Source organism: Diceros bicornis, chromosome 23 (assembly GCF_020826845.1).
Source record: "Diceros bicornis minor isolate mBicDic1 chromosome 23, mDicBic1.mat.cur, whole genome shotgun sequence".
NCBI lineage: Eukaryota > Metazoa > Chordata > Mammalia > Perissodactyla > Rhinocerotidae > Diceros > Diceros bicornis.
In genome coordinates, this window is record NC_080762.1 from 20,090,050 (window position 1) to 20,234,228 (window position 144,179).

Sequence of the window (144,179 nt, forward strand, 5' to 3'; positions counted from 1 at the left end):
AGGTCATATCCTGAGGTATATCTTTCTGGGGGACCCAAGTCAACCCACAACACATGCAAAGAGAGATGAAACACATGTTTGTTTCAGTAGTTTTCCTGACATAAACTGGTTAAAAATAACTTCTTTAGGGGCATATTATCTAGGCTGAGAACTTAAGGATCCATCTGCATGAAAGGTCTGAACAAGAGTGTTCTTGGCTGGAAGAATGGTGAGTAAAAAGTTACTGGTCAGAAAAAGACCTTGGCTGTTCCCTTGGTGAACAGAAATGCGTCCACCGAGGCTGGACCATGGAGAGCCAAAGGAGGAGAAATGTTAGATGAAGCAGAAGGGGTTGGCTGCATACAGGCTGGCAGAGCTTTATACCTAAAGATAAGGAGTTTGGAATTTATTTTAAGTGAATGGGTAGTGAATTGAAAAACACAAATCTGATTTTTACATACATATATTATTTTATATATATAAATATATATATTTATTATTATTATTTTTTTGTGAGGAAGATTGGCCCTGAGCTAACATCTGTTGCCAATCCTCCTCTTTTTGCCTGAGGAATATTGTCCCTGAGCTAACATCTGCGCCAATCTTCCTCTATTTTTTTGTATGTGGGATGCCGCCACAGTGTGGCTTGATGAGCAGTGTGTAGGTCCACGCCCGGGATCCAAACCTACAAACCCCAGGCCGCTGAAGTGGAGTGTGCAAACCTAATCACTATACCACCAGGCCAGCCCCCCATTTATATTTTTAAAGATCATTTTGGCTGCCGTTTGGAGAATAGATTGTGGCAAAGCAAGAGTGAAAGCAGGGAGATTCCCTATGCATAGGACGGCATTCTAGATTCTCCTTGAGATAGAAAGAAATATGAGACATAGACTTATCTTCAAGGATAAAGCAATGTGCTTGGGGAAAACAACACAATTACACATAAACAGATATTAAATTACTTAAGATATTACAAGCTATGTTTTAGATGAATGATGTCCATTTGTTTTCTCTCAACATGTATTTATTGAGTACTTATTAGATGTTAGGCATTGTATCAGTATTGGAAACAAAAGAAGGCTACAATAAGTGTGCAAAGAGGTTAGAATGAATTGGGTGAGAGAGATGTGAGATAAATGATAGAAATGGGAATAGGGTATGGTGAGGGGCATGAATGAGGAGGTAGTTAATTCTATTTAATAAAGTGGTCAGGAAAGAATAAAGAGAGACACTTTTTCTGACTCTTAAAAGATAAACAAGTCCCCATATTTATCTGGTAAATAAGTTGGAGGACACTAAGGGTAGGAAAAGGGAGAGGAATTGGGGGAAGGCATACCAGCCCTTTTGCTTGAGCTAGGTTAACAGGTGTGAAGAAACAAAGCACACTGGGGGACTTGAAGACTTATGTGGATCCAGAGCAGGAGTTTGGAGGAAAACTAACGTGGTGGAGATTTTGATTTTGATTTTTAATGGCTTCCTAGGATGTTTCTTTTCTATGTATGAGGAATCTGCCACTGTGTGAGTTGGGGAGGCAGAGTCCCATCTTCCACTATGAAAGCTCTCTCTGAACCCTGGCAGCTGGAGTCGGGGTGAGACCCTCTGGAGGGTACAGTATCATCTAGTATTCAGTGGTAGTAGAGCTGGTGGTAGAGCCAGTGGGGGAGCCAGTGGCAGTGCCCAGTGTCCCTTGATGGTGGTAGTCTCTCACTAACTGGTTGTCCTCGTGGCAAGACTCTGGGCAGGGTTCTGGCCACACAGCTTCCGTTTATTCCTGCTGGCTTTCCAAGGTTTGTCCTTTAGCTTTCCTGTTGATTCTGAGAACCACTTGAATTATTTCAGTATATTCTTTTTCAGCACAAGTTAGCCAGAGTTGGTTTCTTAGTTTGCCCAAGAACTGTAACTGGCATAGAGTGGAATAGACTGGAGTTAGGCAGGAGTGAGATGATGGAGGGCCTTGCATGCCGTCTTAAATATGGCCTTTCTCTCAAGGCAATGATAGCCACTGAAGAGTAATTTTTTTAAATTAAGCTTTTAATTTTGAGATGATTGTAGATTTGTATTTGATAGAAATAACACAGAGAGATCTTATGGACCCATTGCCTCCCTCAATGATGACATCTTACAAGACTACAGCACAATATCACAACCCAGATATTGATATAGATACAGACAAGACACAGAACACTTCCATCATCACAAGAATTCCTCGTGTTGTCCTTTTATAGTCACAGCCACTTCCTTCTCACCTCCAGCCCCTTAATCTCTGGCAACCACTAATGGAATCTCCATTTCTATAATTTTGTCATTTCAAGATGTGTTATGTTGTTACATAAATGGAATCATACAACAATAACTCTTTTGAGACCAGCTTTTTTTTACTTAACATAATTTCCTGGAGATTATCCAGGTTGTTGTGTATATGAGTAGTTTGTCCATGTAGTTGAATAGTATTCCATGGTATGTATGTACCACAGTTTGTTTAACCATTCACCCTTTGAAGGACATCTGGTTGTTTCCATTTTGAGCTATTATGAATAAAGTTGCTATAAACACTGTGTACAGGTTTTTGTGTGAACACACGTTTTCATTTCTCAGGGATAAATGCCCAATAGTACAATTGTTGCTTCATATGGTAGTCACATGTTTAGTTTCATAAGAAACTGACAAACTGTTATCCAGAGAGATTGTACCATTTTACGTTCCCATCAGCAATGTATGAGTGATCTAGTTTCTCCATATCCTTACCATCCTCATTTGGTGGTGTATTATTTTTTATTTAAGCCATTCTGATAGGTGTCTAGTGATATCTCATTATGGTTTTAATTTGCCTTTCCTGATGGCTAATGATGTTTAACATCTTTTCATGTGCTTATTTTCCATCTGTATATTTTCTCTAGTTAAATGTCTATTCATATCTTTTGCTCATTTTCAAATTGGATATTTCATTTTATTACTGTTGACTTTGAAGTGTTGTTTACATTCTAGATATTAGTCCTTTGTCAGATATGTGATTTGCATGCTTTATATATTTTCTCCCAGTCTGTAGCTTATATTTTCATCCTCTTAACAGGATCTTTTGCAAAGCAAAATTTTTAATTTTGATAAAGTCCAATTTATCAATTTTCCTTTTGTGGATAGTGCTTTGGGTGTTAAGTCTAAGAACTCCTTGTCTAGCTCTAGATCTTGAAGATTTTCTCTCACATTTTTTTCTAAAAGTTTTATAGTTGTACATTTTACATTCCAGGCCATCATTCATTTTGAGTTAGTTTTTGTATAAGGTGTGAGACTTAGGTCAAGGTTCCTTTTTTTGTCTGTGGGTGCCAATTGCTCCAGCACCGTTTGTTGTAAAAGGCTATCTTTCCTCAATTGAATTGCTTTTCCACCTTTGTCCAGAATCATTTGGGCATATTTGTGTGGGTCTTTTTCTGGGTTCTCTATTCTGTTCTATTGATCTATGTGTCTAGTCCTCTGTGATACCACATGGTCTTGATAACTGTAGCTACGTAACATGCTGGATGTCAGGTAGACTGATTACTCCCACTTTATTCTTCTTTTCATTAAAGCACTTTAAAAGGTGCAATATGCGCAAGTTTATACTCTAGTAAGGTCTCTCTGCCTACAGAGGAAGATGGTTGGGGGAGAATGGGACTGGAGAGAGGAAGATCAACGGTTTGGGGATTATTAAAGAGTTGGAAAGTGTCAAAGATGTCTTGAGTTAAGGCAGTATCAGAGGAAGCAGATAAAGAGAGCAGATGTTAAAAAGTTTGAATTCATAGGATTTGTTCACTGATCAGCTATAGGGGGTAAGGAAAAAAGAGGAGTTTAGGGTGCTACTTAAGGTTCTAATCTGACATGATTTATTTTTTTTTAATATTTCTCTTATTGGTTTTTTTTTCGTGTTTGTGTGAGGAAGATCAGCCCCGAGCTAACATCCATTGCTAATCCTCCTGTTTTTACTGAGGAAGATTGGCCCTGGGCTAACATCCGTGCTCATCTTCCTCTACTTTATATGGGATGCCGCCACAGCATGGCTTGACAAGTGGTGCGTCGGTCCTCTCCCAGGATCCGAACCTGTGAACCCCAGGCTGCTGAAGCGGAGTGCGCGAACTTAACCGCTATGCCACCGGGCCAGCCCCAAATCTGACATGATTCCATTGAGGCAAAGAATATACAAAAATGAAAGGTTTTGAGAGAATCATAATGAATGTTATTATGGATCTGTTGAATGTGAAATTGAGGTGCCTGAGGGACATTGTATACATAGGCTACGACTATATAGGTTGGGATCTCAGCAGATCAGCCTGGAGTGGAGGTGGAGGTTTGAGAGTTATTAGCAGCTGAAGCCATAGATGCAGAGGTCATGACCACCCACTAGTGTGTATAGAGGAAGAAAAGAGTCAAGTCAAGTGTTCCAGCCAAGACTCCCAGTTAACATCAACTCTAAGGGATGGATAGAGGAAGACCAACCTGCAAGATGCTGAGAAGGATTGTCAGATAAAGGAGAAAATCAAGACGACAGCACTGTGGAAAGTTTAGAATAACTATCTTTGTCAGAGAGTGAAGAATGGTCAAATGGAATGAGGATGGAAAAGGAGTGATTTGATTTGGCAAATGTCAAGGTATTGGTGACATCAGGTGGGCCAATTTCAATGATGTGGTGTGAGGCAGATCACACAAATCAAAGCCAGATTGCGGTCTATGAGTGGAAACAGAAGAGAAAAAAGGGAACAAGGAAACATTCACTATTTCTTTGAGACATGTGGCTGAAGAAAGAAGGAGAGAGACAGGGTGGTACCTACAGTAGGATAAAGGATTTATCATTTTTCTCCTTTTTTCTCCTTTTCTTTTCTTTCCTTTCTTTCTTTTTATCTTCTTTTCTTTTTAATGCTTGAGAGACTTGTGCTTGACTATAGGCTTTGAGGAAGGCATTACCAAGAAAGGCAAGAGGAGAGCTGATTAATGGAATCAGACCCCACAGGGAATAACATGAAGAACACAGGCATGAGATCTACCTTTCCCGTCATTAAAAGCATATCAGTTAGGATTAGTTTTAGGTATATATAATAAAAGTCAAAGTAATTATACTTTACACAGAAGATAATTTGTCTCCCATATTATAAGCAAGTCTGAAGGTAGGTACTGCTGGGACAAAAGTTCCTTTTCATCTTTTTGCTCTTTACATTTTTAAGGTCAGCTTATGGTCCAAGATGTCCATATGGAGGTACAGCCATCTCAAGTGAGTTCCAGGTAAGAGAAAAGAGAAAAGAGGGAAAGGAAAAAGAGTAGACCTCCCAGCTGAATCTGCCTCCTTTAAGCTACTTTCCTGAAACCCCACCCAGTGACTTCTGCTTATTTTTTTATTGGCTACTTCTAGCTTTAAGGAGGGCTGAGAAATATAGTCTCGAGTTGTTTTCTTCTATAAAACTAAGGTTCTGTTAGTAGGGAAAAAGAAACTGGACATTGGGTAGGCAAGTCGAAATTTCTGTCCAAGGAGGAAAGAAAGTGCAAGGATTTGCAGATATAGATACTTTTTTTGTGTGTGTGTGTGAAGATGATCGGCACTGAGCTAACATCTTTTGCCACTCTTCCTCTTTTTGGTTGAGGAAGATTGTCCCTGAGCTAACATCCCTGCCAATCTTCCTCTGTTTTGTATGTGGGACGCCACCACAGCATGGCTAGATGAGCGGTGTGTAGGTCCATGCCCAGGATCCAAACCTGTAAACCCTGGGCCACCAAAGCAGAGTGTGTGAACTTCACCACTGCGCCACCAGGCTGACTCCTAAATACATTTTTTGATGCAAGAAACAGAAATCGAATTGGTTAATGTCAAATAGATTTGGAATTTCTGTGAATTTCTATGACAAGGTCATCATCAGAAAAAGAGGGTATCTGCAGAGATCTTGAGAAGAATGATGGACGATTTGGAATAGTGCTATGAGAAAATAAAGAGAAGGCAGCTGATCAGACTGGAACATAAAAGAATGTTGAGCAGTGCGAAGGGCTTAGCAGGAGTTAGAGATCATTAATTTGTCCTGTTATAAAAATGAATAGCTGTGGGGTTTTCTCTTGCAGTATTCAGCAAATCAGACACGGGAGCATGGTTAAATTCATTTAATGTTGTGTGTGTGTTGGGTGTGCAGGTTGCAGGACCGAGAAAAATTCAAGGAAGAGAAAGATTATTTTGGCAGAAATGGACAAGGAAGGCCTAAAGGAAGTGTGGGATTTTTATTCAGACCTCGAAATGCAGGCTAGAGTCTATTGGGAGGGGAAGGAATCCCAAGCAAAAGAATGGCAAAGGAGACAGGATCAGAGGTGAGGACGGACAAGACATATTGGGAGACACACACAGTACACCAATTTGGCTAGTGGAAGGATAATGTAAGGCAGTAATGGAAGGAGGATGTTGAAAGAGTACATCTGATAAGGATCGGATGAAGTACAAATTCTTTAGCCTTGAATTCCAAGCCGTATCTTCCAGGCAATGAAGATCTGTTGAAAGTTGTTGTGCAGGAGAGTGATTTAAGATTAATGTGGTGGCAGTTTGCTTTTATAAAGATGGGAGAGAGAGGGGCTGTAGGCAGGAAAACTGGATGAGGAAGCTGGCAAAGGAATCCAACTTTCAGGAAACAACAAGAGAGGAAAGAAGGGGACTGAGAGGCAATAGTCACTGTCTCCTCTGTGCTCCCAGCACTTTTCACGCTAACAACTTTTGCTCTCAATTGTGAATACTTGCACAAGTGTTTATCTCACCCCAGTGGCTTCTTTCTTTCCCTTTGTTGCTTCCTTCGTTGCTTCCTTCCTTCCTTCTTTTTTTCTTCTTTCCTTCCTTCCTTCCCTTTTCTTCCTTCCTTCCTTCCCTTTTCTTTCTTCCTTCCTTCCCTGTCCTTCCTTCCTTCCTTCCTTCCTTCTACAAATACTTCTTGAATGTTTACTACTTACATACTGGACGTTGTAAAGGCATTGAAGACTCAGAGAAGGAAATTTTACTCTCCTGGGGAAAGCAAACAAGTAAGGGAACCAAGTGGAATTCCGTAGGCAACCAAGCAGAAGTGTGTGCCACGTGTCGGGGGTGCACAGAGTAGGGGCCAGTAATCTATTATGGCAGTGAAGGTGCCTCTTGAACCCAGCCTGGAAAAATCACAGGGAAGTCACGGGCGGAGCAAGTAGAGGAGCAAGCAAAGGTGCAGCAGGAAAGAGGGCCTCCGGCCTCAGGAGCAGCTGGTTGCTTGGTGGACCTGCATCACAGGGCGCGTGTGCAGGAGTGAAGGGACGCGAGGGTAAGAGTTAGCAGGGCCTTGTGTGTCCTGCTGAAGAGTTTAGGTTTTGTTCCATTTGTTTTGGAGGTCCCTGAAGGATTTTACACTGGAGAATGACATTAGCTTTTTTTAGAGTCATGGACACTGTGGAGTTACGATCTTAGGCTCTGGAGTCAGATTGAGACCAGGGTGTTACTCATGGTTCAGCCATGGTGACCATGGCTGTGTGACCTTGGGCAAGTTACTTAACCTCTCCAAGCCTCAGTTTCTTCTTTTCTAAAAAAAAAAAAAATATATATATATATATATATATATATATATATATATATGCTTCCTTCCTCATAGGTATTATTGTTTTTAATTTCTGAGAATTGAGTGACATATCATTTATAACATTCTTAGCACAGTGTCTGGCACATAGAAAGCCTCCAAAACTGATAGCTGCTCTCACAAGTACTCACATCACCTCCTACATTGTTACTATTATAAAAACTGCTCTAAGAGCGGTGTGCAAGATAAGTCAGAGATAGGATAAGCTGGAGAAAGGGAGACTAGTTAGGAGGCCTCTGGAATAGTTTAGGGAAGGATATTCTTCTATATTTTTGTCCAGTACCCAGCTGTCATTAAGAAGGAATAAAAAAAATTCATGGAATAAATGAAAAGGAAGACTGAGCAGAATTTAGTGATTGATTAGCTCAAAGAAACCAGGAAAAGAGGAAAAGGTGACTGCAAGGTTTCAAGCTTGAGTGACTGCAGAATTCTGGTGCTATTGACACAAGGAAACCCTTTCTCTCTCCACTCCTTGGCTCAGCTTTCTCAGGCCATTGCTCACCTGACATCTTTGGATGGTCGGCCACTTTTTCAATTTCATCACTAGCTCAGTGTGCTCTGCCACTTTGTCTTTTTCCAGAATGCCTTGTCATAACTATAACGGAGGCCTAGTTGAATTTAGAAACTTCACATTTTTGAAGTCTCAAACTCCACTTCCAAATAATAAGATTGCTTCCAAATCTTATTTCATTTCTAGATCATGTAGATGTCTCTGGAAAGACATTAGCATCCATGCCTCTGCTTAGGGGCGTTAATACAATCCTACACTTTTACAGTTAATATTGTGTTTAGAACAAAATATTCTATTGCTTCTCAGTATTATATAATTGCTATTTTCTCTTCTGTTTTATATATGGAATTACATTTTATGTCCCTTATCACAAATAAATAAAACTGGCTCAGCTTTTGGCTTTTCTATTCCTGCCAAATTGATACTTCTACTCTAACTGTGAAGATGACTGGAGAAACCTGGGAGCGTGACATGACATCTTGTTCTAACCAGTTGATCTGTCCACCAGGAATGCCTGATTTTGGTACAAGGTAATAGCAGCATGGTTCTGTGGTTTTCTTTCCTTCTTCTTTTTTTTTGTTGAGTTTGATTATTCTGATTACTAAAAATGCCTGGTTGTTTGAGAAAGAACAGGAATTTTGAGATTGTACTGGGCCAAGTAGCCAGGTTCAAGGCTCCACTAACATTTAGAGAGATTGTTTTAAGACAGAAACTTTTTAATCAATTCCTGTTCTTTCTCAAAGTCATTGCCCAGGTGTTCTTGGGATCCAGGGCACACATTTGTGAGATGGCTGCCCTGAACTAGAGAAAACAGAGCAAGACCCACTGCCTGTCAGGATCGCTGTCCTGATCTCACTTCATTAGTTCCTGAGCTCCTGCCAACAACAATAGTAAGAAATAGTGTGGACCTGGAGGTTGAAGTTGAACAGAAAGAGCCTCCACAACAGCACACACATAGCCCTTCCACTCTTTCTCTCCTCTGATCACCTAGTCTGTGTGTGCGTGTGTGCGTGTGTGTGTTTCAGAAATAGTACCTGAGAGATGGGAAATTAATGTCTCTGTGGGAAAAAGCAGTGTTTTGGGTTCTTAGCGTTTTAGTCAGCTGCTCTCGTATTTTTCCAGACTGTAAATATACTTTGAAGCTATTCATATCTATTCATGGTGACGAAAAAAGGTAGGGACTCAATGGTTCTTTCCCAATTGCCCTTTGTCTGGTAACAAATACCTAAACACTTGCATTTGCCTTTTTATTTCCCCTGGCGGTGGCAAAACAACCCTACTCATCTTTGTGGGGAAAAAAAATCTCTGGCCTTAATTTCTGTGCTGGGATCGTGGCAAGACAAAAAGCTACCTGGGCTAGCCTGTTTGTCCGGGAGCATGGTTTTGGCAGCTGCTTGAAGAGTCTGGCTCCCTGGTGAGGGCGCTGGTCTCTCTTGGGTGTGGGAGAAGGGAGAGGTAGAGAGAACGGGAATCGCATTTAGATCACAGACAAAAAGAAACCAGGAAGTAAGGAGAAATTATCACAGTCGGTTCATAGCTCAGGATGTTAAAGGCAATAGCGTCCGCTGGTTGGTTATTCATTAGCGAAAAAGAAAGAGCAGTGGGGGTCAGGACTGATCAAACTACAGAGCCAGGCTTGAAGCAGGGAGAGAGCTCCTGGGGAAAGCAAGACGTGGAGATCTTACCTGGAGTTAACACCTTTCTCTTGTTAACTTTTCCTTGGGACAAAAGGCAAAGACGACTCTTTTCTGTTCTCAGACGTTTGTCTAAATAAAGCCCTCTGATTTTTATTTTTGTTGTGGGATTCCTAAGCAGACAAGAAGAAAAGGCATCTTCCCACCGAGCAGCTGTTCAGCTCTCACTCTCTTGAGCTCCGGGGCAGCAGCCACGGCCACAGAAAGCAAGCCGGTGAGTCTCTCCAAGCAGGACTTGCCGCGGCCAGGTCTGCCGGACTGTTGCAAAACAGGGCTTTGCACACTCACCAAAGCCTGGTGAGTTGGTGCTGATTTCAAAGTCGCCTGGTGGAGGAAGAGAACGTGGATCTGCAGAGACTAAGGGGAGAAGGAGAAGCCACTCTCTCCTCCTCCCCACCAGGGCACCATGGGCAACGTCTGCCTGAGGCTCCGGGGGTACTTGGAGCCCTGTCTCCCCTGCTTGTCCCGGGAGGCAGACAAGCCGGTAGTGATTGAGAACCCAGGGGCCCGCCCCTCCCCTGATGCTCCCCGGCCACAGAGGCGGGAGCCCGAGAGAAGCCGCTACTTTGTGGCACTGTTTGATTACCAGGCTCGGACTGCAGAGGACCTGAGCTTCCGCGCGGGCGACAAGCTCCAAGTCCTGGACACTTCCCACGAGGGCTGGTGGTTCGCCAGGCACTTGGAGAGAAGGGCAGACGGCTCCGGCCAGCAACTGCAGGGCTATATTCCTTCTAACTACGTGGCTGAGGACAGGAGCCTCCAGGCAGAGCCGTGAGTAGTACAAACCCACACTTTCTCTCTCAGCTATCTGCGGGGGGGTAAGGAGTTTTCCTTCCTACCTGTCTGCAACTCCCGAATTTCGAAACAGCTGCCTAGGAAGTATGAGGAAGTACTGGCAGGAACCTTCTAATTGAGACACACCTCTCCTGCTAAGTGAGAGTGAAACTGGCAGGTAGTTGTTGAAATGACTTCTATTACAGTCTGTATACCCACAGGCCCTGGGTGCATTTTCATCAACATAAACAAAAGGGGCATTTAATACTCTACATTTTCTTTGGTTGTAAAGTCACTCATGCCTCACTTTAACAGAACTGTACTTCGTTTGAAGGTATATCATAGATCTTCCTTCAACCACATTTTTAAATCTCAAGTCCAGCTCTTTTTTTTTTTTTAAACTTTTGAAGCATCAACTCCAGCCCTAACTCGAATCTTAATTCCTTTTCATTCTGATAGGCACGTACAGGGCTAACATAGATGGTAACATTTAGAAGATGCTAATTTTTCACTACGTTTTCCCCGTGAAATCATGACTAGATGTTTTTCTTTGAATCCCAGATCTGGAATTATGCTACCTAAATTATGATATCTTTTGGTTTTTTATTATGATTAGAAACTCGTCAGCTACAGATATTTAGTAAGTTTTAAACAAGAAAAAGAATGACAATATTTCCCCAGAGGAGATAAAGACTTTACCCTGATAATTGAATAAGTCCTATGAATTATAGTGGAACAAGAGAGGAAAATTTTATGTACTTATTCGCTTATCCATCCATCCATCCATCCATCCATCCATCCATCCATCCATCCAAGTGCCGGGCACAGTTGTGGGCATGATGAGTGGGGGAGGGGGAGGGGAAGCTTACGCTGTGGTGGTTGAATATAAAGTACATAAAGCATGGTTTGACTATGGATACTTGGGGTCTGGTGGGTTGAGAAGCAGGTGGAGACTATTATTGGCACTAACCTTGATGCTGCCTGGTTCCAATGAGATTCAAAACTGGGAATGTCTCTCGGAAATGGACTCATTTTATAGAATGGATCCTTAGTAGAGGCATCACTGGGGATTCATTCATTTTCTTGTGTGAGTGTTTCTTCTTTTTATGTGAGCTGCAGCATCCCTTACTAACCCAGGGAATACAATGGTAAGGAAGAGCCATGGAGCTTTGTGGTTGCTTTCCAAACTTAAAACCAAATATGAAAGGCGGTTTGGTGATTTTTGAAATTCTTTCCAACACCAAGAACCTATAAATGTTAAGAAGCATCTTATTTTATGCCTAAATAGAAATGAATTGAAATCTAGACTTTTGATGAATGAAATTGATCAGTTCTCAAATGAGAAAATCACCCGTGTGGACATTTATTTTCTGTGATAATCTATAGGAAATATCTTTACTTATTCATTGACTGCTTACTTGTGTACATTTATGTTTTCACTACTATATGATTTGGTGTTATGTTTTATAGTCACTGTGACATATGTATATTATTAGAATAAACACTATAATATTAATATTAGCGCTTTGAATTCATAATCTACTAGTTTTAAATATATTCAATTCATGTAACTGCTTAGGGCCTTGTCTCCTCATGCGTAGGGTGTCTGGGGTCACCTAGACCTCTGGATTTCCTGGTTATTGGGAACATGAGCTCTTACATTTCTTTTTTTTTTTTTAATAATTTTATTTATTTATTTATTCCCCCAAAGCCCCAGTAGATAGTTGTATGTCATAGCTGCACACATCCTTCTAGTTGCTGTATGTGGGACACGGCCTCAGCATGGCGGGAGAAGCGGTGCGTCGGTGCGCGCCCGGGATCCGAACCTGGGCCGCCAGCAGGCGAGCGCTCGCACTTAACCGCTAAGCCACGGGGCCGGCCCTCTTACATTTCATCTGTAGTGGTTCAGCTACATTCATACTTGACAGAACTATAAATGCTGAAGAAAGCAAGTGAACTGAAACAAGCCAAGCCGTTCAAAAGAGATAACGTTCTGGGTAACAGGCTCAAGCACAGTCTCCTTACTTATTTCGATTCTCTTTGCCTAACAAATACAAAATAAGACAACAAAGTATTGTGGCTATTTTTTGGTTCTCAGGCTTTATCTGTAGCCAAGAATACTTTTTTGCCTCAGCACATAACTCCTGACCTTTCCTCTTGGAATTGGTTCTCAGTAGTGTTCCCACCTGTCACTACCATCCTAGATGTCTATAGTGGGCTTCCCTTGGCATCTTCACGTCGCCTGGAATAGAAACCTGACGCCCAGAAGATGCTGCGCTCTGCCTCCTGGTCTGCACCAGCTACTTATTTCCTTTTACGTGCACCCCATGGGGCCGGCCCCGTGGCTTAGCGGTTAAGTGCGCGCGCTCCGCTGCCGGTGGCCCTGGTCTGGATCCCGGGTGCACACCGAAGCACTGTTTCTCCAGCCATGCTGAGGCTGTGTCCCACATACAGCAACTAGAAGGATGTGCAGCTATGACATACAACTATCTACTGGGGCTTTGGGGGAAAAAAAAATTAATAAAATTATAAGTGCATCCCATGGCCTTCACCTGGGAACCCAGGTTGCTAATGAGGGTTCTTGCCACCAATGGCTAAATTGCTTCGCTACTTTTAGTGCAGGTAGCTGTAGCCTCTAGAATTCTACTCCATTTCAGTAGAAGTGATTTTAACTTAGTCTTCTGAGTGAGGGTGTCCAACTGGCCCACACAGTGCCTTAATACCCAGGGAATTATATAAAAACAACTTCTTTTAATATCTTTCTTCAGCGAGTTTTTTCAAGCTTATACTTCATTTTTTCTTTATGAATACTGTGAAAATTAATGTAGTTTATTTTACAATGAACTCATATATAATGTTAAGTAAAGATTATTGTTTATAAGCACATGTGTGAGATGAGAGACAATGGGAAACCAATGAAAATTGAGTCATCTAATTCCTAATTAGACCAGTTTAATGCAGTGTATATTAGTATTTGTCTGTTTATGTCTTTATTCTTGATTTGAATTAATAAGAAAACTAAAAATACTTCTGCAGTTATTAGTGCCAGGGCAAATCAGTTGAAGGTTTTAGTGTTTGGTTTGTTTGTTTGTTTTTTTAATACTAGGAAGTAGAGATGTTAAAAAAAGAACTGGACTATTGTTAAAAGGTAAATAAATTTAACAATTGATTATTATTCCACTTAGAAATGCTTTACCTTTTCTAAATATCTTGCATTAAGTGATGGAATAAACATATTCTTAATGATTTATCTTATCTCTAGGAAGAATCTTTGTATTTATCTTATCTTCAATTTGAATTCCTAGGTCCTTTTATAGATGAATGTTTTCCTTCCACATCTTAAATGTGGAATCCCTCAAAAACCTTACTTTTAGGGTTTGATTACTCGGAACTCTTTTTAAATTTTTTATTCACAGTGTTTTTAGACATATAAAGTTCACCCAGAAAATATTGTTATGGAAATTACATATAAATCTTAGAACCAAGAGCAATGGCTTTAAATTCCATTGCTTTTATTATAAAAAAGTTCAAGTAATGCAGTATATTGACGAGAAGCAAATGATCAGCAATAATAATTTACACCTAGCATCATTTATCTACAAAGAGTTAAAAAAGTTGTTTGCCTAATTGTTTAAGTGTGCTTTAGGGGGTATCCACATACTTTTATGCTAAATTGGACAATGATCAGAAGTATTTTGTGGAAAGCTTTTTCTCCTCCTCTTATTAACATGTGAAGGTAGATTATTTCCAATTCCTGTACTATTCACTATTTTAGGGGCTGCCTTGAAAAACAAAGCAAGAGTAAATATGTGTAACTTGTAATTTTGTTGGTAGTTTGTGTTTATGGGATAAAAGTGTTAGACTTTTATGAAATATAAAACTAATGGAATTTCTCTCCATCCTTTTTGGGCATATTTCCCTACTCGTGCTCCTCTTTAAATGTGTCAGGCTAGAATTCTGGCAAGATTTTATCTAATTTAAGGTCATTGCCATTGTCTAGCTTGAAGAAAGTAGCACGGAGAAATAAAGTGGTATATTCTCAGAAAGATTCACTACTGTTTTAAAATAGAATTGCAGCTTCACTATTTGGTGATTTGAATACTGCTAAATTTAATAACTATCTAATACAAGTTGTATACAGTGTTCCCAGTTATTTTCAACTTAGATGTCAGTAGATTTCTTTCTCAGCTAGGATATGAAGCCAGCTTTTTTTAAATTTTTTTAATTTTTTTCCCCCAAAGCCCCAGTAGATAGTTGTATGTCATAGATGCACATCCTTCTAGTTGCTGTACATGGGATGCGGCCTCAGCATGGCCGGAGAAGTGGTGCGTCGGTGCGCGCCTGGGATCCGAACCCGGCCGCCAGCAGTGGAGCACGCGCACTTAACCGCTAAGCCACGGGACCTGCCCCTGAAGCCAGCTTTTGAATCTTAAATTAATTAAAGGTAGAGGAACAATGTAGTTTAAAAATAAAATTACTGTTAATAAATAAATAAAGAAAAAGGCATGAGCATATTCACAAACCAATCCGACGTAATAGATTTGTCTACTTTGAGTAGTTTAAATCGCTGGAAAATCACCTATGGGCAAGCAGTCCCCCAGTTGCTCTTTATTCAGATCATTAATTTCTTTCCCTTTGTGCTAGTTTCCAGGGAAGACTAAATGCGTATGTGTGGAAAATGAACATAATGCATTTCCGGTTTCTCTCCTCTAAGGCAAAGTATACTTAAATTCCATAGTTTTAGAAACTAAGTAAAAAAGAGGTTTACATATATAAGTAAAGTACATTATGAGTATACATATGGCTCTTTATCAAATTAAATGTTTTGGATAAATCCAAGATGAGAATTTTAGGACAATAATTTAAATCAACAAAAGCATATTTAGCTGCCCTGAGATTAATTAGAAAAAATCTATAATTAAATGACTGCATTACCTGTAGAATTATGATGTATTCTACTCCCCCATTCTTTGATGTAAAATAACATTATGACGAATATATTGCTAAAATAATTAATCAAAAGCTTTATATCTCAGGTATAGTATTATGTGATTTTTTTATGTGAATATAACTGTACAATGTTTATGTTAATATAACTATTTACTCAATTTATGTAATGAATTTTTACATAAATTGTCACTATTTTTAAGAAAAATGATAATTAACTGCTAAATTAAAATAAATTTTATAAGAATAAAGACAAATTCATAGAAGTGAGGAAAAGAAGAATCAATTGAACTGAGTTAAAATCACAAAGTATAAGTATAATTAATAAAAATTTAACTAATTGATTAATACCATTAAACCTGATACATGCACCTCAAAATGCCTTTGAGAAGCAATGAAGTAACGTAGTATCGAGTCATTAAAATGAGTTAGTAGTCATTCTTAACTTTTCTAGGAAAATTGATAATACGTTAAAAGTTTCAATTGCAATATGCTTTTCAGGACTACTCTCTCTAGTAAAGGTATTTATTATTTTTTGTTTTCAGATTTTCGACAAATTACTAATGATGGAAAAAATTTTATGTGAGTGAAATAACTGATAAACTACTGTGCTTTAGTCCTAAAGATTAGAACCTAAATTTTAACTTGATCAAATTCACTCTGGAAAAAAAAGGTTCTATTGGTTTGTTTTTTTCAAATTCGTTTGTTTTTGTTTAAGTGAAGTCATTTAAATGTTTCGTTTGTTTCTGTAGATACATCCTCGTGTTACTTTTTGATGAATAGAAGTCAAGTATCTCACCAAACTGATATTGTCAAAGTAGACACAGCCTTTTATACAGTAAAGTAGGACTAATTTTTGTTAAGCAACTTCTAGATCCTGCGCACTAGGTCTTAAGGTTCCCAAGAGAAAAACAGACAAACAAGACTTTGCCTCAATTAATTCTGTCTGGTTATCAGCTCAGAAAATTCGCTTTGGATTTTCCAACAACCAATACCACAGTGAGAATCTATACGGTAAATAAAAATCAGAGCAATCTTTGGGTTCTTCTGGTGGGTATTTTAACTAGGTCCAAGCGTTAGTGGTATAGAGTTTTAACTGAAATATAATGCTGGACATCCTTCTTTTTTTTTTTTTTTTGACTGTTGAGAGACTTTATTTTTGCAGGCAAGAATGCAGCAAAGACAACGGAGGGTTCATCTTTCAACTGAGCTCTCAGTGTTGAGGTGACTCTCGTCCTGAAGAGGGCTGAGGCATCCTGAACTTCGAGAGTTCCAGGTTGAGGTCTAAGAAGGTGTATGTGGTGTAGTCATGATGCTGGAGATTCTTGTAGGTGGTGGTGTCAAATGGCTCGGCAGGCGCGGCAGCTTGTGTGGGCTTTTTTGGTGGACTCTGCTTCTTGGGATTCGGTGGCTGTCCCTTTTCACTCTTTCCTGATTCTGCAGAGAGAGAAACTGTAGAAGCAAGTCCTCGAAACACCTGTGCTTCTAGGAGCATAGTCTTCAGCGCCCCGGCTCGTCCTTGCCGCAGCAGAAACAGAGCTGCCATGGCGGTGACTCCGGGGCGCGCCAGGCGAGGGCTGGACATCCTTTTTGATGTGGCCTGTGGTGTGTCTAAGGACACAGGCTAGGAGTTCAGATGATTTGGATTTGAATCTGGCTTTGTCATGACTTAGCTGTGTGACCTTGAGCAAATTATTTGACCCCTCTGCCTCAGTTTCTCATCTGTAAAATAAGAATAATAATGACACCTATCTCAAAGGATTGTTGTGTGACATAAATGAGATTATGTGTGCAGAAAGCCTGCACCGTAGAAAACTTGACATATAGTAAGGGCCTAATAAATGTTGCCTGTTATTTAGTTGGGCAGCTCCTCCTTCGCTTCTGTCTAAATGGATCATACTCTGTACACCCCACTCTAGTCTCAGGTCGCAGTAGTAGTCTTTCCCTGTGACAGGTCTCTCACACGCTGTGCATCTTTCAGTCTTTGTTCCATGCTGTCTCTCACCTGCGGTCTCTGGCTTCATGTCAGACTGTTCTCTCTGCCTGCAACCCTCTCCCTCCTCTTTTCCTTTTTTTTTTTGGTGAGGAAGTTTAGCCCTGAGGTAACATCTGTTGCCAATCCTTCTCTTTTTGCTGAAGAAGATTGGCCCTGGGCTAACATCCATGCCCATCTTCCTCTACTTTATATGTGGGACGCCTGCTACAACATGGCTTGATAAGTGGTGCATAGGTCCGAGCCCAGGATCCGATCTGCGAACCCCAGGCTGGAGAATCAGAGAGCACGAACTTAACCACTACGCCACCGGGCTGGCCGCCTTCCTCTTTTCCTGACCAACTCTCACTCCTCCTTCAGGTCTCACTTTGTTTGTTCCTCTCTCTGAAGTCTTTCCTGACATTCTAGACCATGTTAGGAGTTCCTGCTTAAAGCCTTTAGCATCCTTTGTCATTATTGCTTATGTATTTTATGCGAGACTATAAGCTCTGGATATGGGAGGTGGGCAGGGGAGCCGTTGCCTTGGGCCTCAGAGCTTAGTGTGGTGCCTATGCATAATAAGTACTCATAAATATTGATTGGGCAAATGAATAATTAAATGAATGATCCCTTATTTACAAATCTTAGGTCTTTTAAAGAGCAGCTGACAGAGCCACCTCTTTTCTCCAACTGTTCCTCTCTGAGTTACTTTTTTACCTAGGAGGAAAATCTACCAAGTTTCCCCATTAAAGGCATTGAATATTTTGCATTCTTTTCTCAATGAGTTGTTCATGCCTTAATTTTTGCTTAGGCTTATGGTTATAAGAACATAATTTCTGGAATCCCAGAAATTAGTGGCTCTAGTCCACCCCCGGGGGAAAAAATAGTTAGGGGTCACAGACTGATTCGAATAGTCTTCGTAACGTAGAATGAGTATCAAGCCAGGAATAGATTATGAATCTCATTGAAGTGATATCTAAAAATCACATATATACATTTTAATCTGTACTGTGGTTATATTTAGAGGAATTAAAGGAATTACTGGCCTGAGCTTTTATTTTTTATTTTTTTATTTTTTTTTTGTGAGGAAGATCAGCCTTGAGCTAACATCTGCCAATCCTCCTCTTTTGCTGAGGAAGACTGGCCCTGGGCTAACATCCGGCCAGTCTTCCTCCACTTTATGTGAGACGCCGCCACAGCATGGCCTGACACGCAGTGCGTCGGTGTGCGTCTGGGATCTGAACCCGGTCCGCCAGCAGCGGAGCACACGCACTTCACCGCTAGGCCATGGGGCCAACCCCTGGCCTGAGCTTTTAAATGGACAAAAAACCAAAACCCAATTTATAAAATTAATGTTGTGGGGCTAGACTTGTAATTTCAGTTTTTATGCTCAATTTCAACTTATGTATATAAAATATTTTTCGGTTTGTGTATGCTGAAAGTTTGACTCTTTTACTGAATAATAATGGATTCTCACTGTTACGTTCTAAAACATTACCAAACAAAATAATTATATGTTCTTTTTACTAATTTTCTCACTAATTAGCTGCTAATTTCTCTGTAGCATTCTCTGACTCCCATTTTTAATGGAGGTTCTTAGAACTTAGCACTGGAAGGATTGGGCCCGTTTCTCTGGGGAAGGTAGTTATGCAAATTAATAACACGGTGGACGGTATTTCATGCCTTTTTATGGCTGTTTTCCTGACGCCTGCAACTTTAGTATTAGTTTATGTGGATGTTTCTTCGAAGATTAACGTTAACAGAAGAATTTTGCTAAAATGTATAGATGCAAATGTAGAGCTGTGTTACCCACCTTCTTGCTTGTTTGGCTAATTTCAGATGCTATAATAGACTATCCCTCGTGTAAGATCTTTTTCTCATGGTGTCATTTTTTCTACAAAGTTTTTCAGTTAGATTTTTTCCTATTTAAAAGTTGAATTAATTTTAGTGTTAGATTTTTCAGTGTTTTTTTAATGATGTCTTCTTTTTAATTCATCTGACATATTTTACAGTGCCTTTAACTGCAGACTAAATTTCTCAGAGATTTTTTTTACATGAATTCTGTGCCTTTTTAAGGGTAAAATGAGAATGCAATTCAAGAAATGCTATTACTAAGAACTTTCGAACTTTATTTTAGGTATCTAATTTGAAAGGCATTTAGAATCTTATATCAAAATAAATGCAAATGTTACAACATTGGCTGTATGATTTGGATGATTCAGAAGAATTCCATATGATCCCTATGAAAGGCCAGTATTGATGATTTAAAGTCACTGTAATGCTATTCTGATCTCACATAATCTTTTTTGCCATTTCTGAGTATTATTCAATCATGACATACCAAGGTCCCCATCACAGGAGGGACATCATCCTGCAAGCTCCAGAATTGTGCTGCTTGCAAAGTCACTGTCAGGAAATCATCTCTGGAGGGTGCCTGTGTCATTTTTGTGAAGTAGAACTCAGGATACTTTCTCCAAAATCTTTCCAGCATTTCTAATCATTGAAGAAGATAGAAACTATGGGATTCATGCATCCATTCAATAAACTTTTTGTGTATATTTACTTTATTAAAGGCACTGTTTTCGTATAGTGGGAGATACCAAAATGAATAAGACAATGCTTCTTCTCCAGAAAATTTTATGATCTCTGGAGGTAAGACTAATAAACCAAGAATGTATGCCAATGCCCTTTAGCCAAAACCCAACAGGAACACACCTGTAGTTGTTTATTACTCGTTACAGTGAAGGAGAACACACGCCAAGGACGACAGTGGAGCATCTCAGCGAGAAGATGTTAGAAAGGACGAGCTATAGGATTTGGGGGTGTGATTTTGGAGAGGGTTTAAGGAAGCAAGGCTTTGTTCAGGATTGGTTGCTGTCAGGAAGTGGTGATAACTGTAGGATTGTAAACCTTAATAAATCTTGTCAAGAAGGAGGGAAGACTCGTTTGAGATTAAAGCTGTAATTGGGGGCCAGCCCCGTGGCTTAGCGGTTAAGTGTGCGCGCTCTGCTGCTGGCAGCCCAGGTTCGGATCCTGGGCACGCACCGACACACCGCTTCTCCGGCCATGCTGAGGCCGCGTCCCACATACAGCAACTAGAAGGATGTGCAACTATGACATACAACTATCTACTGGGGCTTTGGGGGAAAAATAAATAAATAAATAAAATTATTAAAAAAAAAAGCTGTAATTGGTAAAGAAATAGCAGTCGCTGGTATTTGCCAAGATAGGTGGATGTTCGGGCATTTTTGTGGTTGGACAGTGTCCATGTTTTTGTGGGTGTTCAGACATGATTAAGAGGAATCTGATCTTGTTTTTGTTGTGATCCATCATGGTCACAGAGTGGTCTTGTCTGATGTTGATGTCCTGTGAGATTATTTACATTCAACAGGAGAACACTAAGGCCTAGTCATAAGTGCTGGGCGAGCTCCTGGATGTCAGGGGCTGCTTTTCTCCTTCTCAGCTGGCATAAGGCAGATGCTGATAAATGCCGTAAGAGGAACACAACTGTCTATCATGTAGCATCACTTAAAAAAATCACTGTTTAATGGATGAATGAAGAAACAAATACATGGATGAATGTATGCAGAGGTCGAGGAGATCAGTCCTGGTTTGGGGAAAATCATGCCTTACTTTCAGAGTTCAACTCATATGACCCTCTTCCAAGAAGCTTTTTCTAACCTTCATAGGAAGAATTCATAATTTGTTCTTTCTATGATTTTGTATTTCTTGTTAGTAGAGCAATAGTTAATAATAACTGACATTTATTGAAGGCTTACTATTGTGTTGCTCACCACATAAATAACTTGGCTTGCTTTACCTTATATATTACAACCTTATGAGGTAGATACTTTTATTATCTCCATTTACATATGAGGAGACTGAAGCTAGGAGAGATTAACTAAACTGCTCAAGGCTATACGGATAATAAATGATGGAACTGAGGTTTGCCTGCCTCCAGCCTGCCTCCAGAGTACTTTTATCATATAATGGCTAGTTGTAAAACTTGTATCTTTCATATGAAACTGTGAAGTCTTTGAGGGCAGAATATTTGTGTTTCCTGTATCATGCCTGGAAAACGATTTAAAACAGTGTTTCTGCTCCAGGGAATTTATAATTTCAGGAGGCGAACCTATCTATTTCCTCCTGAAATTGTAAATTCCCTGTAGTGGAAGCATCGTCTTATTCTGTTTTTTTTTTTTTTTTTTTTTTGTGAGGGAGATCAGCCCTGAGCTAACATCCGTGCTCATCCTCTTCTTCCCTTTTTTTTTTTTTTTGCTGAGGAAGACTGGCTCTGAGCTAACATCTATTGCCAATCCTTCTCCTTTTTTCCCCCCCCCCAAAGCCCCAGTAGATAGTTGTATGTCATAGTTGCACATCCTTCTAGTTGCTGTATGTGGGACGTGGCCTCAGCATGGCCGGAGAAGCGGTGCGTCAGTGTGCGCCCAGGATCCTAACCCAGGCCGCCAATAGCGGAGCGCGCACACCTAACCGCGAAGCCACTGGGCCGGCCCGTCTTATTCGGTTTACTCAGTGTTTATTGATGGGACCATTCAGTACAAGTTGTTGAGCATGGAGAAAGGGAAGTAAAAGTATATCCAGGGAAGGGCAAATTGTGTAGTTAAATTGAAGCATTAGTGGAGAAAGCAATGGGAAGTAAATCTAGAAAGAGGGGTTGGGATGTGTTTTTGGAAAAGACCATGTGTGCCAGGTTAAAATGTTTGGGTTTTATCTGATAGAAAATAAGGGTAAAGCAGAGCTTTGAAAAGACTGTGATGATGTGGGAATGGTTTGGAGAAGAGAGGAGCGAGGCAGGAAGAGGAAAGTTGTTCCAAAGGTCCTCAGCATGAGGTTAACAGGGCTTAATTTCAATTTATGGCACTGTTAATAAAATAGGAGTACAAAAGCAATCCTGAAAAAGAAGAACAAGGCTGGAGGAATCACAAACCCTGACTTCAAAACATACTACAAAGCAATAGTAATTAAAACAACATGGTACTGGTACAAAAACAGACACACAGATCAATGGAACAGAATTGAAAGTCCAGAAATAAAACCTCATATCTATGGGGAGCTAATCTTTGACAAAGGAGCTAAGGACATACAGTGGAGAAAGGAAAGTCTCTTCAATAAGTGGTGCTGGGAAAACTGGACAGCCACTTGCAAAAGAATGAAAGTAGACCATCTTCTTTCACCATACACAAAAATTAACTCAAAATGGATCAAAGACCTGAAGGTGAGACCTGAAACTATAAAACTCCTGGAGGAAAATATAGGTAGTACACTACTCGCCATCAGCCATAAAGGGATCTTCTTGAATTCTATGTCTACTCAGACAAGGGAAACAAAAGAAAAAATAAACAAGTGGGACTTCATCAGATTAAAGAGCTTCTACAAGGCAAATGATACCAGGATCAAAATGAATAGGGAACCCACTAGCTGGGAAAAAATATTTGCAAACCATATATCTGACAAGGGATTAATCTCCATAATATATAAAGAACTCACACAACTGAACAACAAAAAAACAAACAACCCGATCAAAAAATGGGCAGAGGAAATGAACAGGCACTTCTCCAAAGAAGATATACAGATGGCCAATAGGCACATGAAAAGATGCTCAATATCACTAATCATCAGGGAAATGTAAATCAAAACCACACTAAGGTATCATCTTACACCTGTTAGAATGGCTATAATCACCAAGACAAAAAGCAACAAATGCTGGAGAGGCTGTGGAGAAAGGGGAACCCTAATCCACTGCTGGTGGGAATGCAAACTCGTGCAGCTGCTATGGAAAACAGTATGGAGAGTCCTCAAAAAATTAAAAATAGAAATACCTTATGATCCAGCTATCCCACTGCTGGGTATCTACCCAACGAACCTGAAATCAACAATCCAAAGAGGCTTATGCACCCCTACGTTCATCACAGCATTATTCACTGTAGCCAAGACATGGAAGCAACCCAGTGTCCCTCGACTGATGATTGGATAAAGAAGATGTGGTATATACATACCATGGAATACTACTCAGCCATAAAAAAAGACAAAATCGTCCCATTTGGAACAACATGGGTGGACCTGGAGGGTATTATGTTAAGTGAAATAAGCCAGAAAGAGAAAGACAAACAGTGCGTGATTTCACTCATATGTGGAAGATAAACCAACACATGGACAGATAGAACTTTATGGTGGTTACCAGGGGCTAGGGGGTGGGGGCTGGGCACAAGGGGTGGAGGGATACACTTATATGGTGACTGATAGACAATAATGTACAACAAAAATTTCACAATAAAAAAATAACAAAAAAAATAAAAAATAAATAAAAGAAGGGTACAGATATTTCATGAGTGAAAAATCAAGACACTTAGCTTAAGGGACATGATTAACACTTTTAAGTACCTTTGATGTGCTAAGCACACAAAACTATATACACAAGCTAATTTAATCTTTATAATAAGCCCTGCAAGGCAAATTTTCTTACCACTGTTTTTAGGATGAGAAAATTGAAACTAAAATTTAAATAAATCCAAGAACATTCTTATTTGGTAAATAGTGGAAACAAAACTACAAATTAGATGTAGGAGAAGAGAAAGAGAGAGAATTAAGAAATATGAGATTTGGGACCAGGTGAAATATTAAGAGAAATACATTTCTTAGTAAAGTAATTTTTATTGAAAGGCTATAGTTGAAACAGAAAGGCAAACAATACATGCACTTTTAGGCATGTTGAATTTGAACTACTAGTAAGTTATCTCAGTGAAAATGTCCAGGAGAAATTTAGAAATACAAAAATTGAGGCAAAGAGACAAGTCTGTATTGTAAAGATGGACTGTTGAAGGCATTCATGCAGAGGTGTTATAGATGTCACAGAAATATAAGACCCACAGAGTATCATAGACTTCGCAAGGATTATAGGAGCCATAGAGTGACAGTCTAAGAGCAGAAGGGGACCAAAGATCAAATCTTTATAAATGCCCATAGTTTAGGGGAGTAAGTGCGGTGTGTAGCTTGTAGTAATGGCCCCGTGTGTTCACACCTTTTTGCCTCCACACTCTTGGTTAGTCTCTTCCCATACTAACTTTCAGTTTGACCAGACTTGCTTTGGCCAATAGCACAGTAGTAAATGTGACAAAAGCAGAGATTGAAAAGTGCTTACACACAGGCGCTTGCTTTCTTACTGCTCCTGGAGTTCTGCAACTACCATGAAAAACCCAAGCTAACCTTCTGGATGATGAGAGACCATGTGAAGACAGGTCCTATTTGTCCCAGCTGACTCACCAGCTGACCAGAGACACAGGATCAAGCCCTGCTAAGATCAACAAAGCCTATCCTAAATTGCTCACCTTTAGATTCGTGAGTTAACTAAATAGTTGTGATGAAGCAAAACCTAACTAATACAAGGAAGAAGAAGAGCCATTGAAGGAAACAGTAAAGAAGAATTCAGAAGTAGAACAAAAACAAAGAGCATCTTTTTCAAAATAAGAAGATAGGATGTCAAGAAGGAAGTTTTCAGTCAAATGCTAAAGAAAGGTCAAAGTAATGAGGAAGAAGTAAAGGCCATTAGATATGCTAGAAGATTACTGGTGATACTAAAAAGCAATATCATAAAGTAATTATCGGTCATGAGGCAGTAAAGAGAGAGAGTTATAACGGGAACTTCGTGTTCTATCTGGGACTCTGCACTGGGAGGTTTTATAGGTCATATAGGTCATGGCAGGAATTAAAGAGATAGTTATAATGGGAAACTTCATCCTCTATCTGGGACTCTGCACTGGGAGGTTTAAGCTGGTTGGGCCATAGAAAAAGTATCGTATGATAGGGCTCTAAACATAGGACTTGGGTCCATCCTGAGAAACAGAGCTGAGGGAAAGCAAAGCAAAAGAAGCAGTGGAACCCAGCTCCCTCCATCTCTGAACAGAGTCTGCAGGGTCCTAAGGACTATGTCTGTTTGGTTGGGATTTACAAAACGTTTCACCCTCTCTAGGGCATCAAAGATGGTAGCTTTTCAACATCCTCTGGTGGGTTAAGATATTTGGCATTTGGAGGTTGGGGCAGAGTGAGAATAGGTTAAGGGTTCATCTTTAGCTCAGTTAGTTTGGCCTTCCCATACTTGGAAAAATTAATGAGTTTTTCTCTTGGATGCTATACTCCTAAATTTGGGGGTCATGTGGGAAGACTGAGCTCAGTTCTAGGTCTTAAAGTACAGGCAGCAAATATATGTAACTTTTAAAGAAGTTTGTCTGTGAGGGAAAGGAGAGAGATAGCACAGTATATTAAGGAGGCCATGGTCAGAACTTACTGGGAAATCCTGAGTCACGTTAACAGCTCCTTAAAAATACTTCAATACTTAATTATATACCTTGCATCTACTTTTCTCTGGTATACTCCTTTTCTATGGTATAGTAGTAGTGCTATTTTACAAAATAAAGAAAATGCACGCAGATCCACTTATTCCCGTAATGTTTTAGATACAACAAGCAATACATGGTCCTCTGCATTTTCCTAGAAGACAGATGGAGAGTGGGTTAAGTAAGCCCTGTTTGTCTTCTGTTGTATACTATACTTAGAGGCTATTCCTCTGTTGAGCTTCAGGCTGTTACACTACAGTGAATAGTGATGTTTCAGATAAAAACCATACAAAAGTGACTCAATATCTTGTATCTGTGTTATATAGGAATGTTTATAGGAAAACAGGCAGATACTGGTTTTGATGCTGAATCACTTTGAACTCTGTGCTCTCTTATCAAAAGCTTAGCTTAAGGAAGCAGTAGTTTAGGAAAATGGAAAGTCATGCTATTGATTTAGTAGGTCCTGGTAAAATGGTAGAAAGCAAAATAGTTACATGATAATTAGTGGAGAGTAAAGAATCCCAACAGATGATTTTTCACTTATGATGTTTTTGGTGCTTAATGAAACTCCTGATAGCTTTTAAAGCACAATTGTCCATTTCCTAAAAAATTTAATATTACAAAATATTCTAGTTTATCAACGGCTTTTAAAATTTTATTCTTTTAAAAACATGTTTGGGGGCCAGCCCGGTGGTGTAGCAGTTAAGTGCAAGCACTCCGCTTCAGTGGCCCAGGGTTCGCAGGTTCGGATCCCCAGTGCGCACCGACGCACTGCTTGTCAAGCCATGCTGTGGCGGCATCCCATATAAAGTAGAGGAAGATGGGCACAGATCTTATCCCAGGGCCAAACTTCCTCAGCAAAAAGAGAAGGATTGGCAACGGATGTTAGCTCAGGGCTAATTTTCTTCACACACAGATACACACAAAAGTTGGATAAATACAAAAAAAATGTGCAACTTTAAGGTAAGTTTTAAAGCATAACGATTAATGAACATCCATATAATCAGCTAGCCCATGGCCTAGACTATTAATAATAATGGGCCTATGAGTTCTTTCTCTGCCCCATCCCCAGAGTACAACTTTTTTCCTAGAAAATGTTAATAGCAACTAAATTTCTAACAGCAAAAGACTAGAATAAATCTGAAGATACATTAATAGGAGAGGGGTGAATTGTGGTTTATTTATTCAATGAAATATTATACAATAGTGAAAATAATGACGAGTGGCATGCAACAGCATGGATGAATTTTGGAAGCATGATGTTTAGTGAAAAGAAAATTTCAAGAGATTGCATATAATATGATTCTATTATTATAAAGTCTACAAATAAGGAAAACCAAATAATATATTGTTTTGCACATGTATGTTAGTAAACTATAAAATAAAGTTAGGGAATGATAAACAGCTATTTGATTTACTCATCTGAGTATTGTAGATTGTATACTTCTGTAAAACATTTAAGGAAATGATTAGAAGTCACTTATGTCATGAAAAATAAAGGGTAGTAAATACGCTGGCCAAAAGATCATATATAGGTATTGTGATTGAACATATGTAGTTCATGACTCCACCTTCCTCACAAAATGATTTTCACTGAATTAGCCTTTAATATTATCCTCCTAACATAAATGAGAAAGACATAAAAACATACGGCTTTTGCAATTTCTGTTGTCATTATCCACTGTGACTTTTAAGATACCCTTCCCCCAAATTCCAAAGACAAGGATCCTTAACCTGTAGATCATGGGCTCACAGAGTTTCCAGAGGGAGGCTTGAGACAGTCCACGAACCCTCTGAAATTGTACATAAAATTTGTGTGATGTATATTTGTGCAATTTTTAAGGATAAGGGGTTATAAGTTTTATGATATTCTAAAGGAATCATGCTAAAAAAAGTGTACAAACCTGTGTTATAAAATTAGTACAGGCAAAGTTTGTTTGTTTCTCTTGAAAAACTGATTTACTTCTTTATAGCAGATAGTAAGAATGTATTACACATCCTATTTTTCTTTAATCTTTAATCTTAGCTACCAGGAAGCTCAGAGTCCAATTAAGTACTTGTTCACAATAACCATATTTGACCTGAAGTCTGGCTTATTTTCTTCCTTTTCTCTCTTTCTTCTTCTTCTTCTTTTTTTTGGTGAGGAAGTTTGGCCCTAAGCTAACATTTGTTGCCAATCTTCCTATTTTTGCTTGAGGAAGATTGTCCCTGAGCTAACATCCATGCCAATCTTCCTCTACTTTGTATGTGGGTCAGCACCATAGCATGGCTTGATGAGTGGTGTAGGTCTGTGCACAGGATCCAAACCCACGAACCAGAGCATGTGAACTCAACCACTATGCCACCAGTCTGGCCCCTCTCTTTCTTTTTTTGAATCCCTTTTTATTCCTATTCTATAGAACGTATATTGAATTTTGTAGGGGTCTGTTATTATAACCTACTTTAATACATAAATAATAATTTTCAGTCTAAACATGTTTTATGCTTTAGAAATTTAAATTATAAAAAAAATTATATCTTAATGTATGCACTAATTGAAGAATATATTTTTTTTGATTGTCTTTCTGAGCTTGATTGAAAGACTTATTCTAAGCCAAACATGACAGGTTGTTTGATAGAATACAATTCATTACTATTGGTCAAAAACCTACCTAGCCACTCCCTTACCTTGCTCCCACTTTGCTTTTCTGGCTCTAACACTGGTTGGTGGTGTCTCCTCTGCCTCTTACCTTTCTTTTCTTCTCTTTTCTTTTCCTTTCCTTCCCTTCCCTTCCCTTTTTCCTTTCTCTTCTCTTCTCTTCTTCTCTCCTCTCCTCTCCTCTCCTCCCCTCCCATCCCCTCTGCTCTCTTCCCCTCCCCTCCCCTCCCCTCTGCTCCCTGCTCTCCCCTTCCCTTTCCGTTCCTTTCTTTTCTTTTCTTTTAACTGGGCACACATCTTTGTCTGCTGGAGAATTTGACACCACCTCTGCCCTTTCTACTTGTTTCCAGGATCACAGACAGTGTGTGCTGGTGTACATGTATAGGATTCACTCTGGTTATTGCTTGATCTGCAGAGCGAGGCAGGAAAGTGCCCTCCTTAGAGGCTTCAACCCTGTGTGAGACCCATGTGCATTGGAGGAGAAAGGCAAGGAGCTGAGAAAACAATAGAGACAAAAGGAAGGAGGGGACACAATGGTTTAGAATGTGGGTAAAAAAGGCAGATGAATATTTAATACACATCAGAGAGGAAGAAGTAAGGAGCATACAGAAGATCCTATAAGCAAAAATAAAAGAAAACGAAGCTAATGTTTAAGGAAAACAAATAAAGTGAGAATGTGTGAGAAACTAAAGAGAATAAGAAAGGGGATTGATGAGCAGACAGATAATAGCATGGCTTGGCTTATGGTTGAGGGAAGACCAGATAAGAATACTGTGCTAAGTATGGAAATAAGTCAGACATATGCGGGCATGTAGAGAAGTTCACGATTCTAGGCTTATGTTATTTTAACTGTATTTAAAAAATATCCCTGGAGTTTTTGCATTTATGTGACACAAGCATTTATACTAAGGAGACTACAGCCAGATGCAACTTTTCAACTCAGGCTTTACTGTTGGGTTCATAGTGAAGAAAATAAAAATGCTAATCATCGTCATTAAAAGTAAATTAAACCCTTTTCTTCCCTCATTCTACCTTCTTTATAGCATCCAAATGATATATTACACTTTAGAGTTGATTATCTTTTACAGTGTAAAAAGAAAACTGTAGTGGAGGAAAACTTTTTCCTTCTTCCCTTCTGGGTTCTTTGGCTGATCTAATTAAATTGATGTAAGACAGATTTACAAGAGAAAAACAAATTCAGTTTTGCACATATGGGAATTCACAAAAATATGAGACTCAAAGAAGTGACCAAAGCAGACAGCTTTTATACTTTTAGACCCAGAAACAATACATTTGTGAAGAATTGACAAGACAAAGAAGTTTGGGTTCGGGGTAGTAAATTGGTATGGAAGTAACAAGGTTTGTTTACACAGACTTCCTGGCCCTGAATTCCCTATCTCAGGTGATAAGAATGCCTTCTACCCTCCTGGGATGGAGAGGATACCTTTTACATGAGCGATTTACTTCCTGCTTTCAGGAGGTCAAGGGAGGGTCAGCCTGTCCTTGGCAAAGTGGCGTATTTTGGGGGGACGTATTTTACTCTCCCTCAGGACCTAGAAAAGTATACATACCTCTTGTACAGATGGGGAAACCAAGGAAGTGACTTCAGGGACCTAAAAGTGAATTGACCTCCTATACTGTGGGTGAATTGGGTTTAAAGTAGTGATATAAGAAGTCTTTTACATTTGCTAATGGACATTGGCTGTATAGGCAAGGTTGTAAAACAAAAGACTTCTGTAAGGAGTTAGAGGAAGTTAAAAGCCTTGCTTGGCTCCAAGTGATTCAGAGTCTCACAAAGGCAGTACTGACACATTTGGGTGTGTCTGACATTCTCCGTTAGGGCAAACCTGAAGAATTGAATAGTCAAAGAACTATGTTAATAATAAGAAAAACAACTTTTATTCTGACATGCTCACATGTGGAATATGAAATCGCTTTTTCAGGAGTGGAAAGAATAAATAGCTGAACATATATGGGGGAAGGTTACATAAGCTTCTGTACAGATCCAATAATGACTTTTCCTAGGACAGAGCTTATATTTCGCTAATCTTATCAATATATTTACATTTGCACTTAAGTAGACTGATAATTATCCTGTAAAGCTATTTCATTTATTTAATGGACAAAATACTATTTTTTTTCCTTTCCAAAGGAATATTTTTAGTTTATTTGACTTTGAAAATAACTTAAGAGAAGCTAATCTTCTTCAAATGCAAAGGAAGAACCACTCCCAGGAATCTTTGCTCACCAGTTCTAGAAAGAGAAAATATTTCAAAAAGCATTTTGTTTTAACATTGTAACTGCATTGTTGCAACTGACAGAGATCACTGAACACTCTTAGTGATCTAGTTTTGTCCAGGGGGTATTATGAGAAAAATGAAGCCAACTTGTTTTTCAAACCTATGTTTTTATCCATTTGACATATTTTAGCAACTTTTGGCTGCTATAATTTTGTGCCATTGTAAAGAAATAGGAGTATAAATAATGAATGGTTGGGCCGGCCCCGTGGCTTAGCGGTTAAGTGTGCGCACTCCGCTACTGGCGGCCCGGGTTTGGATCCCAGGTGCTCACCGACGCACCGCTTCTCCGGCTATGCTGAGCCACGTCCCACATACAGCAACTAGAAGGATGTGCAACTACGACGTACAACTATCTATTGGGGCTTTGGGGGAAAAAAAAAGGCAGAGGATTGGCAATAGATGTTAGCTGAGAGCCGGTCTTCCTCAGCAAAAACAGGAGGATTAGCATGGATGTTAGCTCAGGGCTGATCTTCCTCACAAAAAATAAAAAAAATAATGAATGGTTGAGTTTGACCCAACAGAAAGTAAGTATATTTGCTGAGAGCAACCCAAGTCCTTGGCAAGGTTCACCGCATTCCCGGAGCTTACCTTATCTGGTAGGTCTCAGCCCCTCCTGAAAGAGGGCAGCAAACCATCCCTATTACTGGAGGATTTGTCATCGAAAGAGCCTTTGTCCAAGCAGAGAAGGAAACTGACATTTCTTCTTAAACTGCTGATCTATTTTCAGAAACAAAATCTTTGGTCAGACAAACTTATTAAAATAGAGCAGACAGATCTCCTACTACATGTTCTTTTTCTGTCCAGACACTTTTCCTAGAGTGGAAAACTGAAATGAAGTCATGTTTAATGGAACTTAAGGGGTAATGGTCATTGAAAATGAGACCCAGAAGAAGAGAAAGATATAGACGGAATAAAGACAAGATAGAGGAGAATGAGGAGAGGAATAGGGAGGAGGAGGCAATAGTTACATTTCTATTACAAAGGAAGGTAACGAGTCAAACAATCTCTGTGAATGGTCTTCTCTACTGTAAATAGAAACCATAGAAACAGGCATTCACCTGCTCACTATGTATTCGAGAATAGTTGTTGCAACACAAAAATTCAGTACCTGTTAGCTTAGCCACCAATATCGAAAAGGAAAACAGTACAGTGGAGAATTAAGGAAAACATTTAATAGTAACTCTATCATGAGTTTAATGACTTCGAAAGTTTGATTTTAAGGAGTAGCTACATGAATTATATGACAATTTTTCCTTGCTTCTTCCTTTGTTGATTCAGGCATTTGTTACATTTGATCCAAATTTATTGACTATCATGCACGGTACTTTGCTAATCAAATATGTTAGCAGATTATAGCTTTGAAACAGAATTTTCAATCAATGCTATTAGGTAGAAGGTTTCTGAAAGTATGTTTTTGGTGAGTGGGTAGGAGTGAGTAATGGTCGTGGTCATATTGGAAAAGAATAAGAACGTTAGCAAGTTTAGAATGTGCCTGATTCTTAAGCATTCTGTGAGTTCAACTGAAGTTGAATATATGGATATCAATTTCTTATAAAAATTCTTAAGTTCACCACTGTAATTTAAATTTCAGTTAGTGAAGAATTAAATGATTTTTCAGAAGTAATTTCTTCTAGGAAAGCTATGCAGCGGTAAACAAATAAAATCAGCCTTCTTGACTCAAAACAACTCACTCCTCCTCTCCCCTGGCTATTGCATGTTAATCTCCTCTTCTGTAGAGCAACCCTTTGAAAAAGTGACCTATACTCGGGGTCGTGTTTCTTTCTTCTCTCTCTCATTTTTAATTTTTTTACTATCGAAATTTTCAGACATTTACAATAGTATAGAAAACAGTACCCCCTGTACCATCACTCAGCTTCAACAATTACCAACATATGGCAATCTTATCTCATCCTTCTACTTCTCTTTCCCACTCCTACCCCCACCTCCACACTGGGTGATTTTGAAGCAAATCCTAGGCATCGTATAATTCTATCTGTAAATTCTTTTGTAGGTATCTCTAGACAACAAGAAATACTCTTAACAAACAGTAAGCAAACATAATTACAATATAATGATTACTCCTAAATAATAAAATAACCCTAACATCATCAAATATCCAGTCAGTGTGAAACTTTCCACAGTCTTATAGATCTTTTTTATGCTTTGTTTGAATCCGAATTTCTGTGGTTTGTTTGTGAATCCAAATAAAGTCCATATATTACGATTGATTGATTTGTCTCTTTTAATCTCTTTTAACATGGATCCCTCCTCTACGTTTATTTCCTTGACATTTATTTATTTTTTGCCTGTAGAGTTTCCCATAATCTGGACTTTGCTGACTAATTCTTTCTTGAATCCACTACAATTAGACTTTTACTCTTACTGCTCCGGGAAGCTGCCATTATCAAAGTCACCAAGGAAAGTCCACATTGCAAAATCCAATGGTCAGTCCTTAGTCATCATTTTAGTTATCTTATCAACACTATTTAACACACTCAGTAGCTCCACCAGCCTTAATATACTTTCTTTAATCCGTCTCCAGGACGTCACTCACCTAGTTTCCTCCGCACTACTGACTGATACGTTTTTGCTGATTCATTCTCTTCTCCCTGACCACTGAATGTCAGAGCGCCCGGTCCTCTAACCTGGCTCCTCTTTTCTGTCTGCCCTCACTTTCTTGGTCATCTCATTCAACTTGAGACATGTATATTCAATGATCTACTTGACATCACTATATCCAAATGGAAGTTTCCAAATTCCAGACATTTCCAACACTTCTAAAACTGAGCTCCTACATTCCTCCCACAAACCTGTGCCGCAAAGTCTTCCCCAGCTCTGTCAATAGCAACTATGCCTCTGCTTGCTCAGGCCAAACATCTTGGAATCATGGTGACTCCCATTTTCCTTTCATACTTCACTTCTAGTCAGTCACATCGTTTCGCCTCCAACTTCAACATATATCCACAAATCAACCAGCTCTCACCAGCCCCTGCCACCATCTGGTCCAACCCACCTCGATCTTTCAATCTATCTTAGTGTGATAGTCTCCTTCTGGCCTCTCTGATTTGACTGTTGCCCTAAGTATAGTCTACGCTCAACCCAGCAGGCAGAGTGATTCTATTAAAATGTCAAAAAATTAAAATTACTTCTCTACTCAGAATTCTCCAGCAGCTTCCTATCTCACTCAGAGTTAACTCCTAAATCTCCTTGTAGTTATCCATTTCCATCATGACCTCTCTAACTTCATTCTCATTTCTCTCCCCTTGGCTTCTTCTACTTTTGCCACAAGATTATTTTGTGTTGTTGTTGGGGGGTGAGTGGGGGTCTAACTGAAAATAATTTTGTAAAATTTTTTTAGAGCCTGGGATTTGAATTATTATTGCTTAATAAACATGTAAGAAATAGGCAGAAAAATAACTCACTCAAATAGAATTAAAAAGCTGAAGAACTTTGCAGGTGGTCTCACAGATGTAGTACCTTGCTCTATCCTGAACCATTTATCAATAAGCTGTGGCCAAATTACCCCTAAATCATTTATTTTGATATTAAGGGGGAAAATGTCATTCTTGGTCCATGTATATGTACATTCATTCCAAGAAACTTGGAGAACATAGCCAGTTTCGGGTCTATTGATAGTGTGGGAAAGAATATTATTTTCACTTTGGAATTGAAGAATGGCCTTTTAATTAGCTTGTGCTGATGTTTCATCTGTGTTTGGCATTTCAAACTGGTTCTCATTAATAAGTGGCAGCCTATGTTCCATTGTATAGTCTTGAGAACACAGACTTTCTTGCTCAAGGATGATGAGTGCAAGAAGGGAAAATCTGGGAGTTGAACAAAGTAGTCTCTTGTACTTCTAATAATATGAACAAAAAGCTGTATTATTAATAAACAAGTATCTAGATTTCAGTCCCAGGCATTTCAAAATCTTTGACATTGCATTGTTTTTCTCTTGTTTATATCTTTAAAGAAGAATTCTTCTTAATGAATTCAATGCAATATATGCATATCTTCAAATAGCTCTAAACACAAAAAATAGTATGAGTCAAGTCTGTGTTGTCATCATGTAAAATTACCCTCTGCATCTCAAATATGTTTCTCCCTCCCCTAAGGAATTAAACACAGACATGAAATATAAATGAATATGTGTTTGCTGTAATGCTACTTGACATTTTAGTAGTAATTAACAAGACTTCTAATATTAACCAACATTAATTAACAATGTAAAGTGCCTTAAACACGGAGTGTAAGAACAATGCTGGGTAGATTAGGCACATTCATCAATACACCTCATGCTTATTAAAGATTTCTTTTTGAACGCTGCATTATTAAACAAGTTTATTATGTCTACCACATGAATCTTGAGTTTTCTGCTATACTTGTTCTATAAATATTACTCCTTCCTTAGGATATTGTGGTGCTGGGGACAGGCTCTGTGGTCTGAGTCGGCAGAGTTGAGAGAGGTACCACCCCGGGGAGAGAGGTTGATTAGAGGTGTGGTTCTGGGAGAAGCAAAGCTGCCTTTTTAAAAAATTTTGGTTATGTTAGTATTTTATTTTTTCAAAATGGACATAGGTTTACTTTTTTCTGATTATGAGAACTAATAAATGCTCACCACAAAATGTTTCAGACAACACTGAAAAATGTGAAGAAAAATTCCCTCTATCTGAACATCTAGAGATAGTAACTGTCCACATTTTTGATGTATATCTTCTTTTAGAAATTCTTTTTGTGTTCCATATCAGTCTTTTAGGAATTCTCTCTCTCTCTCTATATATATATACATATACATATATGTATGTGAATTGCATATATATTATGTAGGAATTATATGTATCATGTGGGAATTATTTACATATACGTATATGTGGGTGTTTGTATAGATTTTTTTAAAAGAAAAACAAAACCTGTTATATATATTATGTGAACCTTCACCACATACCTGCACCAGGACTTAGTATTATTTTTTGTTTTCATCTTTGCATTTCTTTTTTCTTTCTCTTTTTTTTTTTTTGGTGAGGAAAATTAGCCCCGAGCTAATATCCGATGCCAATCCTCCTCTTTTTCGCTGAGGAAGATCAGCCCTGAGCTAAAATCCGACGCCAATCCTCCTCTTTTTGCTGAGGGAGACTGGCCCTGGGCTAACATCTGTGCCCATCTTCCTCCACTTTATATGGGACTCAGCCACAGCATGGTTTGACAAGCGGTGCATTGGTGCGAGCCCGGGATCGGAACCCCGGGCTGCTGCAGCAGAGCACACGTGCACTTAACCACTATGCCACCGGGCCGGCCCCCTCATCTTTGCATTTCTAGTAGGTGAAAAACAGTATCATCATATTAATTTGCATTTTTTTAAATTAGTAGAATTGAATATATTTAGAATGTCAATTGGTTATTTCAAACTTTCCTTTTGTGAATTGACATTTCAGTTTTGCCCTTTTTTTCCTTGGAAGTCAATCTTTTCTTGTTCATATGTAAGAAAACATTATAAAGAAGGCAACCCTTTTCTTGTCACACATATTGCAAATGTTTTTGGTTTGTGGCTTGCCTTTTGACTTTATGGTATTTTTTGCAACACAAAGTTTAAAATTTTTACATAATATTATTTATCACTCTTTACCTGTATGATTTTTACCTATGTTGATTTTCTCAGAAAGAAATTAATTGTCTGCCATGTGCTCAACATTGTGAGTGAGTCTGAGGAAGCAGACGTGGTCCTTGATCCGGTAGACCATAGAATTCAATAAAGGATTCCTTTTAATCCTCTTCCCTCAAGATTCTTTTTCTTCTCCCTCCCTAAGGAAGGAAACTTACTTTGGGAATTTTTCTATTACCTTCTCTTGTATAAATCTTATTGTATCTCAGCTTAGTTATAATTTTGGAATTATAGTGAAGCTCTACTAGAATGGAGTAATGAAAAAAATCACTATCCGTAGATCTGGAAAGAATAGAAAGATTGGTAAATTTTAGAGTGTTCAATTTACTACTTTTTTAGACTGACATCTTTTACTAAATAGTCTATCAGAAGCCACAGTGATCATCTTTTAGAAATTTGTATCTCAGATTTGGGAAATTTTTCACGTGAATGATCCTGACATTTCTTAAAATGAATTTTATTCCCAATCCATTGTATCAGAATTTGTACATAAATTGGTTAAAGATAATCGTGATGTATTTTTGTGTCAGTTTCATCTTCCAAGGATCAGACTGAAAGAAATCTAAACTGAATCTACTACTGTAAGCTGATCTTAATGTTATCTGGATGGTGGAGATAGAAGTTACATGACTTTACGAGAATCTCTGGACCCTAATTCTGATTGGCTTAGGTGTACATAGATCCACTGAGTGAATTCCTTACTTCTACAAGTGAGTTGGATGTGGAGATTGGAATAGAAGTTAAGAGTTTTGTTCTGAATGTTCTTTTCTTGTTTCTCTGACTTCAAGTCAAGGGTCCAATTTAAATCTACTTGCTTCATTACATCTCCCCTTAACTAGATGTGATTTTTCTCTTCTCTGAAATTCTCTTAAGTATTTTTGGCACTTAATTATATGTTGTCTTATGTTGATATTCTTGAATATTATTAAAAACATTTCCCAGGTGATATGCTTATATAACAAATATAAAAATATCTTATTAGTTTTCATATGCATATGTCTTCTGCATGAAGGTAATCAGTGTACATATTCTGTTTTAACTTCTATACATTTTATGGTACTATACATTCTTCATATTAATTTTTCTAATTTGCACAATACTCAAGTCAGTGAATGCACCAAAATTTAGTTAATTCTTCTCTTAATAGTTATCATTTAGGTTTTCTTCCATTTTTAATTTTTATAGTGTTTTGAATAGCATAGCAACAACTATCTTTCTACATAAAGATTTTTCCATATTTTGTATGATTTCTTTAGGATAGATTCCCAGAATCTGAATTACTGAGCCAAGGGTAATGGACAATATTAAGGCTCTTAATGCTTATTAGCAAATTTCTTTTAAAAGGATTCCACTGATACTGTGTAGAACGGTTATATTCTCAGAAAACCATTGTCACTACTCAGTATCATCATGATTCTATCAACAGGAAATCACAATTATTTTTTTAAAAGTTTTTTCTGTACTTACAAATTTGAACTTTTCCCATGTGTTCATTTACTAACTATATTTTCCTCTAATGAGTTTTCAGTCTTTTCACCATTTAAAAATTACATCTTATTTTTTTTCCTTAACATTGTGTATGGGCTCTGTCAAAAGAAGACATTCATTCGGTGTATTAGTTTGCTAGGGTTGCTGTAACAAAGGACCACACGCTGAGTGGCTTAAACAACAGAAACGTGTTGTCTTATGGTTCCCAAGGCTAGAAGTCTGAGCTCAAGATGTGGACAGGTTGGTTCCTTCTGAGAGTTATGAGGGAGAATCTATGTTCCGTGCCTCTCTCCTAGCTTCTGGTGGTCTGTTGGCTATCTTTGGTTTAGCTTGTAGACACGTCACCCCGATCTCTACCTTCATGTTCATATGGCATTCTCCCTGTGTGTGTGTGTCTGAGTCTCCAAATTTCCACTTTTTATAAGGACACTAGTCATATTGGATTAGGGGCCCATCCTACTCCAGTATGACCTCATCTTAACTAATTATATCTGCAATGACCCTATTTGTAAATAAGGTCACATTCTGGGGTACAAGTGATTAGGATTTCAATATACAAATTTTAGGAGGACCTAATTCAACTCATAAAATTCCGTAATTTATCAATATATTATCAATTTATCTTCAGTATATCAATCAATTTATTAGCAATATATCAAAATATTATTGATAAGATTTTTTGATAATATTTAGGCAATGAACATTTATGTAGTGATTCCTGCAATGTTAAGCCTCATGCTAATCATTGGAAGTAGGGATGAAAGATACAGTTCCTGCCCTCATGGAGCTGAAAGTTTAGGTGTGGACCCTACCACTCTCTCTTTCTCTCACTCTGCTCCAGCTGCACTGGTCTCCTCCATATTCCCGGGGCACAGTAGGCATGGTCCTTCCTCAGGGACTTTGCATGTTCTCTTTCCTCTGCTGGAATATTCTTCCACTAGATGTCTGTGAGGCTTTCTCCTTCCCTTCAATTCTTTGTTCAAATGTCATCAACTCTGTGAGGCCTTCTCTGACGATCCTATTTAAAGTGGTGTCACCACCCATCTTGCACTGCTTATTTCTCTTTTTGGCTTTAACCTTCTCAAAATTTCTCATCACTTGCTAATATAGTCTTGTAATTTACTTATTTTGCTATTGTCTGCCTTTCCACTAGAATACAAACTACTCAAAGACAGGGATTATTGTCTGTTTTATTCACTATTGTATCCCCAAGGCTGAAAACCATGCTCAGTCCATATGCAATGAGTGAATGAAGAGAGAATTATGATGCAATGGATTAAGTGCTATGAGATACTACAGTGTTAAGGTTTTATTATTATTATTTTTATTATTATTAAGACTTCATTTTTTTAAAAGCCGTTTTAGATTCACAGCAAAATTAAAGGGGAGGTAAAGGGATTTCCCACATACCCCCATCCCCACACATGCATAGCCTCCCCCATTAGCAACGTCCCTTACTAGAGTGGTCCATTTGTTACACTTGATGAACCTACATTGACACTTCGTAATCACCCAAAGTTCATAATTTAAATTAATGTTCTCTCCTGGTGTTGTACATTTTATGGGTTTGGATAAACGTATAATAACATGTATCCATCATTATGGTATCATACAGAGTATTTTCGCTGCCTTAAAAATCTTCTGAGCTCTGCCTATTCATCCCTTTCTCTTCCCCCCAACTACTGTTCTTGAGGGTATTATGCTAAGTGAAATAAGTTAGATGGAGAAAGTCAAGTACTGTATGATTTCATTCATAAGTAGAAGATAAAAACAACAATAGCAACAAACAAACACAAAATGCATGAACTTAACCACTATGCCACCGGGCCAGCTCAGTGCATCATTATATTTCTATTTCTGTGTAGACTACATCACTACCCAAAGACTAATTACCATCTGTCACCGTACACATGTGTGAAGCATTTTGCTTCGGCGGCCTGGGGTTCGCTGGTTCAGATCCTGGGCGCAAACCTACTCACCACTCATCAAGCCATGCTGAGGCGGCGTCCCACATAGAAGAGCTACAACTCTACTCTATGATACACAACTATGTACTGGGGTTTTGGGGAGAAATAAAAGAGGAAGATTGGCCCTGTGCTAACATCTGTTGCCAATCTTCCTCAGAAAAAAAAGAAAAAAGAAATATAATGATGCACACCTGAAATTTATATAATGTTATAAACCAATGTTACCTCAATAAAAAAAAAACATACAGACAGTTCCATCACCACAAAGATCCTTCTTCTACTCTTTTTTTCCTTTTTTTTTTTTGTGAGGAGGACTAGCCCTGAGCTAACATCTGTCGCCAATCCTCCTCTTTTTGCTGAGGAAGACTGGCCCTGGGCTAACATCCGTGCCCATCTTCCTCTCCTTTATATGGGATGCTGCCACAGTATATGAACCTGTGAACGCCAGGCCAGCAAAGCAGAGGGTGCAAACTTAACCTCTACAGCAGCATGCCAGCCCCGTTCTCTTCTACTATTTTATAGTTAACCACCACTGTGCTTCTCACCACCCCACCCTCAGCCCTTCCAGTCCCTGGCCCTGACCCTTGATAACTACTAATCTCCATTTCTTTACTTTTATTTCAAGAGTGTTACATAAATGGAATCATACATTTTGACTTGGGCTTTTTTTTTTTTTTCCCATTCAGTATAATTCTCTGTAAATCATTCAGGTTGTTCAGTGTATCAACAGTTTGCTCCGTTTTATTGCTGAATAGTATTCCATGGTATGGATGTACACAGTTTGTTTACCCATTCACCCATTGAAGGGCATCTGAGTTATTTCCATTTTTTGGCTATTACAAATAAAGCTTCTATGCACATTCTTATGCATGTGTTTGTGTGAACTTAAGTTCTCATTCCTCTGGGATGAGTGCCCAAGAGTGCAGTTGCTGAGTGTATGATAGTTGCATGTTTAGTTTTATAAAAATCTGCCAAACTGTTATCCAGAGTGGTTACACCATTTTATATTCCCACCAGCAATGTATGAGTGATCCATGTGTATGAGTGATATCTGCATCCTCATCAACATTTAGTATTGTCATTGTTTTTTATTTTAGGCATTCTGGTAAGTGGTAATGATATTTTATGATTTTAATTTGCATTTCCCTAATGGCTAATGATGTTGAGCATCTTTGTTTACCCTCTGTATGTCCTCTTCCATGAAATATGGCTTTATGTCTTTTGCCCGTTTTCTTAATGGATTTATTTTTTCTGCTGTTGAGTTTTGAGAGTTCTTTATGTATTCGATATTAGTTCTTTGTCAGATATGTGGTTTGCAAATACTTCACATATTTTCTCTCAGTCTGTAGACTGTCTTTTTATCCTCTTAATAGGATCTTTCACAGAGCAAAAATTTTTAACTTTGCTGAGGTTCAGTTTATCATGTTTTCCTATGATGAATCATACTTTTGGTGAAAAGTCTAAGATCTCTTTGCTTAGCCCTAGATCCTGAAGATTTTCTCCTTATCAGTGCATTTTAATTAGAGAATTACTTACTGCTCTCTTCTCAACTAAAATCAGTAGTCTTGATTCCAAAATTAAAAACTGTGTAAATGATATATGGATGAATTATCCATAGTCCATATAGCTGGAGTCTTTAAAAGATATTTTGATGGCTCTAGCATTATTTAGAAACACAAAGTGCCTCTTCTGCAGGTACTGTCATGAAGGAAAGAAGAGTGTGGGAAGATAGGACCCGTTTTCTCTGTGCCTTATAGAGTTATTTGTAGATTACTAGAGTGAGGGGCATCCAATAGAAATGTCAAGGAGGAAGCTGAGGCCAGAGGTCACGCAACATGTGAAACATACTCATTTACAGTGAGTAAATGGCAGACTGTGGAGTCAAGTGTAAACAGAGAACTGTAATTTGTTCTCCTAGGAGTGTTTATCATCCTGGATTAGGGAACCAATGGTAGATGACTCATATTATTAACAAAGGATTATAACATACAAAAGATTAGTAATAGGTAAGAACATTGTTGAAAAATAGACTATAACAAAGAAAGATATAACCACATACCTTGGTGTTTGGGTCTTCTTATAAGTCTGGTCTTTTAAAAGATCAAACTTAGAAGGATGTGGCTTCAAGCTTTATTATTTCTAGAAAAGGCTTGCTTACTTTGAAAATATGTATATAGTCCAGGCATAAATTCACGATGACTTCACCAGTAGTGGTAGGAGTTTCCTTTGAGAACTGAAATTTAAAATAATTTTTTACAGTTAAATACAACATAGATTCCATATACAGATTTTAAGATGAAGTTTATATTCACTTTTCTAATAAAAGTGAAAGCAAATAATACATTTTTGTTTACCCCCCAGTCTTAATATTTCCTTTCTAAAAACACTAGCTAACTCGAAGCATAACTTTGCATAACATATTGCAGATTAGATATTTACCTTTTTTTTTTTTTTTTTGGTGAGGAAGATTTGCCTTGAGCTAACATCTGTTGCCAATCCTCTTCTTTTTTGCTGAGGAAGATCGGCCTTGGGCTAACATCCATGCCCATCCTCCTCTACTTTATATGGGACTCCACCTCAGCATGGCTTGATGAACAGCGCGTATGTCCGCACCGGGATCCGAATCCACGAACCCCACACCGCCAAAGCGGAGCGCGGGAACTTAATCACTATGCCACTGGGCTGGCCCCGTATATTTACTTTCTTGACTCCAGGCTTTGAGCCTCAGCTAGTCCTCTGAAAATTGTGAATATGTCTATACGTTTATAAACAAAGAAGCAGTGGCAGTCTATGTGGTATCATTTGGCAGATGTTCTGGGGACTCTCTGATCCCAATTTCTCCTTTTCATGGAGCCTGACATTTTTGCTGCCCTTTGGGTTAAATCCTCTCTCCAGAAAATCTTTTTTAAAAAGGTAGATACCTTACCAGGGAAGCAGATATAATATCCTCAAGCAACTCACATTTCTATACACATCCGTTAAATGAGAATAGGACCCAAGGAGGCAGGAGCCAGTAGTTATATTCACATGGGATGGTCTGATAAGTGGAGAGGGCAAGGGGGACGGTCTCAGGGGCCCATGGCAGCATGGACACAACTTTGTGAAAGGGAGATTTCTGAGGTCAAACTGTCCAATTGAATCTTTTTTGTGAACACCAACCTAGTTGTGTTCAAGTCTAACTAAGGAAATATTGGAGTTATAAAGACTACGTAGTATAGTTTTTTGAAAATTACTTTTATGAAGTACAGTTTACATACAGTAAAAGGCACAGATCTTAAGCTTACATTTTGATGAATGTCTTCGCCCATATAAACAACACAACAATTAAGATGTAGGGCATTCCCATCACCTCAGAAAGTTCCTTCGTAGTCTCTTTCCAGACACACCCCTTCCCCTGCCCCTGAGCAAGCACTGCTGTAATTTCTGTCACCATAGCTTAGTTGTGCCTATTTTGGCACTTCATATAAATGCAATCATACAACATTTACTTTTTTGTGTCTCGCTTCTTTTGCTCAATATAATGGTTTTGGGACTCACTCACATTGTTGCATGTACCATTAGTTTGATTTTTAGTGCTGAGTACTAGTTTATTGTATGAGTGTACCACAATTTTTTTTTTCTCCTGTTGATGGACATTTGGGCTGTTTCCCATTTTTGCCCATTACACGTAAAGCTGCTATTAACATTTTTGTGCAAGTCTTTTTGTGGATATATGTTTTCATTTTTCTTAAGTAAATACCCAAGAGTGGAATTGCTGTGTCATAGGGTAAATGTATGTTTAACATTAGAAAATATTGCCAAATAGTTCTCCAAAGGGTTTGTACTATTTTACACTCTTACAACAACATATCAGAGATGCTTCGTATCATATCAGTGTTTGATATTCTCAGTCTTTTTTATTTTAGCCATTCTCTTGGGTATGAAATATCTCACTGTGGTTTTAATCTACGTCTCCTTAATGACTAATGATGTTGAGCACCTTTTCCTGTGTGTAGTGGCCAGTCTTATGTCTCCTTTTGTGAAGTGTCTATTCAAGTCTTTTGTCTATTTTTAAATCCAATGTCTGGGCCTACTTGGAGTTAGTTTCTTTTTTTTTTTTTGTGAGGAAGATCAGCCCTGAGCTAACATCCATGCTACTCCTCCTCTTTTTTTGCTGAGGAAGACCAGCCCTGGGCTAACATCTATGCCCATCTTCCTCCACTTTATATGGGACGCCGCCACAGAATGGCCTGACAAGCGGTGCATCCGTTCACGCCCGGGATCCGAACCCGGGCCGCCAGCAGCAGAGCGCTCTCACTTAACCACTACGCCACGGGGCCAGCCCCAAGTTAGTTTCTATTGACTGTATTTTTTCCGGAGTATGGAACACACTTTCCTGCTTCTTTGCAACACTGCTAATTTTGGGCTGAATACAGGATGTTGTTGTGTCTCCTCTAGATTCTGTCACATTCATCTGAGAATTATTGGCTTTCTGTTTTAGTAGATTGTTAAGTTGCGTAGAATCTAACTGCAAACTTTGTCTCTTTTGTCCAAGTATGTAAGTAACTGCTGGTATCTCTACTCTGTTTTTATTTCACCATTACTTATGACGTTGGGTGAAGCTTTTTCATTGTTGCCCTTTTTCAGATTGAGGGAATTTTCTTCTATTTCAAGTTTGCTAAGTGTCTTTGCTTTTAATCATGAATAGATGTTGAATTTTTCAAAAGCATTTTCTGCATCTATTGAGCTGATTATGTAGTTGTTATTTTTAATCTGTTAACATGGTCAATTACATTGATTTTTAAATATAAATAAACTTTCTTCCTGGGATAAACCCCACTCGGTTGTGATATACCTTTTATTTTATATATTCTTGGATTTGATTTACTAGTATATTTTAAGGATTTTTGCATCTGTGCTCATGAGAGACATTCATCTGTAGTTTTCTTTTCTTGAAATGTCTTTGGCTTTGATGGCAGGGTGATTCTGGCCTCATAAAATAAATTAGAAAATATTCTTTCTTCTTGTATTTTCTGAAAGAGTTTGTGTGTAAGATTAATATTATTTCTTCCTTCAATTTTGATGGAATTCACCTATGAATCATTGGGGATATGGAGTTTTCCTTGTGGGAGGGTTTTAAATTAAGAATAACAGATTCTTCAACAAATATAAGGTTATTAAGATTTTCTATTTCTCTCTGTGTTAGTTTGGCTAAGATGTATTTATCAAGGGACATATCTGTTTCACCCAAGTTGTCAGATTTATTGGCATATAGTTGTTAACAATATTCCTTTATTGTTATTTTAATGTCTGTGGGAATCTGTGATGGTCCCCCTCTAATTGCAGATATTGGTAATTTGTTTTTTTTTTAATTTAATAATCTTGGTGGAGGCTTATACCTTTTATTAATCTTTTCAAAAAAATCAATTTTTGTCTTTGTGGAGTTTTTCTAATTTTTGTTTTTTATTTGACCAAATTCCACTGTTGTTTTTATTATTTCTTTCCTTCTATGTCTTTTGGGTTTAATTTGTTCCTTTTTCTATCATTTTATGGGAATATCTAGTATGGTTTTGAGAAATAATAGAAAGATTTGCATTAGAATATGCTTAGAAAATTTATGTTGAACAGGTTTTGCAATCTTCTGATTTTTGTTATCTAAAGATTTTTTTAAATGACATGATCATTGCTGTAAATTTAGTTTCAATTAATTATGTACAATGGGCATGAAGATTGTAGGCAGCATGGAGAAATCATGAGGCAAGAAATCTTTGTTCTTTACTTGTCAAACCAAACTCCTAAAAATAGCACTTTAATTTGAAGGTGGAAGTACAGTTATATATTTCAGGCAATTATACTGCGTAAGTCTTTTTTTGCATAGTCTCTGCCTTATCAGCCATTATATGTGAAATTTTGCCTGCACCATTGACATATTGATCATACATGCCAATTATGAAACATTTCTTTTTTTTTTTTTTTTGTGAGAAAGATCAGTCCTGAGCTAACATCCATGCTAATCCTTCTCTTTTTGCTGAGGAAGACTGGCCCTGGGCTAACATCCGTGCCCATCTTCCCCTACTTTATATGGGATGCTGCCACAGCATGGCCTGACAAATGGTACATGGGTGCACGCCTGGGATCCGAACCAGGGCCACCATCAGGAGAGTGTGCGCACTTAACTGCTATGCCATGTGTCCGGCCCCATGAAACGTTTCTTTTAAAATACATTTCTCCAATTATCTGACATCAAAATGATGTATGTATGGTATGGTTAGGTAGCTTATTTTTTTTTTTCACACAGTGTTTTCTTTTCTTTTCTTTTTTTTTTTTGTGAGGAAGATCAGCCCTGAGCTAACATCCATGCCAATCCTCCTCTTTTTGCTGAGGAAGACTGGCCCTGGGCTAACATCCGTGCCCATCTTCCTCCACTTTACGTGGGACGCTGCCACAGCATGGCCTGACAAGCTGTGTGTCCGTGTGCACCCGCCCCGGGTCTGAACCCGGGCCGCCAGCGGTGGAGTGCGAGCACTTAGCCGCTTTGCCACCGGGCCGGCCCCCTGGTCAGCTTTAACTTTTAACTATAACGCTCACAGCCCCAAATAATCATTTGTTCATTCATTCGTGTATTCATTCCAAGGAATTTACTGAGAGTATATTTGATACCAAGTGCTGTGCTAGGCTCTGAGAATTGCAGTGATGAGAAAAAGATCGGGTTTTGCTTTCTGGGAGTTTACAAGTATAGTGGGGAAGGAGGAATTAATCAAATAATGCCAAGAAAAGGAAATCAAGGAAAGGGGTGTGAAAGAGAGGAACATGGTGCTCCAAGTCACCTGGGCTAGAGACAAGGATTTCCCAGCACGAGACCTTTCAGTTGCAGCCCAAAGGAGGAGTAGGAGTTAAATGGGAAGGAAGCTCTCTTATGTGATGAATCTCCCGTCACTTACTCTTGCAAAACCCTGCTCCTCAAGCCTACTTGGGGTCCCAGTTCCAAGGCTCTAGAGTGTTCCTGTCCTGTGCTCATTCCAACAGCAGGTCTTTTTAAATCTATAGGATTTAAAAATCTCCTTCTGGGTCACAACTGACAGGTCAGAGTTAACTATACTCCGTATTTCACTGAGTTCTTTCTTCAGTTAATCCCAGGCAAAGAGGTTAGCATGGTGTTACATGTTACAAAGACTGGAAAAGTCTTTGTATCATCAAAATTATGGAATGAAACCTTATTTAACTGCAGTTTGCTAATTAGTGAAGTGGCCATCCAGGCAGGGCATATTTCAATTTCTTAGAACACATACTTGCATACAAGTAGTTTACGTGTTATTTACAAATAATACTTACAATGTGTATCATTAGAGTTTATCCTCTTGTGAAGACACTTTGAGAGAGCAAATATTTAACCTGGTTCAAGAAATTCATCATTTTAATAAAACTGCATTATTTAAAACATAAATATGACTGAAAGAAGCTCTGCCCCTTCACCCTTATCCTCGAGTGCGGACTTGTTCTTGACAGCAACAGTATGCATAATTCTGTTGCTACCCTCTGCTATGGACAATGGTGTGAGAGGTGCTCTGCCTGAGGATTTGAGGTGCTAAAGAAAATTCTGTTTTCAAAGCTCTGGCTATTTGTGCTATTAAGAATCAAGACCTGGGGTGAATGGGCTTTCAGTGAGCAGAAACTTGAACATCTGTTGGAGTATATAGTGGGAGGTCCAGTAGCTTGGAGTGAGGGTTGATTAGAGAATCAAATTGCTTTGCATACAAAGCCTGGTCTGGAGGAGAGAGGAAGAGAGAGGGAATTTAGCAACCTGGCAGGGGGCCCTGGTCCTGAAAGAAAAGAAAGTTTGGGGAAATTCCCTCTTCAGGGGAAAGGATATTAAATTTCCGTGAAGAGAGATTTCTGACACCTGTTTGAACTTGTTTTCTACTCTAGATTGTACATAAATCTTTGCTCTTCACAAATTTTGCACAAAATTTGGACTGAATTTATGATATTTTGGATGGGTTGAAAATAAGAGAGTGGGGTCCAGTGTGGGGCAGAGTGAACCGGAGAGAACAAAATTTTGGGGTGGGTGATAGCAGATGTAAGAGAAAGTTCCTCCCCTCAAAAAACAGGGCTGTGCTTTTCCAAATGCGACACGGGGTTCCCTGCCTCAAAATTCTCTACTGCTCTTGGAAACCTGCAGCCTCCCGAGCTCCACCTCAGACCTGGGAGCATTTGCCTTGTGCACACTCTTCCTGGGCATTCTCAGGCTAAATGGAGTTTGAGAACTGAGGCCCTAGAGGAAGTTAAGTAGCGCTGGTGTGTGTGGGGTGGGGTGGGTGGGGAGGGACATTTTCCTTCTCTCAGACAGCCTTTCCCCATAACAGTACCGAGGGGTGAGGTATAATATACTTGTGCAACTGCCTTTTTCTGTAATTTTAAGCAAAAACAAGTGGAAAACCTAATTTTCATGTTTCAGAAAAATCTGCCAGTGCTGGCAGAACCTTCCTTTTGTTTCCTCACAAATAGCTTGTTGACACTGAAACAAAAGGTGTATTTTCTGGCACTGCTTCTGGCTTTCCTTTTGACAGGAACAAGCTGCTCTGTGGACGTGTTCAGCTTCTACCATTTCAAAGTCCAGTGGGTGGTACTTACATGGGTTATAAACAACCTTCAGTTATTAATGCTGGAATTATTTTTGGTAATTATTAATGATAGCAGTGTTCACTGGGTAGCTGGGTACACCGGGCCAAATTATTAAGAAAAGAAAGGAAACAAAAAAGAGAAAATGTACCCATTCTGACCTTTAGTGGACTCTGTCTCACACCTTGTCTATGTTGGAACACCTGTTTCATTTTAACCCCCCAAAAAACAGTGAAATGAGTGCATGTCTGTGATGGTAACTGTGACAACACACACACACACACACACACACACACACACACCCATCCATATATCCACATCCATGTGTACGTGGGTGTCTCTGTGCCATGTGTGGGGTAAGATTAGACGATAGAGATTTTGTTCTTCACTGTATGTTTGCCAAACGTGAAAGACAATTTCACTTAAACATATGATTTTTGTACGGATTCAAGAGATATCTATGAAGAAATCTTACCTTAATTATCACATTATAATCAGAAATACTATTTCTATTCTAACTATTGTTAGTTTTCATAAAATGATATTCTTCCTCTTAAACAGATTGCGCACTTTTCTTTGGCTAAAGAGCCATAGCCCCCAAGGAGATCCTTGGAGGATACTTGTACCTTCTAGTGTTTTGTATTTCCATACACATCAGTGATATAAACTAGTGAAGTTGATGGACATTGTTTATTTCTTAACTAGAAAAACATGCTAATAGATCTTGGCCAAGCCGCAGTTGAGAAGTCTGGATATTGCCTTCCATCCTAGAGTGGATTACAGTCCTCACTCATCTACTCCTCTCAGAGATTCTATCCAATTTTTATCCACAGCTCCATTTGTTCTCCTGATTCTTTTGACTCTAGGAACACACAGGAAAACTCTGGAATTTTATCTGCTACATACTACTGCCTACTAAGAGTGATTTTAAAAGTGCATTCGCCCTCTTCCTTACTTTGTTCCTTTTTTTTTTTGTCCTTTGCACTTATCGCCTTTGTACACACTTGGTAATTAATTGTTCATTTTGTTTATGGTCTGTCTTTCCCCATTAGTATGTGAGCTCCATAAAGGCAGGACATTTTGTGTGTTCTATTTGCTGCTGTGTTTCTACGAACTGGGACTGTGCCTGGAGCTGAGTACGTGCTCAGTATATAATTGTTGAGTGAAAAATGAATGCATGAATGACTCTTATGGTGGCTGGCTGTGATTATGCTTTGTCACCATCTATGTGTGAACCTGGAAAAAAACTTACCTTATTGAAGGAGAGAGGTAGTTTCTGTCATAGGAATCATTGAGAATTTAATGAAGCGATGGATTCTCTTCCCAGAAAAATGCATGTACTCATTAAACGCATTTACAATAAGTTTCAGAGGCTTACCCATGGACCTTCATAAGAATTTCTTTCCAGCTCTAAAATTCTGATTAACTATCCTGTGCTCCTCCCGTAGAAAAATTCTTCCTTGCTCCCACCCCACACGGCTTCGCCTCTTAAATTTGTTGATTAAATAATTCTTAAAGAACAAGTCAAATTTTCCTGTTATTTTTGCCGGGGTGCACAGAATTTAAAATTCTCTCCTGTGTTAAATCTTAAATGGAATGTCTTAACATCTTCCTAATGGACTTTTCAAATTTTGCTGAAGATCTGCTTCTTCCATGGAGTCAGCAGTTTCCACATGGAGATACCTATGAACATCAAAGGACTAGTTTTCTTGCTTCTTCCTTTCATGATCTCTCTTCCTCCATGGTTGCCCACCAAAACCAATCTGCTCGCAGACGCCTTGCTGGTTCTTCACCTGTGCACAAGCTCTTGTCCTTCATTTCGTTGGATTTCCCATCTCTTCCCATCTTTATTCATAGTCTATTTTCTTTAAGAAGTCTTCCGTCATTGACCCACTGTTGGTTGTTCATATCTCTGACTGCACACCCTCGGCAATTAAATGCTTGTTTTGTCTTTATCACTTTCTTTTTATTTATTACTCAGTTAAAATGGTCTTTCATTCCTCCCTTGATACTCTAAGATTGTCAAAGGAGAAGAAATATACCCCTTTTTTGCTCTTTTGCTTTTCCATCTTTTCTCCATATAGTCAGTATGAAATAAATGTTATTGACATATTTCAGCATATGAAGCACATACAAAACTATATCAATATTACCCTGTAATAAGAAGTTAAGATACCTTTAAGATGTTTACTATCTTTTATTTGGGATAGAGGATTTAATGAAGGCAAGTGATGACACAGGGCATCATTTAGTGTTAAAATGATAGGTACCATGGCTGAAACTTAGACAGAAGCCCCTGGTTTTGCTGGTGTCTATTCTGATGGTGGGTACATGTGCTGTACAGTCATAAAATAGTTTGAATATCACCTCTGGTATAGGCAAAAAGAAAAAAAGATGGTGCTCCCCTTTTTACTTTTTGTAAGAGAAACCTGGGTCCGGGAAATGCAGAGCATCTAAAGCATGACCAAAGCATGACATTATTAACCCATCTGGAGCAGGGCGCACACACTGACCACCAGCTGACTAGACTCAACGTTTGATCTTGTTTATTCCATGAAGGTAATTCCCAAAAAACAAGTTGTTTTGTAGATTTTTAAAGAATACTCTGCTTTCAAGCAGGATGAGATAATATCATTTGTGACACTGGAAATTAAAATTCTTTAAAATTAAGTAAATTAAAAAAATTCCTTTTCTTTTTCCTTCTTGGGGTGAGAAAGGAATGATTAATGAAAGGAGATAACTATTTTATTTTGGTAGGAAAGTAAGTGGGGTGTCACCTCTGAAATTAGTGCCCCATATAACTAGTAAAAAGAAATACTACTACCCAAAAGCTTATTCATATAAAGAATCAGAATGAACATTTGTGGTGTTTTGTGCAATAAGGCTTTTCCCCAGGCATTATAAGATTGATTACATTTACTTTTTTTGGATGTGACAAAGATAGAAACTATTTAATGATTTTTTTTTTTTTTTTTGTGAGGAGGACCAGCCCTGAGCTAACATCCAATGCCAATCCTCCTCTTTTTTGCTGAGGAAGACTGGCCCTGGGCTAACATCCATGCCCATCTTCCTCTACTTTATATGGGACGCCGCCACAGCATGGCTTAACAAGCGGTGCGTCGGTGCACACCCGGGATCCGAACTGGCGAACCCCGGGCCACCGCGGCGGAACGTGCGCACCTAACCACTTGCGCCACCGGGCCGGCCCCCTATTTAATGATTAATGCTTTCAACTTTAACCCATATTCTTATAGCTTCTAGGACAAATATTATTGCAAATGTACAAAAATAAATAGGTTAAAATTTACACATTTATTTCAGGCTTAAGTGGAAATGCCATTATATATGTACACACTTTGTTTTCTATTTTTATTTTTATCTTAAAAAAATTTTTTTTTTTGGTGAGGAAGATTCACTCTGAGCTAACATCTGTTGCCAATCTTCCTCTTTCTTGGCTTGAGGAAGATTAGCCCTGAGCTAACATTTGTGCCAGTCTTCCTCTATTTTTGTATGTAGGTCACTGCCACAGCATGGCTTGACAGGTGATGTAGGTCCACACCCGGAATCTGAACCTGCAACCCCAGGCCACGGAAGTGGAGTGTGCCAGACTTAACCACTATGCCAAGGGGCTGGCCCCACTTTGTTTTTTATTTTAAAAGAGAAATCAATATTAGCTCCCTTTTACACAAATAGGGGATGGTTGTGAAGTAAAAACACTGCCAGGAGGTTGAATGCCTATCTGAACTTTGTTGTATTCTTCGTAAACATTTTGTGAGGCATTGCTTACTTCTGGTTACTAGACTCAGGATAGTGGGTTCAGGTTATAATCAGATTCTTTCACGAACACGCAGCAGCACACCTTCCCCAGGGGGAAAGTACCCTTTAGTTCACCTTACTTCCTCTCTAAGGAAGTTCCTTCAGAATTCCCCTTCTCTGATGACTATAGACGTGAACAGCAGCAATAAAAAAGCTTTTTGGAATGAACCAAACAAGGAGCTTCCTGGTTTCTATGTGACTGTGAGTCATACATCAGATACTGGATGTGACGTTGTCACTTTTTCACACATTCTTTACATGTGTGCAGCCCATATGGTTGTATTTTGGAGAACAGAATAGTCAGCTTCATTTTTGATCTTTGTATTCACAGGCGAGTGTTCCCTTTGGGAGAAGAGAGTGGTCAGATTGGAATCTGTGGTCTGAGGCCAATTCACATTCGAATTCGAATTCTGTGCTGCAACTGGCCCAGAGCAGATAACGCTTCTCCCTTAAGTGCTTTACACTCCAGCTATGTGGCAAGCACAAATAAAAGATTACGTGAGAACACAGGCATTATCTAAAGTTCAACATCCAGTATAAACCAAAAGATGATATACAATGCCCACATCGAGGTACGATGTATTAATTGTTTCATCAAGTATTTATTTAACTGCTCCCAAAGGTATATGTGTTATCAGACTCAGGCTTTGAGGTCTGCAGCCTCAAGGGAACACAGGGAATAATCTAAAAATAAAAAATTGAAAAAATGCAGCACTAGCTTTTGTACACTACATACCAAACCAGAAGGGTAGTCACTGAGCACTGTAGGAATTCTGGGTAGGTAAGTTTAAGCAATGCCACTGCAAATAGAGGTAAGATGAGTTTAGCTGGAGCAAAGAGTTCATGTAGGGAAGATAATGTTGAAGAAATGGCTAGCGTCCTGATGGAGGAGGGCCTGAAATTCCAGGTTAATGAGGGTTTTATTCCATAAGCAAAGGGAATCCTTAAAACTTACTTATGTGTATGTATTGGTGAGATGTACCAGGTCATACTTTCAGATGATTAATCTAGAGGTAGTGGTGTGATTAGGGAGAGAAACTGAGATATTGTGTGTTAAACTTGTAGCATCAATGCCTGGCTCCTTATCTGTGATCAATAAGCAGAAGCTATTAATGTTAAGGAGAACAGATAGTAAAATATTGAGGTAATCCAAGTGGTAATGATGAATTGGATGAAGATTGTGGAGAGGGAAAGGAAGGAATGAATAACAAAATAGATATGGGCACTACTATTATTATTTTTTTCTTTGTTTTTATCATGCTGTATGAGTGGGAAAAGAATGGCAGGGGTAACTTACTGCCAGCCAAGGGGGATGCTGAGCCTAAGGAGATTTTGTAGAAGGGGAGGGACAGGATTACCTGGATGGGAAGGAGCTTCACAGAGGTTTTCTGGCAACGTTGCTAAACACAGAGAGATGCAGATGAGTCATATAGAACCACCATAGCTCAAGGTCCATGATTCCAAGCCTTAATCAGGTACGATAAATGGCTAAACGTGATGACGAGTGTCCCCTGCAAACTGTAGGTGTTTTGCAAATGTTAGTGCCCCTGATACCGCCCAAACCACACTGGTGAGGATGGTTTTACCCATCATAACCTGTGTAACTGTGATGACAACAATAAAGACACCTGTATCCCTGAGTCCCCACCAAGGGAGTCATCCCAGGTACTTTTCCCTTGGGTGGCTATGCCATGTTGATCTACGTACTTCCCTTTCTGCAGTTTCTGGGAGGATACAGTGTTTTTCTGGGACTGGTTTTAGGAGATAATTTTGTCAGAGTCTGTCTACTGTGGTTTAAGGCCAAATGTCTTGATTTTTAGGGAGACACTGGGAAAAGAAATTATGTGTTAAATTTTGTAAACCTTAACCAGCAGATACTGGGGATGGGTTTTCTCTTTTAAAAACTGTAGGAGGAAATCGCCCCCATCTGATTGGAATGATGAGTGTCTTAGACACCTGCTTTGTGCCAGTCACTGAGGCAGCAGACTGGACAGAATAAGGCTCCATCAGATAAGATGAGGAAACATTAATGGAGATACCACATCTACTCACATGTGGATTTCTCTAAATTTTGATCAATATCTGTATTATTTAAATGTTGATATTCAGTAACACCGCATAAATTCTGTTGTTTTTGTAAAGACTCATTTTGTCTTTTTTGTAAAATAAAGAGCCTCCAGTTAATCACACTATGGCTTTAGTCAGCCTCTTTGGGTCAGTAAAATGGCCTGCTGCCACCTGGTGGCAGCATGTCCTAATCAGGAATGGGCAGGCAGGACAGAAAAGTCACTTGGGAGGAAACGTTCAATATAAACACAGAGAAGTGAGATCATGTTCACACATTCACTCATGTTTCATCATTGACCTCAAATCCAACATGTTTAAAACCAAATCTATAATGTATCCCTTAAATTAGTTCTTTTAGAATAGGTGCTATTTATTGAGCATGAATGTGGCCAGGCATAAAGCACTTCACATATTTTATTTTTCTTAATCTCAGAACAAGACTACAGGGTAATTATTATTATGCCCACAAACAAATGCAGAAATCCAGGCGCAGGCAGATTAAATAACTTTCCCAATGAGATGCTGTATAACCGTGATTATTCTCTGCCTTCTAATGTGTTGCCAGGTATGTTATCCTTGAGTCAAGGAGATTTGAAACCTGGTGGCATGTTTGATCTTCCATCTGCTTTACTGCTCATCCATAATCACTTGTCCCATATTTTTTTGGGATTTTTCTTGTCTCTCTCAATACTAACTGCCAGTTTCTAGTGCAGATCTTTACAACATGTAGATTTTCATAGCATATTCCTCACTGACTTCTTTCAATCTTTTATGTTTAAATAAATTGTAAAATGATATAAAACCACATCTTATTGTAAACATCCAAATTATAGAGAATGCAGAGTAAAAAGAGAAAGACTTGTCATCATTTTTGTCATCTCTCACTAATCTCCAGAGAAGTAAGCACATATAATTTTTGGTTTGTTGGCTTTTTAAAATATAAGTAAAACCATAATATTCCTGTTACTCGCAGTTTACCCTTTTTCATCTAACATTATGTCTTGCAGATCTTTCTAAGTCAGTTCTACAGAATTTACACACACTAGGCACTCAAATGTTTGCAAAATAAATCTTAGACTTCAATCATATATTCCTTTCATCCAAAACAGACACTATAGTTTTTGTTCCATTTTCCTCTATTTGAAACATTTCTTTCTCCCAGGATATAGGTTATTATGGGTCTCCTCTCCTTTTTGGTTATTCTTAATCAAGATCTTTTTCACGGCAAGTATGGCATAGCGATAAAGATTTTTTTGATTAAATATCAATAAAATGTGTACGTGTGTATGGGTGGTTTCCTTTTATTGGATAATTCTTCACATGTAAGTGCCAAACTCTAACTTATTCTCAGCTGTTTTGTGTAAGTTTCTAATTTCTTTACTATTTTAGTACCTCAGTAGTTCTCAAACTTCAGTGTGCACCAGATTCACCTGGGGACTTATTAAAACCCCCATTGCTGCTCCCCACCCCCTAGAGTTTCTGATTCAGTATATATGGAATGAAGCCTGGGGATTTCCATTTCTGACAGATATCCATGTGCTGCCGATGCTCCTGTTCTAGGGACCACACTTCGAGGATCACTGATCTATGTGACTTTCCCCTGATGCTTTATCTCTTCTAGGAGATCCTGATCCTTTCTGAGCACACACTGTTTACTGCACACCAGAATCACAGCTGTGGTGGACAACCAGACCTGGGGTGTGTGTGCCCTTCCAGAACGGGGTCAGTAGGGGCTCAAAAAGGCAGAACTGAGGAGAATGACAGGTCTAACAGAGGCTCAAACCACACATTAAGGAACAATTTTCACAAGTGCCGAGGGTGGAAAGAACTATCCTTTGCCTTTAGTCTCTACAGCAACACATGCTCTAGCGATCGCTATCTATAGCAGCTGCATCATCTTTGAGTATGAGGGATGGCATTATAATGCCACTTCATCCAGAAAACATTTTTTATTTATATTCTTCGCTTCCTAATGGGAGCTCAGCCAAGCAAAATTCCAGGTATTAAGTGAGCTGATGCATCCAGTCAAATATTTACATCCATTTCATCATTACCATGGATTCAATACTGGTGTGCTTTGCCTTGTAAAGTGCTTGTACCAATCTATTATACAAGAATTCAGAATTGATGAGATAGAAAAGGATTAAAAAAATTACCACAGGGCTCCTCTCTACAAATGTAGCAAAACTACTAATCAGTTAGAGATATAGTAATTTTGATTTACAAAAACTGCTTGCTCATACATATATTGGGCAGAGAAAATACCTCGTTTATAGACATGATTATCCAAAATACAAATGTAATATATGTACATCAAACTTGTATAATGGGGTATTTACTCTTGAGAATGATGATATAGGAGATGTAATCACATTACTAAGAATTTAATCTTCTAAATAAATGTAATTCTTGTAAAGGTTTACATATTTACATTTTTATCAAACATTTTAATGTTGATGCATACTCAATGCACTCAGAATCAGGAAAATGCGTGGGGTTGATCGGTATAATTGGTCCATGTTGCTTCTTTGCTTGAAATATTTGTGTGAAGAAATTTTGCCATTTCTGGAAATGAAACCTAAAAAAATGCCCAAGTATTTTAACTGTTAGCTTTCACTAAGCATGTATGTATCTATAAAATGTATATAGTATATTTATGTGTTTGCTTAAACTTCATACAAATGATATTATAATGATATGTATCATTCTTCAACTTCCTTTTGTCTCTCAACAATTTATTTGCTTTAACTGCTGTATAGTATTCCATTTTATATTCATAACTAAGTTTGTTTCTCTATTCCCCTATGATGTACATTTATGTTATTTCCAATTTTCTTTTTTTTTTTTTTACAATTTTATTTATTTATTTTTTCCCCCAAAGCCCCAGTAGATAGTTGTATGTCATAGCTGCACATCCTTCTAGTTGCTGTATGTGGGCCGGGACCTCAGCATGGCTGGAGAAGCGGTGCGTCGGTGCGCGCCCGGGATCCGAACCCGGGCCGCCAGCAGCAGAGCGCGCGCACTTAACCACTAAGCCACAGGGCTGGCCCTATTTCCAATTTTTCAATGCTAGAATTCTTCAGTGAATGTTTTTGTGGTATATTTCCTTGAGCACATATAGTGTATAATCTAGAAGTGAAATTGAGTCATATACAAATATTTAGCTTTACCAGACATTGCCATTTGCTCTCTGAATTAGTTGTACCAGATTATATTGCCACTAGTATTGTATAAACATTCTTGCTTCACATTTTTCTCAATATCTGAATGTGAGAGTTTTAAATTTTGTCTAGCCTGAAAAGTGTGAAATTGTATTTCATTGCTTTTTTATTTAATATTCCTAATATTCCTAATTACTGGCACAGATAGAGGCTGTGTTTCTTTCTTTATTTTTATTTTAGTTATTGGGTTTTCCTTTTTTGCGAACCGTCCAATTATATACTGTGCCAATTTTTCTACTGTATTGTCTTTTTTTCTAATCTCTATATAATCTGAATACTAATCCTATTCTTGGTTATATACTTTGCAAATATTTTCTCCAGGTCTGTGGCTTGTATTTTAACTTTATTTTTTAGTAATCTTGCTGTTGCAGAAGTTTTTACTTGTGGTGCAATAAATATTATCAATCTTTTCCCTCACCGTTTGTATGTCCTTTTTTTTCCTTTCTGTCTTCTCTAAGAAACTTTCCCTAGTCCAATATCAGAAAGCTTTAAAGTTTGCCTTTTACATTAGGTCTGTAATCTATGGAGAATTATTGTGTATGCTTTAGGTAGCATCAATTAATTTTTTTCCTATGGATTATAGTAGTATCAGCATCATTTATTGAATAATCCGTCCTCTCATCACAAATTTGCACGTTTGGGTCTGTTTGAGTTTTTTATTATGTTCCATTATTCTATTGAATTATTTCCACAGTAGTGGAAAACATGCATTTCTGTGTTTCTATGAATTCATTACATGGCCACCTTGGAATGTTTCCATGCCTTCCATAATTTCAGTTGGACAAACAATAGTCGATGGACATTAATTTGGCTCCTGGTATTCAATCAACGTGGTAGTCAATATCGTAGTCTATCAAATGTTTCCACTTCTCTGTCTTCTTAGAAATGGGAGGATTGCATTTTCTACTCTCTTTGCATTTAAGCAGACATATGACTTATTTGCCAATGGGTTCATTCTTGAGAAGAAACTTTGAATAGAAGCTCCAGGAACCGTCCTGTGATTTGCCACACTTTTCAATCCTGCCTTGGCAATCTTGGAAGCACGGAGATGGAAATTCCCTGGTAGACATAGAGCAGAGCCCCAGATGACCTTTGATGGACATATAGCGGGCTGAAAAACAAATCTTTGTTGTCTTAAACCACTGAGATTTTTGGAGTTGTTCATTACTCCAACATAACCTAGCATATCGTGACTAACATAGTTAATACTGTGTAATTTGCAATTGGATGATTGGCAAAATGATAAACACCTTGCATTTGTTAGAAGGTAATATTTATATTTTAATATCTCTCTTTCTTTTCAATTCCTTCCCCCTCTTCCTTCCAATTGTGTCACCTTAAATATGACTCATATTCCCCAATACCCATGACCTGTCCAACCAATTGGAGCCAATTTTTGATGGCCTGTATTTCCTCTCCCAGCCTGCATTTTCTCACTCAGCCTGTATTTCTTCCCTCAAGCCTACATTTCCTCTCTTCGAGAGTTTACATTTTAAAAGATGATACCTGAAAAGATGAATGTTTTACCTAAAATCTTCAATGATAAAGATCAACTTCATGACCCTGTAGTAAGGGGTCCTTAGTGAAAGCAGGCTTTCTCAGCTTCCTCTTATTATCACGTTGATGTCTACCAACTTGATATACATTTTAGACTGGTTCTGAATTCACAAACTTGTGTGTTCAGTAACTGACTCTTATGTTTCTGGACTGTTGAGGATAAGAAGGTAATGGTAAGAAGTGGAGGTGGCACTAAGAAGATGCTTCCCAGGCAGAAGTATCTTTTTCACATAATCTCTCCACCGATGAAAATTTACTTTATATTAATAAGTTCTTCCTCAACATGCAAAATCATCTCATATTATGGTGGGGTTGCATAGTGATGGCAGTGGGTAAAGAAGGGAATTAATGTTTAGAGAACTACGTTTTTAATTGTTCACGCTTTAATGTGAAATATACAAAGCCTTTGTTTGGAATGTTTGCCTCCTGACACCTAGGAGGTGTTGGTGAGGCAGTGGACAGTTGGATTGTGCTAATGAGCAATTTTAGAGCATGGAACACGGCAGGCTTATATGCAGGGCCCACCCTGGTGGCTTTGGATTTGACAGAAGGAGGACACAGAGCCTCTCAGACAGAATGCAGGGGTGAGAAGGGATGTGGCAGCAGACATCAGCCAAATTCCTACTTTGTAATTTTTTAAAGAGTCCTGGTGAGGGTTACAGACATTCAGAAAAATCATCTCAGGTATCAAAACTACTGTTTATACCAGCAATAGTTTCACTAAAGAATATCAAACATTTCCGATGTTAGAATACATTTTTGCCAAACTTTCTGCTCCGTAAGAAATGAGTGTTGATTGGTTAATTAAAGTCTACATCTCTCTCTTTTTAGGTGGTTCTTTGGAGCAATCAAGAGAGCAGATGCGGAAAAACAACTATTATATTCAGAAAATCAGACGGGCGCCTTTCTCATCAGAGAAAGTGAAAGCCAGAAAGGAGAATTCTCCCTCTCAGGTATGGGCATTGTTTTGTGTGATGTAAGTATGGGTTTGAGAATCTGTAGTCATGAACCTGCTGTGTGAACGTGGACATGTTAATTTTAAATTCGTCTTATTTCTTATCTTCACAATAGTACCCAAATTAAATCTACTGAACTACCCAAGAGTAATATAGAAATCAGCAAAAAGTTTCTACCTATGGCTATAAGTCTCTATAAACAAATATATGCACTCTAGATATGAAATGAGAAACATATGGATCTGGCTGCGTTTTCTCACTTTTTTTTTTTGGTGAGAAATATCGGCTCTGAGCTAACATCTATGCCAGTCCTCCTCTATTTTGTATGTGGGATGCCACCACAGCATGGCTTAATGAGCGGTGTGTAGGTCCACACCCGGGATCTGAACCCGTGAACCCCAAGCCACCAAAGTGGAATGTATGAATTTAACCACTATGCCACCGGGCCAGCCCCAAAATTTTCTGACTCTTGCATTATCTGGGAGCCTGTCCTTCTAGGGAAATGATAAGCAAGAATTAAAAGCTACGCTGTGGTCAAAATTGATCTTGCCACAATACGATTTCTTTTTTTGCATTTCATTTGTCTTTGCCTGGTAAATAGAAAATGAATTGAAATGTTGCATGCAAGTGCATTTAATTAACCCCATGACATGTAAAGTTTGGTTGCGTATAGTTTTCCAGCTGAGTCAAGTACTTGTTTACTTTACACTGCCCTAGGAAAGAAGCAGCACAGGGGACCTGAGATTATCTTTAAGAGTTACAGATGCTTACATGCATATCTTTGCTTTCAGGAATCTGCGTTTCTCGGTGTAGGTTGCAGTGCTGCAGAAAATCCTTTTGCAAGTCTCTACTCCAGTCCATCTCTCATGTTAGACTTTCTCTCTCCTTGCCCTGCTCTGCTCTCTGTATTGTCCAGGCCCATCATTTTTGTTATTATCTCCTTTAAAGCGTGTACTCTGTTTCTCCAAATAGATGTAAATATTTTGGGGGTGGAGATTTTGCTTCCCTTTATCCCTGTAGTCCTGAAATAATGCTGTTAAACATGATGCCCATGTGCCTCATCGTGTCTGCCTGGCTCACTCGCTGGACATCAGGACAGCCTCCATGGCGTGATATTGAAGCGGGTCCCGAGCCCACGTGCACTGGGAACTCGGACCTGACCTGAACTAGGCCAGACCGTGTGTGTTTGGTATCCATTTTCCTTCCTCACACCTGGTGATCCCAAATATCAGGCCAGGTGGGTTGGAGCTGGACAGAATCGAGGGCAGTGGTGCTGAGGCAGGTTTTTCAGAGGGTCTGTCCTACCTATTCTGGCACCAACTCAGTGTGGTATTCTAGAATCAACTGGCTTCAACTCCACCTCTACTTAGTTAGAAATGCTATTCTGATTACCATTCTTGAAATGTGCTCAAGTATTATACATGCCATTGACCTTTCTAATCTTGTTTATACCCGGGGTGATAACCAAAATATTTAATGATTGATATAGGATGGGTTTTAGCCACTCAAAATTGATGCCCCACCAGGCTGTGACTTCACACCAGTGCACACCTCTATACACCTAGGTGACATAAGTGAATATTGTATAGATAGAATAACGTTTTCCTGATTATGAAAGTAATATAAAAAGAAAGCCTCAAAGAAGAATAATCTAGAAATCACCTTCTGAAGATACATTTTTAATATTGAAATGCCTTTCCTGGCAAGCTTTTTTATATGCTTAATCTATAAGTATATTTATTTAAACAAACACATACACACCCCCATACACAGAAAACACAATTGAGATCATCTTGTAAATAAGAATATATATATAAATATATATGTGTGTGTAATATGGATCTGGGCTACATTTTTATTTCTTTTTTTTTTTTTAAGATTTTATTTATTTATTTTTGCCCCCAAAGCCCCAGTAGATAGTTGTATGTCACAGCTGCACATCCTTCTAGTTGCTGCATGTGGGACGTGGCCTCAGCATGGCCGGAGAAGCAGTGCGTCGGTGCGCGCCCAGGACCCAAACCCGGGCTGCCAGCAGCGGAGCATGCGCACCTAACTGCTAAGCCACCGGGCCGGCCCTACATTTTTATTTCTGTCTCGTGTAACCTGCGAACATTTTTGCATGTCCTTTAATATTCTTCTACGTCATTATTTTTAGAAGCCACATAACTTTCCACTGTATGGGTGTATCATCATCTATTTAACCTGTTTCATATTCTGTATATTTTCATTATCTTTACTAATTTTGCTGTTATAAAATATGATGCAGTGGACATTCTTGTAGATAAATATTTGATGCTTTAAGAATATTATATTCAGAGGAAGAAAAATGAATCTTTTGGAAATCTCTATGCTTAATGATGAGATGTAAGAGAATTCCTTGATTACATGCATCCATTTGATTTGTTTATTTGCATTTGCCAATATTTACATATCAAATTAAGTAGTTATTATTTAGCCAAAAGCTGGATTAAATGTTTTAGATTAGCGTTAAAAATATAGAAGTTTTCCAGGAGGAAAACAAGCTAAAGGAGAATTACCTAAGTCATATCTTTGAATAATGCCCGGGCTACAGTTACTTCTCTGAAGCCTCTTTAAGTAGAATATCATGGAACAAAACACCTTTACAGTCTTAGGACAAAAATACGAGGATGTTGGCTGTTATGTACTGAGAATACTCCAGCGCTTGCTTATGGATTTAGGAAGCTTTGTAGGCCTTATTTGGAAACCAGCATATCATTATAGATTCTTTTTCAATGAAGTCAAACAATTTAGAATCTTTCAAACAAATTATCTGATTGCTGCGTATTCACTGGGACAAAGTAAATGCTGACCATTATGTTCAACTGAAAGGAAAATTTGCTTATTAGCCAGAAGGAGGGCTGTACAGGAGACAAATGGAAAGGAAGAGGTTTTCAATATATCTATATTAAAACAAGCAAGCAAACAAACAACTCAATTGCTGACTGTTGATTACCACTAAGGATCCTGAGATATACCACTCATGGATTTATTTCGTAGAGTAGTTGTCTCCTTAATCAGTCAGAATTGATGGTCTTCAATTGTGCTGACTGCTGTGCTGCTGAAGGAAAGCAAATAATATCCCTTTTCTATCTCTGTCTTTCCCACATGAGTTTTCCGTAGAAGTATTGTCTTTATTCCTTGGGCGACAATGGCTTGCAGCTGTCAGAGAAGAGCTTAGCAAGGGAGCATGATTGATTGATGCTGGGGCGGGCTCTGAGAAGCAGCAGCCCAAGCTTGGGGTGGGTGCTAATTGGCTTGTGATCCTTGCATGGCTGTCGGCTCTTGTGAGGTTTGAGTAGATCTGGAAAGAGTTAGGGCCGTGACACCTCTCATAACGGCAAGGTACTAATTAGCTGTGAATTACAGTAGCGCTTTTGGATATTACATATTATATGTGGGAGCCAGAGAATCTGTCTTCATTAGATGCATGACAGGTAGTTTTAGTAACCCTACTGTTATTTGTCGTTGGTAGTGAATTGTTTTTCTGATGAAAAATATAAAATTCTGACTGCATGTCAACTGGTTTGGCTATTTCTTGACTTCAGTCAATTACTTTAAAGGAAATTATTATTCTTATTACTGCGATGCTAATTTGATGCTTGGTGTCCTATAAGCATTTGTATTTTTGTTTAAAGTACACTTTAAGGAAAATGCACTTTGAGGACTAAAACTGAGCTGCAGGTGAGTTTTTCAGAAGAGATTCTGCACTGCACGTGGTAATTTTACTGTAGGCAACTCTGCATATAAAAACCTCCACAACAGTAGAGAGAATTCCAGACTCATCCTCAGTGAAACTCTTTCAAGAGCAAATGATAAGGATTGAAGATAGCTGAAAAATGACTACATTGAGGATATGAGGCAAAAAAGCTCATCAGGAATATTTGGGATGATGCATCTAGGAGTTGATATCATTTATTTACACGTTTGTTTATTTCTTCAACATTCAAGGTGCCTACTATGTGCCAGGACTTTGCTAGGTGAAGGGCAGCAAAGACAGCAAGGCACTGTCCCCGAGCTCCATCTGCAGGTGGGTTATAATACAGCTGTCTTGTGAGACAAGAGAGGGCAGGGCTGAGTCTCTGAAGGGGAGTCAGGAAAGTTCCAGAGAGGAGGGAGTATTTGTGTTCTGTACCAATTTGCGTTACAAGGTAGCAACGTGGGAACATTATTCCTGGCAAGACAAGTGCACAGAGTTGTGGGTGTCTGGTGTTTTGTGAGTAGAGGGTGGGAAGGATGGAAGATAGCACAGATGTGTGTATGGGTGTGTGTGTGTGTGGATGGGCAGCAGGGTTGGAGGAGGGGATGAATGGCAGAAAAGGAGCCTGGCAAGGAAAGTTGGAGCTAGATTGTTCAGGGCCTTGCATATCATGCTGAGGAATTTGGACCTTATTCTACAGAGGAAAGTTTTAGGCAGAAAGTGACCCAGTCTGAGCTTTGACAGCAGTGTGGAGAACAGATGAGAGATTTACAGATAATAGTCTGGGGAGGAGTGACAGGGACAAACACAGTGGCATCACTTGCTGCCGTCTGAAATCAGAGGTGCAAGGCAGCAGAGTTGGTCAGCGTTCTGCGGAGAAGGGTGATGGGACCACGCTCAGCTAGCTGCACGGAGGCTCTGCTCCGGCACATGCACAGTGCGTCCCCAGAAGCCCCAGGCCCCTCCGTTGCTCTCCTTTTTTATGGTGCAAGTGTGGAAGTTGCCCTACGACAAGTATAGCAGTCTTTGCTTTGGTGCTAAGGTTGAATTTGGATGTTAACTATTTTCAGGGTTGTTTGGAAAGCCCAGCACCTGTGGGCTTTGGGCGCTGTGGGAAATTGCAGCTCCTCTTTTGAGGAAGAGGAAACCACGGGACCTGTGGGAAGTTGAGTTCAGAGCAGCCCCTCTTGCTGGGTGAAGGGGGTGATGGTGGGACAGGCCCAATGGGTCATTTGCCATGCAATCCGGAAAGAGCTCCCGGGGTTCTTTACTAGACAGTCCTCTCATCTCCGCAGATGACGGCCTGGACCAGGGCAGAGGCATGGCCAGTAGAGTAGGGAACGGAGGTGAGAAATATTTAGAAGATGGAACCGACAGGAATTGGTGGCTGATCAGAAATGGGAGAATGCAGAATCTAGGATGACTCTCAGACCTCTGACTTGAGTGATTGGTGGATAGTGGTGACTTTAGCCAAGAAGAGGTAAGGGAGGAGATGATTTACAGGGATAGAGGGGAGGCAACCAAATGAAGTAAGCTCAGAGGTGTTGGAGGCTATTGCAAGTGGACATGTAAGTAGCCATTATCTCTTTTTTGATTTGTTTCTGCAGATTTTGAGCAGAGTACTTACTATGACAAATTTCCATTACAGTGAACATGCAGATCCCACGGAATATGCACAACTTTTGTAATAATTCTTTGGGATTGCTATATAGTCCCTTTCTGAGAATACAAGATATGCCTCTGTAGCAACATAATTTAATTTTAAAATATACTAAATTTTTAGAACCAAATAAATGTTTTATGCTTCAAAGTAATAGATTGCCATTGCTCAAAATACTGCACAAATGGTAGAACTGTCTTTACAGAAAGGGTATCACTTTGTGTTCAAGGCCCTGAACTGGGGCAATTATGTGTTCATAAGGGCAGCTTTGATTCTTGCAAGTGGCCAGAATTACCCGAAGCAACTTTCTGAATAATATGGATGATTAACCTGAGTGATACCATGGACTTACAACTTTGTAAATATTTCTGCATGCCTTATAAATTAATTCTGAGGGCAACTCAAAAAGTAAAGAGGATAACAGCAGCTTCATTAGCGAAGCTGTGTATTCTTTCATGTTGACCTTGTGTGTATTCTTCATGTTGAACTTGCATATTCAAAGATTCATTTATATTTAGGAATAACTCTTTCACTGTAGGTAAAAATGTGCTTCTCAAACTAGATTATCAACTCCTTGAGCAGAAGAAGCATAATTTTATTGCTTCTGTTTCATGCTTCTTCTACCTCCATTGTTTCCAGTATAGTTTTGGAAAGACAGTAGATGCTCACTCACCTCTTTGCCCTGGAGTCTACCAGGAGCAAAGATGATCAAGGCCATTGTCACTCTCTTAAACCTCTGAAGTCTGGACCATGTAAGATCACAAATACTCCTCCTATTTGCTATGTTTCAGACTTATTTTGGAAAGACAACTTCTCACCTTGACAGGTTAGTTGTTTCCAGGTAATAAGACTTTTGTAGAGGAGACAAAATTGGAAAAGGATATCACTTGCAGTGTGGCCCTCTATCTCCGCTTGGCACAGGGTTCAGATCCAAACTCACTTTCCACCGACCACTGAGATACCATTATTGCTCCACACTGTTTGAGATCTGCTGACTCATTCTAATCTAATGCTGGCCCAATGGCAGAAGGCTGTGTGTTTCATTATCAGTCCCCTGAGCCATCTATTCATTCTTCATTTAAAATTAATGTGGACGTAGTGGCCACAAGAGTGTGTCAGTAATTCTATTACCATTAACCATGAATGTAAATACAATCGTATATCCCAAGTAGGGGCAAGTATTTAAAGGCTGGAAAAAGTGGCTCCTTGAATTTATCATGCAATGAAACTTCTGCGGATTCTGGGAGCATCCTGATATTGGTTAAAGATGTTTTGCTTTTTAAAAAGTGCACATGTTGCAGAAAGAAATTTTTATGTTAATAACTCCACTATCTCATATAAAATGTATTAAATTTTAAACATGTTGGCGCCATCTTAGAAAATGTCTTTTAATTAAAGTCATAATTTAGTTGTGTTCAGCTTAATAGCAAATATCATTGCCTATAATAGCAAGTGACTTTTTTTCATGAGTTATGGTATATGCTGCCTTTTCTTAACATTACTACTGATAAATTATATTTCAAATGTTTTAAATACTCTATAAAGTTAAATTAACATTTTATTATGTAGTACATATATCTGTGTTTGTGTCTGTATACTCACATACACACACAGATGCACAGGCAAAGAATCTTTTTCTCTAGGGCACTGGCTCCTGGAGAAATCTAATACCTTATCAAAAATCTAAGACTAGCATTTCTAGAACCCACAGTATTCTTTAGGGGATTTGCCTTCTGTTCTTTTTCTTCTTTCGCTTGTCTATGAACACCACATATTGACTCATCTAAATTTTCTCTTCTGGTTTTGCTTACCTTGTTTTGTTTATTTAAAAAACCTTTTTTGTACAAGTATTTTGAGGTATTTGGAGGAAAGCACAATAAGGAAATGATGCATATTAGTGCCCTTTGAATGTAACTTTATAATAATCAATTGCAGATATTAAACAAATATATGGGAAGTTGATAAGTCATGTGGAGATTGGTGAAATTGCTACCTTTTTGTAATTCATGACATATCCCATTCTGTTCTTTTTTTCATTTTATTAGTTGCCAAATTAAATTGATCCTTTATGTACATTTTGTCCCATGTTGTACTTCTAGATGAAGATGGTGGCTAAGAATCATTGGAGTTAGCATTCCCCTACTTTCTGTTCAAGAACATATGTAAGACTTTCAGAATCAGATTAGCCCCATAAATTGAGTCTATCCATCAATGATTTGTTAGACTCTGGGTAAATATTCTCCTAATTTCAGTGCGAATGTAGGTGAACTGACATATAAATGGCTGGAGCAGATTTTGACCTTTGCATCAGATCAGGGCTAGTCATGAAGGAGGTGGGAGGATGCTTTGACCTGTGTTGAGTGTGTGAGCCTGTCTTAGAGTGGCAGGATATGCAGCTGCTAGGGAACCCGGCAGCCACTGCCCTCCTGTGTGGAACCAACACAGTGATCTGGGCCTTCCCTAGGCATCCAGGTGTAGCCCCCTTCTTTTCTACATCCAAGTGGAACAGTGACTTCCAGCACAGCAACCGTTATAAGAGTGGAAGGTGATAGGTGATGATAGTATGTTGCAAACTGGGTGAAGCTGACCTTATAGAAAAGAGGATTAAGAGCACTGCTCTCTTGTGATTGTGTTTTTCATATGTTCTTCTGGTTAAACAAACACTAACCACACAGCATTACTGTCTTTGTCTGTTCTGGCTGCTATAACAAAATACCATAGACTAGGTGGCTTAAAACAATAAACATTTATTTCTCACAGTTCTGGAGGCTGGGAAGTCCAAGATCAAGGTTCCAGGAGATTCCACATCTGGTGAGGACTCTCTACCCGGTTTGCAGATGGCTGCCTTCTTGCTATATGCTCAGGTGGCAGAGAGAGAAAGCTCTGGTCTCTTCTTCTTCTTATAAGGGCACTAATCCCATCATGGGGCCTCCACCCTCGTGCCCTCATCTAAACCTAATTACCTCCAATGCCCCATGTCCAAATACCATCACATTGGGGATTACGAAATACCATCACATTGGCTTCAACATATGATCTGGGGGGGACACAAACATTCAGCCCGTAGTAATTACAAAGGACTGAATTCTGTTTCTCACAGTCAGCAGGCATACCAGGAAAGTAGGAGAAGATCCACCATTCCTCCAGCAAAGCCATGGGGGCTGAACATTTGCTAGACATTGGCAATATGTTTAGAGGCTTGATGTGTTTGCAACCCTGCTGTGTATGAGCTAAGAGAGGGAAATGTACATTCATCCAAGTAGATCGAGAGGAGGACAGGTGCATATATTTTTTCCCTAAACACCGAATTTCTTTTCATTCAAGGAGGAATATAATGAAAAAAAGAAGTCAGGAGGTTCTGTAAATGCAATAACAGAATTTCCCGACTTATGTTCTAGAATACAACTTCTTTGCTAAGCCAAAAGTGTTCCAGAGAACAGAGGGGTTGGGAGTTAAATGCATTTGAAGAACAACTCATGTTCATTCTCTCTGCCCTGACTAGACAAAGTACATTAAAGTCCCTGAGAAGTCCTACAGCAAAGAAATTTAACTTTTTCAACCCAAACTACTTGATCATAGGACCATTTCTTTTTCTATAAAACATGGTTTGGGAAAAAATAATAAGAGATTATAAACAACAACCTGAAGATGTAGAGAAAACTCATACTTTTGAGACCTATTCATTAAAAGGAACAGAAGAAAAATTTTGAAAGCATTTGCTTTGAAATGATAAGATATCAGACAATACAAATTCTATGAAATTAGTCATAAAAAGCAGCATGAAAAGGCAATAGATGGGAGACAGCACACAGCAAAATTGTCACTTCAGGGATACAAAGAACAAACTTGAGATGCTCTCTGGAGAGAGAAGAAAAACATTCTTTGAAATTTATTAGAATAATTAAATGCAAACAATAGTTAAATACATAGTAGGAGAAAACTTTCTTGAGCTTAAAAAAAAATCTATGTTTTAAATTTAAATAATTCACAGTGTTCCAAACAAAATAAATGGAAAGATTGATACCTAGAGTGTCTTTTCAATATCAAGGATAAATGAAAAAATTCTGTGAGCATCCAGGAAAAAAAATTGATTACAAAAGAATGAAAATTGAGTTGGTCTCAGAATTCTTCTCCACACCATTAAATAACCAAACTTCATATAAACATATAGTCATTCTTTTTTTCCCTAACTTTGTCGATAAAGTTGAAAAGATAACTGTATACATTCACCTAAATTCACCAATTGCTAGCACTGTGTGACATTTTCTCTCTCTCCATCATTCCTGTATCTGTATATGTCTCTATAGACATAAATATGTAAGTTGCAGATGTCATGTCACTTCACCTCTAAAAACTTGAGCATTAGTATGTATGTCCTAGGAATACAAACACCCTCCTACATCACCACAATGTCATTTATAAACCCAAGAAATAGAGTTCATACTCAAATCTCTCCCAATGTCCTTGCCAGCCCTTTGTTTATTTGCTTTTTGATTCAATAAAGCATTAAGCATTGCATTTGGTTATTGTATCTCATTAGTCTCTTTCATTTAGAAGAGTCAAAAGCTTTCAATAACTCTCCTTTGCAAATCACATAAATTCGTAGTCTTGCTGAAACCCATTTTCTAAACTAATCTTTTGATTCCTGAAAGAGAACATCAGCTCTCATATGGTCATGCCTTGCACTTTCCCTCTTCATAACTTTTGTTTTTACTTTCTTTGAGCAAGGTACTCAGGACTTAGCACAGTGTCCTCCATGTAGAAATTTTATTTGTTAAATGTTTGTGTGCTGAAGGTTGAATTGTTTTAATAGAACACTACTGATTTTTTGCCTTCCCTCACCTTGTCTTTATATAGAAAAGCAATTTTCAAAAATATTGGGGGGAATATTTTGAATTATTTTTTAACCATTCATTGATTCATTCATTCACCTGTTCATGATAGAACTTTCATTTGTGTTTGCTATGGGGCATAATTGTGTGAGCAACTAACTAGCTCACACTATAGCAATATATGCAAAGTGCTTTAAAAACCCGGAAAAGAGAACAATTAATTTTCTAGAAGGGATCAGTAAGGGAGGGCATTACAGGGAAATGAGGCAACAGTCCATACTATACCTAATAGTGAATGAAAGTAAATGGAAAATAGTGTGCACAAAATCCTTTTTTTCTGTTCAGATAATGTCCATTCTTAAGAACCTTTCTTAATTAGAAAAATCAGATGATGGTCCTTAGATTAAATATGAGGAATTGTTTTCTATGATGCACTTTTGAACTTTTTAAGAAATAAAATGGAGATCTGTATATTGTTCATCCATTACCACCAATAAAACAACAAAGGTACTCAATTGTATATATTATAAATGTGATCATGATAAATTCAATATGGGTTATGTTTTTGGATAGCAAGACAGTGCCAGAACTGAGATTTGAACTTAGGTCTCTCCGGATTTTGGGCCTAGATAACATAAATTTAATAATCTCAAACTGGGAAAAGGGGGAAGGATTAATAGAAGAGTTAGTGGAAAACAGAGGGAGGCAAAGAGAAGAAGGGAGAACATTTGAGAGGGCATGGTGCTGAGTTTTGGATTGAACAAGAAATTAAGATATTTTAGCTCTGGAAATGCAAGTCAGTGACCCCACAGATATTCCAGTTCCTCCTTTCCACCGGCCTTGAGCAATTTAGTCAGTTTATACTTCAGGGAGATAATAACTAAATAAATGTTTGCATCTCAAGGCTGCCTGATTCTTAAATCAAGAAAGGTAGCTAAGCAATTTCTTTTTGCTACTGTAAGCGGCAAAAATGTATTATTGAAAAAAGTGTAAAATTAAGGCTAACTAGCGTATTTAATATGGTGTTTACACAAACAAGGGCGTTGTCTACAATGATGAATGCTATATGTGTATCTCTGCTTTAAAACCAAAACACGGAGCAGGCTTCTACGTTCTGCTCCCCATTCTTACTTTACAGCTGGAAGCCCTGGGAGGGCTTTCAGTCAAACACTTGCTCCCTCTTGTGGCAAGTCAGGAAATAACATGCCATTGTGGAAAGAAAGTAAGGAGGTTTTTGTTTGGTTTGTTTTTAGTTTCCATAACCCATTAATTTATAGGAAGCAAAAGAATATCTGATTTTAGTTGAAGATAAGTGTATAATTTAAAAATATCTCTAGCAACTTGTGTATAAATGAAAACACATCAAACTGGCAGTAGTTTTACTTTAATAGTGTCAAAAAATTGACCAAGATTTAAATTTTCTTAATGATTCAGGCATCTAGTTTCTGTGTGGTGGTGATAGTTATACAAAATGTGTTCATGATGTAAAAAATGAATGAAATGAATACAATCCAATTTAATAAATTAGTAGCTGTATTTTTAAACTGTGTATTTAAAATGATATATGCATATTAGCTACTTTATAACTATTTATCAGCATCACATCAATCATGAAGTCATTTCTAATGCATTTTAGAAACGTGTGTTGCATTAAGTTCTTAGAAATGTTGGCACGGGAACTACAGTCTGAGAAAGTATTCTGTTGTCTTAAATGCATATGCACGGCAGAGACTAAATTTATTTTCCTATTTGTTTCAGCAGGGCAGGGACGTTCTTTAAATTTCTCCCTGCAAAGCTATCTCCTTATCACCTGTAGATGCTTTTAAAAAGGTTTTGTGAGAAAATTATGGAGGAGGCAAAAGCACAAAAGAAAAAAGGCAAAAATTATATTCCTGTTTTGATGTAATCATAGTGAGCATCATTTTCTATATATCTCTTACATGCATAATCCTGAACAAAATGATGATCCAGGTCTTAAAGAACTTGTGATTCATTCATTCATTCATCAAGTATTTATTTAATGCCTATTATGTGCCGTTGATATTCAGAGGACTGGGCTACAATGGCAAAAAAGACAGTTCCTGCCCTCATGAAGTGTACATTCTAGTTGGTAGTGGAGGGGAGATGCCAACTACATAGAAATGATATCGGAAAGATATCTATTTATTTGTTGTGTTACTCTGGTTTTTATAAGAGTGAGCAAATAGTGGAAATCAAGGAAAACACTGTTTTTCTGCGCAGAATAATGATGGGTTGGAGTAGCAATGAGGAGTGCTTCCTTACATTGGGAATTCGAAAGAAACATGGAGGCAGAATTTTATGCTAAGATTATCTTGGTTGGGAAGATGAGGTCATCAGAGCTTCACTTGGATGTTCCTGTGAATGGTATTGTAGTTTAAGATAAGGGACTCTGCAGCCTGGTTGCTTGGGTTGGGTTCTTCCACTTACTAGCAGTATGGCTTTGGGCAAATCACTTAGCCTCTTCATGCTTCAGCAAAATGGAGATTCAAAATAGTATTTACCCCTTGGTGGTGGTGTTTGGATTGGATGAGTTAATACATGAAAAGTGCTTAGAGCACTGCGTGGCACAAAGCAAGCTATAAAAATATTTGCTTTTGTTATTAGCATTCGAACTTGAGCAAAAATGAGCCTTTAGAGAGCTAGTCCCATGATCATAGTTTGGTGTCATGGCATAACGAAGGGACTGATAATTGCTGTGTGGGGTGGAAAGAAGACACTGGTTTTGTTCTTTTCTCTGAAATTTGTGGTACCGCTTCATTTTGTCCTGGTAATTTAGGCTGCAAACAACAGGATTAGGTATATTAGTGCTATTGTGGGTGGGAGGAATGCCCAGTGAAGAGAGCAGAATCCCAATGTCAAGCACGTCACTCCACTATAACCCACCACGTTTCCCTGGATGTGCCTCTGTCACAATGATGAGTCCCAGGATTTGCAGGTTTCATCTGCAAATGTTTATTTGTGTCTTAGTTTTCTTTTTCAGATTTCAGTAGAAATCATAATTTTTCTCTACCACATTCAAATGTTGTGATGACTATATTTACTTCTCTAAAGCTCCTTGCTTAATAGTAGAATTAGGGAATTGGAACTGGAAAGGACTTTCAGATCATCTACTCAAAACATTCATCTTATAATTGAAGGAATTGGAGGCCAGATAGGAAAATTTACTCATCTAAGGTAACAATGAGGTGTGAGCATGGCTAGCTTCTTAAAGTATTATTCAGAAGTCACACTGCTTTCTTTAAAATGTCCTCTATTAGTAAGCTTTTGCCCCTAAATCTCAGTGGTTTACTCATGTTATGTGAGGGGTGTTGGTTAGTTCTGCTCAGCTGGCTCTGTCCCGGGTAGGCGGGCCTAGGCTCATCTCCGTGTATCTTTCCTTCTGGGACTCAGGTCCAAGGAGCAGCCACTGTCTGGGGTATTGTGCTCATGTGGTGGAGAGCAGAAGATGGGGTATGCGTGCAGCAAACTAATCAGACTATTTCAAGCTTCTGCTAAGATGTGCCATATGTTGTGTTTGCCCCCACTCCAAAGCAAGTCACATGGCAATATCCTAAGTCAGTAGGATGAGAAAGGAGCATTCCGCCTACTGGAAGCCATGGCAAAGGCCAAGAGACAATGGCTCATTGACCTCATGTCTTATGTAAATAAATGCAATCGAAGAGCTTGAAGTCCAGTAGGAGTGGTACAGTGTAAATATGCAGGAGTGACAATGTGGACTGAATCTGATAGCGGAAGTCGTGGACATGGGGTACACAGAACAAGAGAGCTTCTTTGCTTGCTTAAGCCAGGAGGCTTGATAGAGGAGGAGATGTCTGAGCTGGACCTGGAAAAATGAATTTGTCTATAATATGTAAATAAAATGGCATTCTAGTTGGAGTTAACAGTGTGTAAGTGCACAGAAACAGGGAACAGCATTTAACAGCATTTGTATAGATGCACAGAAATCAGGGAACTACAGATAAGCATTCAGACCTCGAGGATAGGGTGCAGCAGAGAACTCTGTTAAGGCGTCTGAACCTTAGGCAGTGGGAAACACTTGAGGAGCTTTAATTAAGAGAATAACAAGTGCAGGTTTATGTTTTTGAAGACTACTCTAGTGACTGTGGAAGATGGGCCGTGACGCTGGATACAGGGAAAGCAGCTTACGAGCTCACTGCAGTACTCCAGGAAAGAGAAACTCAGGGGGCGCTCCACAAGGTGGTGGCAATGGGGACTACAATGGAACATAATGCTCAGTCAGAGATGAAAAGTCCGGAAAAGAGAAGAATCGACGCTGACCCCATGTTCTCTAGTTTTACTGTCTGAGTTTCAGGATGGCAGTGCCATTCACTGAGATAAAGTATTTAATCTGGGGAGGAAACTTGGGGAATAAGATACTGTGAATTAAAATTTTGACTTGGTCTGTTTGAGATGCCTGCAGGGATCTAAAGGGCAGGAGTGAGGGCAGCGTTGCAGAAAGAGAGACTAGGGAGTCATCACATGTTCATTACAATCACTGGAAGCTGAATGTCTGCAGTGATACCGAGAACAGGTTGTGCGAGATGACACGATGTCCCAGGCCAGAACCAACGTGGAAGGAGCAGATGGAGGGGGAGAAGCCTGAGAAGGAGCAAGACTAAGCAAAGAGGAATAATGGTATTAGATGGAGTAAAATGTTTCCAGGAGGGAATGTTCAACCTTTATTTTCCTTTAAAAGGTTGCAGTTACAGAAATAGACCTTATCCACAGCATTATCATCATCTCATTATTAAATAGTAGCAATAAGTTTACTTTCAGATCTGTGAGCAGTGCCTTGTAAGAACTGCCTGAAAACACTTGTTGTTTGCATATGGAGGGAGACTGCTGGTGTAGGGGAATCAGAGTCTCATCACCTGGTTTTGAATCATAGCACCAGTATTTACCTGCTCTGTATCTGGGGGCAAATTACTTAATCTCTCTATACAGTTTAGTTTCTCTTCTATAAAATGGTGAAAATAATATCCATATCCCATAGGGTTGTTATGAGGATTGAATAAAATATTACATAAAAAGCACTTAGCACAGTGCTTACTTTAAGGCAGGTGCTCAATAAAAATCCAGTAGCATTTATTATTATGCATACTACCTTTTGCACAGAAAGATGGAGGTGTTGGCGCACCTTGCATTGGAACATGGACTTTGAACTGTTTTTCTGGGAGTGGTGATGAATCATGCTGAGTATTCACAGCTGTTCTGGTTCACCCTTGAACCAGTAAGAGTCATTAGGAGGATGATTGGCCAGCCTTCGCAGTGCCAGCTGTGACTAGGAGATGGTTTATCTTTATGTGAAGTGTTTACTGAACATGACCTGAAGTATGTTTGCAGTGAGCAATGATAAATGAAATTAAATCTAAATAAACAGAAGACCCTGCCTTGTATAACTTTCGTCTATTACTTATCTGAAATGAACTGCAGGAACATAACTTATATCATGGATCCTCATTTAATATGAAGAAGTTTCCAGGAATGAGAGCTATCTGCTTTTGGAAGTGTGAATGCATAATTAGCCAATTGCTAATAGTTGTCTTGCATATGTAAAAACAATGAAAAAAAAATGAAAGGAGACCAACATTCTGCTATGAAAATAAGTTAGCTAATACATGAGAAGGTCCTTTGTATTTTCACAAGAAGATAAAAATGAATTTCAAGGTATTTAAATTATCATTCATTACATTTCTCAGTGACTTTCATGTTCATTCTGTTTAACATGTCAGATAATTACTGAAACTAGGTAGGGGAAGGAGAAGAGGAATTCAGGGCCCGAGTTCTCCTTCATCATGGAGATGGCTTCCTGAGAGTTTTGGGAGAGTTTTGAGAGGGAGAGGAAAGGTGGCATTCGGAAAGCTTTGAGACCTAAAACATTCTACTGAGAAATTAGTAAATTATTACTTTTTTTATAAAACAGGAAACAGGAAGTAAATAGTTAAAGGAGTTTACTGTTGGTACTGTCATCCATGTGACATCCTAGATAGCTAGACTTGGAGTCCAGCCCTGCAAAGAACTAGCAGTTTATTTAAGACTTCATCAGTAAAAGAGGGTTTTAGACTAACCTGTCTTTAAAATTTCTTGTTGTTCACATATCATATTGTCTTTTCGTTGATAGTATAGTAGATTTTGCAAAGAATGTCTAGGCTTACGTGTTCTTTCTGAGTGATCTCTTATAATTTGAAGCTCCTAAGAGGAGTGTCAAACCTCCCATGAACAGAAACCCCAGTGAACCAGCCTGTTCCATTGTTGGGCAATTCATTTCCTTAGAAATTCTTTCTTATGTTTGGTGGATGTGCCATTTCATTTGATTATTTATCATTTCATTTGTGCATATGTTTACTGACTTCTACAAGGTTTTAGGGTGGCTTACATGCTGAAACACAGGATAAAATAAAGCCAAACATAAAAAAGACAAAATCAATGAAAAAGAACAGAGAAATAGATCTTGCTGAGCCTCTAATGGGAGATAATTATCACAGTTTAAAAATCAGTGTAGCTGGGGGTTCTCTGGCAAATAAGGAAAAAGGGAGACACACTGTGCTTGTGTAAGAAGAGAATCATTATGATTTTAAGCATTAAGTTCAAAGAGAAATGAGTTCATGGGGGTCTTTATGTAAAGACTATCAAGTATCATAATAGACAGTGTCTTGAGCAATCTGTGTAGACATTGTCTTAGGTGGTTAATTATTATATTACCTCTCTAAAAAAGTTGAAAGCATTGTATATATGTTCTTATACTAAAGTAACTATACCTTTATTACAGTTGGTTTGGAAAACAGAGGGAGTAAAATACTCACAAATCTGCCAATCTAATGCAACTATTTAGTGTTGGCAAATTTAATCATCTTTGCCCTTATGTAATTAAGGTTTTCACAAGGAACTTCAGCTGAGTTCCTTTAGCAGTAAAGGTCTCCAGGGCAGGTGAGCTGCCAGACATATCCTCATGTTTGCAATTATACTATTCTCTTAATTTTGCATCCGTCTTATTTCACTTAACACATTATATGTTTTTTCTTGTTTCTACATAATTTTTATGATTATTTTTAACTCTCAATTTTCAGATTTACTACAATTTAACAGTCACTTAATGCCATAAAAATGCTCCAGCGAGCATCCTTATACATATTGCTTTTTCTATTTTGGATGATGAACTGTGCTTAGTTTCCCATACAAATGCTTTCATTGAATTTCGTGTTGGAAATGGGCCCATATTAATGGACGTTATAAGACCAGCCTTTGCAGTGTGTTGGTGTATTTACTATTAAGAATGTTGACGATGATATTGCTCATTACATTTTCTGTGATTGCTTTCTGAGGACCTATGTGAGAAATTTCTCTCTCATTTCAATACCAGGAATAGTTGTGATTTTTTTCTTTTTTTTTGAGTAACAGTTTGTTAATATTTTCTTCAGGCAATCAGGTAACTGAATGTGTTTCCCTCATGGCTGTGAGCTGCCAGAAATGCAGACAGCCCAAATCTTTGGGCCACATCTAGCAAACATGGATTGGAATCTAAAGAATATTTTACATAAAGCATCCCAGTCTTGTTCCTGGAGGCATCATCCTTTCCTTTCCTTTGGTCCTATTTCTTTCTTCCACTTATTTTAAATTTTATTTTATTTTGGTAATTTATGCAAGCCTTTGGATCTTTCTGGAACAAAGCAGGGATATAACTAAATAAATGCACGTAAATATTTGGATTATTTCCTTAGGGTAAGTTTTGAAAAGTGGAAGCACTGGCTCTCATGTCACATTAAATATTAACCCAGTGAAAGATTTTCTGTAGGAAACTGAGATAATATAATCCAAGTGAGTAAATTCCTTGTGATTTATTGCCAATATAATACTGAGTGAGAAGTTAGAGTCCCGAGAGGAATAAAGAGTCAAGTTGGTTCTCAGGGACTTTCTCTGCAATATCAGATGCCGCAAATGTGATTTTCATGTGAAACTTTGCTAGATGCTTTTTAATTAAACTATCTGACAAAATAGTGAATGTTACAATTATGTACTGTTGATTAAAGAGATGCTCATCTTCTTAAGACATAACATGTATAAAAAATAGAACTGTTATTCTTTTCTGAAAATTTAAGATCCAGCTTTGATAAGGGGTTGGCCTATTTTTATGAGTTAGACCATAAGGGTCTCGAGGATAAAACCAATATTTCTCTCAAAAATATCATAAGTATTTGGACAGATATATGGCTCAGGCTCTTGATTTCTGTGCTATATAATGTGGAAGAGATGGTTGATTTTTGTGTGTAACTGATTATGTCATCTTTGACTATAAAGGTACCTCAGCTGGTCTCCTGGACCAGGAACAATCCTGGAAGAACTCAGGACAAGAGAGCTATCAGATATATCCTCAAATAGCTTTTCTAGTAAGTTTTCTTGAGTCGTGTAACAGACATCCTCTTAATGGGTCTTCACTTAAGTCAACCTACCAGTTTAATAGTCAAACTTACTGAGGGTGTCCACAGCACACTGAATATGCTTCGCTGGAAGGCAGGTGCCCTTGGGGACGCACTAGTTACATGTATAAAAAGAGTCAGTTCTGTTTGTCCCCTTTGGTTTAGTGGATTTTTTTCCCCCAGAAAAGGAGAGAACAACTCTTCTACATGATACCACGTTAATATTTTACAACAGATGTACTTTCTCCTTTCAAGACTACTCATACTAGAATCTTACACCATTTTTTGCAGAACAAAATACAGCGAGTGTGTGTCTTGAATTCTGTTTTAATGGGGGATACAATATAATAACTCAATTAAAGGGTATTTACTTATAGGTGTAGACCTATTTAGCATGATTTCTGAGGCAATCATATAGTAGGAGGTATCATGATTATCTTTGTAATGGTTTTGAAAATATTGAATATTTGAAAATATTGAAAATACAAATAAATCTTCCAAAGAGAAACCAAATAAACAGGAGTTTACAAGTGCAGGAATTGTCTCACACAGTATAATAGAAATTTCTTCACTTTATGTGTTTGGTAGCCACTATGTTACATAGCCATTATTGTGTAAAGAGTGGAAAATCTTACTTTGCAAGTGGCTCTCTTTTGTTGACAATGCTATTTGATAATACTGATATTCTAATATAGTACTCACCCATTGCACATTTAGAAATATCTATCATCCTTTGTGAATAATGACACTCAAACTATCCCTCTGGGGGAATATAGATAAGATCATTATTGTCATTTGCTAGATAAGGAGACTGAAATGAAATTCCTTGCCTAAGGTCAAAGAACAAATCACTGGCAGAATAAGATTAGGGCAGTGAGTTCTTGATTTTCAATCCTTTGCTCAATCATCTAAGTCATATTGTTTTACTCAGTATGGAAACAGATTATTATCGGTCAGTAGGAATAAGGCTATGCCCAGATAATGCCAGAAGACCAGCTGAAAAACGAAAATCTGCTCAATCAACCATTTGTTTATCTTTAAAATGCCAAACTACTCATTATACTGATATTTTTCACTGAACCTACTAGGTTGTCTTCATGTCTTGCAGACACAGCCTCTAACTTTTTGTTTATATTGTATTCTAAAGTTAATTTCTGGAGATTCTGTCTTTTAAAAACTTAATTTTGGAATAACTTAGATTTCATAATTATTTAATAGGTTCTTAATAATATGTTAGCAGTGTGGAAGATTGGAGACAACTCTTTGAAAGCGCTTTTTGATGAAATCTCAAAACACTCCTTTGTGTGATGGCAGACAAACTCCTGTCTACCATCAGAGACGATGTAAAACCAGATCTCGCCATTAGGAGAAGCTGAGCTTCTACATCTGCCATCAACTACTTAAAAAAGCATTTGGGCCTGGCTAATAGGACTGATATCGTAAGACTCAATCTATATTACATGGATCCTCCCAGAATCAGTTCCTCTGGATGTGAAGGTGGCCAAATAATCAGGTGACCTGTGCCATGGTCCTTGTAGAAGTTCATGGGCAGAAACAGTTGAATTTTTTCAACATTCAACAAACCTTTATTGTACTCCTCACACATACTTAACGTACATCTCTGCAATATATCCTAATTTTTGGACATGTTCTGGTAGATTAATCAGTTGACAGGTGAAGCATTTTCCCCTAGGTCAAACAGCATAAATGAGAGTCAAGCTGTACACTCAGGATGCCTGGCCTTTTAGCTCAATTCATTCAATCATGATGCTACTGAGTTTGTTGATGGACGATTCCATTATATTTTATAGTTAGCCTTATATTTTTTGTAGTTGAACTACTAAAATGCTTAACTAATCTGAACTCAGAGTAATTCACAATAAGAATGGCACAAGCATTATCATTCACCTATAGTCTGTAGAATTTGGAATAGGTTTGGTTCAATAATAAAGATCACAGTGAACCGGAGAAGAAATAGAAAATCCATTTTTCCCTAGTTCTGGGACCCCCTGAATTCAATCTTTATTAGAAACGACAATTCGCAAATGTGTGGACTCACTACTAACAAATTAAAACCCCTTTTAAAAAACAATCATACGTTAGATTTGATTACTCAGGTTTACAATATTAAAAGTGCCTTCATCCTCACTGCTGGGTATTGAATTTCCTTGATGTAGCTTCTGTGGTCTATTTTTTAAATTATATGTATCTTTCAGTCTTGTTTAGATTGAAAACTTGAAGGAACCACATATAAATATCCATGATGACAGTTAGAGATGGAGTGATTTTTGTGTATGTTGCAAAAATCAAAAAATTAGATATAAACATGAATGTGCTCTAACAGAATTTACATCCTGTGGCGAAGTTTGTTTTCCTCCCTTTAAAAATAAGATTCCAGGGAAGTCTTGTCTTGAAAGTATTTGTATAATTACATATTTAATTTTGCAGCAGATATTTCGGAAGCTTATATTTCACTGCAAATCCAAGAGTTAGTGACATCATTCACTCACTTAGCAGATGTTTATTAGTTGTTACTCTACGCCAAGCTGTAATTAGGTGTTGGATCAAGAGAGGAGCTGGGGAAGGGACCATTCGAAAGGGTGCTTGGGGGAGGCTGGTTTTGAGCATTTAAATTGAGACCTGAAGGAAGACGCCAGCTACCAGAAGATTCATAGGAAAAGCATTCAAGTGGCGTTCAAGGCTCTGAGATGAGAATGAATTAAGTTTTGCGAGAGGGCTACAAAAATAAATGGGAATTCAGCGAGAGAAAGCAACAGCTAGGACAAATGTTTGACCACGAATGTGGGAACATTTGGAAATTCAGAGATTTCTTAAAGCCTGCTCTTTTATAGTCACGACGAAGAAACCGAGGCCCAGTGAGATTGACATGTTTTTGGTCATATACTAGTTAAATTGTAACCTGGATCTCTCATCTGCTAGTCTATAGCTTTTTCTATTAAACAAAATCACTTTTTTTGTGCTTGACAACTCTAGATGTATTGCAAAGTATTGGTTTTTACGGTTGAGAGTTTAAGCCTTTATCTACAAATGGTTGGCAAACATTTATTTAGGCTTTCTTTATAATCAATAGCAATTGCCAAAGCCGTATCAATTATTGTGATTTGCATCTCTTATTAAGAAAATCACAAGGAGTACTTGAACCATTCAATCATCTATTGACTTTGGTCACTAGCTTGGAAATCATTAGATCTTTTGTGGTACATTGAAAAGGAATTCCTAAGTTCATGTTTAATTTCCATGCAGTCAACTTCAATTTGGAACTGATATGGTCTATCTTGTTAAAAAAGGGGAATTTTTTTTTATTGCTTCCCATCATTTCCAGTTATAGACCTATTGCCTTGCTAGACATCTCAGCTTACTTACACACTTTTTGTTTTGATAAATGGCAAAGCTTGAATTTTCAGGCCAATAATTTAGATAAATGGCAAGTGTACTTTGTATGTAGCTACCTTTCTACTTCTAAAATTGATATTACTTTGTGGCGAAATGAATTGGGGCAAATACTGTTTATAGCTCTCTTTGTTTTGTTAGCCTTTTAATCCACATACAGGTATCTGTTATGAGCTTAGCTCTATATTCTAATAAAATCTCTCTATTTGGTGATGATTATATAGGGCAATTAACATTGCCCTGAGAGTCATAGTCAGTGGGAATATAACTTGACAGATCAGAGATTACAAGAATGTGTTCCAAATACTTGATAAATTATAATTTAAGAAACTTATATTGCTTTTGGAGGAGCTAAATGTACTCCTGTCCTCTGTGCTTTAATATAAAAAACTGAAAATGAAGTATTTTCCTGTATGCAGATGACATGATTTTTTTCGGTTTATTGAGGAATAATTGACAAATAAAATTGTAAGATATTTAAAGTGTACATTGTGATGATTTCATTGTATAAAATCATTGTATACATTGTGAAAGGATTCCCCCCACTGAATTAATTAACCATCCCTCACCTCACATATTTACCTTTTTTTTTTTGGTGAGAACATTTAAATTCTATTCTCTTAGCAAATTTCAATGATACAATACAGTGTTATCAATTATAGTCGTATGTTACATGCTAGGTCCTCAGACCTTATGCATCTCATAATTGAAAGTTTGTGCCCTTTTACTAACCTTTCCATATTTTCCTTACCCCAACTCCCTGCCAGCCCCTGGCAATCACTTTGCTACTCTCTGTTTCTATGAGATCAACTTAAAAAAATTTTTTTTGTAGATGCTGTTGCAAATGACATGATTTCCTTCTTTTTTAAGGCTGAATAATATTCCATTATATCATATTTTCTTTATCCATTCATCCATCAATGGGCACTTAGATTAATTCCATACCTTGGCTATTGAGAATAATGCTGCAATGAATATGGGAGTACAGATATCTCTTCGAGATGGTGATTTCATTTCCTTTGGATATAAGCCCAGAAGTGGAATTGTGGATCATATGGTAGTTCTGTTCTATATTTCTTCAGGAATCTCCATGCTGTTTTCCATAGTGGCTGTACTAGTTTGCATTCCTGCCAACAGTGTGCAAGTGTTCCCCTTTCTCCGCATCCTTGCCAGCATTTGTTGTTTCTTGTCTTTTTGATGATAGCAATCCTAACAGGTGTGAGGTGATATCTCTTTGTGGTTTTGATTTGCATTTCCCTGATGATTAGTGATGTTGAGCACATTTTCATGTACTTGTTGGCCATTTGTATGTCTTTTTGGAAAAATGTCTATTCAGATCATTTGCCCACTTTTTAATTAGGTTGTTTGATTTTTAAGTTGTATGAGTTCCTTGTGTATTTTGGATATTAACCCCTTATTGGATATGTATTTTGCAAATATTTTTTCCCATTCCATAAGTTGCCTTTTCATTTTGTTGATGGTTTCCTTTGCTGTGCAGAAGCTTTTTAGTTTAATATAGCCCCACTTGTTTATTTTTGCTTTTGTTGTCTTTGCTTTTGGTGTCAAGTCCAAAAATCATTACCAAAACTGATGTCAAGGAGCTTTCCACCTATGTTTCCTCCTAGTTTTATGGCTTTATGTTCAAGTCTTTGGTCCATTTTGAGTTAATTTTTGTGAATGGTGCAAGATAAGTGTCTAGTTTCATTCTTTTGCATGTGGCTGTTCAGTTTTCCCAACATCATTTATTGAAGAGTCTATCCTTTCCCCATTGTATATTTTTGGCTCCTTTGTTATAAATTAATTGATCATATATGCATAGGTTTATTTCTGGGCTTTCTATTCTGTTCCATTGATCTTTGTGTCTCTTTTTTATGCAAATATTGTACTGGTTTGATTGCTATAGCTTTGTAGTATAGTTTGGAATCAGGGAGCTTGATGCCTCCAGCTCTGTTCTTCTTTCTCAGGGTCTTTTGTGGTTCCATATGAATTTTAAGATCGTTTGTTCTACTTCTGTGAAAAATACCATTGAAATTTTGATAGGGATTGCATTGAATTTATAGATCACTTTGGGTAGTATGGACATTTTAATAATATTAATTCTTCTAATCCATGAGCATGGACTATCTTTCCATTTATGCGTGTCTTCTTCAAATTCTTTCATTAATGTTTTACACTTTTCAGTGTACAGATCTTTCACCTCCTTGGTTAAATTTTTTCCTAAGTATTTTATTCTTTTTTATGCTATTGTAAATGGGATTATTTTCTTAATTTCTCTTTCTGATAGTTTATTGTTGGTATTTGGAAATGCAATTAATTTTTGTATATTAATTTTGTATCCTGAAACTTTACTGAATTTGTTTATTAGTTCTAACAGTTTTTTGGTGGAGTGTTTTGGGTTTTCTATATATGATATCAACAGATGACATAATTTTATTGTCATGAACTGGAGGTGTCTTATTAGACAACTGGACCTACTGTCTGAAACCCTCTGGTTATAGGGAATCTTAGATTCACAAATTCCCAAGGTTGAATCCCGGCAGTACCATGTACTTGCTTTTACAAGTTATAAAATGAGCCTGTTAATGCCTACCTTATATGACTATTATGAGTATAAAAAGAGATAATGTAATATAGGGCTTGGTTCAATAAATGAGAATATAACAGAATGTTAAATGAGTTTTTGACTGAGGCTATCAAGGTATTATAGATGTAAAATTCCAAAGCCAGATCCCCATACCTAGAGTTTACAAAGACAAGTACTTGCAGTTCTTGGATCCCTCACTGGTTACTGATTTAACAAGGGTGCTAGCAGTAGAAGGGAGGAAGGATTTGGGAGGGCATTTTGCTTTTGGAGACAGCTATTGGCACTCTATGAGTCTCTCTTTTCTTCCTAGGAGGCTGAGTGGGACCCCAACCTTAGTGAAGGGAGCTTCAGGAAGGCCACTCTGAGAGTTTGTTCTCTGCCCTCTGCAGTTGGGAGGATAGAACACTGAAGTCTGACCCAGGGTGAGAAGGCTAAAGCAGCCTGTGGCAGTAGGATAGAGATGTTTCATGGCATCTACCTGCCCTCCCAGTAGTTATCAGGGCAACGGATGTGTGAACATTATCTCAGGACCATAAGTGGAGCTCCTACATGAGCAAAAGTGCCAGGGGCTGTAGATAAATGGCCTGGAAGAGTTTTGGGTTCTGCCCAAGGGGACTTCTGCCAGTGGATGAGGAAAGACCTATGGGGAGAGAGTGGTGAGTGAACTGCCAAAGAAACAGAAGCTGAGAGGCAGTTAGGTGTAGGCAGCTAGGAAACACTTGCATTTTAGAAAGTGCAGTGAGAGGTCCTGTGGAGATGAGAAAGCTCCAAAGGGCCTGCATGATTGTCCTTGAGAGAAGACCCAGCTTGAATGTCTGCCAGGCTGAGAGTTTGAAGCCAATTTAGATTGGTGCTGGTCTAAGTAAGACCTTCCCTATCCTTTATCCCCTCCTCTCTCTGCTCTTACCTGGGTACTCAGAACCTGGCCGGCAAGGGGACTGGGAAGGAGCAACTCTAGGCAGAGAAACAGAGGAAGCCCCCTACTTCTACCTTTCTCATTACTGCCTTTCAACCTGAAGCAGGCCTGAGTTGTGGACGGGGAGAAGATCTGATGTTAAATCAGGTAGTAGAGTGATTGGGCATTCGAAGTTTGAGTTGAGGTTGTGTTTGTGATTTTAAATGACAGTAGGACTGTCTGATACCTAAAAGTGAGAAGAAAAGCTTTGCTGAAGCTTTCATCTGGGGCAAGGGAGTGTTATCCTCACTGAGTACAATTTAAAGAGCAGTGGGAGGAGGAGGAAAGGTGTTAGTACATTATTAGTTGTGCTTGCCTGGTATACTGGTTACATTACTGTTGTTGATGCTGTTATTGAAAGGCTACCTTCAAATTCAGTATTGTACACTCAACGTCTTCATTTTTGTTTGATATTCCTCTGTATTTTTCTGGCTTATACCAAATACCCCTATGCCACAAGTCAACTCACTCAGTTATTGAGGAGGATGTTTTCTAACCAGAGTTCTCACAATGCTTATCAGAAAATTACTTTGCTTAAAGTTAATGTTCTGTGAGTACTTTAGTGATAAATTTTGATATCCAAGGCAAGAACTGGGTATCATTTACCTTAATAACTCTCCAGACCGAAATAATTCAGCATGTGCCGTGAGTGTAGCACTTTGGGGACTTGATCTTTGATTTATTTATGAACTGGAGAAAATAACCATATTTTTGGTATTCTTTTAAATTGATGTATGACACACGTCATGAAAGTGCACAATTCATTAAAGTTTAGTTTAAAGAACATTCACAAAGTAGATACACTCATGTAACCAGCACCCAGTCAAAAAAGAGAATATTACCAATACCTTAATCTGACTCCTAATATCACTAGTTTTGTTTGTTTTTAAGTTTTTAAATAATAGAACCATATTTCTATGTTTTTGAGATTCATTCATGTTGATGTGTGTATTTATAGTTTGTTTATTTACAAATCTGTATAGTATTCTACTGGACAGTTATACAACAATTTATCAATCCATTCTACAGTTGATGGGCATTTGTATTTTTTCTGTGTTTAGGCTCTTACAAACAATGCAGCTAAAAGCATTCCTATACGTGTGTATTGGTGAATATATTGTGCACTTTTGTTGACTAGATACTTTGGAGTGGGTACTATATTATAGGTATGACTATGTTCAATTTTAGTTGATCATGACAAACAGTCTTCCAAAGTAGTTGTAAAAATTACACTTCCATCAACTGTGTATGAGAGTTCCAGTTAATCTACTTCCTTGTTGACACTTGATATTGTCTTTTTTTCATTTTAGCTATTCTGGTGTGTGCCAATTATTTTTTGAGGAAAATATTGTCTTAGCCATTGGCATGCCCTCAGTCAACCTGCACGCTGGGATTGAGATGTCTTCTACCCAGTCTTCTTTCCTTTCATGAGAGCATTGCTCCAGCTTGACTAATTATTGAAGCATAAGTTCCTATATTTTGTAAAGCATTCAGAATATCTGTATTCTTGATAAATGCAGCTCAGTACTTATCAATAACTTTGCTAAGTGAAAGAGTAGGTATGAAGTGCATTAGTCAATATTTTGAATGCAAGTGCAGAAAACCTGATTCAAACTAGTTGAAGCATTAAAGATAATTGACTCTCATAGCTGAAAAGCCAGTCTTGGCTGGCTCCAGGGGCTAAGCTTCTCTTTCCATATCAAGTCTGCTTTTCCACTGGTCTGCCTCTCTTCTTAGGCAAGCTCTCTTCTTGCCTGGGTACAAGAATTTTGGTAGTAGCTCCAACTATCAGCAGTGAAAGAGAAACACAAAACAAAGCAACAACAATAACCACAAACTTCGTCCTGTCTTCTAGAGCTCTCTAATACAAGTCGTGGGATTGTGTCTTCTTGGCTCTGACTGTGCCTTCTTTGGCTTAGGGTTGGCACCAGGTCCCTCTAGGCCACATGCTCTTAGAGTAATAACAATTTTCTGAGGAAAATTGGGGTGCCATTACTAGAAGAAGGAACAATGGTTGGTGGCAGACAAAAGCAACAAAATATCCATTATAAGTCAGACGACTTGAAAAGGAGTATGCAGTCTATTTATTCCTCTAGACACTACAGGACTTCCCCTTGGATTAAGCAATACTGCTGGAAAGTTCTATACATGGACTGCATCATTTTAGGCCCTGTGGAATTGCTTTTGTTGAACTTTACTAGCGCATTCTGTTATCAGCCTGCCTTGAGTTACAGTATCATGACTGGCCTTGTAGAATTCCTTACATTGTTGAAAGGTAGTACTGAGGACACTATTCTAGTTCAGCGTCCACATTATAGGATTTCATGGGAGAAAAATTCTCCCTGTTTTCCAGGGAGAGTTGAAATGTTTCTAAACACCTTTTGTGATTTTATCTTATGAACGCTGTGATTTCTGAAACTGATAATGTTTCATTCTTTGCATTGCTAGAGTGATAGAGTCAATTTTATGCCTTGTGTTAATCAAGTATACCAAGGCCTCAAAGCAGAGGTTTTTTAGTGCTGACTTCACTTTTTTATTTTTATCTTATATTTTCTTTAATATAATTTCCTAATTCTTTTTCCTTTTTATTCTGCTATATGTCCTTTGTAAACTTCTTGAAGTCTTTTCTGAAACAAAGTTGAGAAATAAATAGAATTGTGAAAATTTTATTCCATGCATTACAACTATCACCACAAAATAAATAAATCTGCACCGCTTTGGCAAGAAATTTATTAACAGTACTTATTTTGGGTTCCAGTTTTAGATGAAGGGGTTGTGAAACACTACAGAATCAGAAGACTGGACGCAGGGGGCTTTTTCCTCGCCCGAAGGCAAACCTTTTCAACACTGAATGAGTTTGTGAGCCACTACACCAAGACAAGTGATGGCCTGTGTGTCAAGCTGGGAAAACCATGCTTAAAGGTGAAATGCTTTCAAGTTGTGTTCATTTATTTTTGAAGTTAATTTTTTTCCTTCAGATATTGGAGTATTTGTCATGTGACATTTGTCCATTCAGAAAAATAATTATTTGATTACCTAAGGCATGGATAGGCAAACTACGGCCCATGAGCCAATACTGTCCCACACTTGTTTTTATAAATACATTTTATTTGAACATAGACATGCTCATTCATTTACAAATCGTCTTTGGTTGCTTTTGTGCTATAATAGCAAAGTTTGGTAGTTGCAACAGAAACTATATAGCTCACAAAGCTTAAAATATTTACTATCTCATTATTTTCGGAAAAACATTGCCAACCCCTGAGCTAAGGCAATCACTGAAGAAAGAAAATATTCATCCTTTGCACTAAGACATTAATATGGTATCTTGCCTTTGGAGCACTTAATGATATGGCTGAAGGAAAAAAAGTGCCAGAATATAATTCTTACTTAGATCTGTGTTCAATAATATTAATATAAAATTACCAGTTTCATTATCTGGCTGAGTTGTCTGCATATAGATATCATTTAACTAATTGTTCTAACAGTTTGATTGTTTGGCCTGGCCTATTTGGTAAGAGGAGACAACATTAATAGAATTTATCTACATCTATCGTTATTCAGTTGTTTGCATGTTTTACTTAAATGTATTTAAAATTATGTAGTGGTCATACACTATAGTGGGGCAAGCCCTCAGCTCCTTGTCAAAGTTCAGGTCTCACAAGCTGTCAATGGGACAGCCAGCCCTGTGGTTTATACCTGGCTGATTGGTGAAAGCTTCCTGCTGATACCTGACCAGAATTTTATGGACAAGTAGAAGTTGAAGAATTTTGTTCAGTATAGGGGAACTTATTGACTTAAATCTTGCCAAGTGAATACGCAATTTTGGTATAAGTATGTATATCTTGGATGGTACACAAGTGACCCCACAAGAGCATGTAAGCTCATGCTAACAAATAGCTTACCTGATAAATATATGACTTAAAAATACTCAGTTTAACCAACATTGTTGAGTTCTGGTGGTGAAAAGGGTTTATAAAGAAGTTTAGGCAACCTTCTGTGCACTCAAGATGCTGATGACTTGGTGGAGGTGATAAGTTTCCAATGGTAGGTGGTAAATTAGACTATAAGCTCTGGGAAGGCAGACGCGTTGCCTATTTTCTTTACAGAATGGCACTTAGTTGGTGCTTGAAAAATATTTGTTTACTAAATGAATGAATGAACAAATAAATAAATGAATTTGAAAAACTATGAAAATTTTAATTATGCGAAAACATACGATACATATGGTAAATGCTATAGGTCAAAGAGTTTGAGAAGTAATTGTGGAGAAGGTGCAACTTCAACTGGGCCTTGAAATTGGGAGGATTTAGCTAGGCAAAGAGGCAGGGAGAAATTGCGCCAGATCCGTGCAAGGCAGGCATTGGCTGTGGCATGGGGCAGGTGGACATCAAGGTGCCTGCCTTAGCTTGAAGAGGTGATCACACAGATTCCACCACAACTGCTTTCCATTTTGAAGGAATTAGAATAAAATTTACAATGTTTTGTTTTTAAAAACAATGTCTCTTTTATAAAGTGCCTAGACTATTATTTTCAACTTTCAAAATTGTAAAGTCCAGTTTTTTTCTTACAAGTGTTCTAATTATTCTGTGAAACAGATAGAAGTCCCAACTCCTTTTGACTTGTCCTATAAAACTGTGGACCAGTGGGAGATCGACCGCAACTCCATACAGCTTCTGAAGCGATTAGGATCCGGTCAGTTTGGCGAAGTGTGGGAAGGCCTGTGGAACAATACCACTCCAGTAGCAGTAAAAACATTAAAACCAGGTATGAGAATGAGAATGTCAAAGGTTAAATGGTATATGTTGATTTTTATAAGCTCGACTTGCCACTGTAAATGTCCAAGAGGTCAGAGAGCAGCCAGTGGGCACCAAGCAAGTATTGTAATCACTCTCTCTAGCCCAGGTGACCATAACCTGTGGCCACAGCTTTAGAATGTAAAGGGAAGAGCATACTCCTGGAATCAGCTAAGTATTGTTTTTTTTTCTCCCCAAAGCCCCAGTACATAGTTGTGTATCCTAGTTGTCAGTCCCTCTAGTTCTTCTATGTGAGCCACTGCCACAGCATGGCAACCGACAGACGAGTGGTGTGGTTCCACCACCGGGAAGTGAACCTAGTCTGCCGAAGTGGTGAGAGCACTGAACTTTAACCACTAGACCATCAGGGCTGGCTCCAGCTAAGTCTTAAAATGTCCCCAGTGCAAGATTTCAACAAGACATCTTTTCTCTAGAGTTAGGATTCCACCCTCCAGTGCCCCTCTCCTCTTTATTCCCTAGCCTTAGGTAAAAAATACTGTCTTTACTGAAAATACTTAGAAACAGAGCAGTGGAACCTTGGAGCTATTCAGAGAATGACTATTTTATTAAATACTAATTGTGTATGGTTAAAGATAAAATGGTCTATCAAAAAGACTTCATATTTGAAAGTGTAAGAACTATTTTATCCTCCATCTTCCCTTTTCCTGTAGTAGAAATTAAAAGTATACTAAAATCCATATTTATTCAGCCAGGCATTATTCCCACCATTTTAAAGGTGGAATAAGAGAATTTAGAGAGATTAAGTGATTTTCCTAAGACTTACTAGTCATATGATCTTGAGTAAATTTTTAAACTATGCTATACCTCAGTTTTACCATTTGCAAAATAGAGATACTAATAAGGCCAAACTAGTAGAGTTGTTATGAAGATTAAATTAGGTCATTAGTGTGAATGCTTTGAATAATGTCTGGTTCATAGTAAGTGACCAATAAAAACTATGATTATTATTATAATCATTATTATTATTATGACAAAGTCAGTAAATGGCAGAGCTAGAATTTGAACTCACATCTCTTACTATTGCATCATACACTAGGGAAGTGACCATTCTATGAAAGTGCAATGTTATTGTAGCAGCCTCATGTCTACTTCTAATAACATAGATAAGAATAATAACCAGAGGTTAGAATACAGTGCTCTGGGGGACCTCCGTTATCTACCTAGTCCAGAATTCTTAGAGGTGTAGAAAGTCTCCTGGTGGCAGAACTCGAGCACCTGGGTGCTACTGGCTGGCATTATAGTGTAACACCATGATTCCCAAACTGTGTGCCAAGGGGCCTTGGGGCACCACAGTGAATTCACAGGGACGCTGCAGGATATTTGAACGTTTTGAGGTAAACATCTTGAATGCTGCACACACCGCCACACAGTAAGGTAGTTGGCAGTTTCAGGATTAGATCGTGTTACCTTCCTTTTGCTGACGCCATATCTTTGTGGAGCTGGGTTTTTGGTGGCTGCTGTGATCAAATGCAAGGTCGACACAAAAATCAATGTGGAACAGGAAGTGTGGGTAGCAGTGTTCTATCTGTTTCCAAGACTTGAGAAATTGTGCAGTGCCCAGTAGATGCTTATATCTCTTTAGTAAGTAATCGTGGTTAAGAATGAAATAAAAAATTATTTTTTTATTCAATTTTTCTGTATTACTTTTTTAAATAGATATGTTGTTATGAAACGAATACTTCTTAAGCTGTTTGGATTTAACTGAGTAATCAATAGAGCGGTTAGGTATTCATTTTGGCGTAGGGGCATTAGGAAAAAAGTTGCTGAGACAGTGAGGGTGCCATGAGCTGAGAAAATTTGGGACTCTCTGGTGTAATAGCTAAGAGCATAAAGTTTGGTGTAAGATAAACCTGAGTCCAAACTTGGCTCTGCCCTCTATGACTTTGGACAATTTATTAACCTTTTTTGAATGTCCTCATCTGAAAGTGGGAATTATATTAGTTCCTACTTCATAGGGTTTTATAAGGACAAATTGAGTCAATGTACATAAAATATATGCAGTGAGTTTTTTTTTTTCTTTTTGTGAGGAAGATCAGCCCTGAGCTAACATCCATGCTAATCCTCCTCCTTTTTGCTGAGGAAGACCGGCTCTGAGCTAACATCCACTGCCAATCCTCCTCCTTTTTTTCCCCAAAACCCCAGCAGGTAGCTGTATGTCATGGTTGCACATCCTTCTAGTTGCTGTATGTGGGACGCGGCCTCAGCATGGCCAGAGAAGTGGTGCATCGGTGCGCGCCTGGGATCCGAACCCGGGCTGCTGGTAGCGGAGCGCACGCACCTAACTGCTAAGCCACGGGGCCGGCCCTGCAGTGAGTTCTTGATAAATGTTAGCTTCAGTAGGCTGCTGATGGATGTCCACTGAAGTGCAAATTTGCTGGTGGAGGAGTCCAGTCTCGGTATTTACTCCTACCACATGGAACAATGGAGAAGCACGTTTAAGTGGCCAGATGCCATGTGAGTTCTCCAGGTGAGGTCGATCTATTCCAGCACCTGAGATCCCCACAATCACTGCATATACATGATTTTAAATCCTAATCTTGTTGACAATTGAGACTAAACTTTATTGTCCAATCTAATCATTCTTTTCCAAAAAAGGAGGAGCTAGCTATCCATCTTAACATTGCTCTCTAAGGAAAGCCTTCTGGAGGTCAAAAGAGAACAAAAAATCAGATTTATTATATTAAAAAAAAGTGCCACGATAGTTTTCTCTCCAACAGGAATAATTATTATTGATTTACAGTGCACTAGCAGCAAACAGCTTTGGTGATTGGTTAAATGTCTTCACTTCACTGGGGCCATTAATCAATCTTAGCAGCTATTTATTACTTAGCAGACTACCACGCAATAAAGACAAGCTTGAAATCAACTCCCACAGTAGCTTTGACAGGCAAAAATTAATATTTAATGTTGCATTACTAGCCGAGTTGAGATTGGGTCTCCTTTGCTGTGCAGCACGTCAGCTGTAACCTGCATAGCCAGGGAGTGCTCTGAGCAGCCTTCACCTGCACAGTCTCCTGACATATTGTGGTTTCAGCTCTCATGGATAGTCTGATTTGGCAATGATTTGAGTGTCCTGCCTTCCACCAATCTGATGGCCACCCAAAGCATCAACACAGAAACATATTGTACATATAAATTGTCTGAATGATGATCATAATTGATGCTATCACCAGAAGCTTCATGAATTAGAATATTTTTTTAGGAGTGGGGAGAATCCCACTGTATCCATATTTGACCATAAGCGAAACTAATTGTAACAGCCAAGAACAGTCCTTTATTATGGTTTGTGGGCCTCTTTTATTCTCAGCTCCATTTTACCACTATGATCCAAGATTTTAATCCTATTTGAATACGTGGAGCAAACCAATGGTTGAGATGAGATTGAGGGAGCTCAGCAAAAAGTGATGGAAAGGAGAATAGGCCATTTCCCTCTATTCTCTCTCTTTAAGTCTTACTCCTTCCCCTTCCCCTCCATGCCTTTTCCCCTCAGCCTGTGAAAAAATACTTATAGTTGATCTGTTTGGTTTTCCTAAGAGTATGCATATCAATAATAATACAAACAATGGTCAATAGTCATTGAATATATATGTGCCAGGTAATGCTGTTATCCTGATAACAATTTTATGATGTCAGTAGGATTATTAGCCACATTTTACAGATGAGGAAACTGAAGTTCAGAGATATTTGGTAACTTGTTCAAGATCACACAGCAAACTAGGATTTGTCTAGAATCCAGAGTTTGATTGAGCCTGGGTTCTGAACTTCTAGACTCTCAAAGGGTGTACCAAAGGATAGAATGCCTAAATGCTTTATGTGAAATGATCTGCAGGTCACATGTAACTCTTCTTAACTGCACATTAACAAACAAATCAGAGTATTAGCTTAGAATGTCAAAGCTTATCCACGCCTGGGTTCAAATATTATTTGTGAAGTCTTCAAAATGAAAAGATGATGAATGCAACAGTCTCTCTGAGCATCAGTGGAAATGATATTTGCATTATCCATAGTGAATACTGAGATGTGAACTGACAGTATTCCTTCAATTATGGTAATCATTCTGAAACATCATATCTTAAAAGAAATGAAAGATTTTAAAATTACTGATGAAATGTAAACTCCAGATGCTCTTCCTCCTTTTAGGTTTTATTTGATGTTAACTACTTGGCACTTTGCATGGTGAGACAGAGTTGAGCCATTAAATACAATTCAATTATAGAAGAGCCTTTAAAATAGGCTCCAAGACTGTCTCTCTTATCATTTGGACAAGCTATTAGGTCTCTGACTGCAGAAGTATTAATACAGGAGAAAATGTTGACTATTAGTTTCAAGTTAGACATATAAGACTGGTGAGAAAAACACTAAGTTTTGGGGGTGACCCTTGAATGGTTTCTACTTGGCTTATACTATATGTCCCTACAGATTTAAGGATGCAAATATGGCAGAATGTCATTGCTTTAGGATTGTTATCCAGCTCTTTCTACACCGGGTACCAAGTGCAGGGCAGCTATCAGCCTTTCCTGGATCCTGGACCAGAAAACCTCTGGCTGCAGGAGTTAAACATTCAATGTCTTCCAGCGTTCATGTTAATAAAATGTCTTCTCTTTGTGTTCTTAAGATGCCTGCCTTGTTTTATCAATTAGACTGTCAGTCTCCTTTTTCCTTCATTTTTCATATGGACCTGAATCAACCTCTCTTCACCTACAGGTCATAACACATAAGCTGATGCACCAACACATCAGTTATTGGGTTTCCTGGTGAGCTGATTCTCTTCTTTGGTAAATCTGAAGATTTGTGACACCGATGCTTTTACTTTACTGAGAGGCAGGAAGCAATCTTGGTGATTCCCACCAGGCTGCTGTGAGGATAGGAATGCCTCAATAACAGAAAGTGATTTCCCCTTCTTCTTGTTTCAGGTTCAATGGATCCAAATGACTTTCTGAGGGAGGCACAGATAATGAAGAACTTGAGACATCCAAAGCTTATCCAGCTTTATGCTGTTTGCACTTTAGAAGATCCAATTTATATTATTACGGAGTTGATGAGACATGGAAGTCTGCTAGAATATCTCCAAAGTAAGCTAAAGACTTAATAAAAGGAAAAAAAAGAGGAATTTGGTTTAGCTAGTCCTATAAGTGTCAATTTAGCAAGCCTTCTATAACCCAAAGGATATTTACTATGTGTATATCTGTAAGAATGAATGTCTTAACATTGAATTGCTCAACTACTCTTTAATAGGATATATACTGCGTACTCAAAGGGAGGAAAAATATTTAATGTAGTGGAAGAACAAGTTGTTCATAATAGACACATTGGAGTTCTTAATGTAATGTGGAAAACTGAAGAATAGGGGTTTTGCATGATGCTTTGTTTCCTGCAATAACTAATTGAATATTATCAGTCATGGACCAATATTTTCTATGGCCCAGAATTAGGAGACATGGAATACTTTTGGGGCAAGAGAGGGAGAGGTACCTTTATTTTTTTTCTTTGCCAGCGTTTGATAACATTGTACTTGTTGGTGTTTAAAATAATTCCACTGCAAGGTAACATTAGAATTTTCAGACTAAAAAGCAGAAATATACTATTGCTTTATTTCTACATCTGTTTCCTATAGTCAGAGAAGACTTAAGGGCATTGTGAAATTTTGATGTTTATTACAAATGAATAATTTAATAGGCAACAATATAATAAGCAGTAAATTTGGTGTTCAAAGCAGTGGAGATCAAGTACTGAGAGAATAATGCATGCTTAAAAACGAGACTTTTTCTATACTTTCTTGAAATGTCGGAGTGGGATTGATAGAATCTATAGAGGTAAAGAGCGGTGAGAATAATAAACAACAATACTAGAAAGATAAGAGTTTTCTCTGATTTCAGGGTGGCTTGTGAAGCTGGTGATACTAAATTGCAAAACTAGATAAGAAGAGCAAAGATATAAGGCCTGTTAAATGCTGTTAAAAACAAAAATATACCTAGCTCTCTTGCATAAAGATATCACATTTAACAGCTTCAGAATATGTTACCCATCATAGAAAGACTAACCTCAGCCCATGACCCCATTTGCCTTATTCCCAGGGACAAAAGTATGGGAGCCATCTTGGGTCATATCTAACAAAAATGCTTTGTCAAGGTCACTTATAACATTAACACTGTTAAATCTACTAGTCAATTCTCAATCCTTAGACCTATCAGTGGTATGTAATTCAATAGACACTCTCTCCTTCTGGAAATATTGCCTTCATTTGGCTTCCAGAGTACTTCACTAAATGGCTTTTCCTCCTGTCTTTCTTGTGGGTTCTTCTCAATCTATGTGATTTCCCTCATCTCCCAGACTTCTCAATATCTTGGAATTTTCCAACACTCTTTTGCAACATCACTAGTTCTCTTGCCAATCTCAACCAGTCTTATTGTTTAATAACATTTATGTATTAACAATTCCCCAAATTATACCTGCCCTATTACTTCAGAGTCATATATCCAACTGCCTTCTTAACTTCTCCACTTGAACACTGTATCAGTCTGGATAATGTAGCTATGATGCAGTAACAAACTCCTCCAAATCCCAGAGGCTTAACACAAGTGTTTATTTCTTGCTCACACTACATGTGCAAAATAGATTGGCTAGTGGCTCAGGTCTTTTGATCACCTTGGCAGGAGCAGGCGATATGACTAATCTCATTCTGGCTCTTAAGGCTTCCGACCAGGAGTGACAGAAGTAACTTCTGTGCCCTTTTCATTTGGCCAAATCAAGTCAAAGAGAGTAGGGGAGTACAATACCCTAATTGAAAGGAGGAAAAAGTAAATGTTTGTGAACAGCCCTAATTTCTATTACATATGTCTATTAGACATCTCAAAACAACATGTCCAAAAACTGATCTCTTATTATCCCCAGTAATCTGCTACTCTTACGGTCTTTTCACCTTTGACAATGTCAACACACAGGCTTAACATCTTGGAATCATCTCTACTTCTTCTTACATCCTATATCTGACCAACCAGCAAATCTCATTGGCTTGTTTTCCAAATATATCTAAGATTTTACCACTTCTCAATGCTTTCACCCAGGTCCAAGCTGTCATAAACTCTCTCCTGGATTCTGCAATTGCCTCCTAATTGGTGTCCCTCTCTTGGTTCTTTAGTCTCTTCTCAACACAGTAGCTGGAGAGATCCTGTTAAAATGTAAATCAGATCGTGTCCCTCCTCAGCTCAAAACCTTCAATGACTCCCATTGGTTCTCTCTGTGTAACCCATAAAGTCCTGCATGACCTGGCTCTCCACTACCTATCTGACCACATCTCCTATGGCTTTCCCCTTGTTCACTCTCTGTCAGCTACACTGCTCTTCCTTGCTGCTCTTTGTATTTTCCAGATGTGCTTTGCTTCAGGCTCTTTGTACTTGCTGTTTCCTCTATCTGAAAATTTTTCCTGTTACTTATCCACATAGCTCACTTCCTTGCTTCCTAAAGGTCTTTATTCAGACATTCCCATTATGGCAAGTCCTTCACTGGTCACTTCTAAATTCTAAAATTTAATCCCCCTTCAGTGACTTGTTATATTATTCTTTCCTGCTTTTTGTTTTATTTTCTTAGCTGTTAATCATCTTATACTGCATGACTTATTTATTTAACTTATTTTTAGTATCTTCTAAAATACAATTAGCCAGCCCTGGTGTTGTAATGGTTAAGATTCAGTACTCTCACTGCCATGGCCTGCGTACATTTCCTGCTCAGGGAACCACACCACCCATCTGTCAGTTGTCATACTGTGGTGGCTGCATGTTGCTGTGATGCTAAAAGCTATGCCACAGGTATTTCAAATACCAGCAGGGTCACCCACGGTGGACAGGTTTCAGCAGAGCTTCCAGACTAAGACGGACTAGGAAGAAGGACCTGGCCACCCCCTTCTGAAAACATTGGCCTTGAAAATCCTATGAATAGTAGTGGATTATTGTCTGATATAGCCCTGGAAGCTGAGAGCATGGTGCAAGAAGACTGGGCAGGGTTCTGCTCTGCTCTACAGAGGATCACTAGGAATCAGAATCGACGTCACTAACAACAACAAGAAAAATACAACTCTACAAGGACAGAGATTTTTCCTTGTTTTAGTACTAGAACAGTGTCTGGCACATAGAAAGTGTGCACTAATTATTTGTTGACTGAATGAATAAATTAATGGAGAGATTAAGTTGGGGTCATCTCGAACTAGTATGATTGGAACTTGGGGTTGAGCTTGTTTTGAGATTCTTGGTGTCAGCTTGAAAAGACCCACTTATTACATTGCAAACTCTTCTGGCACTGAGGATTTCTGTGGTTTCTTGATGTATTTTACTCAGGGCTGAGCATGAATCCTGTCATCTTCTGGGTTGGGTCATCAGGGTCAAGTTTACCAAGGCTTTCATTTGCCGGGATACTTAGTAGCCAGGTGGAGTAATGAAGATATGCTCATTACAGACAATCCCATCCCAATCAAGAGGCTTTAAATTCAATGAAGTTATCATAAAATGAATCTGCCACTCTTAAACAGCCCATCATGATAAATATTATTAAGCTGAAAGGCTCTTGAGTAATGGAACATAATTGAAAATATTTTCTTGCTGCATATGTAAATTGTCACAGGTCTATGAACCCTTATATCAGTTTTGACATCTGGCCATTGTATTAGAAGTGTGCTCTGAGGTTTATATAGGCAGTTTGTAGGCCACTGTACTCTTTCAGGGTAAGCAATATGTTGTTACTCAATTTCCTTAGCTATTGTACCTGTCAGTGAAAACTTTTTTATATCCAATGTAATAGGATTAGATGTTGTATTTGATAGTTGAAATAACACACATATTTTTCTATAGAACCATCTTTGTAGTCCCTAAGCTTGGCTGAATATTTTTTTTTAATAAATTTCTCCAAAATGGAAGAAACTTGTCAAAAACTTTAGCATTGAGGGTAATTATTGTCCAGTATTTCTTACTGAAATTTAAAGAGGATAAATATCTGCTTTTTTTTTTTTTTAAGTTTAGTTGGGCTTGTTTTCTTTCCAATAAATACTTGTAGAGCATCTAACATATGTCAGTATATATATATTTTTTAATAAATCAAATCCTAGCATGTTGTTCATCATTCTCAGGGACAGTTTGCTTAAGTGGATTGAAATAGACAAGAGTGTTTTCATTGAGATATCCTGTACAAATATTAACTTAGTTCATTCTTCTAACAACCCCATGAAGTAAGTATTATTATTATCATCCTCATTTTACAGTTGGAGAAATTGAGGTATGAAGAGGTTAAGTAACTTATCCAAGGTGGTTGACCAGAATTCAAACCCAGGAAATCTGGCTCCGTCGTCCATGCTTTTAACCATATGCATAGCACTGATGTTATTTTCCTAATGTCAACCTGTATCTGTTATCTATTGAGGCACAACAAATTACCCCAAAACTTAGTGGCTAAAAGTGGCAAACATTTATTATCTCACTGTTTCTGCAGTCAGGAATTCAGGAGCAGCTGAGCTGGGTCTTCTAGCTCAGGGTTTCTCACAAGGCTGCAATCACGGTGTCGGCAGGTGCTCCACTCATCTGAAGGCTCTAGGGGAGGTTGATCTGCTTCCAACCTACCTCATGTGATTGTTGGCAGGAGTTGGTCCCTTGGGGCTGCTGATTGAGGAAGTCAGTTCCTTGCTGGTTGTTGGCCGGAAGCTGCCCTATATTCCTTGTTACATGGATCTCAATATAGAGCAACTTGTAGCGTGGCGGCTGGCTTCATTAGAGTGAGCAAATGAGAGAGCAAAGGAGTGGATAGTTCCAGCAAGACGAAGTCACAATCTTTGATAACTTATCTTAGAAGTGGTACCCCATCACTTTTGCCATATTCTATTTGTTAAAAGTGAGTCACTAGGTTTAGACTACACTTAATGGAAGGTGATTTCACGCAGCGTGAATACCAGGAGGCAGAGATCATTGGGAGCCATTTTAGAAGCTGCTTACCACATGGCCTAGGCCTAGTCACCAGTTTATCTTAACTTTTTTATGTTTCTTTTCTTATTGAGTGAATTTGATGACAAAAGACGTGGCTATTTTGGCCATCACAGCAACAATACTTTGCCATTATGCTGCACACTAAATTATATTTTGTTTTTGCTTATATCTCATTTTAGACTGAATAATTAATGTTAGCTGCTATAACATACAATTCAAAAATCTCAATGATATAACAAAATATATGCATTTTTGATATGCATCAGGCTGGTCTTCTAGGTGGCTTTCTTTAAACAGTGACACGGATTTAGACTCCTTCGATCACTTGACTTGGCTGTTTCAAAATTCATCCCTTCTAGCTACAAAGATGTAGAAAATTTTAAAGATCAGACCTTAAGTGATGCATATCTTCTCTGCACACATTGCAGTGCACAGAAACAGTGATATGGCCCAATTTAACTGCAAGAGAAGATGGGGAATAGTCTTCTGTGTATGCCAGGGAAGAAAAGGGCAAATGGGTCATTGAGCTGTTAGTTTCGCCTCACATCCTATTTAAATATGCTGCTTGATTAAAAAAAAATTATATATATATATGTACATGCACATACACACACACAGTGCTCTATGCTTAGGTCTTTCCCATTTACAAACTTCCCTTGACTCTATTTATTTCACGTTTTAATTAAAAAAGATAGAATACATGTAGAAAGTACATAAATCATATAGTACAGTAATTGTAAAGTGAACAAGTAAACAACTATACAGCCACTGTACAAATGAAATGAGAAATGAGAACAGTGGCCAGCACGAGAAACCCCTGAGTACATTGTCAATGACAACCCCTCGCTATTGTGAATTTCATGATAATTGCTTTCCCATGACTTACATTTTCCTCTATCACATCCTTGTTGCCTTCCCTTCGTGACTAGGTTTTTGAAAATTGACATCTCCCCTCTTGCTTTCTCCATGTCCTTAACTCCCATTCAGCCCTCAACCCCTTATACTCCATCTCCAGTGAAACTGCAATTCCTGCCACCAAAGTCACCAATGGCTCCCTAATTATTATATTTAACAAATACTTTTTAGTCTTTATCTTGCTGGACGTATCTGTGGAATTTGACAATTGTAGTGACTTTCTCTTCTCAAAACCTTTAACTGTTATGATGTTCTCTTCTGGTTCTCCTCTTATTCTTCTGGCTGATTCCTCTCAGTTTTCTTGCAGGTTTATCTTCCTTTGCCCACCCTAAATGTTGGTGTTTCTCACGATTCTGTCACTTTCTAGCAATCTCTCTCACTTTTATTAACTCCCACTCATAAACTATGACTGTTAAACCAATATTTGTGGCTGCCTCTTTCCCCTGAGCTTCAGATCCATATGCTTGTCTTCTTTTAGGCATTTCCATTTGAGTAATCCATATGCATCTCTATAGTTTAATGAATCCTAAACTGTTTAATTCTTTTTTTTTTTTTGTGAGGAAGATCAGCCCTGAGCTAACAGCCGTGCTAATCCTCCTCTTTTTGCTGAAGGAGACCGGCTCTCAGCTAACATCTATTGCCAATCCTCCTTTTTTTTTTTCCCCCAAAGCCCCAGTAGATAGTTGTATGTCATAGCTGCACATCCTTCTAGTTGCTGTATGTGGGACGCGGCCTCAGCATGGCAGGAGAAGCGGTGCATTGGTGCGCGCCCAGATCCGAACCCGGGCCGTCAGCAGCGGAGCGTGAGCGCTTAACCGCTAAGCCATGGGGCTGGCCCTAAACTGTTTAATTCTAAGTAAGCAGCAGCAATGGTAATCATAACAGGTAGAATTTACTGAGTTCTCCTAGGAGCCAGGCACTGTGTTAAGTGTTTTATGTGTATTAACTCATTTCTTTTTTTTCTGAGGAAGATTGGCCCTGCACTAACATCTGTTGCTGATCTTCCTCTTTTTCCTTTTTTTCCCCTCTCTAAAACCCCAGTACATAGTTGTATATCATACTTGTAGAGTTGTAGCTCTTCTACATGGGATGCTGCCTCAGGATGGCTTGATGAGCAGTGAGTAGGTCCACGCCCAGGATCCGAACCGGTGAACCCCGGGCTACCAAAACGGAACGCGTGAACTTAACCACTATGCCACTGGGCCGGCCCCTATTAACTCATTTTAACTTCCATTTTATTAATTCTCATTTTAACAACTAATACTTTAAGGTAATTACAATTATCGCCATATAGATGAGGAAATTGAGGCATAGGAGTGTTAAGCAGCTTGTCCGAGGTCGGGAAGAAATGTGAGGCAGAGCCCTGGTCCAAACTCTGGCGCTATAGCTTCAAACTAGTCTTCTTAACTTCTGTACTATAGTTGCCTCTCAAATCAGGAGTGGTGTCTAAGACTCTTGACCGTGAGTCCAATGCACTTTTCGTAATATTTGGCTTATTCAGACAGGGATAATAATAGTTTGGATTTATATGAGATCTTTTAAATTCTCCAGAAATCTGAAGACATCTGCTAACAGTATGGCAGCTAAACACTATCCAGGGATGGCTTACTCCATTTCACAAAGTCACCACAAAATAACACTAACCTCTCTACTAAGGATAAAACTGACCCAACTACATACATTTCTTGTACTTAATTACACAGGATCAGCAGTAAGAGAAGCTGTGTCTATTAAAGGTGAGTCCATTGCCTGGAGAGATGAGCAACCTATTCTAAGAATAACAGGCTAAGAAAGGGAAATTTAAAAAATATATCAATCTTAATGGAGTACAAGTGTAATATACACATTTTATAACTACTGATAGACTCTTCATTTTTGTTAGTGAGCTAGTTTTTAAGAACAATATGGTAGAAGAATGAGAACTTTTCATTGACTCAGCCACGCAAATTAGCATTATTTTATAGGTTCAAAGGCTAAAACAGACTATGCAGTGTTTGAAAGAAATCCAGAGGCAACCAAGTAACAATTTCCACGAATAGATGAGCCAGTGATGTGTGGTATTGAAAATGGCAATAGCTGGACTCTTTCAGATACTTACAGCCGTGTTTGGATCGTGTGACACTATTGCTTCTTTCTCTGTGTAATGCTCATTCAGTGAAGAGAGGCCCACAGCCTTGGAATGTGTTTAGACTCTGAAAATTGTTGCCTCATTCACCCTTCACAAGAAATGAAATGGTTTGTATTGATTATATTTCTTTGCTCAACAGATCAGCGCTATGGCACTTAATCCCACTGATAGCTCATTCACCAAAATTCTCAGAATTCACTTCAATAGTTCAAATGTTCTCCAAAGTAAATCTTTTACTTTCTTTTTTTGCCTAGATGACGCTGGAGCTAAAATTCATCTGACTCAGCAGGTAGACATGGCAGCACAGGTTGCCTCTGGAATGGCCTATCTGGAGTCCCAGAACTACATCCATAGAGATCTGGCTGCCAGAAATGTCCTTGTTGGTGAACATAATATCTACAAAGTGGCAGATTTTGGACTTGCAAGAGTTTTTAAGGTGGATTTGTTTTGTTTTAATTAGTTTGTAGTGAGTCAAAAGCCTAATAGACCAGAGTTACTGTTATTTTTCAAAACAATGTTTCTCCAAGTTCTGTGGTCCGTTGACCACTTCAGGAGCCCAGGGCCTTACAGACAAACTACCTCTTGTTTCTACTTCTTCACCAAAGAGCAAGAAACAGAGAAAATGATGACCAACCAGATGGGAAAGTATGTAATTAAGTTTGTGGTTGAATTAATGATCTGTTTTTCAGCACTGGTAGCCTCTGTTTGTCTGCCTATTTCCCTTACAAAAAGCAGCACACTTTGTACAGAGTTATCCTACCCACCTTTGCTCACTTTATGCCAGACTAATATGCATGCTTCTGGAATTCTTCAGCAATCATTGGCTTTTTAATTCCTGCCTGCCCCACTGCCTTTTCTGACATCAGGCCAAAAGACACTAATGTAGGAGATATAATATTAGATAGTTTTCTCTGAATTTAATATTTAATTTCTACATTGTACCCTAAAAATATGGGTGTGGAGCATGAAACACAACAAATAAATGATTCTCTTTTGATCTTCTTGAATACGTCATCCTTTCTTTTTATAAATTAATTAGAACCCCAGTGAGTTGATACTTTAATTTAAATCACAGGATCCTGCTTTTCAATATTAGAAAGTGGTTACGTGGTAATTATCAAAGTCAGTGGCTCTTCAACACCATCAGTAAATCAGAAAACAGGCTTTGCTTTCATTTCTTTTTATTTGCTAGAGACCAAATGTAAAGCCAGTATCATGACATATGCAGTAGAATGCTCCTTCCAGTGCTATTTTTAGCACATAGTAGGCTCTCAAATAATATTTTATTAATGACTTCCCATGGATTTTGCAGTCTTGTATTCCAGATTTGGAATTTGTTACTGTAATTATCAATTGAACTAAGCTCATTTTGAATCTTTTCCCTCTAAATTTTAATGTGAAGCAGGTTACAGATCAACGAGGGTGGTAAAAAAAAATATCACTTTAACTTGGCTTGATTCCTTAATGCATTAACAGGTAGATAATGAAGACATCTATGAATCTAAACACGAAATAAAGCTGCCGGTGAAGTGGACTGCACCTGAAGCCATTCGTGCTAATAAATTCAGCATTAAGTCCGATGTGTGGTCATTTGGAATCCTTCTTTTTGAAATCATTACTTATGGCAAAATGCCTTATAGTGGTGAGTAATTAATTCTGAAGTGGGCCTTTCTGCTGCGGGTCACTTACTTTGGTGTGACTTTAACTGCCTTGCCCAGACTTAGAGGGCAGAGTTATGGGGCTGACCACACCATGTGCCTGTGGGAGCATAATAGATAAAATTTGATGATGATAATTTGCATTAATGAGGTGGTTTATTGCCTCCTTCTCCTTTGCTCTTGAATCGCAGTCTTACAGACATTACTTGCTGCAGGATTTAGTTTAATCTCTGCAGCCCGAGAAGAGGATGGTAGACCTCATAGCTTAGCCAAGAGAATCAATTTGCTTTGTAATCTAGAGCATAAGTATCTATGAATTTAAGACTCTGATCTCTAACTTGTTTTTTATTGGTTCCATTTGATATTTTTTAGGTATGACAGGTGCTCAGGTAATCCAGATGTTGGGTCAAAACTATAGACTCCCTCAACCGTCTAACTGCCCACTGCAATTCTACAACATCATGTTGGAGTGTTGGAATGCAGAGCCTAAGGAACGGCCAACATTTGAGACACTGCAGTGGAAACTTGAGGATTATTTTGAACCAGAATCTTCATATTCAGATACAGATAACTTCGTAAGATGAACACTGAAACACATCAAATAATGAAGCAGCAATAAAGTTCAATAATCAGACCCAAAATGCAACCTTATTAGCCAATTGCGAAATGAGATTATCTTGACATAGTCAAGTGATGGGGTAAATTTGGCCACGTATTATAAAAAAGATTATTTGTGCATTTTATTGACTGGGCAACACTGCAGGGCATTCTACGATGATTTATCATTTCCTCACGGCCTGACAAAATGAAATGCACTAAACAAAGTTATTTTTCTTTTTAAAAGATACTTACATTTCTATTTATTGTTTGAAATGCCAATCAAGAGGATCAACAGATGACAGTCAATTTTTACTCAGTGACTGTTGTAGCATTTTCCTGTTTACTGATTAAAATGGTTATTCATTATTCCTTGGATTGCTGAATCCCATCAGGCTGTTATTATGAAGGGATTTGATTGCTTTGCTGCACAGCAGGACCTGTGCTTTGAGATTTTTTTTCTCTTTTAAAATATCCTGTAACTACAATGATAGTGAAACCACGTTAAATGACTTGATTGTACTGGAATAATTGCACATATTTTTTTTCCTATGCATAAAAATTGAAGCAGCTGTTGAGAAAAAGAATTAAAATCTGTCTCATTCTGTGGAAGGAAATGATGGAGTTTTTCTATACCTCAGTTTGTGTCATCTGAGAATCATCTAAATTCCTTTTAATCTCTTAATGTTAGGAATCAGATTGTAAAGCTGATGAGTTATTATCTATGACAATATGCAAGAAACATCTAATAGCCTGCAAGATCGGAGAAATAGGTATCAAAATACTTTAGGAAAATGAGAGTAGAGCAGTAGGATGTTATGGCCTAGGATTTCTGAATAATTAAAAAAAATGTACCTTTGGCATAAAGGCCAGAGTTTTAAATTGACTACAAAGCAGGTCCAGCTCTGTTTCAGATCTAGAGAGTAGGAATAATGTTTGACCTTGGTTGTGAAACTGCATCTTCTGTCTGGAAGGACCAGAGGGTTTTTACTCATCTTAAGTTTGCATTAACCTTTGTAAGAATGTTACTGTTTTAAGCAATGGGTGCATCAAATTCTGTGTCTCGTTAGATAATTAGGGAAAGTTCTCAAAGGTGGTTTCAAAATCAGACATATAGTCAAAGATCTTCTGATGTGCAGCAATGTGAATGAAACAAGTCACAAGCAAACAATATTGTGAGTATATTCTCTCATCTTGAAAGGGGAGGAAGAGCGTATCTAAACAGTTACAGAAACCCTAATACAAAGTAGATTAAGGACTAAGTAAATCTGTAAACTCTCTGACTGGAAGACAGGAGGTAGAGAGGGTTCCAGTCACAAGCCGTTAGCAGTTCAATGGTGTTAACAAATGCCCCATTTCTTTCCCACCCTTCCCTCTGCCATCTGCGTTGTCCTCAGTCCCACGGTTACAGATGGCCATCAGTAGCAACTGGGACACCCTCTTCTCTTCACCTAACAGGAGAAAATGGGAAACCTCTCTCTCTGCATTTTCAGCTTGCATAAAAAATCATTCTTCTTCTGTTCAGGTAAATTGGGGTCAAATGCCCAGCCTTGGACCAGTAATAGACTTAGTGTGAATGTTATGTGCTGATTGGCTTAGAATAAGTTTTGCCGCTGAAGCTGGGAATATGGTCAACTTTCCTGGAGACAAGTTGGGAGGTCGGCTTAGCTGATGAAATTAGAGAAGATTAGATGCTGAATGGTGTCCATAAGGAGAAAATCCCCTGAGATGAAGCAGCTCTACTATATATATATAGCAGGTAGGTGTGTGTACATATACTCAGACTTTTCTGAAACTAAAATGGGTCATGTGGAGCTAATGATTATAGAGCCCCTTGGTTCCTTTATGAACAGCAAATATTTGTAAGATAAGGCCAACGTTAATCTTTCTAATTAGGTGACTATGTATAGGACAACTTCAATTATTTATTTAAAGTCATTGGGTCTAATGCGATCAAGGAGCATATTATAAATAACCAGTTATTAAAAATTAAAAATATAGCTCATTTTCTACAAGTTCATTACTTGGAGTTCAATCCTGCTTGAACATATATAGAAATTAATTGAAATATCCCATTTCATTGTGAAAATTCAGCTACTATATAATTGTCTTTTTGTAGTAGCTAATAATAATAAATTTTTTAGTAAGATTTGATTTTGAAATGTAAAAAAAAATGTTTTCCTTTCTTGTTTTAATATCACCTGAAACCCATTTAACTTAGTACGTTTGATTCTTGGAGATATTTATGTTCAAGATTCTGTCAAAGCAATCTATTCTTCTTGTTTTTACCTGATGGATCATGGAGAAAAATAATGGATTCAGTTATGAGAAGCAGTAATAGATTTTTTTTAAACTGACATAAATTTCTTTCCCTGTATAGAACAAAAGGATCAGGAAAAGATAAGTTGAATTTTCCTACGATGAGTCAGCTCTTGTTAAATTTACCTCCCAAAAATTGTAGCAAAGCACTTTCTATGTAATGTTTTATTTATGTAATTCAGTTATTTGGAGGTGGTGGTGAGGGATGTGAGTACATCATTTCAAGTGGTATTTCAAATCTCTTTTGACAAAAACCTAAGAATTTTTGCAATAGGAGAAATGCAAAATTCCATTAAGCCTCTTTTAAGAAGGTTAGGAAGGAAATAGGTCCACATTACCTAAGGTCTAAAGAGAGACAGAGTGTACTCCTAATAGTTGTGGAACCTGAATATTGTGTTATCAAAAACAAAGATAAAGTCAAAGTCACCAGCCAACTGCAAAGTGGCTGTGGGATATTCTTAAAGGCCACTGAGGAGAAAGCCATGGGGAAATATCAGGCTGGGCCCATTCACTCACTCATTCTACTCACAACATGTGTCTGTAGAGTGACTGCATGGATCGACTGAACCATAAGGGGCCCAAACTCTTTTGATTCTCTGATGGCGCAAAGGGAACCATTGCCCTTGGAAGGATGCCGACTGTCACTCAGCTGGAGTTTTCTGGAGAAAGCAGGGCTCAGCTGGTGATCCATGGCTTTGCCAAGCAATGCCCCATCTGCAATAGCGTTTTTCATGGTGTAGTTGAACATATGGTTTCTGGACCAAACGGCCTGACTGGCAGTGTGTCTGTGGTGACTTTTCAGGACTCTTTGCAAAGATACATTATATGAACTAGAAGGGTGATAATTTGTGTACTTATTCAAATTGTGTCATTGTGTTCTCCCATTGAGAAAGGCCACTTTAAAAAAAGTAAATGAGATTTGTATGCATGGGTATTTGAATTGCCAATGGGCTCATCTGGAAATGTATTGTATTTCATTGCATCATTACACAGAAATTGTGGTCTATAATCTTCAACATGATCCAAAAATTCAGTGTCATAAGATAAAAAAAAAAAGCTGAGACTTTGGGGGAGAATACTTACAAATCTTTTCAATCCATGACCCCAGTAATATTTTAATTTTCACAGTGTCATCTTTTCACTGCATACATTGCACCATTAAACTCCTTTGGATTTTCCTTTTTTTATATTAAGGAAGTGATGGTAAATCTCTTAAATTATTTATTACATTTAGAAATAAACTGGAGAATAAAAATGGTATGCAAACCCTGAATTTTGGAGCCCTTAACAAGTTTAGCTTCAATCTGCACTCACATGGCACTATCTACATAGGAGTTAGAAGATTAAGTTATAAGGAAAGAGACACCCAATTATTTCCATTTAGTCTTCTTGCCTGGGTAGTTAATTTATCCATTAGCCATCTAAAGCAAAAGACTTCAGTGTAACATCTTTTTCATCCTCATGGAAAATAATCAGCTCTTCCAGAAAAGGGCAGCAAATCTCAACATGTCTAAGTATCTCATCTGTATTGCTGTACAGGTGATTCAAGTCATATAACATAACAACCATGAAATCGTATGTTAGGGAAAAATGGTTAAAAGCAACTAAAATTGCTTGATTTGGAAGAAGCTAAACATTGTCTAGTAATAATTTCCTGAGATTTTAGAATAAAGGCTTTGATTAAACTATCTGTGAAAGATAAAGTTGTTTGATATCAACCAAATTATGTTTAATTTTTATGGTCCACGTATTTTAGGGTAAAAGATATCATAGCTTTTAATTATTTTTCAAAATCTATATTTAACTATAGAGTCAGAAAGTGGGAAACAAAGCTGATTACCCAGATTATTATACTTTAAAGGTACCACAGTGAGATTTTTGTCTCTGAAAAACATGTATTTCTATATTGTACCTTTTAATAATATTTATATTGTACAATTACATATGAATGTATATTACACGTGATTAATTTATATATGTAGCTAAAAGGATTAAAAAAAACCCTCTTTTAATTGTACCACTTGTTATAATGCTGTTATTTACCTTGATTCAATTGCAACTATTTAATTTTTAAAAAATTTCTGTTTCTGTGTTCTTTAAAATACTAAGGCAAAGGCTTTTCTTGAAAATATATTTTACCCTAATTGTTCTAACTTTATTCACATTGGATTTGTTCATTATGCTAGTTTATTGATTATTTTTAACTTGACTGCTTTCTTCTTTTTTTTTTTTTTTGATGAGGAAGATTGGCCCTGAGCTAACATCTGTGCCAATCTTCCTCTATTTTGTATGTGGGGTGCTGCCACAGCATGGCTTGATGAGTAATGTAGGTCCACACCCAGGATTCGAACCTGTGAACCTGGGTCATAGAGGCAGAGAGTGCCTAGCCAGCCCTTAACTTGACTTTTAAAAGTTGATGTCACTCTTTCAGAGGTCAAGTTGGTTGTAGACCCACAACACTAATTTAATGTGTTTCGTAGCAAGTAAAATGTTTGACTAGATTAAAAAGAGCTTGCATTTGTATGGGGATAGTAAGTCTGTGAATCCGGGGAATATGATCTTGCCTCTGTCACATACTCACTGCAGGTCAGCTGCTTCGTGTCACCTTTCTCAGAGACCCAGGCTGATGGAGAAACCACCAGCTCTTATGTTCTCGGTTACTCTGGCAGTGGGAATGAGAGCTCGGTGGGTCTCATGTTGGCAATTAAATCCTTGGGCCCAGAAGATAGACATTCACTTCCACTTACAACTCTATGGCCACAATCACATGGCATTACCCAGATACAAGGAGTGTGGGAAGTGCAATCCTACGATGTACCCAGAGGTAGGGCACCAGAAATACTCAGTAAGCAGCATTAACACTATCACAGCACATTAAAATGTCAAATAGATTTTAAGTGATGCTGAGTGGCGGAAGGCCATGTGTACTCATTTACCCATTCCTTTTCCTTAATTACTTCATTCATTAAGCAATTATATATTGATTGTCTATGAGTAGCAGACATTGGACTAGATGCTTGGATAAAACCGTGAACGAGAGAGAAATAGACTCTGCTCTCTGTAAGTTTAGAATTTATGAGGGGAGGCGGTTCGGGGTGTACGAATCTCAGCTCATAAACCTATGAGCACAATTTTACCTTCTTGTTTTCTCCCTGAGAATTAACTTATTGTCTGCAAGCTGCTGTCCAGTATCCATTTTCTCTTTGCTCCTTAATAACAGAACCTATTTTATTGGAGCCCAGCTAAAAGATCACATTTCTTAGCCTCTTTTACAGCTAGGGGGTACCAAAGGGATGTACGAGGTTATTTGGCATGACTTCTGGGAATATCCCATAGATGTGGACAGAGAACTGTCATGGACCTTTTCTTGTCTTTTCCCCTTTTGTTCTGTTTTAGGCCTGGAACTCAGTAGCCATCTTAGATTGTGAAGAAATGTTATGGATGGAAGTCACTTCTCAGTAGGGTCTGGGTCCTTAATGAGAGGGAATGAGAGGCTTGCCATGCATGCCTTGGACTGCTGACCTCAGAAATTCTACTACAGGACGGAAAGAAACATTATGCTATGTCAGCAACCATTTCCAGTCTCTCTAGAGATGGGAACACTCAGTACCCGAATGGCTCATTGTCTGCTTAAAACTTCCATCCCACCAGGTTTTGGAAAATAAGCCTCAATTATTTCTAGGATTTTTCCCTAAGTACTGGGTGCTTGTGATGTGTTCAGGCTTTGGAGGAGTTGGAATTGTCTAGTGCCAATATCAGGTCATTACCTGTCTCTGTGGCCATCCACTGAGATATCTATCTTCTCTCCCATCTGAAGTGACCTCTTGGTCTCAGCTCTTTATCGTCTATTTCGACACTCTTCTTGGGTCCAAAAGAAGCATCTGACCCCTCTGCCTAGATGCTTCCATGGCCGTGAGCTGCTCTCCCTTGCCAGGCCACGTGTCAGGAAGGACTCTGAAGCATTCCTCTTTTTCAGGTTCTTCTTGGGAATACTGCCCTCAGATTCTCCAAACCATCTGAGAATCCTCCCATTCTCCCTCCTCCCATCTCAGATTAGGGCCCCATCCACCCCATGTCTATCCCTTGGGTTCCATTCTGCCCCTGTCCTTGGACTCTTTTGTCTTTTAGGATGGTAGGGTTGAGTAGGGTGGACCAGAAGACTGATGACTGCATTTCAAAAGACTTGGATTTTAAAAGACAACAATTTGACTTTGGTTTTCCTATTTTCTACTGTAATAATCCTCCTTTTAGATAGAAATGCGCCATTGTCTACTAGCCTGAAGTGGGAGGACCAAAGCATAACATAAAATATCTGGGGAAAACATCAATTACTATCTTAAAATAGTATCCTGCCACACATGGAAATTCAACAAAAATTACACAAATAATTACTTAACTATGGTCGCACTGAGTATTATGAAGGAGAAATGTGGGGTGCTGTGGGAGTGAATAACAAGTAACCAAAACCAGGTCTGGGAGTTGGGGAGAAATGGAAACAGTAATGTTTAACTGTGGTCTGAAGGAGAAGATGTTCACTAGCTTCGGAGAAGGTAGGCACAACAAAGATAAAGACTCTGCAAAGACAAAGAGCATGGCACAAGTGAAGAACTGAAAGAAATCCACTTAACCTGGAGTGTGTGGAGCGAGGGGGAATGGCACAAGTTACAGCTGGCCAGCCAAGTCCTGTCCCAATCATGAGGGTGGCTGTGTAGTCTAGGTTAGTAATCTTATTCTTAATCCTAATGGGCAGACATTACAAGTCTTTAAATTTCTAGCATGACCTAATTTGAATTTTTAAAATATTGTTTTCACTAATGTATGGAGAATGGATATGGGAAGACAATTTAGGAGGACAAATTGTCTAGGGGAAAGATGACAGTGGGTCAGATGAGTGGATGTTAGGAGATGTAGAAAACAAGGAACACGTGCAACATCTGGAAGTAGAATCAGCAGCACTTGATAACTGTTTGGTTATGTGGGTAAGGAATAGTTAGGTATCAAGGATGACCTCATGTGTCCCCTAGGAGCAACTAGACGTGGAACAATGGAAAAGAATCAGGTAAGGGGGATGATGATCATAGGAGATAGTTAGCTGATCAGTTGTCATGAAACATCCAAGTTGAGATGTTAATTAAGGAGTTGAATATTTGTACCTGGAGCTCAGAAGAGAAGTATGAAGCCAACTGAAAGTTTAGGAGGAGTTGGCATAAGGAAGCCATGTAAGGGAAGGGGACCACCAAGAAAAGAGCAGAGAATGAGAAACAAAGAGGGCCCAGCATTAGTCCTTGAGGAGACGGAGCATTTAAATTTGGGTGGAGAAGAGGAAGCGAGGGAAGTGGGTGGGAAATCAGGAGAGTGTTATGCAGAAGCTAAGAATGAAGGAGCTGCCAGTTGTATTGAATGTTGATGAGAGGGCAAAGACCTTGGAAAGTGCAAGTTTTCCACTAGTTTTTAGCAACATGGCAGTCCTTAGGAAGTGCGTTTTCACCAGAGAAGTGAGATGAAAGGTGAGACTCTAGTGGGCTGAGGCATAAGCAAGAGGTGAGTGGGGACAACATCTACGGCCCTGGCAGCTTTCCCCCATATGTGGTTGTGTCTCTAAGAGGACAGGCAGCAGCTAACAGTGAATGTGGGATTCAAAGTGGGGTGTGTGTTTCTAAAAATCAGAGAGACTAGATTTTGTTTGAACGCTGTTAGGATGGTTGTTGGAAGTTGTTTCAGCAGGAGTACATAGTGTAGGAACATCTTGTGACTCAAATTTGAAAGAATAACTGCTGTCATGCTCACTGAATTTGTGTAGGTGATATAATATGGATATTTAGCTGTTAAACTGAACATCTTTACCTTAGGGGAACGAAGGCCTGGAATGTAGTAAAAACATATTTTGAACTGATACATCTCTTATTCCAGGACCATTTACTTTGTTTTAGTGAAAATTTCATGGTGAAATTTTCTTACCTGTTTCCCCAAGGTTATCTAGTTTGCTAATATTCTGTGAGTAGATAGATAGGTAGCTTTTCTTTAGAAAAATAAGTTTAACTTGGATTAGAGAAACAGGAAAAAAAAGAAAAGAATTCAAGAATTCCAAGTAAAATATCTATTCATTTTCCTTGAATATGGATGTCAGGTCTAATTGTTCAAAATGAAACAATATGGCTCATTGCAGATGAATTATGAAATCCATTTAAGAGCATGTTAAAATAGTGCCAAGGAGGTGTTAATAAGTTCGAGTTTTAATATTTCAGGGGGAAGACATTTGAACCACTCTCAAAGAATATAATAATAAAAAAGAATAAAAAGGGAAAAAGAAAAGAAAATGAAAACAAAGACAGACAAAGCTATTTTAAGAAAACGTCATCAAAATCTTAGGAGAAATGTTTCTTCCTTTATCTGGTTAATCGGCTTATGAATAATGCAGAAACGTTCTTATTTGGCTTTAAAATATCCTTAGTTCAAAGTTTTAGGACCTGAGTCAGACAGAAATGATTTTGCAATAAAATCTTTCTTGGGTATCGTCTTCATCAATCTGTTTTCATAGAACCGCAGAATTTTAGAGCTGGTAGGAAGCTTGGAGATGAGTTCTTCCCCTTCTTTTGGAATGAAAACTCAGAAGCAAAAATAATAAAAAGCAAGAGATATTTAGCTGTTTGAGAGATATTTTCCTTCAAATGAAACTGCTTCATAAACTTTTTAAATCCTAGCACAATTATTTGCAAATCTTCAAGAAAAGACTTAGCATAAATAAGATTCTCTCCAGTTAATTGTCTTTTTCCTGTATTTTAGAGAAACTTATGGCACTTAGAGAATAGCAAAGATAAAATTCAAGACTTGATTTTGTGGCTGTGCATTAAAAATATTTTAAAGCGTGCAAGATGTACAACGTTGTGCAAATGAGAATAGGTGTCAACATCAAGTAATAGTAAAAATTGAAGCAACAGGGTAAATTAATTTCATGAGTTCTCAAGCTGACCAGCAGATGGGGGCCCAGAATGCTGCCAAAGTGCTTACGATTAGAAGAAAAAAAGAAAAGGACCTTAAAAATAATCTAAAATTCTCATATAATATTCAGTTCGTGTAAAAAAACTACTAGAAGTAAGCTCCCTTGATCGTAAGTACCTATGCTCAGACCTGCAATGACGACATTGATTATAGATCACAACACAGGGCTCTACAGTGTTAGAGAAATGCAAAATTACATAGTTCACTTCTCATCAAACTTTAATTATCCAAATAACTTTGAGTGCTTCTCACCAAAGTAGAGTTAATGGCACATAGCCCTCATGAAAGTTCCTGTTTTGAAATATAGATTCTGATATTTCAGCTCTTATTTTTATATGCATTTTTATGATGAACACTGAATATCTTCCCACATACCCCATTATATTTCGAAAGCGCTGAAATACTTTTTATACATCTTTGCTTGCTTTCTTTGCTTATTCACTCTTTTAACAAAGAAGTATGAATAGACTTCCATGAAATTAAGTTTTAAAAATTACAGGCGTTTGGATTGTTATTAATACAAAAAGTAAAACATTTTCAACACTAACTCACAGAACTGACGACTAATCATGGTTCATTTCTTCAAACGTAGGAGAGTTAAATTATTATTTTGCCAGTGAAAAATTGCGCAATTTTTTCCCCACTGTGCTTTAGAACTTTTAGTTCAGGAAACAGTGAAAATGATATGTTGTTTGTGGCATTAACTCTGCTTAATTTGGAATTTCAGAATAATTTTACTTTCTTCGATTAAATCATTAATGCATTTTCAGCATAAAATTTAGATATATTAATATGTCAAATATTGATTTTGCGTTAACATTTTAAGGCTATCTAAATTATATTGATACTTCTTGGTGGATCTGAAAACAAGCTGATTTGTACTTTATTATCCACTCAATATTATGATTTTAAGGTAATTTGTTGACTAAAGAAGAATTATGTCCTTCTGGTTCATTCTATTATGATAATCAGATTTCTAATACTGTGAAGAAGACTTAGAAAGATTCATGCACTTTTCCTGCATAAGTGATACAATTATATTTTCTTTTTCATTTTTGACATGACTTGGTTGAATTCTGGCAGTTTCTTACATAGTAAGAGGATTTTAAGAAAAGAAATCACTACTCGGTTCATGCTGGAAAAATGCCAATGGAAGGTTGACTTTACATCTTCTTGATCTTACTGTTTCTCGGGTAAGATGGATGAGAAAATATAGAATGTTAGAATTTCAGTATGACAGAATTTCAGTTTTGACAGACTGCTGTGCTAAGGGAAAATTTTGCCTTTGGGCCCACTTAAGAAAACACTTGATTTACCTACAGAGCCAGCTTTCAGTAACACTGTTATAACTAGTAGTTTCAGGAAAAGAGAAGGGTAGCAGAAAGGGAAAGAGTGGATCTTCTCTGAGGAATTTAGGAATCTTCTTTATGCATCCCATGGGGTTGATGTATTTTCCCTACTTCACACTTCCTACGTTTCGCAGAGGGTGGGAATGAGATAAGACAGAAAGGAGAATAAAAGGGAACTAGGAAGAAGAAAAAAATGTAGTTAAATAGCAAGATGGTGAGCTAGTGGGAGAAAACTAGTTCTTCCCTCTTGAGACTACATAGTTAGATTTATAGTATTTATTTCAGTCTTGGCCAGAGATTTACTGATAGATCTTTGCCAAATCAAATCACTTAATTCTATCAGACCTTTTTTTTGCTCTTGGTAAAATATTATTGTTAGTATTTGTGAATTGCAACGAAGGCTTCATAAACATAGAGCCATGAATATTTCATGAAGATCTTGAGATATTTGGATCTAAGTATGTGTTATCAAATACAGCCAACTCTCAAATACCACTTAGTGGGTTATGTGTGAAGAACTTAGTTCTGGACTAATATCCCCTTGCTGCATAATATTATTTCTGAGCTGTCTCCTTTCACAAGTTAGTCAGTGTGTAGTTAAGGAAAGCAATCTAATTTAATTTTAGTCTTGGCAGTAAATCTCCTGCTATGACGTTGAGATAGAAGGCGTTGGGAGAGTGGTAAAGGAGGAACTGCTTTGGGCTTTCGTTCAATCATCAGTCCAACAGTTATTGAGCATCTGCTCTGTGCTAGGGATTGGGTTAGGGTTTGGGAATAAAAATATGAATAATAGAGGAAGCCCAGTGTGGTTATGTGGTAAGGCTTTGAATCTAGACTTACTGGATTTGAATTCTAGATTTGGGTTACGTTGTTAGCTTTGAGCATGTTACTTAATCTCTTTTACCTGTTTTCTTATCTGTAAAATGGGGATAGTACCTAGGTCAAAGACTCATTTTGAAAATTAAGTGAGAAAGTATCTGGCACATGGCTATGCACTCAATACATGTTAGTTGTGAAGATCCAGTCTCTGTCCTCCAAGATGGTCATGTTTGGGGAATATGGATTAGTAACCAATGATTGTAACATAGTGTGATAAGTGCTGTTACCAAGACATGCATGGGCCATTATGAAGAGCAGGAGATACACTGAAATCAGACTGGAGGGTTGGTCCAAGTTGGAAGAGGATGTCAATACAAGGTTTTGAAAGGAATTGCATGCTAAGCCAAGGACCTATATTCTACCCTGAAAAAATATTGGTATACAATGTAAAGGCTTCTAGCCTGAGTTTCAAGCTCAGGAGATCTCTGTCTAAGAAACTCTAATTAGGGTTTTCAACTTGTGACCCCTCTCTTAAGACCTGAAAGAACTTAGTTTTACATCTTTAGCTTTTGACCCCTTTAGTCCATTGAAGATTCGGTTTAGCTCTTAGGGATCCCTTTATCTTATCAAAATTTAAAAAATTAGTTTTGTGTTTAATCTCTTTTTATTTACCTTCTCATATTACCATATTTATCTTTTGAATTTTATTCCTATTTAAAAAATTTAATCTCTGGGACCCGTCCAGTGGCATAGTGGTTAAGTTTGTGTGCTCTGCTTCAGCGGCCTGGGGTTCGCAGGTTCAGATTCTGGGCACGGATCTACACACCACTCATCAAGCCATGCTGTGGCAGCGTCCCATATACAAAAAATAGAGGCAGAGGGGCACAGATGTTAGCTCAGGGACAATCTTCCTCAAGCAAAAAGAGGAAGACTGGCAGCAGATGTTAGCTCTGGGCCAATCTTCCTCACAAAAAAAAAAAAACAACAACAACTCTTTCTTTAGAGAATTTTAGAATTTCTTGACCCTAACAAAATATGTTGATTTGCCTCACATTTTCTTTCATGTTTGGCATATATTACGGAAGAGAAAAATGCTGATTTAGGGAAGCTGGTTCCAGGTAGTAGAGGCAGCATATAGTGAGGTTTTGTAGAAAGAACTTCCTATGTGGAGGAGGAGGCCTGTTCCCTAACTCTGTGACCTTGAGCTGACTAATTAATCACTCTGTCTCATTTTAAAAACTTCCTAAAATAGGGGTATCACATGGAATAGTGAATATGGAAGTGGCCAGCACACAGAGGTTTCTGAACAATCTAAGTTGAATCTAGTTCGTGCTCATGAACAGAACCCCCTTGCAGTTTACAAGGATTTCCTGGTCCTAGAGGGAGCTGGCCCCACGTCACGGGTGACCAACTCTTAGCATAGTGCCGGTGCACAGTAGGCAACAAATACATCTTGTTTACATGAATAAATGAAAGAGTGAGACAGCCAAGACCTCCACAACTAAAATCACACTGGCAAGTTAAACACTGCCCTAAAGGCATACTGAAAACGGCATGGTTTGCACACATCCAGATCAGCTGGTGCTTGGTGGCCAAGTGATGTAACTTTCTGCCTCCAGTCAATTAAGACAGCATGTAGTTGGTAACACAGGGCAGATGTGAAGAATGTAGCCTGTAAGCCAAGTCAAAAGACATTCTCCACTAGTCACCTACTCACAGCTCTGTTTCTACAAAAAACCAAGTGGTGCTTTCCACTTGACCCTTTCCTTGAAAGCTTTCCACAGGGAATGACAGGGTAGAGTTCCTGATTCATTCACTAGAATACCTGCTTCCAGGAGAAATAAAAACAAATGGGTTAAGTTCATATTCCTTCAGGGCTGAATATTACAAAGATTCTTTATCTCCGTTCCCTTCTCTCAATGTGAAATCAAAGAAGTTACCTGTAGCTGGGATCGATAGAGACAGAATTTAGCACGAAGACGGATCATTTCACTTACATAAACTAGATAAAAGAAGAACTTTTGTTGTCTCCCTTTTCGTTCATGCTGGGAACAAAAATTAAGTACACGTGAAGCCTGCTGCGGTTGATATCAGTTTGTCACGTTTGTGACTTAATAATTTGAGGAGACTTGAATGTCAGGATAGGAAACGTTCTGTCAAATGTTAGACTGAGAAGTTTCTAGTCTAACTGGTTGGAAACTGGGCTGGTTCTATACGAACAGCTTCCCGAATCATACAGGAAATTTTCAGGTCAAACAACTGTATCGTTATAATTGAACTCAGCTACTCTCAGGCTAGGTCTTCACTCGAGGTCCCAAGATGATTCACTATCAGTGCTTTTCTCTGTTTTGGAGATGGATGTCTTAGATCAGGTTAAAGTGATCATGTATTCATTCTTTTTCAATCAGGAACTATTTATTGAGTGCTTTTTGTGTGCCGGGTATTTTCTAAGTCCTGGGGATAAAGGGGCAAACAAAACAGACCACGTCTCTGCCCTACATTCTAAGGGTGATCTAACCCCTAACCTTACGCTGACCCAGCATTCTTGCCTGAATCCTGCAGTTTCCATCACCAGAAGAGCAATATTATGGATATATAAAGGTGAAATGGAGCTAAAATGCTTCTAATTATGTAGTTAATCTTCAAAGTTCTAAAAGACTCTGATTGTCTACTCACATTACCATATGGTTGAATTTCTTCTCAAACCAAATTCCAAAGGCTTGATGATTATTTAAAATTATTCTCAACTTCCCTATGCCTGAAAAACAGAGAATTGACAATCCTACCTCTTAGTTAAATAAAGATTGCCAGATTTTTTTTGTCACCCTTGAAAATTTCTAGAGACATTTTAGATAGAACTAATGTGAAATGATCTAAGTGCCTATGCTTAAATATTTTCGCAAAAAATGTAACATTTTAAAGTGTAGGTTATCATAGTTTACATTGGGAGCTACAAAAGGACACTGTCGGCAATTATAAGTCTTGTTAAAGAGAAACTGAAAATACAAATCCTATTGATGCCTGGACAAGCATTTCTCTCAGTTCTGCTGTGAGGATCTATCTGAGGTTTGTCAATGGCAGTGTTTCTGTTGCTGTAACAACAACATCAACAAAATCTCAGTGCTCTTTTAAACATTGATCAGTAGACCAAAGCTGAGAAGGGCCTTATGAGACCTCTTGTTGCCAAGAAACTTTGATCCTGTCTTGGATTGTGGATCCCCCATACTTTGTGAATATTCTAATGAACTCTGTGTAGGTATTGTAGTCTGGATAGCAATTGTACTTCTTAGGTATGATTCCCCTAGAATGACTCAGTGTACGGCCTACTCCACTTCCAAATAGATGCTCCTTACGATCTTCAGGTTTGAAATTGACATCCCTCTTTTGTCTGTTACGTTTTTCATGATTTTTCACTTTCTTGCTTTTCTGACTTTGATAAAGCAGAGCATCGATATCTACTTACTTGACACTTTTCAAGTTTGCCTTTAAAGGTAGAGAGAGTAATTTGCTTAGAGATACGGTGATTGCAATCAACTGATTTTTCCCTCTTTTTCTTATATTTATCATTTTTTTTCTTACCAGTGGACTCAAAGGCAGAACTCTACATCCTAATAAAGTTAAATGACCACCATAAGCCTCAAAATGGGTGAGAAAGTAGTCTCAATTGAAATGTGAGATAGGAAAATAGGTTACTGAAAACACTAGTGAAATTATAGACTCAGCATAGGAAAAGTGGCAATGAAAAAATAGGGTGGCCTCAGCAAATGTCACGTTCCTTCTTTTAAACTTCCCTTTCTTTTCTCATTCCCCAAATGTGGGCATTCCTGAAGATTTGCTACTGGATTTTCTGTGCATCTCTAAATACGCTTCTGCTAGAGTTCTGGTCTACCCCTTTGGCTTTAACCATCATCGCTACGTAGATTTAACAACTACAAGTGTTTTCGCTCACTGAGCTCCCGTGCTGGTAATTCTCCGCTTGCCCTCAGGATCGTCTCTGCCCTGCCTAGTGCCACGGAAGGTGGATTTCCAGAGACTGCATCAACCTGGCTCCTTGCCCCGGCCACTGGGTGATTTAGACGGTGGAAGGATGGGAGGAAAGTGAGTTGGGGTAATTATTTCTCTTCCGTCTCAACTGCTGAACCGCGATGCTGTCTTCAGCTCTTCTTGGTCGCCCCTTTTTCTACCATTGCAACTATCACCGGGCTCAGGTAGCACCACTTCCTCCTCTTGCTCCTTTGTATCCTTCTGTTGCAAGTTTATGTGACTCTCTATCCCTTTTGAGTCCCTTAATTCTGCCCACACTTCCGATCCCGACGGACGCAACTTCTCATTGAGTACCGGGGGGTGGGGGGTGGGGGGTGGGGATCGCGTTCAGTGCTAGAGATTCAGCGGTGAACAAAACAGGTAATGTTTTTGTCTTTGTGGAACCTACTTACTGTGTGGGCATAGGCAATAAACTAGTACACTAACAATTACCATTTGTGGTAAGATTTATGATAGCAATAGCGTGGTCTAGAAGACAGATGTAGGAATTTGGAGGCTGGGCTGATTTAGACATGAAAATATGTTCCTGTGTGGGTAACAAGTGAGAAAAAACATGAATGATTAGAAATAAGCTAGCCTTCTGAGGACAGGAGAAAAAAATCAGCAAATACAAAGGGTCTGGGGCAGAAAAGAAGTTGGTGATATTTAAATCTATGTCTGAGTAGAAGACTTCATATATAAATTCTCTTTTACATCTGAAACTGCTTATAGATACATATTTATATATTGACCAAAGACTTAGATTGTGCTCGCCATGTGCCAGACACTGTTCTAAGTGCTGTATATTATCTCACTTAAGCTTCACTAAAATCTTAAAAACAGATGCTGTTTTCTCCACTCTATAGAGGAGGAAATTGTGGCACAGAGAAGGTATGTCCTATTGTGATTTCAGACTTGGCAGGTCCAGGACTAATTTAGTAATTTCTAATTCTATGAGTCTTATTTATATCAATGGAATTCTCATTATCTCAATCCTAAAGGGTTGAGATTGCACTTGATTATTTCTCTTCTCTCTTTTTCACTTTACCAGGCGTGATCTTTGTCAGTTGTCCCTTCAAACATCTCTTATATATGTCACTATCTTTCTGTTCTCATCAGCAATGCCCTACTCACAGCCATTTTCTCCCACCTGGATCACTGGATTACTGCAGCATCCTTGGATTGTCCCCCTGCCTCAGAAGGGGAGAATCTGAAGAAGCTGCCAGATTATTTCTTCCTAGAAAACCAATTCATCGTGTTAGTCCCTTTTTCAAAAACCACTGATGTGCTCACAGTTTCCACAAAAAGGACACATCATTAGAGTGCTTTGCAATCTAGCTCTGTTCTTTTTATCCTTAATCTGTTTTTTCAACATGAGTCTTTTGTACCTGATTTTCTAATTTCTCTACTGTTTTCTGCATATGGAGGAATCAGCAATTCCATGTATACCATTACCCTCAAGTATAAATTAGGTGAACATGTTAGTTGTAAGGGAAACATGTCAATTTAGAAATCTATTAATATTTGGAAGATTCGATTAATATATATTACAAAGGGATGACTGAGAACACATTTATAAATATGAGAATTGACTCCCTCTTCCCACATCTACCATGCTAACTAAAAAACAACAAGGTAAGGTGCTTTAACTGTTTGTGTGTGTGTGTGTGTGTGTGTGTCATTATCTATCCTAATTTCATTTTCTTTAGTCAGCAGCCCTTTTGCTAACTTGAATGTTGTATTCAACTGTGAGAGGAATATATTTAAGGAAATTAAATACATTCATTTAATATATGGTTATTGAGCCATTACTATGTGAAAATCCTCTTTTAAGAGCCATAGGGAATAGAAAAATATGATATGCTTTTTACCCTAAAGGAACGTAGAATCCTCCGGAGTTCAACATGTAGCTCATGTAAGTTCACCTGACGGGTTACTGATGAACAGTGGAAGGAGGTGTTAGAGGAACCCAGGCACCTAGGTAGGTAGCAACTACTTATTAATTGGTTTGGTACTTGTATTCAGCACTTTGTAATGGAGTTGGAATTTCTTTCCCTTTAGCCCAAAGTTGCTTAGTGCTTCATCTTCACTTATGCCTTTTGGCATTAAGAAACAGCCAATATTTGTCTGAAATTAAGGATTGAGAAATCAATGTTTTAAAAAAGTGCATAGTAACCAATCTTCTAGTATATTTACTCACTTTCAGAATCACTTCTATTTCAATCAATGCAAAAGCTCTAGGATTTATTGTCCTGCCTCAAGATCTAGTCCCTTTTCTCCAACATGACATGTTCTTGAATCTGCATGATTCAGTCTAGAATAATGCCCCAGGAGTTCCAGTAAGACAGTCTGTGGTGGCTTTTGCCACTCTTGGCACCTTAGGGTAGTCAGGGGACAGGAGAAGGGATCTTGATATTTCAAATCCTTTAGAACACATTGGGTGGTCATGCTCATCCCAATTTCAGTTGTCCTTTGACGTCTCTCTATTTATATAAGTTGTGTACATGCCTCTTAGTTTTTCTTGTTGTCTAACATAATAACTACGTCAACACACACGTGCGCGCGCGCACACACACACACACATGCACAGAGAAATACCTCCTAAAGACCAACATCATATTCTCTTATAGACAATACAGCTTAAACCAGGGGGTTTCAAATTCAAGTGTGTGCTGAGGCCAGCCAAGAAAATTAAGTGGGAGTGGGAGCACAGTGTCATAGGGAGAGATGGGGACTGTGACAACCTCTACTTGTCTCCATATTTTTGTTACTACATGAGCACGAGTCTCCAGTGTTGCCATGTAATTTGAATTATATCAAGAGGAGCCAGAAATTCATATTTTAAAAATGAAAATTAATGACTTTTAAGTATTGTGATGGTAATTTTATGTGTCAATTTGACGGAACCATCGGGTGCCCAGACGTTTGATCAAACGTTATTCTGGATGTGTCTGTGAGGATGTTTTTGGACGAGATAAACATTGGAATCAGTAGATGGAGTAAAGCAGATTGCCCTCCCTATTATGGGTGGGTGTCATCCAATCAATTGAAGACCTGAATAGAACAAAAATACTGAGTAAGAAGGAGTTTTTCCTGCCTGACTAGTTGAGCTGTGCCATTGATCTTTCCAAAAACCTTTGGATTCAAACTGAAAAATTGACTCTCCTTGGGTCTCAAGCCTGCTGGCTTTCAGACTGGAACTTACACCATCAGTTCTCCTGGTTCTCAGGACTTTACACTTGGACTGGAAAACTACTGGGTCTCCAGTTTGTCTCCATAATTGTGTGAGCAGCCAATTATATATATATATATATATATTTATTTATTTACTTATTTATTTATATTTATAAATATATATATATGTCCTATCAGTTCTATTTCAAAACAGAATAAAACAAAACAATGGCATGAGGTCCTTCATGATATGCTTGAAGGCCAGTGCCATCATTTCATACTTTATTTTAAATCCAAATGGAAGAGATAAATATTTTCCTAGCTGCTCCATACTTTTCAAAGTTCATTGTATCTCACAATGAAGATATAATTTCAAGTTAATATGTATAGCAGTATTAGTGCCTTTTCTTCATCCCTCTCTCCTCTTTAGGATCTTTCTAGATCCTTCTAGGGCCTTCTGGTAATAAGAATTACTCCTATTACCTGGCCATATACTTGTCAGTGAATACTCCCTTAGCGACACAAAAACCATACCAAGGCTTATCGGAACTGGTAAATTCTTAGACCAGAAGCCTCTTCCTCCTCAGTCCCCATTAGATGTGGTATAGGGAAGCTGGGGTTGGTAGTTTCATTATTCCAGTAAGATAAGTAAAGAGACTTCATTTTTAAACAAACCAAACCAAACCATATACATTAAAAGGGTTGTTGATCTTTAAGGTAGTCTCCTTAAAAAACTATGCTTATTTTAATAAAAATACTGCCATTATTCAAATAACATTCTTTATTCCTCTTTCAGAATTGCCTTCTAAAACAATTTCACAAGAAAATTTTTTACAATGTAAATTAGTTACTCTTCGTTTTTGACTAAAAATATCATTAACCAAGTTAAAATATTCACCTTTTCAAATAACTTTTGGTTAAAAGGTGAATTTAAATATACCCTTCAAGAAAAAAAAGATTTGTTACCACTAAGATTACATAGAAGAATGCACCATAGACTGGTTGCTAAAATATTTTAAGCAATGGCCATATGACTGGAATAAATGCATATCTGCAAAGATGACTGCTCTGAAGAGGTCATGCGGCCTGGTTTTGGTGTATTTGCTTAGAACTCAGTCTTGTTACCTCAAAGCAGGAATCACAAACTCATTCAGTGACTTGGGTTGGAAGTAAGACAATAGAAAGTGTGATGAGTTTAAGAACTAGCCTCTGTCAAGGGCAACCAGTTGTTACTCAGCAACAGCCAGATGGCAGGGGGGCGTCTGAGCCCCGTGTTGCTTTCAACATCTGTGGAATATACAGGGGAGTCTGGTGACTTGGGGGTGACTGGTACCATCGGTGGTCATGTTTCAGTCATGTGGTGGCCAGAACAAGAGAGGAGGAAGTAGATCATGCAGATCATGCAGTGCAGATCCTGCAGTTGAGCTGTTTACCTGTGAAACTTCACATAAATTAGGATGTGAGCGAGGTCCAGTGGATTTTCTCTAAGGTGGTTATAAGAGGTAAGGGAAGGATTCTTAGGGTGGGATGTGAGTTAGGTGAGTGGCGAGGGTACAGTGAAGTTGATGTGGAGAGCAGGACTAACTGAAGAACGTGGAAACAGGAAACTTGGACGGGATGAAGCCAGGGGTCCAGGAAGAAGAAAAAGTTATGGGAATGAGGAAGGAGATCTCATTTCCTGGGAAAGAGATTTACTGTGATAGAGTGAAAAGATCGGTTATTTGGATAAAAATAGAAAACACACATATCAGATTTGTGCATGCTGCCAATCTTTGAGGAGTAGCTAATATGATTGATAATAGAGTTAAGATTCAAGAAGTCATATTGGAATGTGGGAATGATGAGTTGAAACAAACAAAAGAGGTTTAGTGGTGATAAATGCAAAATTTTCCCTTTGTACCAAAATAAATCATTTAAAGTACAGAATGGAGGAGAAATGGTTTAATGCCATTTCAAGTGGAAAAGATGAGCATTTTACTTGCTAAAAAGCTTACATATTAATGACACCAGAAGGGTAACATGATTGCTTTAAAGCTAATGCAAACCTAGGTTTAATGAATTGGGAGAGTACAGGATCCAGCTCAGGAGAGTCTATAATTTGATATGTGAAATGTCTAAAATTGGGTCAGAGGGAACAGTCCATAATTGGGGCACTAATTAAATAAACTATGGTATATTCTCATAAGGGAATACTGTGTAGTTATGAAAAAGAATAAGGAAGCTCTCTGTGTACCACTTGGGAAAGATTTTCAGAATATTAAGCAAAATATATATTATTAAGCAAAAAAATAAAGGTGCACCATAGCATATATAGCATGCTACCTTTTATCTATAAAATGGAGGAAATAAGAAAATGTAGTCATATTTGTTTTTATTTGCATAAAGAAATTACAAAGTAACAAAAAAGAAATTAAAAAATGTAGTTACTCGCAGCAGGCAGAGTGAGAGTGGAGTAGACAGGGATGAGGTAGGAATAAGTTTTCTCAATGTACCCTTTAAAATTTAATTTTATTTTGACCATGTGCCTGTATTTCCAAATTAAAAAAATATTTTTTAAAATGAGACTGGTGAGGTGGGTGGTTGAAATTTACAACAAAGATAAGATCCAGGGACACTATCCAAAATTATATTCTTCGTAATGATAGGGTTTACACTTCATTTATCTGTTCTTTTCCATAGTATCTTCAATACTTGTCATGTAGAAGGCTATCGATTAAATATTTGCTGATCAAATGAACAAATGAATGAATATGTGAGTGAATGAATATGAATGAGATGATGTCTCTCCTCAAATATACGGATGACTCTTGTGTCAAAGAGGATTAGCCCTGTTTTCAGTTCTATATCATCAAAGTGGAACAAATGAATGACAGTTGCAGGAAGGAAAAAAACCCAGTTTGTTATCTCAACAAGCATTTTTGAGTGACTATTTTGTGGCAGATACTACGATTATCAAGCGGAATAAGACTATGGCTTAAACTTTTAGAGGTTCACAGTTTAGAATCAGGGTGTCGGGCACAGAGGTAATCACAATATAATGAATGAGCACAATGCCAGCGACAGACACAGAAAGTTTGGAGAGTGTTGAACACACCGGGGTGAAGGTGTATGTGTGGGTTTGGGGTGGTCGTGGTAGCTTCCTGGAGAATGGCGTGCCTGAGCTCAATCTTAAGATAAAGAAGGGAAGAGAAGGGGAGAAAGGAGAGGTAATCCACGGAGAGAGGGCAAGAGCAGAGACACAGGGCAGAGGAGAGTAGAACGTGTTGTGAGGAACATCAAGCAGTTTATCTTGGTGGGAGCATCAAGGTCAGAGCACGGAGGGCAGGATATGTGACAAGAAAGGAACCCCAACAATCTTGAACTCAGTATAGGAAAGATGTTTCCAGCAGGCTGCCTCATCTAAAGAGGGAATTGTCCTTAATGGAGGTTTTCACGTTCAAGCCCAGGCAAGCTATGTGACCACATGTTAGTGCTGTAGAAAATAAAAGAGCATGGGCTCAGAATTTAAAACAGAACTTTGTCTTTTAAAAGAACTACATTGAAGGAAAAAAGGAGGGTGGGGCCCATTACACCCGAGTTCCCAGACACGTCAAAATTGCAGGTTTTCTTTTGTAGAGATGCTACTTAAGATCACCTCCCCCATTGCCTGCTGGTGACAGAGGAGGAGAGACATCATGACACTCAGGGACAGGAGAGGAGACCTCATGATACTAAGCTGTGGGGGGAAGGTGGATCTTGAGTGAGCAAACTTGAAAAAGTCTGTTTGTAAAGGGTGTTGATAACTCACATTTGAAAAGGGCCCTGTAACCAGGAAAGCATTAAGCCTCTGTCATTTTGTTGAAACTTGAACTTTCTCCAAGGACTGTCATATATAGTTGTCTTACTATGGAGAACCTGATTTTTTTTCTTCATTAAGCCAGTGAAGAGAAGGAAACTAAGCATAACGTAAGGGGTTGGACCAGATGATCATTTATGAGACTGAGTTCAGTAGTGTGAGCATTTGCTGTTAAAACCTGCCTTCGGACTGCATAGCCTCACATCACTCCTGTAGGAAGAATCTCTTTGAGAGGAAGGAAGGTTTTTTTGTTTGCCTTTGCTTCCCAGGACTTAATACAGAGGCTTGCTACCTAGTAGGGACATTAAATGAGTTCTTTTTGGGAATGAATGAACTAGAGGAGCACCAATAGTTCTCTGATGCCTTTTATCTTGATGCTAATGGCTAACAGTTCTGTGTGCTAAGTAGCTTCTGTGAATCTTTTAACACACCCCCCCCACCGCCCCCCACACACACCTTTTACAGATCCAAAAGCTGAGGAGCAGCAAGGTTACATAACTTGCCTGAGATCACATAGCTAGTCAATGATGGAACACACAAGTCTTTCCAACTCCCAAGCTCACGGTCATAGACGGCTTTACCAAAAGATTTATTTGGCTTGTTCTATCATTCATTCTCTTTCTATGTATTTTAGATTTTAAATTATTTTTAAAAGCTACACAAAGGAAACAAAGTAGAATTTTTCCCCCCTTAAATTAAACCACAACGTCCTTGTGCTTGTTAAGAAGGAATCTCAGGGTAGCAGCCTGCATTTCCTATGGGAAGCCCATGTCTGCCTTAGAGATTTGTCCTGTAATTTGGAGGACAGGTAGAAGCTGACAGTGTAGTGAAAAGGGTACAATCAGCTTCCTGATGTGGGAAGAAAGCCTGTGAAGACGTCAACTCCCTGGAGACCCTGGGCGCCAACTGTGGGACAGAGCTAACAACTTCCATGGGGAGCTGGGGCCAGCCTTTCCTCTCCAGATGGCTCATTGTGGGATGGAGGGCCCACAGTGGGGGACTGTGGAAGGGGCTGTCCTGGAGGCAGGAACAAGCAGTAACAATGAGGAACCCTTCCGATACCAACTGGGGCACTGCTAACCCTGAAAAAGAAGGCTCCAAACTACTGTCACCTCACAGCGGGATGCCGTCTCTCACACTGCTCAGCTGGACTCACCCGGGCACTCTCTTTGATGTGAATTATTATAAATACACCAGATACAGTCTTGCATATGTTTCATTCTTTGGCAAAAGTGATTATACTAATTACTAGCATTTTGAGAGTGTGTCATTATAGTCGAACACTTGAGGTGAATGCTTTTTTACCTCATAAGAAAAGCTACAACACCTGGCACATATGGTACTGTATTAATGAGTTATTGAGACTATAATTTAACCAATTTTGGCTATTTCTTTCTTATGTACATTATTTCCTCGCTACTTACCTGAGTGATTGTGCTTGCAAAGTCTGCAGCAAATGTAATCCTGTAGCCATCGTTTCTTGAACTTCTCTCTCAAAGAAATGAAGAAAAAGCAAGTATAAAACCCACAAAGTTGGTTTCACTTCACATAGCTATGATTTTCTGTGATCTATCTTTCTTCTACAAATAAAATCTAAGAGAAACATATTACTTTTCAACAACTTTTATTTTAGTTTTTCTAAGATTTTAATTATAACATTCAGTTTTATCTTTTGTTGTATTGCTAACCTCAAAGACCTTATACAATCGCTAAGGCATTAAATTTAACACATTTGGAAACTACTATTTGGCTCATCACTTCATTATTGCTAAATGGTCAAATTGCTATAACATTATATACTTTTAAAAGAGATTTTAACATGTCAGTTATTTGCTCATTAAATAATTCATTCTATTTTATAGCTAAAATCTTTACTCAAGGATGTTGAGCAGTTTGCAGGTAGTAGATCAAAGCTGGCCTCTGATTTTCGGTCTTGGGCTTCGATCATTGCCTTATCTTGCTTTTCCAAGGGGGAAATTTGATCTCAGTTACTAGGAACCCCGACACAGGCCATTTTCTTCTCTATTAACAGCTGCTTCATGTGCAGCTATTTAAAACAGGAGGGAGAAGAGAAGTAAAGGAATCCAGGGGAGGGTGGGAGTAGATGAACATCTGGAGGGGTTCGTCCTTGACTGATTTCTCTGCCTCCCAGCAATATTTCTCTGGTCACTGTTGTTTAGTTGGAAGCACCATTTCTCTTAGAGTGGCTTCTCTGGTTACTTCAGAAGAAATGATAAGGATCAAGAGAGACCGAAAGGTCAAACAAGTCACCTCCTAAATGAAGTGAGGATGTGACAAGACAACTTTACTCAACCTTCCAGAATTTCCTGGGTCTCCTCTATCATCTTCTCTTCTACACTCTCTCCCTCACCTCCTCATTCTCTTTTCCCTTTCCTTCAGTGTTGATATCCATATCTCTCCTTCATTACTTCTGTGCATCTCTCGCCTTTTCCTTTTTCTTTTCAATCTCTCTGTGGTACTCGGAGAGGGTATGCCATTGGCTCTAGGTAGAATGAAGGACCTCGGTCTTTGTTTAACATATAGTTAAGAAGCCAAGAGCTTAGTGGCCACAATGTCATGCCATGCTTTTCTGTGTCAAATGATAATGGCCAGTAGTACCACCTCCTTTCACCAACATCTTGTTTAGCTAAAGTGGGCAAAGCAGTCAGCATATATCTCCCTATCTCCGTCTCCATTTCTATCTCCATCTCCATCTCCATTTGCATCTGCATTTCCGTCTCTACTCTATTTCTGTATCTTCATCTATGTATCTGTGTGCTGATGTCTCTCTCTCTCTCTCTCTCTCTCTCCTTCCTCCAAAATGGAAAAGAGAAAACTATCAGTTATATTTTAGTTTTACACATCTAAGTAAAGATTATTTTGTTATTTTTCCTAAGGACTTGTAAAACAAGTGTCACATAATGACACTTATAAGCAACAGGTTGACATAAAAAATGTAACATTAAATAAGAAAATTTGAAAGTGTTATGTGGGCTGGGGATGCTGAGAGAAGTCTGATTCCAGTTAGACAAAATTCATCTGAGGAGATCTTTAATTATAAACATCCAGATATCTGGTAGTAAATAAACTTGAAACTTTGCCACCTTTTATCAAATTTTCTGTCAAGATTTGCGGAAAATTTCAACAATACACAGTAATATTTGTTGTTAAAAATCATTTATAAATTCAGTAGACAGTAGTGTGACAGTTTTCCTTATGTTTTTTATTAAAGAAAAATATCAAATATTTGTGATAGTTAAGCAATTAAATAGGACTAGGAACAAAATGCCAAATGAGTGAAATAAACTTCAACAGGAAGTCAACTGCCATATGAGTGGGAAAAATGACTATTTAGGTTCTTTATGTGAATGTTAATGCCTTAATGTTATTATTAGTTAATTAATGCCTTTATGTTGTTGAGGCAATAATTGGAGGAAAAAAACCCCAAGTACTTAATACTAACATTTATACTATTAGTTTAAGACTCTTAGAGAGAAGGGAGGCTGAGAATAATTACAACTTTGTATTGAAACTATTGTGGTAGAAATTGTAAGTTGCCCACCCAATATCCACTTGCTCTTTCTGTTTTCACTAAAAGAACCTCTGTATCAATGAATGGCTATCAAAGCAGCTAAAAAAATGACATTTCCTAGCCTCCCTTTAGATACAGGTGTTAATGAGATAAACAAAAATCTTTACTAAGGGGGCTTACTCAGCTATAGGTGCCTTTTTTTCCTTACTTTTACTTGGAATGTAGACATGATGGATGGCGTACAGCGGCTATCTTGTGACCATGAGGTGGCCTTGAGACTTCGGGCCATGAGAAGAGAAAGCAGAAAGAGAGAAGAGCCTGGGGTCTTGATGACATTATGGAGCTTCCATACTAGGCCTCTACTGATGCCTTCATCTGCATTATATCAGAAAAATTATCCTATTTACACATATGTATATATGAATAATATGTGTATTTCATGTATCATATATATGGATATCATAATCCATCTAGTTGATTCCCTCAATATTTCCTCCCTATCCTCCAACAGTCTTAGTCATGTTACATTGTTCTACTTTTTCTGTAGCACTTACCACTTTTTCTCATATTCTGTAATTTCTTTTGTATTACGTTTATCGTCTATCTTTCTTTGCTTAATACCAGCTCTACAAGGGTATAGATCTCTGTTTTGCTCACTGGAGTATCCTAAGCACTTAGGACAAGGCCTGGCACATAGTAGGTGCTTAGGAAATATTTATGGGATGAACGATGTGCTGCTACATACAAAAATGTCAATGAAATACTTGGCAATACCTATTAATAAATTGTAAATAATAGAAAACATAATCTTCTATGGATATGTGGGATGACTGTCCCTGGATTTTATGCATAATGTTGATTATTAAAACTCAAGAAAGCATAAGGAAATTAGATAAGGATATCATTATAGTACTCGTCGCCCTGACTGGCATAAGCATGTAAGCACCAAATCTGAGAAGGCTGGAACTTGGACACCAGAGGGATCCTCTCAGATAGGACAGATGGGAGGGGAGGGTCCAGCAGGAGAACCAAGGTGAAATTGTAGCTGGGTGAGCTTAACACAACTCCAAGGGGCTACTGGCAGAGGGGATACAGAGAGAGTTATAAGAATTAGTCGAGAAGCAAGGCTCCAGTGCCAGGACAGATCTGGGAGGGAGTGAAGGGAGAGAAGGAAAGCCAGGTAGGGAACTGAGGAAAGGACACAGGGAGACCCATCCCTAGACTTGGGGTACAAGGCAAGAACATCCTGCCACCAGTATATGAGGTCAGAATAGCAGGGTGGTTTAGCAGAGGATCTAAGTATTGGTGGACTGAGATATCATTCCTGCTTTGGGGGCCAACTGTTCCCAGGACTTGAACAGGACTGAACATACAGATGTACAGTATATAGCCAACTCTAGCTCTCAGAGTGCCATTGTAGCAGGAAACCAAATACTGGAAATGGCACAGACACATCATCCTGAATGAAAAACATGGCCCTAAAAGCATCTGTCATTTGTGAACATTTCTGGTTATTTGTGTTTACCAAAGAGAAGAGAAAACATGAACTATAAATTACTCCACATCAAGTCTAGGTAAGTTAAATAATTTTGGATTCCTAATAAGTAATTTAAGGGACTTAGGGCTATTTGGAGTACATCAATGACATTTTTGAACAGATTCCCATGAAACAATCACATCTCCCACGAACCTATCTTGGTGTCACTCTCAGACAAGTGTACTAAAATGAAGGAATCATGAATCTAATTGAGTTTATCAATATTATGTTTTTAATTAAATGAGCTTGCAAACAACTAGCAAAAAGAAAATAAAAATTTCCCATGTAGAATGTTAGCATTGAGTATCATAACCATTACTAACCTACCTATTTGTAATTTGACTTTCTCCTTTGGCTCACTTTTAATATTTGTATAAGGAGAATTTATAGAATCGCATTGCTCTGTTGACCATTTTTATGCCCATGTGGCAAAAAATTTATTTACAAAATTATTTCACCATGTCTTGAAGTTTGCTTCTATAAATGCCTTGATTTTGCATTTTTTTATAGGCAATATTAAGAAGATATTTTGGCATCAATGAAACTATTCTTTGAGAAAATATAACATGGTTGGGTTTGTATATATGTGTATAGATTATTTATATAGAAATGGGCCTAAGGACCAATGACTTCACACTCAGAGCATTGTGATATGTTTACCACACAAATATGCTGTCATTAAAGATGAGGACTTTTTGGAACCTCAGTACCTACATCCAAAGAAACGATTCTGGTTTCTAGGGGTGTTTATTTGGTGGAGGATACATTCTGTGGCACATGGTCCTTTGCCAATATCCCGCATGATGGCTTTATGCAAGTAAGGTTGGCCCTGCCTATAAGCCAGTACTGTGAAAAATCATTATTACAAAAAAGAATGATCCTTTTGCCAGCAGAGGAAACTAACACTTTTTAATCCTTTATCCCTCTCTAGTCATGATGGATAAACACATTAATTCACTGTGTACAGAGGACATGCAGCTCAATTATTTACTAGAGGCATAAATTAAATGCTGAGCATAGTTCAGGCGGCTGGGTATCTTTCTTTCTTGAGAAAGTAAAGGCGAGAGAAAAGCCTTAGATCCTTCTGTTCCTGCCTGTTCATATTGTAGTGAACAAATCAAGTTTAACCCATTTCAGTGTTGGACTTTAAATTTTCATACTTTTTTCCTGTTTTTCAGTGGAAGCTGCCGTGCAGACCAGCCACAGTGCTTGTTTGTTTTTATCTGAACAAATGTCTCTAATCCCGCCAAAGGGCTTGTGTATTCTTTACCCTTTCTCTTCCAAACGACCTGTCAAAACTCGGAAATGTCAGTTAATGTTTTATGGGCAGACACTCCGAGCTGCTTCAGGAAACGGCAGCACCCCTTCAGTAATTTACATTGTGTTTCTGCTCTACTTTTTCTGGCGTCTGTAAAGTTCCAGCAGTGACAAACCAAACAGCAATGGGGCCTCTAGGCAGCATATCTGTCTCGAGAGCTTTGTCTACTAATCCTGTTTTTTCCCCCTTAAATGAAAAAGTCAAACAATTTCCATTTCCAGTGTTAGTGGGAACCATCAATCCACTCTCACACGGGGGCTGCGTTTCAAATTCATTTTGTGGATCAGCTTTCACACTTGTTTTTACCTATTGGATTTATTAACGGTAAAAATTCATAATTAGCAGCATATTTTATATTAACTTGTTCATCAAGGATTCCATCCATAAATATCTTGGTTCCTTACCTCGATGAAAATGTCCTGGCTGAGAAGAGAATGCATACTTCTTCTATGCCACTTTGATATAGTCATATAAAATCTGGCACATTAAAGACTCTTAAGTATTTTTCAAGCTTAAAAATATTATCGCAAACAAAATTTGCCTTTTGTTTAGATATGGTGTGGTGGAAAGAAGAAAGGTTTGGCAGCCAGGAGGCGTCGAATTGACTTCTAGTTTTGCCCCTGACATTTTTTGAAATCATAGCCAAGAATCTCTGCTTCATCTTCTGTGAGGCAGGAGTTCTAATACTTGTCTGCCATCTCACAAGACCTGTGTGAGGATAACATGAGATGCTGTATGTAAATGTTTTATAAATAGAAGATCTTTAACGAGATCCTCTCAGTCTGTAAATCATTCTCGAGTTCTCACACATTTTGGCCTCTGTCTCAACCTTTCCTGGCCTTCGTGCTGTGAATCAGCAGAAGTCCAAGTGGCAGTGCCTATTAGAAGCAGCACAACCTCGTGGCTTCTGGAGGTGCTAAAACACCTCCCAAACAAGGACGGGAAGGCAGGATGAGCACAGCTTGGTGTAGCCTTGTGTCAGAGAGCGTGAAAGGGATTATATAAGAGAAATCCGTTTCTGCTGGTTTCCTTCCAATAAAGGAATGTCCTAAACCAAGGCCTGGTGATCTTTTCTGAACTCTCATTTTTGAGGCAGTAAAAGGCACACAATTTTTTGAAGAACCTTAAACTTACAGATCTTTTGGTGAAGATTTTTTAAATAGAACAGCATACAATTTTCTTTAGGGATCGATTTCCAGGGCAGGTTCACTTCTATGCATAATCTAAAGCTTTGGAGTTTATAAAACAAAAATCTAGCACCCACCAAGAGGCATATATTTTCCATTTTGAAAATGGATATTTGGAATTTTACTTTACGTATATGTTATTTTCATATGTGGCTCTAAGTATCCATAACGTAAATGATATATAAACTTGAATACATTATCTTGCAGTATGTTTAATTAACCTGAATCTAAATGGTTTGTATAAAGCAGAGTTTCAAAGATCTCCCAACTTTATTTCATATATTCTATTATCTCCCTTACCAAATGGGCTATTCTCTTATTGTCTTGATATGGAGATGGTAAGTAGTGAGGTTTAACTTACATCCATGTTGCATTTATAGTCTGCCTTATATTATGGTTTGGGGCTTGCCTTATATTTCCTTTGATGCAAGGGCCTCAATCATGTTTTCATAAGCCACATAATTACTTGAACTATTAGTTGCTCAGTAGATACTTGTAGAAGGAATGAATAACTCTACTATGTACTGTCTTGACAAAATGATTTTTTCTAAATGATTTTCATAATATTTTCCTTTCAGCTGTTTACTGTGACATAACTTAAAACAAACCAAACTCTTGGGCTTGTTCAGTGTGAATTCATGAGGCAAGTGATTTCATGTCTCTGGATGTCAGTTTCCTCACCTGTAAAGTGAAGATGCTGACATGGGCAATTCCCAAGTTACCATAACCTGATCTCTTTGTCTTTCTCATTAGTCAACCCAATGCCTGATTTATATGCTATTACTCCTGCCTGGAATCTCTCGTGTGCATTAGTGCACACACACAATCGTATGGAATCAGTGACATTCTCATTCTATCTGTGTCTAGTTTCCCTAGAATTTCCTTGCATTTTTGAAGTAGAAATTAGGTGGAAGCAGGAGTGTGTGTGTCTCTGTGCGTATGTGCATATGTGCATGTATAGAAATGGAAAAATGTTTGTAAAAATAGACGTTCTTTATCTATAGGTGGATTCACTTTTCTTCTTTAACTGAAGAAAAGGAAATCGTTTATTGAACCTGCAAAGGATAATTTGCAGTGTTCTGCAGAATTCTCCTACTATCCACAAATTAGCACATTGAGACATGGAAGACCCACAGCCTCTTGGAGAAGATAGTTGCAGAGAATAGGGAACCTACATACAATTTTGCAGGAGGATATCCTTCTCAAAAAATGTGATGCAAATACTATTCTTTATGCCAAAGAAATGACTTTTCTTAGCCTAACATAAATACTGTTACTAAGTAGACAGAAAGTGCCACAACTTGAGTTTAACATTTTTATAATGGAATATATAAGTATTCATGGAGTTTCTTTTTCACTGATGGTTATTTTTTGCTCATGTGGTCCATGGTGGTGTCTTACAGCACCACTCTCCTGCTCACATTATGGTGGAGAGGGAAGCGTCTCTGGCAGTCACCACAAAGATGTTTATCCTCAAGTGTGTGAGTGCCAAGGCTCTTGTGCTGCAGAGTTCCAGCTGTTCACGCTCAATTTTGATCTTGGCTTAAAGAAGGACCACCCCCCGTCTGCTACTTGCAGAAAAAAATGAACCGTTTATCATTGCTGCACGTCATCAGCCAGCAGATGTTACTACTGTCTTTAACTCGACATGAACCATAAAAATAATTTAATGTACCAACTAACATTGTAAAATTGCCTATTATTTGATTTTCCATATTGCGATTTATTAAAGAAACAAGCAATAAGAGACTTTGCCTTTCCAGAGGGAATTAAAGTGGATATAGTTACCAATTTGGGTATCTGTTATACTTAAAAAAACCCTAAACTGAGATGAAGAATATTACCGGTCACAGTTAGAGGAAGTGGGGCATAAATATTAGGTATTGAGGGCTTGTTCAACACTAAAACACGTAGTTGTGACATCTCCCTTTTGAAGGAAGCTGGGCACTAAGAAATGTGCTATGCTTTTGGCAGAAAGTCACTGGCTCAGTCACTGAGCGGTTGGGTCCCAGCTGCTGGTTGATTGATGGCACTGCATCGGAGAGCGCTCTTAGGGGAGCTGTTTACCCCCATCTTCCATCTGGAGCTGCTGGGATATAGTTCACTGTGATGATGGCCACTGAATGAGCTGCACTGGCAGGACCTCAGCGACAAGGAAGGATGGTGGCTGGGGAGCCGGCCCAGAATCAAAGGATGTCAGGGAAATGAATGGAGCTAAGCACAGAGCAGCCAACTCTTCTCACACATGACGGGGTGGCAATTCAAAATGAAAGATGGTGCACAGCTTTTAAAGCTACAAAATGGGGAAATATTATGTTCCTTTGTTCGTTCACTTAGAGAGGTTACTTTCTAGAGATTTATTTCAAATCAAGGAAACACGCTACTTATGACTGAAATATGACTTCATTGACAGCGACCTACTGTTTAAAACACATTTGACAATATTAGATTATAAACTTCTTTTAGGGAAGGCATCCAATATGTATTAGGGCACATTAACAACCAGTACAAGAGATGCCTTTTTGGTTCACAGGTTCTCTGTGAATCTGTAATTATTATGTATTAGGGAAATGACAAGAGGCGAAAGTGATATATATATATTTCTATTTAACGGGGGATAAGAAAAGTCCATAAGACTAGTATAGAAATGCACCTGCAAGGGATGATGGGCACATGCGAGCTCACACATTCCGCCAATGACAGACGTAGCCGGAGTGAGTGCTAACTCTTGCAGGGGTGGGAGGCTGCCGTAGAGGTGAGGGCATGTCTGGGAATGCAGCCAGCAGGAGAGTGTCTAGAAAACCTCTATGGAAGAGAGTTGTAAGCAGAACTTGAAAGGAGGAAGAGATGTGATTTTCTTTTTTGTTTTTTTTTTGGTGGAGGTGTTTACTCTGCTGCTTATGGCTGTGTATTAGCACTTTGGCACTCTAGTTTTGCAGTGTTATAAGGCTTTCATTTTTTATAGTAAAATCCATTTCCTAAACTATACTGATAATTACAGAGCACGGCATGTAAAACATCCCAGAGATGAAAAATGGAAGGCTTTTAAGAAGAGTGACTACTGTGGCTCGATCCTGCGTTGGGTTAGAATTAGGGCAGTTTGGCTGGTGGAGTAAGATTTGTGAGCATTACTTGTAGTTTGATAGACGAGTTAATTGCAATGATGAGACCAAAATGGTAGTTGAGGAAGGTGGAATTAGATATATCGAGCTCCTTAGGATGATTTTCAAGAAGGAGGTTGTTTGAAGTATCTACACACCTTGGTTCGAATGCAAGGAAGGACCAATCTGCAAGAATATATTTGTCAACACATTCTTTTATGAAAGTTTTCATTTCGCTATATGGAGTTCATGGATTGATTCTGTGATTCTCACTATCCTGGTTATGCCATGCATTATCAATTTGTTCCCTATTTTTGCACGAATTTAATATAAAACTTTCATTTTCTTGCAATAAAATCCATTTCTTAAACTATGCGGATTACATAAAAGGAGGTGCTTTTTGGAAGCAAAATTGCATTGTGTAGTCTTCTGCTTTATAGGCAATATTTTTTAAGGCCTGTGCTGATAGCCACTAAAATTCTCATTAACTGAGGCAGGTACAAACAGGCTTGAAACAATTAACACTTGAAAATCAGTAGAAGGAACCAGCTAGGCACCTAACTTGCGCCCATTGCTTTGTATTTGCTTGCTCTTGAATCTCTCCACAATACTATGACATAGGGATCAAAATGCATTGAGTAACTTGCCTGAGGTTGTATAGGACATGAAAGAATGAGCAGAGATTTGCACTCAGCTCTCTGAGTGGAAGACCATCATTTTTTGGTTACTCAATTTTGCTTGGATTTTTACAATGCTTGATTATCTAGAGCTTGAATTTCTCAAATTTTTGACATCCTACCAGCTTCTTTTTAGCTGTCTGCCCCAGGGAAAATGAAAGAAGGTGGAATATAAAATGTATTCATCGTGTTACCTAGTATAGCTCTCGTAAAAAGTTTTGCTGAAGAGGAAATTGAAACAAATGCCTAAAATTAGAAATGTGGTTAATAACTATGATTTTAATTTTTAAAAATCTCTCTCTGATGTAGAGAATTGTAACTCAAAAACAGGAGTCACTATGTAAAACCTATGCATCTAAAGTCAACATTTTATGGGAATGGAGGTTTTCCATTCTTCCTTAGGCTCTCATGAAGTATGACAGACCCTATTTTATTAGCTACAAGTCCTAGTAGATATATTAAAGATTGTTCTAAAGCATTTAGCTCAAATTATAATGCTTTTTTTAAAAAGCGATTTTCCTTTTTAAATGAGCTGCTATTTCAGTTTACTATTAACTTTTGGAAATTTTATGGAAAATTATTTTCTGAAAAAAGTTTTCTGAAAAAAATTATGGAAGAGTTTAAATTTGGGGTCAATTTAGTATATTTGAATCAGATATTGTTGCGGGCTGAATTGTGTCATCCCAAAATATGTGTTCATGTCCTAAGTCCTGGTACCAGTAAGTGTGACTTTATTTGGAAATAGAGTTATTGCATATGTAATCAAATAAAGATGAGGTCATACTGGATTATGGTAGACCCTCATTCAATGACTGTTGTCCTTATAAGGAGAGGGAAATTTAGACACAGACACAGAGAGACACACAGGGGAGAGAGGGAGGCAGAGATTAAAGAGATGTGTCTGCAAGCCAAGAGACACCAAGGGTTGCCAGTAATTACCAGAATCTAGGAGAGAAGCATGAAACAGATTCTTACTCAGAGCCTCCAGTAGAAACCAACTGTGTTCACACCTTGATTTTGGACTTCCAGCCTCAGAACTGTGAGAGAATAAATTTCTGTTGTTTTATGAAATCCGGTTTTTGGTACTTTGTTTCAGAAACCCTTGGAAACCAATAGAGATATAAAAAAATCAACAACAACAAAAAGCACATCTTTCTCCTCTAGTGGGTATTTCCTTTTTCTAGTTTGTAGTTTTACTATATGGATATTGATAGACTCCTAAGAGAGAGCAACCAAGCAATATACAAACATTCCCTTTAAAAAATTTTTGAAGGCAAAACATTTCCAAGTATAAAGTCATGTCCAACTTTATAGTTCTGAGTCCATCTGTAATATATTTCTTTTATATAGCTGCAGAATTGCTTTCTTGTGATGGGGACTTTTAAGGTTACTCTCTTAGCAACTTTCAAATTTGCAATACAGTATTATTAACTATATATAGTCACCAAGCTGTACATTACATTTTTATTCAGGAATGGCAAAGGAAGATTTCCTGGTTCAAGGTAAAAGGATTCAAGCTATTTATGCAGATTCTTGAGCAACAGATAACATCTACACAATAAGATGCAGAAGATGTGCTACTGTTATGAACCAATGTGTGGTCCTACCTCTGAGAAAACAGGAATGTCTTGGGGTAAGAGACAGTGGGCATGCACCAACAAGGAGACACGCTCATTTTGAAAAGTTTGGGTCCCTGCACTTAACCAGCCTTGCTCATATTTTGCCATTTATAACTGGGAAAATGATCCTTCACTTTAATATCTCTTGAATAAAAAATAACTACAAATAAAACTCAAGATAACTATTAAAAAGGAGAAAGTCATAAAAATCATTTAGCAAAGCAAAACACTAATAAAGTATTATATTCCTAGTGCTTTTGCATCTGTGTTCTTGTTAATCCTTCAATAAACTCCATGAGATGTAAAGATCACGGGAAATTTCTCCTATTTTTTTCAGTCAAGGAAACAGCATCAAGGATGTTTAGTGACTCAGTTGAGGCCACACAGCTTGTCATTTGCAGGGTCAGGATCCAAACTTATAATCCAAGTCTTCTGACTCGAGTAGTAACCAGTTGCCTCTCTTACACTAAACTGCATTGAAATGATCTTCTGTCCACTAATGTAGAACATGAATGTGTTATGAAACACAACACATGCAGACTGAAACAAAACTCAATGGAAGAGACGCAGAAGTGGTTTCTTATCTGGCGACCAGAAGCCTGGCTCTGAAGAGTCAGATCAGGTCTACGTGATTCAGACATTTATATGTATTACCTTGAACATTTTACAAAACGATCTTTTTTGAGTGCCTGAACCTACATTCACTAAGGAAAAGGAGAAATAATCAACAGACACATAAAATGAACAAACATGCAGTGGGCTCTCATATCAATCTTCAGTTTTCAACTCATGAAGATGTTGCTCATAATGCTTCACTTGTGGCTGAGATTTGTCTGCAGCTGGTCTTGTGGGATCCTCCACACTGTACCCCAGGGAATTCTACTCCTGGCAGTGTGGTCTGCACTGCTCCAGGGCATTTTACTAAGTCTCGGTGTTGACTTTTGCAATGGACCCCACTACAGAGAATTGAGTACTGGGTCATGACCAATTGACTCCCATGGTGGTGGCGTAATGGCAAAATCCACTTATTCTGGATCATGCCCTAAATTGTGTAGGTTCATGTTCACAAATGCCCTTCAACACTGTACCCAAGATAAAATGATTTACAGACCCTTTTCTTTTCTCAGTTTGTCTGTGTATTCTCTTATCTCCTAACCAAAGAAAGCTCACCTGGGGTTTTTGCCCTAGCAAAAGTGTATTGACATACAAAAATACCGTCCTTTCTTCTCTTCTTTCTCTTTCTCACATAGGCTTTTTGACTTAGTTGTGCTTATAATAGACTTTTCTTTGCTTTTACTTTGAATATATCTCTGCAGGAAGGATGTTTCTGGTCTTTGCAGTCAGGCTGTACTGCCAAAACCATCTCCAGGGCTCTGAGTGGGTCATCACCCCGGAGGAAGAGATTCCTTTTGTCAGTCTGAAGTCAGTTTGCTTTTTATATATTTTATATGACTCTAAGTCCATCTTAAACACTCAATTTCTGTTTTTTATTTAATCTTCCATTGAGAATATAGTCACCATTAAGGAACTTTTTACTTATGAAATATGCAAATTTTCAAAATGCCATACATGACACTTGAAGATGAAGTAGAAACTAATAAAGTATAATTTTTTCTGCCTCCTCAAAATTATAGCATGGAGAGTGCCCACTAGAGGGTGTCATTGAGCTGTTATGGTGTGATATGACCTGCTCCCACAGAGGGTTTATTGCCTGGCAGTCTTGCCTTTCTGGAATGGATAATGCAGATAGTCTGGAATGCAAGAGAGGAAGCAGTAATGCTTCATGGATTTCTAAGGTTCTATGTGTCCAAATGGAAAGAAAGAGTTTTTGTATATATTTTGAAATCTGACAAACAAACTCACAAGATAAACCATTCTTTTCAAACACACCCACACACACACCCTAAAACAAAGCTTCACAAAAACCTAAAGATACTTGGATTTAGTAGAAATATTGTTTTCTCTAGAGCTCAGTAAGTCTAAGACCCGAATTACTGCTTTTGGTCCTGCAGTTCGATGCATTTTTACCAGGATGATTCATGGAGCAAAACGTTTTCCCAAGTTTTACTGTGTGTTACTTCCTTCATTACTAGGTTTGACTATAATAATTCCAATCTAGATGAGCTATGGTGTAAAATCAGACCACCACTCACCAGACAGCAAGATATCATACAAACATTACCAGACTCTCTTTAAATGTCCACATTTAAGATGCCAGTTTGTTATACTTCTTTTGATCTTTGAGGGCTGATAAACTTTATAATGCCACGGGGTCAATACAGTTTTGTAGTTGCTAGCCTGAGCCCTTTTCAGCGTTTTGGCCTGCTTCCTTTCATTAGATTTTCAAACAAAATGAAATCAGCAGTGTTCTTCTTAATGTTGAAAGACTATCGTTCAAGAACGATCCAGGTTTTTTTTACCTTTGTTTATAGAGGTTATTTTCAAATTCTTCATCAATTAGATTTTCCAGTGTTCCATCTCCTCATTGTCAGTTTCTTGGTTTGGGTTGTCATAGCAACTAAATCAATTAATACCACAGTCTTTCTGATCAGTTATTGCACATTTTATTAAAAGAAATTCTCAGAAGTGTTGAATTGGCCTGCGATGTGGCCATTTGGATCAAGCTGTTCAGGTGCAAGACTTTGCTTGTTCTTGCTTTTACCATATAGAGATACTGATTAAATACCAAATTTGACCTTAGAGAAAATAATAAATTGACCTCCCTCAATTATCCCTTCACTTGGTTTCACTTGTTTATAATTTTCATATCCACCTTAGCTTTCAAGGAAATCTTTTTACAATTTCTTTCCTCTTAAATCCTTTTAACTATTACCACTCAGAGGTTAGTAATAGTTTTAATTAATTTCTTGTTGAATATTACTTGATGTTCCGTCTTGTCTGTGGCTTCAGTTACCATCCATATACTGCTTAGTCTTAAAC

The 144,179-nt window shown here is 38.2% G+C and overlaps 2 protein-coding genes across 2 annotated transcripts; one reads left to right on the forward strand and one right to left on the reverse strand.

Moving 5' to 3' along the window:
* Nucleotides 1–9,476: 9,476 nt before the first annotated feature.
* FRK (fyn related Src family tyrosine kinase) lies at nt 9,477–107,839 on the forward strand. The gene is made up of 8 exons (XM_058566412.1): nt 9,477–10,541; nt 59,954–60,075; nt 88,432–88,595; nt 90,272–90,440; nt 95,404–95,562; nt 103,750–103,931; nt 104,972–105,137; nt 105,526–107,839. The coding sequence occupies exons 1-8, from the start codon at nt 10,177–10,179 to the stop codon at nt 105,735–105,737; spliced, it is 1,539 nt and encodes a 512-aa protein (XP_058422395.1). The 5' UTR covers nt 9,477–10,176; the 3' UTR covers nt 105,738–107,839.
* Nucleotides 16,627–17,062, reverse strand: LOC131420437 (NADH dehydrogenase [ubiquinone] flavoprotein 3, mitochondrial-like). The gene has a single exon (XM_058566418.1). It carries the CDS (start codon nt 17,035–17,037, stop codon nt 16,705–16,707), a length of 333 nt encoding a protein of 110 aa, XP_058422401.1. The 5' UTR covers nt 17,038–17,062; the 3' UTR covers nt 16,627–16,704.
* Nucleotides 107,840–144,179: the final 36,340 nt, after the last annotated feature.

Coding starts and splice junctions, on each gene's coding strand:
- FRK (XM_058566412.1), top strand. CDS start 10,177: ATGGGCAACGTCTGCCTGAGGCTCCGGGGGTACTTGGAGCCCTGTCTC. Junction 88,596..90,271: donor TGGGAAAACCATGCTTAAAG/GTGAAATGCTTT, acceptor TCTGTGAAACAG/ATAGAAGTCCCAACTCCTTT. Junction 105,138..105,525: donor TGGCAAAATGCCTTATAGTG/GTGAGTAATTAA, acceptor GATATTTTTTAG/GTATGACAGGTGCTCAGGTA.
- LOC131420437 (XM_058566418.1), bottom strand. CDS start 17,037: ATGGCAGCTCTGTTTCTGCTGCGGCAAGGACGAGCCGGGGCGCTGAAG.